General features: G+C 35.4%; 3 protein-coding genes across 9 annotated transcripts in view; 1 reads left to right on the plus strand and 2 right to left on the minus strand.

The window, feature by feature from the left end:
- Nucleotides 1-19,152, minus strand: part of YIPF7 (Yip1 domain family member 7) — a 24,569-nt gene extending 5,417 nt beyond the window's left edge. Inside the window, exons 1-3 of the mRNA XM_039221039.1 lie at nt 19,036-19,152; nt 9,500-9,664; nt 1,937-2,102 (exon numbers count right to left, since the gene is read on the minus strand). Coding sequence (XP_039076970.1) covers nt 1,937-2,102; nt 9,500-9,664; nt 19,036-19,151 — 447 coding nt within the window. The 5' untranslated portion in view covers nt 19,152. The remainder of the gene's footprint in view (nt 1-1,936; nt 2,103-9,499; nt 9,665-19,035) is intronic.
- An 18,500-nt stretch (nt 19,153-37,652) lies between these two features.
- Nucleotides 37,653-59,869, plus strand: GUF1 (GTP binding elongation factor GUF1). Of its 6 annotated transcripts, none has more exons than XM_039221040.1 (17): nt 37,653-37,969; nt 39,402-39,513; nt 40,103-40,251; nt 40,524-40,604; nt 41,446-41,523; nt 42,560-42,643; nt 45,015-45,079; nt 45,865-46,068; nt 47,601-47,740; nt 49,548-49,671; nt 50,036-50,168; nt 51,027-51,170; nt 52,077-52,210; nt 55,056-55,157; nt 56,848-56,967; nt 58,635-58,671; nt 59,520-59,869. In XM_039221040.1, the coding sequence occupies exons 1-17, from the start codon at nt 37,805-37,807 to the stop codon at nt 59,655-59,657; spliced, it is 2,010 nt and encodes a 669-aa protein (XP_039076971.1). In that variant the 5' UTR covers nt 37,653-37,804; the 3' UTR covers nt 59,658-59,869. The 6 variants fall into 6 exon arrangements, 5 of the variants coding, with proteins under 5 accessions (XP_039076971.1, XP_039076976.1, XP_039076974.1 ...); XM_039221045.1 differs by having other exon boundaries at nt 37,711-37,729; XM_039221043.1 differs by having other exon boundaries at nt 37,876-38,189.
- Nucleotides 59,870-62,949: 3,080 nt separating this feature from the next.
- GNPDA2 (glucosamine-6-phosphate deaminase 2) lies at nt 62,950-92,199 on the minus strand. 2 transcript variants are annotated; one of them, XM_039221037.1, is made up of 8 exons: nt 92,063-92,199; nt 91,727-91,764; nt 88,890-89,054; nt 82,674-82,775; nt 80,958-81,140; nt 74,713-74,897; nt 68,950-69,124; nt 62,950-63,814 (listed from the first exon to the last, which is right to left on the minus strand). In XM_039221037.1, the coding sequence occupies exons 3-8, from the start codon at nt 89,011-89,013 to the stop codon at nt 63,753-63,755; spliced, it is 831 nt and encodes a 276-aa protein (XP_039076968.1). In that variant the 5' UTR covers nt 89,014-89,054; nt 91,727-91,764; nt 92,063-92,199; the 3' UTR covers nt 62,950-63,752. The 2 variants fall into 2 exon arrangements, with proteins under 2 accessions (XP_039076968.1, XP_039076969.1); XM_039221038.1 differs by lacking the exon at nt 91,727-91,764.
- Between the last annotated feature and the right edge of the window lie 51,980 nt (nt 92,200-144,179).

Consider the following 144,179-nt stretch of genomic DNA (forward strand, 5'->3'; position numbering starts at 1 on the left):
TCTGACTTCATTAATATAAACTTGGATGATCTATACTGTTTTTGGTTCTTATGGCTCTATGTATCAGAACCAGCTCTGAAGTAACCGCATCTAATAGTAAAATTAAACTGATAACTTCTGCCTAAAAAGTTTCAGAAAATATGCATTTTCACATATTCCCCACAAATTTTAGAACTGAATGGAATCTTAAGAAATCTCTTAAAAACCTTTTTTTTTTTTTGTCTTCAAAATGAAGAAAGGAAGGCCTAGAAAAAGGGAACAGAAGTTTCAAGATCATACCTAGAGGCTATGTTAAGGGTAGATACAATTTTCTCACTTCCAGTTGAGTTCTTTTGGCTATATTGCTTTGTACTTAAAACAAAACAAAACAAAAAAAAGAAAGGATATTTAAATAATTATAACTAACATTATGTACCCCCAAAAAGATCTTAATAGGAATAACGCTTTCCTTTGAGGGATGGTAATGGTAATATTTTCTACAGGAAAGCAAACAGCCTTTATACTTATAAATCACTTGAAAAAGAAAATATGAGTTAATATATTAAATGGATTGTTTCTGACTATTTGATTAATTGATGCGGTCTTCCCTAGCGTAGCTAAGATTATCAAATTACTGTGACAAAGACAGAAGGGAAGTTGGAGACTAAATTAAAACTCTAGCTGATACAATGTTTGATTTCTAGAGTACTTGAGTACTTGCAGTTGCTATAGTTCAAAGGAAGAAATAAGATGCTATCAGTAATACTATTCTATTGGATAAATATGATGTGACTATTAACCACATCATTATGCAGAAACTAGATTTCTATCAGTATTTTGATTGGCATAAAGTCAATTAGTAAATACAAAGTGAAAATTTACTTAGTTGCAAATACATTTTACATCTAATTTTGAGAATTGTAGCTACATTGAGGAAACCAATTACAGAAAGTGTATAGCTTTAAGAGGGAAAAGTGGACTAAATAGTTATTTTAAAGGCTTTTCCTAGAATCTTTAATTTCCTGTATTCTTTCTCCTGCCAAGTTTATTTCTTTGTTCCTTAATGAAACTATACTTTTCAGACTGGCCTGATCATCTTTTACATCCTGTTTTTAATGTATGGTCATTATCTCCTTTGTTTAAAATCAGAGGCCTTTTCTCATTTTCTCTTTTTTTCCTTTTTTTAAAAAATGAAACATTTTTCTAAATTATGAGCTAGAATGGCTTCTAAACTTATCTTAGGTGGAAATATATTTTTCTTTACTTCTCTCATGAATCAATATCATCTCTCCTAGATTTAAAGAATGAAAGAGGCCTATATAACAGACAAATGGTAAATTCAGGGGAAAAATGTCTTCATAAAAAGCAGAAAACAAATAATTAAGAAATATACAGATTGAATAAGCAAATTATTGGTTATGATTGCAAATTAATACATTCATAACAACCTAACCAGAAACAAGGAGACTCATCTCATACCTTACAGAGTATTTGAAATATTCTAGAGATACACCTCAGCAAAGAAAATGATGAGCAAAAAGAAGGGATCTTTGTGGTGTCACGATAGAAATGTCACAGAAAACAAGAAATAAAATTTGGGACTATATTTCCCAAATCCATGTGTTCTTTCGACTTTTTCAGATTGACAATCTTGATAACAAGAAAGACATAAAGGATCTCCTGCTTTGTTGAAAACTTGCTTAGTGATTTGAGTTTTGATATTCTGCTTAGATGTGTATTTTATCTGTAGTCATACTTGAGGGTAGTTTTACTCTGTCTCCATGATTCAATTAACTACATCTCCCTCACCAAAAAACAAAAACAAACAAATGTAGTGATGAATTAAGATTTACACTTTAAAAAGTAACACACTTTCTTCTGTATTAACAAAGAGTCCTTAAAAAATGACATTTGGAAGGGCACACATTAAAAACTGGTGCTTGCTGCTGTCTATTACCAGAAGTAAGGTGGCTCCCAGAGTGACACAAAACAGGATGGGCCCAGTGAGGTCCGTTTCATTCATAATGCTGCCATCTGCTGGCTTCAGGGGGTTTAACACAGTCAAGGATTTTTGCCATATGTGGTTAAAATTAATTCCAAGTTCTGCAAAAATAAAAAAGGTACTGTAAATATTTTATAAATGTGAATAATATTGTTTTTACTTAGCACTTTAAGCTGATCTTTGTGTCTTCAAAGTCTAAAGTTCTATGTGATATAGAGTAATTCAAAAACAAAAATTAAAAAAACAGATTTTTTCTGTTCCCAATGAGCTAAAAGAAATATTTTAGATAAATAATTACATGAAAGAAAAATTTCCCTGCCTTCCACACTAAATATAAGCTTAAAGTCTGAAAATTGGGAAACAGATGTTCTACAGTAAAAAAAATAATATGGTAGATAACAGACTGAAGGTCCTATTCTATTGCCAATTTACATATTTCCTCTTTCCCTATTTTCCCTTGATAATACTTCTGAAATCATATCATGCTTATATCAAACATGATATAATTTTTCCATTAGCAGTATTACCTAAACTGAAGATATTTAGCCCAGATCTGTGATTTTACTTCCACCCTGCCTGATGGGAAGAGTAGTTCTGTACTCACTGCCTAAAACCCCACAGAGGAGAAAGCAAGAATGGCTCCTTTTAGCACCCATATTTTAATAAGGTCAGTGCTATTGTGGTTGAGTCTATGTACTCAAAGATTAAATTCTTGAGACAAGTTATCCTTTCCCTTTTATGAGTGGTGGTGATAGAATAAAATATCCAAAATCTGTGGGACTCCGTGTCCATGAGTCCAAACTAATTTAGAAATAAGTATTTTTCCTGAATACCTTGTTTTTAAATAATTCTGACTGCCACCTCACAGACCTGTCTGCTAGATTCTGCTCCTCTTATATCATTTTTATTTGAAAAACAAAACAAATCCACCCAGGCATCTGACATCCACTGAATACAGAAATAAATATTGACGTCCCATTAGTTTATTTTCTCACCACATCTATATACTTTAAGATGTAACTTGAGTAGAAAAAAACATTCAAAAAGGAGAAGAACATGACTTTACTATTTAAGAACCAACGATCAAGCTGGCTACCCTCCTTCTATCATTTTAAATTTGAATAAGAGTAAGGTAGAGATCCAGAAAAACTAGAGACAAACTACTGTAAAGAACATGCATTTCAACTAAAAAGACTTAAATGTTTTCTATTGAATGCTTGCACTGAATTTTGCTGTGAGCTGTACAAGATTTGTATGCTTTGGTCTTCCAGACATGTAATGAAGCTAGTACTATTACTTTATTCCTGTTTTGTGCATCAGGTAGCTGAGGTTTTGAAATAGTAATTTTTCCAAAGTCACAGAACTAGTAACAGAAGTCTATGTTTCAGCACTGAAGAATCTGACTCAAGAACCCATGCTTTCTTCCTTAAAAAAGCAATCCAAATAAAAACTAGGCAGAGGACCTGAATAGACATTTTTCCTAAGAGGACATGCATGCAAATGGCCAACAGGTACATGAATATCAGCTCAATATCACTAATCATCAGTGAAATTTGAATTAAGGCCACAATAAGATATCACCTAACACCTGTCAGAATGCTATTATCAAAAAAGATTAGAAATAATAAGTGTTTGTGAGGATGTGGAAAAAAGGGAACCCTTGTGCATTGTTGGTGGGAATGTAAATTCACGCAGCCACTATAGAAAACAGTATGGAGGTTCCTCAAAAAAAAAAAAAAAAAAATAGGGCTCTGGTATTTCCACTGCTCCCACTGTGGCTGCTCACCAGACCAGGCTGGCCACAGATCTCCCTACAGCTGGAGGGCACGGGCTCCTGGCGGGGGTGGCTACAGCAAGGAGCCCAGTGGATCTGTCCCCAGGGCAGCAATGTATGGCAGCCAGAGGCTGACCTGAGCACTGAACCTGGCCAGTTTAAAAAAAGAAAAAAAAAATAGAACTGCTATTTGACCCAGCAATCCCATTTTTGGATACATATCCCAAGGCAATGGAAACAGGATATCAAAGAGATATCTAAGTTCTTATGATCAGTGCAGTATTTTTCATGATACCCAAGATATAGACACAATCTAAGTTTCAGTCAATGAATGAATGGATAGATCTATCATACATATGATCATACATGGTACATACATATAATGGAGTATTCACTCACGAGAAAGGAAGCCCTGCTATTTGCAACAACATGGACGAATCTTGAGGGCATGATGACAGACATATACTGCACAGAATCACTTAAATGTGGATTTTTAAATGAATGACAAAAAAGGCAAACACATAGAAACTGGGTAGAAAAGTGGTTGCTAGGGGCTGAGGGTGGGAAAAATAGGAAGAGACTGGTATAAAGGCAAGTGCACGTGCCTGCCCACCCACCACACCACACACAAAACGAATAAAACCAAAAACCAAAAACAAAAAACAAAAAAACAAAAAAAACCCTTACTTTTAATAATATAGCTATGGGTCTCAATGTGCATCATTTCATAATGGCTGTATTTTTTTTTAAATTGAGCCCAATTCTCCCATGTGAAGGATTTTCCCCCAAATCATCTGTACATGGCATTCAACTTACCTTCCTAGGATTTAGTAACTGTCTTCAGTCAGATATAGGGCATAGTTCAACTTCTTTTACAGTAGCACATAACACCTAACATCTTGCATATCTGACATTCTATACATAGAATACCAGATGGACTATTAATGACTGCCAAGACATAAGAGGGGTCTTGCTCTAACAGGGACTTAGACATTTTCAAAAGATTGGCCAGACATTGGTCTACACTGGGATAGAAAGATATTTTTTCACTCATTTTACATTCAGGCTGACAGTTTCCATCCCTAGTTTGAAAAAGAATTTGACTGGTTAATGGTGAGTAAATCATGTACATTTCAACTTCCATTCTTATTATCATACTGTTATTTATATATTTCTTAATGAACACACACTTTGGAGAAGATGAGCTTAGAGGTTATAAAATGTCTAATGTGACATTCTAATGAGATTAGAATATCTAATGTGATTTTTTAAGTTAGCAGATTTTAAAATTTAAGAAATATTATGGTTGAAATTAATTCCACCTAAGCTTTATGTTGTTTTCAAACTTTATTTTCAATTTCAATTTGACATTTATGCTAGCAGTATGTTTTCAGTATTTACCACAACAAAGTGGCCTTTAATTCAAAATACCTTTTTTCCTCAAAAAGCATAGCAATTAATACTGATGAAACTCAGATGAAAAATGTTTTATGAGACATTACTACTGATTTTAGACATTTATTTGATGGCATAATTAACTTCTGCACATGTTTCAACATCAAGTCATTAACCAGTGAATGAACATAAGACCTGCTACATACTGTCATTCCAAAAAAGAGTTTATGAGTTTTCTACTAAAATATATCTCCATAATATTTTGTTTCCAAATTTATTGCAAGGTATGCAAATGAGATTGTAAGTATTTATTAATTGTAGATATCCTAATAAAATACTTTGTTGTAAAGATAAAAGATAAAACTATTGTGAAATTTGAATGTAAAATTTATTGTTTTGCTGTCATCTAGTGGTAGCAAAGTATATGATACATATGCTGTAAAAATGAATTAATATCCTTGTTTTTACGTGCAAATTGTGGCACTGGCCTTTCAAGTATAAACATCAGGCTGCGCTACATACATAAGTACTGAATATCACAGTAATTCTTCTGGTTTGACAGACTTGAATTGACTATTATTCTTCAAGACGCATTTGTTAACATATTGATTGTACATTATCAAATTGCAAAAGTTATCATTCTTACATAAAACCACCAAATGAGTCTTTTAGATAACAAAGTATTTAAGGAATAAACAAGCACATTTTCAGATAACATTTTTGTGCAAGGATGTTAATTATTATAGCTTCATAATGTTATAGGCTGTTTGGTGTATGCTCCATAAAAACCAGCAAATACCATTTATTACCTTATCCTAGAAACCCTGCCTATGGCTTTTTCATATCTTTGAGACAGATGAGGCTAAAGGATCTCAGTCACCCAGCCTGAGGAACATATTGAATCAGAGTCTAGAAATCTCATAGATTCAAAATTCAGAATTATATTAGGTGCAATCTCTTAAAATACACTAGCAATTTGGTGGGGATAATCACAAAAAGAAAAAAAAAAAACTGAAGAATTTTCTCTAAGCTGCGTAAGGCAGGAGGGGAAATCTAGTGCATTTCCTATTTTAATTTGAGAAGACATTAAGGAAGGATGCATTAGAGTTTAGAATACCGCAACAGATACATTTAGACAAGTAGAAAAGAGAAGATTATTTTCAATAAATGTTACAGGAAAAATTGGTTAATCATTAAAGATAAAAATAAGGTCGAATCCTACTTTACATACTAACATAAATAATTTTTATTGAATAAAAACTTTAAGTGGAAAACAAAAAGATGATTAAAAACTTTAACAATATACAAGAGGATATAAATAGTACCTAGAGCTGGAGAAATACATTCTAAACAAAAATACAATCAGAAAGAAAATTTACCAAGAAAAATACTGTGGACTTGAAAACATAAATATTAAAATTCTAATATACTTTAATTTCCTATTAGCAAATTAGATGGCCAACACCATCTAGAAAAAAGAATGTTTGCAACACATATTCCAGGCAATCATTAAATATCCTTAACATACAAACATCCCTAGGGGTGTCTGGGTCTCTCAGTCAGTTAAGTGTCTGACTTTAGCTCAGGTCATGATCTTGGAGCCCATGAGTTTGAGCCCTGCATCAGGCTCTGTGCTGACAGCTCAGCTTTGGATTTTGTGTCCCTGCATCTCTCTGCCCCTCCCCCACTCATGCTCTGTCTCTGTCTCTCAAAAATAAATATTTAGGGGCGCCTGGGTGGCTTAGTAGGTTAGGCGTCTGACTTTCGCTTAGGTCATGATCTCGCAGTTCGTGGGTTCGAGCCCCACGTCGGGCTCTGTGCTGACTGCCAGCTCAGAGCCTGGAGCCTGTTTCAGAGTCTGTGGCTCCCTCTCTCTCTGACCCTCCCCTGCTCACGCTGTCTCTCTCTCTGTCTCCTAGAAATAAATAAAACATTAAAAAAAATATATTTAAAAGATTAACAATAATAAAAAATAAAAATAATTTTAAAAACATACAAATATCCCTATAAATAAACAAGGAAAGGAAAATATTAAGATTCCAATAAAAAATCTGACAAAGAATAAGAAAAACAGGAAGAACAGTCAATAGACATGAAAAAAATGTCTAACTATTTTAGTAATCAACAATTAACTACAGAGTACTGTTTTGCCCATTAAATTAACTAAGACATCTCATGACTATGATGATGGTGTAGTAGGTCATCCTTTTTCTAGATCAGTTTGACAATGTAAATATCTTTTGACTCAGTAATTCCACTGTTATGGATCTATCCCAAGGACAACTCTGTAGAGGCCAAAGTTGTTAACTATGGTGTTCACCAAAGCCTTACTTACTATAAGAAGCAAACTTTAAGTGAGTTTAAATTATAGTACTCTTATATGACAAAATATCATGAAGCCAATCTATATCATATTTTCAAGTAATATTCAATGACTTTAAAGAAGGTATGCATAGAAATGCTTTTGACAAAAGGTAACTTTAAAAAGTACAAAACTTTATTGGGTGCCTGGGTGGCTCAGTCAGCTAAGCGTCCAACTTTGGCTCAAGTCATGATCTTGTGGTTCGTGAGTTCACGCCCTGTGTTGGGCTCTGTGCTGACAGTTTAGAATCTGGAGCCTGCTTCAGATTCCATGTCTCCCTCTTTGTCTGCCTCTCCTTGGTTCACACTCTGTCTCTCTCACTCTCTCTCAAAAATAAATAAACATTAAGAAAAAAAATACAAAACTTTGTAGCCATTGTATGATCTTTCATTTTTGAGTATTCATAAATACATATTCAAAATATAGCATTTCATTTTTGAGCATATATACTTAAATTTATATATGCATATATAAAATATTTATATATATGCATTTATAAACACACACTCAGAAAAATTGAATAAAGGCTGGAAGAAAATGCGTCAAATCATTAATGGTAGTCATGTCATACAGACAAAATTTTAGGTGGCTCTCATAATTTTATTCATACATTTCTGTATTTTTAAAATTTCTATATTAAATATAGATAACTTTTCTAATAATACAAATGATCATTTTTTAAGGTAGTAATGTTTATTGAATCAATTAAAATGTTTAATGAGGATAGCTTATAACTTGCAGGTGTTGATTATTATTACAGAGGCAAACTAGAATGAATTGCGTAAACATTACTGATTCCCAAATCTAACTGGCTTCTAAAGAGCCAACAAGTCTACTACATAATTTTCTGTGCTTTTCTTTTAAACTTATTTTAATGTTTATTTTTGAGAGAAAGACAGAGACATAGTGTGAGCACGGAAGGGGCAGAGAGAGAGGGAGACACAGTATCCAAAGCAGGCTCCAGGCTCTGAGCTGTCAGCACAGGACTGGACGCAGAGCCCAAACCCACAAACTGTGAGACCATGACCTCAGCCAAAGTCGGATGCCCAATTGACTGAGCCACCCAGGCACCCCTGTGCCTTTCTAAGTGGTTTAAATCTTTCACCTTTTTAAATTTTGAAGGCAAAGAAAGAATGCTTTACTACCAAGTGATTGGCTGTGTTTATATGAGACAGACACTTACCTTTTGTTGTAAAATATTGGGAATTTTAATCTATCCCTTTTCACTTGACTACATATAAAGGGGTTAGGGCATAATAGTTAACCTGTTAATATTTCTCCTTGGCTCTTAAATTTAAATCTACTTGAGTTTTAATTTTCTAGTGTCTATGCTTCTAGCATCATGTTGATTTTTCCAAGAGCAAAAGCAGCAGATGTAGTGTGGCTGAATTAAAAAATAATAATAATCAATGGCTGGAACCTTCCTTGAAATTCCTGAGATCTTCAACTGCAAGGGTCCACTGGTTTTCTGCCACCAACAGTGGTATTTACCGGAATCATATTCCTCTCCACTTAGCCATACTTAGCTGAGCTGAGGGGGCTCATATGAGCCAGGGAAGAAGAAAAACTGGCTTGTATCCCTGACAATAAAAGAACATTCAGAAATCATCCCCTTGGCTCCTAGGCATCATAGGAGATGATACAAGTCAACTGGGGTGGAAAGGTCATTACTTTGCTATAACCACTCTGCTAAAAGACATGTTCACTATTGTCTACACACAGTACGGGAGTCTGCACTCTAACACTCTGAAGAAACATTTAAAAACAGCAGTAATAGCATGGCAATAGTACAGATCTACTTCCTCCCCCCCCCCCCCCCAACGGACAAGCTTTCAGCGGTTTAAGCACCTTGGTTTGGCAGACTCTTGTTTAAACATGGAATAATCAAACATAAAACACTGTATGCAGCATGCTGACAGTGCACATTACGTGCTGATTATTGCTATTATTCTTCTAGCCGTACACATATTAACAACATTCCCTTAACTTATCTTCTAGCAAAGGAGGCTCTTCATCAAAACTGTCAATGTAAGAAGATTGTGAATAATAATCTGGGTTGGATGCTGGCTGGAAAAATTGTCCCTCGTAACCTGATGACATGGGCATCTCTTGTGGGACAAAGGCAGGCTGGGGCTGCTCACTGGCTTGCTGTCTAGAGAAAGAAAAATACTGATTTATAAATATCTCAGAGAAGGATGTCATGAAAAATCACGGAAGGAAACTACAATTTTCTTTCTATGAGTTCTCCTAATTTTTACGAATACTTACCAATGAAGGAAATAACTTGCTTAAAATTTAACTATAATAAAAAGAAATGAAGTAACTGGTCATGAGAAGGTTCTAGAAGAAGGATCCATACCAACTAACAGTTGTTGATTATGTACAATGTGCTGGACACTTTCTGCTCACATATTCTCACATACTTAATACTCTTTAAGGTAATAATTGTAGCTATAATCCCATTTTATATATAAGGAAATAGAGGTTCATGGAGACTGAAGGACTTATCCAGTGTCACACAGTAGCACTGCAGGCATTGGACTCCTAACTGAAATTGTCCCAGCATCTCTCCCCATTGATATAATGTTACTTTTTCACTTTGTTCAGGGGCAATAACCAAACATGACATTCCCTACAAATCTGTGGAAGCAAAAGAAAAAATAACAATTTTAATAGTATAGTCAATTTATAAGAAAAAACAAATACATAAACTGACTTTCTAGTGCTGGTCATTCTTGGACAATTACTGCCAACTGAATTATCTTTGAGTAACTAACTAAAAGGATTCTATGGCTGGGTTAATGTCCTTCTTTCAAAATTTGCAATTTAGTTTTGTTGAAACATGATGTTTCAATACTTCCTTGACCGTGGTTTTATTTATTACTTCATGATTTGTATGAGAAAGTTGGAAAACAACACTCTTTTTTTAATGTTTATTTATTTTTGAGACAGAGAGAGAGCACGAGCTGGGGAGGGTCAGAGAGAGAGGGAGACACAGAATCTGAAACAGGTTCCTGGCTCTGAGCTGTAAGCACAGAGCCTGATGCAGGGCTTGAACCCACAGACCATGAGATCATGACCTGAGCTGAAGTCAGACGCTCAACCGACTGAGCCACCAGGCACCCTGGAAAACAACGCTCTTTTTTTTAAATTTTTTTTTAAATTTTTTAATTTTTTTTACAAATAGTTTATTGTCAAATTAGTTTCCACATAACACCCAGTGCTCATCCCCACAAGTGCCCTCCTCCATGCCCATCCCCCTCCCCCCCACATCCATCAGTCCTCAGTTTTTGTCAGCATTCAAGAGTCTCTCATGGTTTGCCTCTCTCCCTTTCCCCCACCATTTCCCCCCTTCTTCTCCCCCTTGTTCCTCTGTCAAGTTCCTCCTAATCCTCCTATATGTGCAAACATAGGATATTTGTCCTTCTCTGCCTGACTTATTTCGCTCAGCATAACACCCTCAAGGTCCATCCATGTTGCTACACATGGCCAACAACACTCTTAATACATAACTTCTTACTAGAGCTAGAAAAAAGAAGGAAGGAAAAAAGGAGAGTATATGAGGTTATTTGATCTTTAAAACTGTTTTTACCTGAAGTAAAGGGGAAACACATAACGAGTTTTCCTTATTAACATGCTTAAGTTTCTTTCATCAAAGCCCCTTAAGTTAAGCTAAAAATACAGTGCAGGATTCTGAACTTTGGAGCTCCTTGATCTCTTCATGTTAAAATATTTACAGAATGGCTTTTAGTACTTTCCTTCCAACATTAATCTTAATATGAAATCTAAGAATAACATATTCAACTTTCCTTATACAAGTAAGCCTGACAGAGAAAATAACCTTCCCTTGAAAAAAAAAAAAAAAAAGCTATCAAAATAGAGATATGTGTATTTAATCATTTGCTAACTCAGCTGTAAGCTCCTTATGGCCAGGACCTGGTGCAATACTTCTTGAATCCCCAACAGCATATATTGATTACTGTTATTGTTCACTTGCCCATGAGGCATCTTCTGAATCTTTTTTTTTCTTTTCTCAGCAAAATAGCCCCACTATCAAAATGACTGGCAAAGGGGTGCCTAACTGGCTCAGTGGGTTAAGCATCAACTCTGATTTTGGTGTAGGTCATGATCTCACAGTTTGTGAGATCGGAGCTGTGTCCACATGGTGCCTGCTTGGGATTCTCTCTTCCTCTCTCTCTGCCCCTCCCCTGCTCATGTATGTGCTCTCTCAAAATTAATAAACTTACTTTTTTTAAAAAAAGTACTGGTAGCAATGAATTATAATAATCTGAAGGGCATGCTTGTTGATAAAAGCCCCCCATGATCCATATGTTTTTTAATGTAGAATAAAAGGGTAAAATAAAGTGACCTAATGGACCAGCATCTAACCAAGGCTATTTCACTGCAAACTGAAACCCATACCCAGGTGTGATTAACCAGGCTTGAGAAAAGATAACTTTTACAATTACTCCCTGGAAAGCAATCTCTGTGAATGGGGGAATTTAGCATAGGTGACTGGCTACCTTGACCCAATCCCTGCGAAGAGAAAAACATTTTGCCACCCCCCCCAAAAAAAAAAAAAAAAAAAGAAGAGGAAGAAGAAGAAGAAGAAGAAGCCCATTACCAGCTAAATCCCATCCTCTTTTTCTTTCCTCCCTCTCTGCTCCTTCATCCAGAAAATTTCTTCATCAGGAACTTGGTCTCTTTTGTCCTTGGCATAATAGTAAAATTTTCCCGCCACTTATTTAAGAAAGTATAATTTCAAAATTTGTCCTACAAAGGAAACCTCAAAATATTTTATCTAACAAAAATTACCGTGGTCACCTCCTATCACTATGTGAATTAAAATTCTCTCTTTTTTGAACTTTGTGCATGTTGACTCTGACATTTAACACTACATCTCAATAAAATCTAAGCAATATTAATATGGGTGCATTATTAGTCCACAGTTCTACCCAACAAACTCTGTAAATAACCCAATTCTCATGTTTTAGGACTTTTTTTTCCTGTAAATTGGAGTGGACCATAATTTTATTTAACCACACATTCTGTTTTATTTTACTAACTTATTTATTTTAATTCCATAGTTAACACAGTGTTATATTAATTTCATATAACCATATAGTATATCCTATAGTGACTCGACAACTCTATACATTACTCAGTGCTCATCATGATAAGTGTACTCTTAACCATATATCTTGAATGTTTACTTAATCCCACATTTTCTAGCATTATCCTTTTATACTAGATGGTGCTAACTCTGATGGCTATGCTAACATAGTTCTCTTATATTTTCAGTGACACCTTTTAAGCCTACACTATTCTTTCATGAAAGTCATTCAGGGAGAATGGACTGGACATTTTCCTAATTGCTTTATTAAGCCCATAGCCCTGAATTATTAACCTATTAAAGGCAATTTCATGAGTTAAATTAGTGTACCCAACACATAAGATGGTAAGGTTCTATCCTATCTATATTCCATATAGCAATGGGAGTTGTGCAGAGTGTATCAACAAAATATTCCTCTTCTCCTTGATTACACAGCATCTTAATTAGCTCTATGAGAAGATGCATATTGAAATTTGATGATTTCTAACTCAGCACATTATTCCAGATGAAACAAATGTCAACTAAATTAGACCAAAAAAAAAAAAAACCACTGGACTCCAGCTGGTAGAGTTTAAACATTAAATTTGTTAGCAGATATCTCCTCTTCCTGTAAAAATACATACTTCAATAAAAGCTTAACTGTCAGATGACTGCAAAAGATTCCTTTAGAAAAACTGGCAACATTCTCAGTCATAGGACTCTTCTTTTGCTTCCTGACTGTGTGGGATTGCATTTCTCTTGAGGAAATAGTCCAATGATAGAATTTATCCCAAACCAAGGGGTTAGAAAACATGCCTCTGGAGTTAAATCATGTGTTCAAATCCCAGTTTCTTTATCTTAAGCAAATTACATCACATTTGTGCCTCAGTTTTCTCATCTGTAAAATGAGGATAATAATAGAACTCATGGTACAAAGTAGTGGTTACCCAAGGGGAGGAGGTGGGGGATAGGGAAAATAGGTGATGAGGATTAAAACCTATAAACTTCCAGTTATAAAATTAATAAGTCACAGAGATGACAAGTAATGCATGTGGAATATAGTCAATAAGCTTGTAGTAACACATGGTAACAGGTGGTAACTACATTTATCCTAATGAGCATAGTTTAATATATAGAATTATCTAATCACTACCTTATATACCTCAAACTAATATAACATTGCATATCATCAAAAAGTATGAACCAATAAGAACCAATTAAAAAAATACAATTAGTATCAAAGTTTAACAAGGATCAAGGTTGTTCTACCAATATACCCAAGTCATAAAATATGTGCTCTATAATAAAATAATAATCGAACTCATAAGGTTATTGTGAATTAAATTAGCTGAAATAAGTAAAGCACTTAGAATGGTGTTGGGCACACAAAAAATGATCAATAAGCATTAGCTAAGTATTTGTATGCAGTTTTCTTCCTGAGGCTTACACTACAGCATTCTATATGCCTTCCACACATCCTGGAATAGCCTCTTCTCTATTTGTAAATAGTTGCCTCTTCCTCAAAGAAAACAACATTAATTGGAGGCCAGGAGGCTTTTTGTGCTGATCATTTTTAGCTTGTTACCATTTTGGTTTTCTTGAAACACCCAAACTGACTTTGACAACACCCTACCAGTCTTGTGTTTTCCTACCAGGAGAGTCTCCACTACATGCATGTCAGGCCTTCTGTCTCTAAGCAATAAAGCAGTGGCCACACCCCTGGTTTATTTTAAAACCCTCTGTATCTTCACCACTTCTTTTGTATTTCCTTTTTTCACCATCTACATCTGGGTTTATGAAGTTCCAATTAGTCTCCAGACGGATAATATTGTGTTAAGGCACAGTCTGCAGCTAGGGAAAATATTTTACCTCTGAGGCAACAGGACTTAACATTCACCTTCCAAGACAAAAACAGAAGATCAGCGGTAAGACTCAGTAAGGGGCACTTGGTTGCTCAGTCAGTTGAATGTCCAATTTCTGCTCAGGACATGGTCTCATGGTTCGTAAGATCAAAATCTGCATCAGGTTCTGTGCTGACAGCTCAGAGTCTGGAGCTACTTCAGATTCCATGTCTCCCTTTCTCTCTGCTCCTCCCCTGCTCGCACTCTGTTTCTCTCTTTCTCAAATATAAATAAGCATTAAAAAAAGACTCAGTAATAAATTTTTGTGATTGCAGTAATATGTTTTCTGTGTCCTATTACATAGTCACTAGCTACAAATTTTACTAAAAGTTTCATTGTTCCAAAACTGTAGGTATGGACTACCATCACGACAGTCTCCTGAGCAGCTTTCCTCTGTCAGTCTTATCCAGAAGGCATGTAGATGATGAGCTGACTCCTACTGCCATATGGAGGGTTAGATTGTAAATTAGGTGGAAAAAAATGTATCACCAGATATGTACAATTCATTGAAAGTCTAACTGCACATTTAACTAATGTTCAAGTATAGGTATATTTCCTAGACCCAAATGACACAGCATGCCTCCAAAAAACTGTGACTATGAAGGTTTCAGGATTTGCAATACTATCACATGAAACAGCCTGAGACAATAGTAGGAAAGATCTATAATGAAAATACCCTGCTGGTTAAAAACATTTGATCTGTACTCCCAGAATCAATTTATCTATGTAAGTCTCCCGTTGAGCCAGTAAAGTGAAGCATTCTAAATATTCTAGGTAAGAACAGGGGTACCTGGGTGGCTCAGTAGGTTGAGTATCCAACTCTTGATTTCAGTTCAGGTTATGATCTCATGGCTTTGTGGGCTTGAGCCCCACACTGGGCTCTGCACTGGCAGTCCGGAGCCTGCTTGGGATTCTCTCTCTCTGGCCCTCCCCCACTTGCACTGTCTCTGTCTCTTGCAAAATAAATAAATAAACAAACCTTAATAAACAAACAAACAAATAAATAAATAATCTCGGTCAGTACAAAATATACAGGATCAGTTGGATGGCAGTATGGTTTGGGGGATGGTGGCAGAGGGGCAAACTTATACAACATTCCCAGGTTCTGGCTGAGCCAGTGGGTGCCAGTGACTTTGTGCCATTGGCAGTGCCACTAACTATGCTAGACACTCTAGAGGAAGATGAGGTCTGGGGATTCAGAAAAGCTGGGGTTCAGTCTGTTAAAGCCCTACGAAAACATTCATAGGGAGTTTTCTAGTTGTTGTCACCTTTTCTGCATAAGTATCTATTTCTTGCTCTAAATAATTTGAATAGATTTTCTATTTTAAAAAATAGAAATATAATATAGTGGGAAAATATAGCTGGAAAATATAGCCTAGATAGATGGATATAGATGACTGGAAATAATGCCTACCTGAATGACTAAATAGTTTTAAAAAATGTTTAGTGTTTATTTATTTTTGAGGGGGAGAGAGAGAGAGAGAGAGAGAGAGAGAGGAAACAAGTGTGAAAGGGACAGAGAGAAAGGGGGACACAGAATCCAAACCAGGCTCCAGGCTCTGAGCTGACAGCTCAGAGCCAGACGCAGGGCTCAAACTCACAAACCGTGAGTTAACCTAAGTTGGACGCTTAACTGAATGAGCCACGTGGGCACCCCTGTGTAAATAGTTTTTTTTTTTTTTAATGAGAAAACTCCTTCTTGTTTATTATAAAATAAGAAAATTTGTTTTAAATATAAATATCTTTATTGTCTTAATAAGCATAGTCAACCAGCTTTCAGATGAGTATTCCAGTGAGCAAGCTCCCATTAATGGGGGCAGGGGTGAACAGAGACAGAGAGGAGACTAACTGATTATAACTATCCCCTGGATCCTGTGTCTTTTGCCAGAATGGTCAGCATCTTTACTGTGATTTGGGGTGTATTTTAATTGAACTATTCACTGTATGAATAAAAGATCAAATCTCTGGAGTTTGATGTACACTAGTAAGTCACTGACTTGACTCCATGTTTTATGTACCTCATAAAACTACCATAGCTAATATGCCCTTTTCTAATTCCTGAGACTTGCAGTGCGGATTGGAATTTAAATGTTACTGTAGCAAAATCAGGACTTGGATTTAAATGCTAAGCAACTGAAGCTGGCCAGGCCATCAACCTAATATAATATAATCTTGAGGTTTCTCATTTGGTTATGTTAATTTCCATCTCTTTGTCATCTTGATTTCTGGGCAATGTTGATATGTGTAATCAAATGAGAAAGAAAATTGGGTGGTGTTGGCAGGAAGAAAGCTGTGGTCCAGGAGTCCCTGCATAAGGAGAAAGTTTTATATCACTCTTATTGGGCTTTTCAGTTTAGTCTGAAAATGTAGACTATAGATACTACCCTGGTGTTTTATTCCAACTGGAGAAGAGAAGGGAGAAAATAAACAGAAGGTGACTAGTTTCTTTTCCTAAAATAGGAGAACAGAGCAGAAAAATCCTGTTAGATAGCTCTCATTTTGGATTATGTATTTTGAGTTATCATCCTGTAACACCTTAATTAATGTTCAAGTGACTCCCTCTACCTAATTAACACTTTCTGACACCAAATACTTTTTCTTGGCCTTCCAAAGTGTAAATCGTAAATGAAAGAAAATCAAGTTCTTTTTCTGTAGATTCTGCAATGATAGAGCCAATTCTCTACAACTCTATTCTTTTGTCCTATTTTTCTAATAAATATTTTAAAAAATATCTTAATTTGCCTGATAATGTTCAGAGAGAGGGACGGAGGGAGTGGTATAGATTGCTTTTCATATTAAGGAATGCTTATGGTAACCTGACTGAAGCTGGATAACATAGAATAGGGATGTGAATGAGATAAAACTCCAGATATTAAACTTTTACAGTTTCAAAAACATTTTATACTAATACCTTTCCCTATTGCCTTGGAGTAGTGGTTCGGCAGGAAGTAGCTAGAAAACAGCACCTATCTGTCTATGTCATCAGGAGTGACCAGCCAGGGGAAACAATTTCCAAGCTGTCCTGGGCATAGTTGGAATAGAAGAGTTACCATTGCCTGTTGTATTTATTCTGTATTTTCCTCCTTCATCTGGATCTTTCAAGGTACTTATCTGCTTTTAGAAAAATACACTCAAGAATTAATAAACTAAAAATATTTCTTATGTGATTATATTTGGCCTAAACTTGTTGGAATGAAATAGTGACCACATATCCCAGTTTACCTAAGATAGTCCAGTTTGAATCCTATTGTATCATCATTATTATTTATGGCATGGATTTTACCCTTAAAATGTCTTGATTTTATAATAAATTATATGCTCACCTTAGTTATGGGTCTAATCAATAACCTTGGACTAAAATCCAAACTCTATTTCTTACTAGCTGTGTAACTTGGAAAAGTTCCTGAATTTCTCTGGGTCCCTGTTTTCTCATAAGTAAAACCGGGGAAAAATAAGTAAAGTGGGGAAATATACCAGCACTCATCTCAGGACTGTCTGAGGATCCAATGAGCTAACTTATGTACAACTCACAATAGTACCTAGCACGCAGTAAGAGTTCACTAACCGTTAGTTATCTTGAAAGCTGAAAGGCCTGACCCTTCTTATAATTCACTAATCTAGACTTACAAAAGAACATCCTAAGAAGCAACTCTATAAACATATACCGTTAAGTTTAAATGACTTTAGACAATAAAGTGTCCGTTGATGTGACTAGCTATAGTTACAGAAAAAAAAAACCCTAATATTTATTTTATGGTTTTATAATACAACACAATTTCCTATAGATTATCACAACTGTTCTTCATGGTAATTCCATGAAGTAGGTATTATTAATGCCCTTATTTAGTTAATGACACTCAGGGAAGTTCAAGTGTTTCCCAATACCACAAAGAACAAAGGCTAGAGCCAGAACTTGAACCAAATTATTCTTCCCCTAAATGCCTTTGTCCTATTTAAGTTAGTGAAGGGTAAATACTAAATTCTTAGTCTTTTTTTATTTTCAACTCAAGTTAAATTATCAACTCAAATAATTAACAATCTAAAATATGTTTATTTTAATTCCAGTTAAGAGCTTTCACACTGTATTATAATTGTATATATAATTACCCTCTCTACAACATAAATTCCTAAATTTTATGAGGGAAAAGATTATGGACTTCTTTTTTTATCTTTGTGTTCATAGTATCCTTCTTAATTCCTAAGATACAAAAAGGCACTCGATAAATGTTTATTAATTAAATAAAATCTATTTCTTGATCAGTGTCCCAGAAAATATCATGTAAAATGAGAATGTTTTCTGTTCTGTCCAGGGCCTGTCTTCAGGCTCCCTGTCAAGTGATATTTTGAAAACAGGAGACAAGCCACCCACCTATAAATGGACCTGTGGTGAAGTGAATTAATTTCCTTGACCTTTCCTGACATTTCTTCTTGGGTATTTTACCAAGATATGCTGGAAAGAGCTTTGGCTTTCCCTAAGGAAGCCCTCCATTGTTAAAATATTATGTCTTCTTAAAATGAAAGCATACTTACCCTCTAGATGCATAAATATTTCCATAGGCATTAGAATCTTCAGAACTCTGGTCCTGATTATCAATAGTATAATTAGATTGGTAAAAATCGGAGTCAAATTGTCCCAAGTTTGACATCCTGAAAAATAGGAATGTTTTTTTACTGGGAATTCTGAGTCAATGAAATTTCTTTTGAGATAGTTACAAGGATTAACTGATGATGTTATTATGGCTGGATTCCTATTAGAGAGTAATGTATTCTTTGGATGGGCTAAATTAAGTATTGGAAAAGGGTGTGGAAATGTATTTAGAAAGTCTTTTACAAAATGTGAATCTTCAATGAACTTTTCCGAGGTTTTCGCTCACTAGGACTGTGATTTTGACCAAATTGATTTTGATGTCAAAGAACTAGCATTTGACATCAAATTATTTATTTTAGCAGTTTAAAAGAGAAAAGTTTTAAAATGGTATACATCTATTAACAGAGGACTATAGGGGAGTGGAAGGGGGAATAAAAGTTAAGGAGAGGGAGGGAGGCAAACCATAAGAGACTCTTCAATATTGAGAACAAACTGAGGGTTGATGGGGAGTGGGGAAGAGGGGAAAATGAGTGATGGGCATGAAGGAGGGCATTTGTTGGGATAAACACTGGGTATTTATATGGAAATCAACTTGACAATAAACTATACTAAAAAAATAATAAATCTGACCGTTGAATGCTAAAAAAAATGGTATACATCTAGAAGGTTTTCCCTTAAACAATGTTAGTCCCTCACTCTAAATGCATGGATACATGTTGCAAAGCCAGAAAGCAAATGGCTGATAATTCTGAATTTCATTTTCCCTAGAGTTTTGAAGTGTGTTAACAGCTTTCCTAACAGCCCCCCCACCCCCACCCTGGCACCAAACAAACAAACACACAAGCAAACAAAACCCAAATCCTACAAACCAGTTTCTACTTTCCAATTCCTTAAATGTATCTGGAACATTTTTCTTTTTCTCTTGCCTTTCCTGCAGCTACAAGGCTGACTGAGTGAGAGGGAGAAAGGCTCAGTTCTGCTACGGGAGGAATCAGTCTTTCTATACACACTCTCTACATGATTTCTACTCACTTAGGGAGCGAAGAAGAGTGTGTGATCTTAATTTAGGCCTAATGGCTAGAAATACCAGAGGGAGATAGAAAGACTTGAAAGGAGAAAAAGGTGGGGAAGAAAGTAATAGCAAGGTAATAGTGGCTCTTTGGATGAAAATTACAGAATGAAGATTTTTTTCAAGTAGACAGATATGGTTATTCAACTCAACATTTTAATCTTTATTTTTCTCTGAAAAAACATTTTATTTCAAAGAAGTGAATTTAAATATCATGAGAGCAATTCACACAATATAGTAATTTATAGACTACTGTTATTAATAAGTTTTGAATGAAATTGTAAAAACAGCCTTAGCTCTAAGAGCTTCATTAATCACAAATATTGAAGTGATTGTCAAATATATCAAATTCTTTCAGTTTGATAGATATACAGAAAGCTTTTCTAAAATTAGATGTAGCAGTTCATACATCTGACTTAATATATCAAAAATTTTCATTAGTAATGTGTATAAAAGTAGCTATGAATTATGTAAACCAAAATCAAGACTCAAGAATATTAAATCTTTTAACAACTTATATCTAAAGCCTTTAAAATTTAATAGCATAACTTTCTCAGTCCATGAACACACGTTATTATAAAGCATAGAGAGTAATTTCACAGGAGGATACACTAAGATTTCATAATATGCAATACTTTATGTAACATGGTTATTGGTATTAGAGTCCTTACGTAACTCAGCTTCATGTTCTGCTTAAATGCCAAGTTTCTCAGAAGGATTAGACACATACCTTTGTATTTTATATGTCGAGAGGTCTTCCAAGCAATGTGGTTTTACTCGAGAAATTTGTAACAAATCAGTTCCTGAAATAATGACTTCCTGGCTCTCTATATATAAGTTTCTAAATTTGTACTCTGACACTCTGAGCAGATGCTACAGCCAAAAAAAAAAAAAAAAAAAAAAAAGCCTGCCAAAGGCCAAACAAAGTATCCAGTATCTTATAGAACTTGTTAAAGTTTACAAACACAGTCAATGGTATAGGGCTATACAATTTGATAAAGTGAAAACGTAGATTCAGCTTTCCTGTGTGCATGTCCCATTAAACTCTGACTTAAGATAATTAATTTGAGACAAACAAGAGGCTTTAATACTCCTTCTGCTTCATAGCCTATAATATATTTAACCTAGTCATGATTTCCTAATAATATGCAGTAAAAATCAATATATGGTACATACCTTAACTAGCAATCTTAGCAACAATCTGAAAATGGGGTGTTGTCAATTTTACCCACATCTGAACCAATTTATATAAACAACATTTAGGAAGCTACCTATAATCTGACTTTTTCCCTCTTTCTTACTTCTCCAGCAGATCCCACATATACAAATGTGATCCAGTAGTGCTTATTTATAGGGCATGCTCTGTCCCATTTTTGTGCCAATCCTGACCACCCAAAAGCATCAGACTCATTTCCATTCTGAGAAGCTACTTGAGTTGTTTCACTCTATATCTGTGGGTCATATCCAGGAGCCTTCTCCCTAGTTCTGACCCAGGTAACCTGGCTAATACTCCCAAGTCTCATCTGGACCTGGTGATTTTGTTTCTAATATCAACTTCATGGTTGGAGGTAAAGTTCATTATCTATCTATTATCATCTTCATGCTGATTTCCTTTTTTAGGACTGACACATGTATTCAGATCTCAGTAATTGAAATCTGCTGTTCAAGGGTGACTATATTTGGCAGTTAGAAATTTTCAACTAGAGCCAAAGGCAAGAATGGTAAATTAAATAATTTTTCCTACACTATTTTATTTTTTTTAATTTTTTAACATTTATTTATTTTTGAAAGACAGAGAGACAGAGAAAAGCAGGGGAGAGGCAGAGAGAGGGAGGCGCAGAATCTGAAGCAGGCTCCAGGCTCTGAGCTGTCAGCACAGAGCCTGACGCGGGGCTCCAACTCATGAACCACAAAATCATGACGTGAGCTGATGTTGGCTGCTTAACCTACTGAGCCAGCCAGGCACCCCTTTCCCACACTATTTTAAAACATTTGGAGTTTGAATTTCTCTGGTCAGAGCTGCCCTTTACTAGGTCTCTACTTGGGTAACAGTAGCTCACACATTTATTGAGGATCTACTATTTAGCACCAGACTGTGTTCCAGATGTCAGTTACAGAAGTGGACGAACTAAACCGATTCTGTATTTCAAAGAGATAAAGTTTAGTATAGATTGTACTATATCTACAATAAATAAAATGATGAGAAAGGCATTGTTCTATGAACTTCAGGTTTAAATCATTTAGGTTTTGCAACAAGGTTATGAAGTATTATTATCCCGTTTTAGAGAAAAAGAAATAGAGATTAAATACCTTTCCCGGGTGGAAGCCAAGAGGTGGAAGAGCCAAAGTTTGAAACCTGGTAGTCTAAGCCCAGAGCCCACATTATTATCCAGGATAATTTCAGGAATCAACTGAAGTCTATCAAGAAGTTAGCATATGCTATTAAAATGGAGAGTGCAAAGCAGAGAGGGATTGGGTATTCAGTGAAGGTTTCTTAAAAAGATCATTTGGATTGAGACTTGGTTGTTGAGAAAGAAGCCACTTGAAAGACTATGTGAAGAAGATTTAAAGCAAATTATCTGAGATGGCAAGGAATTTTGCAGTTTGGGGTTTGGAAAGAAGGCCACATGGTAGTGACCTTGAATCAGAGAAAAGTTGAAGGAGATGGAAGTCAGTGGCAGAGGCAGAGGGCAAATATAGTGGCACAGTAAGGGCTCTAGATTCTATTAAATGTGAAATGGGATGCCGCTGCAGGATTTTAGGCAATGGGGTGATATGATCAGTTTTTTCAGAAATTGTTTAGGAGGATGTTGTGGCAGTAACACAGGCATGAGGTACAGGTGGCGTGGACTAGAGTAGCAGTGGGCATGGGAGAACTGGTAGAAGCTTCTCAGCAGCTGAGGAAAGGATGATTTGGAGGGGTCAAGGCTGAAGCTGGCATAGAAGTTCATTCTGGGGAAATGATAAGTTGTTCTACATGGAGCTAAGACTGAACAGGTTAAAAAGATTTGTGGAAAGAAGATTTGTTAGAATTCAACTTCCACTGAAAAGGAGGGAAAAGAGAGGGATAACAGTTGAGGATGATTTCTGTCATCAGAATTCTGACAACCTTCTCATACTAATGTATTGATGTCATAGAAAAGGCCAAACTGTTATATAGTAGCCAAATTTAGATCATCAAACTTTCTATTCCATCTTTCAAAGTTCTTTGTGTGAGAACGCAAGTTCCTTCCTATAACCACAAGGACTCAGAATGTATTCTTTTTTCTGACATACAAAGTCACTGACAAGCTTACCAAAGATAACATTTTCAATTTTGGTCCATTTAGATTTTAAACTTATTTTGTGATTTTGTGCTTTTCAAGTCAGTTTTCCTTCATGAAAAACCGGCTTGATCATTTAAATGAACTGCAGAAATACATGGACCAAAAATGGCATATAAAAATGAAATTAATCTAAGCTTCAAGTGAACTATAAGCTATGAAACATTCATAAACCAAATGACTTCATTCTCCTGGTAACTGCATCCATGAATCATTAATACATACGTCAGAATACTCTGAAGCTACTCATACATGTAATGTTGTATGTGCATAAAATATGCATTTATTTTTTTCCATTAATGAATCATCTAATATATAGAGTGTTTGTATATAGTCTCTCTCTCTCTCTCTATATATATATATATGCATATACACACATATAGATGTCTCCAATATATAGAAAGAAAGCTTATTTTATTTATTTATTTTTTAATGTTTATTTATTTTTGAGAGAGAGGGAGAGAGTGAGAGGGAGACAGAGAATCTTAAATGGGCTCTGTGTTCACAGCAGAGAGCCCAAGATGGGGCTCAAACTCAAAAACTGTGAGATCATGACCTGAGCCAAAGTCAGATGCTTAACTGACTGAGCCACCCAGGTACTCAGAAAGAATGTTTAAATCAATATTACAAATAGCCACAGTTTCATCAATTATTTTAATTCAACTATTTAAATAATTATGTCTGGGTTCTGAGTGATAGAAAAACTGGGATAATATGAATAAGAGTTTTCACGTGATGCAAACATCACTATGTTCTGCTTGCAATTATTTTCCTTTCCTTTCTTCTTTTCCCATTCTCTCTCCCTCCATCCTTCCCTCCCTTTCCTCTCGTCTCTCTCCACATTCTCTCTTAAGGTGATTTTACCCATTTCCCTGGCCCTATACACCATCTCTGAATAGACAGTTCCTGAAACCATACACAGCCTTCACCTTTATTCACAGCCCTAAACTATTTGTTATCTCATAGCCGTAACTAATTTTACCCAAATTGGCTTTTTAAAAAATCTCTACACTCCCCAACTGAATATTTTCTTCTCCAAGAAATAACTGCAAACCACTTACTCACTTAAATCCAAAATCATCTAATTCTTCAACGAATACTACAGATTCTACCTCTAAAATATATCTTCCACTAACCAATTGTCTCCATGTCCACTGCTATCACTGTAGTTTAAGACACCATGTTCTCCCACTTAGACTTCTGTTTATAATTACTTGAAAATGTGATGGGGCACCTGGATGGCTCAGTTGGTTGAATGTCTGACTTTGGCTCAGGTCATGATGTCACTGTCTGTGCTGACAGCTCAAAGCCTGGAGCCTGCTTCGGATTCTGTGACTACCTTTCTTTCTACCCCTTCCCTGCTCGTGCTCTCTCTATCTCTGTCTTTGTCTCTGTCTCTGTCTCTGTCTCTCAAAAATAAATAAACATTAAAAAAATTAAAAAAGAAAAAGTGAGATGTCTCTTTTAAAGTAGCAGATTAATAAATGGTAATAAATTTACATAATTAAGACTATAGAAATTGTACCTTTAATGGCACAGTGGCTTGCCAAAACTGGGGTGGGGGGACCTCTTCTGTTGTTTCTGACTGCAATTAACAGTGGGAATAAGGAGAATATACATGCCTAATTTCTTATTCTGTTTCTGGTGATCTGTTAGGTGTTAAAATAGATTGTGAGCTGACCAACAGTTTTACCTGAAACAATTCATCCTGTGTCTAACAATTAGGCAAACATATATGTGTTAAATTAGAAGATAAATACTTGGATGGATGAACAATCACTACTTTTAAATTTCCATACTTAGAGTCCAGTATTTCTAATGGTGTGTATCAGTCTAAGAATCACGTAAGATTATGACATTCTTACTCTGATCCTTTGATATAAAAACAGAGGCGCAGAAAGCTAAGTGATTTGTGCAAAGTCACACACCAAATATGTGACAGAACCTAGCTTGGACCATAAATTTTCACATCCAGCCCTGTTTTCCTTCATTCCTCAAACTGTTTCTCCCAAAGGACTGTCTGTGGCTGTCTAAAATACCATTGTTAGGAATGTACCTTTTTGGAAACACTAAATGACATTTATTTACAACTTCTAAAAAATTTTTTTCAGCCAAACACAGCTGCCAATGGAAGATGAGAAAAATATGTTATCATTTTCTATCTTTGAGGACAAAGAAATGGATTGTTACCAGTGTTTCTCAATTACTTAATTTTGGCAGTCTGTGTTGCAATTTAATGTACAATGATTCCATTGTAACTATAAATTACTACTATTAGGCAAAAACAATACAATACAATCTGTGTTCCATTACTTTCTTTTAAGTTTATTTACTTATTTTGAGAGAGAGAGAGCGAGGGCATGGGGAAGGGAGGGGCAAAGGGAGAGAAAGAGATAGAAGGAATCCCAAGCTGGCTCACAAACCATGAGATCATGACCTGAACCAAAAACCAAGAGTTGGGCCCTTAAAAAAGCTACCAAGCAGACCTCCATTTAAAAAAAGTTTATTTCCATTATTCTCTTAGAAAATAGATTTTTGGTCAGTATTCTCTACATGCTCCTTTTGTTAATACTACGTAAGATCTGTTTCTGATCATCTTCCCGTTAAAGACTATGCTGCTTCTATTTTATGAGTCTGAAACTGAAGCCCTGAATATTACATAGTCAAACGAAAATGGACATAAAGTTCTGTTCCAATGCATGAATTTTAAAGAGCTCAATGTGGTCTATGCCAAGATAATAGAACTACAAGGTTTTCCCTCATTAATGTTGTCATAATTTATTGTTGTGCTCCAATTTGGCTATTTTTTGCTAGCTTCGACTTTTGTCTGAGAAAAAATGGAATCTAGCAGAATTATTACTGAACTCACGAAGTTTTTAGTTTGGTAATAACTAAACATTAGAAAAAACATAATTTGCATCTGAAATTATGAAAGTTGATATGAATAGTAGTTGAGTTATACATTCATAGAAACCATACTATTATAAAATCATTTTAAAATGCAATAACAAAATCCAATTTGTATATATTTAGCAGTCCAATAAAATTAATTTTTATAGGAAATCTTTCCACATAAATTCCTCCACAAGGTATCTAACCACATGGATCTTTAGTTTTCTCGTGTGTAAAATAAAAATAAAATTTAGGGACATCGGCGTGGCTCAGTTGGTTGAGTGTTGGACTTCAGTTCAGGTCATGATCTCACAGTTTGTGAGGTCCAGCGCTGCACTGGGCTCACTGCTGTCAGCAAGAAGCCCGAGTCAAATCCTCTGTCCCCCTTTCTCTCTGCCTCTACCCCGCTCATGCATGTGCTCTGTCTCTCTCTCAAAAATAAATAAAACATTAAAAAAAAAGAATAGAATTTATACCTACCTGTTAGGGACTATTTATTTTAGCTCTATACCACCAAATTCATTTTATTTTTCCATGTTTTATAATATATCTAAATTATCAAAATGAACACATATATACAACACACATTAGTATATATGTGTGAGTATAAATAAATCTGTGTATAAAACATGAATATTATATAGGTTTTTGTAACAGGAACAATTAACACAGTGTGGAGCAAATAGTAAATATTCTCTGTTATGATTATGCTTGTAAGTGGAAATAAAGTTGGAGAATAGCAGGTATCTATATTCACTTTCTATTCAATATTTACAGTCACTCACCATATAAATATTTCTTAGTGAATTCCTCTTTGCTATTACATAAACCTACATGAAAAAGATCCATTTCACTAAAAAGAGGTGACGGGTATCTGTTATGTAGACCAATAATGATTAGACAAGAAAGATTACTTCAACATTTATCTCTTACTTTTTATAAAGAAATAAAATTTTTAATGACAGAAAGACTAAGAATGGACTTTCTTGCCAATATGCCACTTATTAGTTTGATTAAACTCTCTCAGATATCAATCAGTAATGATGCAAGCATATTTTATCCATATTTCTTTCCACAATGAAAGGTAAAATCCTTCCCATGTTCTGCCATAATTATACCTTTGCAATTGTACCATTAGATTTTTTTCAAGGTTTCCAACATACTGAGTGGGTAAAAGGAGTTGCAGCAGTTTGAAAAAAATGACGAAAGATTATATGTATTTAAATGTAATTCTTAACATAAAAATTCTATTTCATAAAACAGTAGCTCCACCTTTTGGCACTAGGACCTCACTAATTACCTACAGCTTAAAATTTTAACTTAGTAGACATTTAGTCAAGCATTGTCTTGGTATAAAGGTGTCCTTTCACAAACAACTCTGTGCTTTGAAGTATTTATATTTTCATTCACAAACTTGAGCTAGTGAAATTAGTGTACTTATTGACAAAGCAATATTTTGAATGCAATTTCATTTCTTTTCAAAAAATGTTTTGGGTCTCTAGTTTAAAATGGCACTAGGCTAGAAAGTTGCCTCGTGATTTCTATAAAGACACTCTTGTAGGTTTAGAAAAAGATAAATACTCCACAATCCCAAAAAGTGATGTTTGGAATCAGCCTACTGCCAGAATCTGGGCAGAATTTCTATGATAAACTTGATGAGTCTGCAGTGAGAAACGTGACTTCTATCACATTCTTCCTGTCATGCAGGAGAACAGTCATTTGTATGAAAAGAAGTAGGTGGATTCCTGAGATCCTTGGAGCCTTAGGTTTTATACATAATAGAAGAAAAAATAGCCATGCCAATACTGTAAGGATTCTGCTTTTTTCCTCCCAATGTTTATTTATTTATTTTTGAGGATTTGAGACAGAGAGAGAGAGAAAGAGAATATTTACATGAGTGGGGGAGAGGCAGAGAAAGAGGGAGAGAGAATCCCAAGCAGGCTCCATGTTATCAGTGCAGAGCCTGATATGGGGCCAGATCTCATTAAGTGTGAGCCAAAAATCAATAGTCTTAGCTACCAGGCATACCAGGATTCTGCTTTTTTAAGTGCCAGGGGAAAACTCCGGCCACCTGCTCACCTAATGATACATAGTTAGAGAAGGCTATGTCTAGTGAGAAGGAGGCTCAGTGCTGGGGAATACCATGAAGAGGAGTTGCTGCACCAGCACTGAGGTGGAAGTTCTTACTAATATGGTTGATGCATCCTAGGAACTACTGTCTCCCCTCTATGTGGCTGTTGGTAGTACCAAAGACAAGAGGTATTTAGTGACAATGTATATTGGGGGAATAGAGCTCTTCATGTCCCACAGTACTTTCACTGAGTAATCTGATGATCCAGGGGAGTATAAAAACCCAAAAGAAGAACTACTGTTTGTATTTTTCTTATTGGATATTAAGCTTTACCAGTATTTCACATACAAACCTTCCCTGTGTTCCAGGACTTATGTGCAGTGTTGGTAAGGTCTTGGGCAAAGAGTGGGAGCCCACAACTTAGAGAGGTTGACAGTAGTGCCCATTTTCATCCATTCCCTTCTGTAGAACTGCAACATATTGTGGTTTATAAACACCCACTAAATAGAGTAATGGAATAGATTTTTTAGAACTTAAATTTTCCTCACAAGATCACACATGTCTTCAAAGTCAAAGTCAGAGAACAGATTAAATGAGAAGACAACAGATTAGAACAAAATATAAGAGCAGGAAGCTGATACCAAAAAGGAGTTATGTTATTTAGGAAGCATGTAAAGAAACCATTTAGTAAAATAGTTTAAATCCTCAGTGGAAATTATAAAGTATAAATGATAGTTAAGAAAATTTAATCAGGGCTATAGATAACACACTTAAGATATTCTAATTCAGAAGAAAAAGACAAATAAATTAGAATTAAAGAGAAAAGAATAGCAAAGAAATGAGCAATTAATAATAGGCAAAACTGTTAAAAATATTTAAAGTATTTATAATTTTAAACTAAAATTAGAAATAACTTTGACCTATCAAATTAACATAGACAAAATCAAGTGAAAACATCTAGTTTTAGTAAAGATGCAGGCAACCAGAATTCTCACATAGAGTTTATTTTGGTGTATATTATACTGAAAAATTCGGAGCAGGTAATTAGGCGTTGAAATACATTATAAAACTTGTATATTCCCTGACTTATCAAATCCAATCAAAGTAATTTATCCTAAGGATGTAATCAGGGACACACATAAAGTAAAATCTCCTACTGGCCAGAATGTCTAAGGGACTATTTAAAGAAATCATGATACATCTCTGCAACTGAATACTTTGCAGTTTGAGGCCCATTAAAGATAGCTACAAATTCTTTGACACTCCTTTCACTAAGAATTGGGATCTATTTCTCTCCACCTTGGATATGGGCTGACCTTAGTGACTTGCCTAACCAATAAGACATGGTAGAAGTGGTGTTCTCAGATTCTCAGGGCTGGGTAATAATGAAGAAGCCATTCAGCTCTTGCCTGGGTCTCTTGCAACACTTGTTCTTGGACCATGTGCCATATAATAAGACCAGCCATCCTGAGGTTGTCATGCCGGAGAGGCTGTGAGAAGAGACCACGTGGAGAGGCCCTGTGACCAAAAGAAAAAAAAGATGTTGGGCATTTTAAGTCTCCAGCTTTTCCAGTCATCCCAGTTGAGGCTACAGATACCAGGAAACAGAAAGAACTCATCCCAAGTCCTGCCCAAACTGCAGATTGATGGTTCTGCAAAAGTAATGGTTCTTGTTTTAAGCCACTACATTTTGGAGTGGTTTGTAATACAGCAATAAATAGAACACAGTTTGGTTAGTGGAACTGGTATAGGGGCAGAAAATTCTTCCCTTCACCCTTCCAGATTCTTCAGTTGGTCTAATAATTAAATTGACATAAAACAAAAAAATAAATTTGTGAAGAATTGATGATACAAAGAAGTTTGGGCTTAAGGTAGTAAATTAGTGAGGAAGGTGGCACCTGGGTGGCTCTCTTGGTTAAGCAGCCAACTCTTGATTTTAGCTCAGGTCAAGATCCCAAGGTCATGGGATTGAGACCTGAATCAGGCCTTGTGCTGAGTGTGGAGTCTAAGATTCTCTCCCTCTCCCTCCCCTGCCCTCTCTCTCTCTCTCTTTTACACTCTTTCTCTCAATAAATAAACAGACAAACATTAAAAAATGAAATACACTCTCAAATATATTTGGTAGAATTGATTTTCAGGACTGAGCATTTATATATATTCCTCAAATCATGTAATGGCCTTTATAACTTACATGAGTTTGTTTTAGTTAAATACATATATTACAGTGTTATATACACTTTACATATATGTGCATATAAACATGAAGTTAGAAACAGGTCACAGTAATTAGTGTAACAGTGATAAATTAATTGGTTAGCAAATATTAATGGCAAAAATTTCTATTAAGAACAGGCATATCGGGGCGCCTGGGTGGCTTAGTCGGTTAAGCGTCCGACTTTCGCTTAGGTCATGATCTCGCGGTTCGTGGGTTCGGGCCCCGCGTCGGGCTCTGTGCTGACTGCCAGCTCAGAGCCTGGAGCCTGCTTCAGTCTGTGACTCCCTCTCTCTCTGACCCTCCGCTGCTCACGCTGTTTCTCTCTCTCCTAGAAATAAATAAAAATATTAAAAAAAAAAAAAAAAAGAACAGGCATATCATATTCCTTGGCATTTACCCAAAGGAATTGAAAATGTATGTCTATAAAAAAGCTACACATTGTTGTTTATAGCAACTTTACAACTGCCAAAACTTGGAAGCAACCAACAGGTTCTTCAGTAGGCAAATGGATAAACTGTGGTATATCCATAAAATGAAATAGTATGCAGCACTAAAAAGAAAGGTGTTATCAAACCATGAAAAGATATGCAGTAAACTTAAATACATATTACTAAGTGAAAGAAGCTAATCTGGGAAGGTTATATACTATATAATTCCAACTACATGATATTTAGAAAAAGCAAAACTACGGAGACATTAAAGACCAGTGATCTCCAAGGGCTGCGGGGAGTGAGGATGAATGGACAGATCACAGAGGATATGGGAAACTTCTGTACCTTCCTTTCAATTTTGCTGTGACCCTAAAACCCACTCCTAAAAAATAAAGTCTTAAAAATAAATATAATTCAAATCTCATTAATAAGTATGTTTGATTACCTTTTTGGTTGGAGAAGTAAGAAGTTGTAGGTTATAAAGAATTGTAGTATTTTTTTATTGCCAAAGTAAGTATATCATGTGTTTTAAATAGAGCTCCCCTCCCCCACTCTCTATCTCAAATAAACACATAAAGAAAAAAAAATTCCACAACTGCCAAAGAGAAATAAGCACAAAACTGAATGACACTCCCTACAGTAATTCACTTTCAAATAAATGAATATTTACAAGGTGTTTAATGAATCTAAAACTAATGATAAAAATCAGAGAAATTAGAAGAGGAAACAATAATGAGAACTGTACAAATTATAACTTAAAAAAATCAGAGAAGCACAAAATAAAGTAAGAAGCAGATGCTAAAGTGATTTTTCTAAAAAACAAATGAAGTCACAAAAAAAAATTAACTCCCTTAAGGAATAAAAATCTATTTTCCTTGGCATTCTTGCTCTTAGAAGTGCACTCTCTGGGATTGTTTACCAATCCTTTAATGCCTATATAGACATTTATTACCACCAATGTCCACCATTGCTTCATTTCCTGTTAGCACCTAGTTTTCCTTTTGGAGAACAACACCCTGCTGAGGTTTGAGATCCGTGTGGTTCTGAGCAGAATGACAGCACATCTTCTGAGAAACACTGCAATAACAAAGATATCTTATTGGTGCCCTTTACTTAGTTATTGTTGTACATTTTGGGGTCTGATACTTTCTTAAGCATTTCTAATCTTGGGGCACAGAGCACATGAGTCAATCTCAGGGTCGTGAGTTCAAGCCACACGTTGGGCATGGAGCCTATACTTCCAACCTTATGCCTCCCCATATTTTAAGAGGATAAAAATTACACATTAACATCCATAATAAGTTACTTACTTAGGAATTTAATGTCTTATAAAAATGATTCAAATCTTAATCGAGTACTTTCTTTAAGTGAAATACAAATGCTCACTGATACAGCCTTCAGAGAAAGACATAGCTTTCATAGTTTTACAAGTGAAGATTTATGCTTCCAAACATACGATATTCCAAAGAGTACAGCCATTGTTGGGCACTCCCTGTGGTTTTGAAAGTAACATGCCTGAAGGACATAGCAGCCAGGCTATTCATGTGTGACATAATTTGGTGCCTGCAGGTAGCACATCATTTCAGCAGGTCAAAGACTTCAGGCTAGGTCATCAAACAGGTTTTTGTATACTCAGACAATAAATATAGGAATGCCAAAGGCAAGTCATTTCAGTTATTTCTAAATCCCTGAATCAATTAACTCAATTAACTTTCATGGAGGAATTTGTGAACCAGAAGTTTGCTTTTAAGCTTTTTTTTTTTCTTTTAGATTTATTTATTTTGAGAGAGAGAGTGAGCAAGCAGTGTGGGGGGGCAGAGAGAGTGCGAAAAAAAGTGAAGCCCAAGCAGGCTCTGCACTGTCAACATGGAACTGTATGTGGGGCTCAAACCCGTATACTGTGAGATTATGACTTGAGCCAAAACCAAGAGTTGGGCGCTTAACTGACTGAGGCACCCAGGCACCCTACTCTCATCTTTTTATTTTTAATCATAAAGACTAATATCCCATGAAGTTAGAAAGTAGTTGAATTGGTCTTCAGATGTAAAGGCAGTCACAAGCATCTCACTGAGGCAAAACAAAACAAAATGCTGCCTCTTCCCTTGTATTCTTACTTGATCCTATAAACCAATAGATGATATCTGTGATGAATGAAAACCACAGACCAGTTGATACATTTCATGTGTGAAATAGGAAAATCTTTCTTTTTTTTTTTTACTTTGGTTTTGTAAAAGTTGCCTTTGTCAGATTCGATTCTCTTTTCAAGGCAGGCTAATTTTATCTTTTAGTCAAATTTATTTCTTCTGTATCCACCCTACCACTGCCCTAAAAGGCCATCATCATTATCTCTCAAACCTAACTTCAAACTTAACTGCTAATCTGTCTTCAAGCAGCTGTTAGAATGACCTACATGAAACACTAACTAGCCATGTTACTCCCCTTGCCTGAAACCTTTCCAACCCAGCAGTTGCTGTAACTACCTGCAACATGAAGGTCAAGGTCCTCCTTCCATGGTCTGGTTTCTGATTTCTTTTCAAGCTTCATCTGTTTCTCAATTCTAAATCCCTGCAACTTAGCAGTGCTAGAAGTTTCCTACATGTATCATGCCTTTGCTCGCATAGGACATAGAATGCTCACTTCCTTCTCAGCCTGGCTAAGAATTAGAACACCAACTTAGGTGGTATAATTTTGTGGCCAATGGAATGATTTTGAAATCTATCAGAGTAGTGTTTATGTCCCTCTGCTGCATATTATGTTTGTGAATTCTAACAAACTGTTACCCTGCCAAAGCCTGAATTTCCCCATCTCTAATAAAGAAGGTATAATACTGATTATAGAGTTGTTTTGAAGATTGAGAGAATATTTGTAAAATGCTTACACAAATATGTGGCACATAAAAAGTCCTTTTAAATGTGTATAAATCACTTGCCACATGAAGAATTTTCTGAGATCTCTCTATCCCCTGACTGTGGAAGGTGACTCTCTCTTCTAATATAACAACCTGTCCACATTTCTATCATAGCAATTACAATGTTGTAATACAATTATCTTTTATATAATGGCTTTATTCCCTTGATTGTGAATCCTTTCAGTACCATAACCACATCTATTTCATTTTTGCACCCCTGAATTAATACTGTGCTCTTGGATACTTACTTGAACTTCTACAAAACGTAAATACGCACCTCACATACTATTCTGTGACTGTGAACTGTTTCTCTCATTTCACAAGAGTATCCTACTTAGTGTGTTGAGTGCTTTCCTCAGCTATTTTATTTCCTACCCTCTGACTTCAAAAACTCCACAGTTTTTGTGATCACCTTTTTATATATGGTTTGCAAAATTCTAGCCCTGAACTTTTTTCCCAAGCTTCTGTTAGGTACTGAATATCTAAATGTCACATTCTAGTAAACATGAATTCCATTCTCCAATATACCAAAGCTAGAAAATGTGAAGTCATCTTGGACTCCTACCTCTTTCTACATCAAATTAATCCTGTTAATTCTATCTCGAAAATATCCGCCAATTCCTCTTTCATCCCTATTCTCTGCCAGTGACTCATTCAGGCCCTTAGTGTGTCTCACTTAGATTACAAAAATCCGAGCCTCTTCTCTCTCTCTCTCTCCATTTCTGTTTCATCACTTCATTTGCTTTCCTCTTCAGCCTACTTACCACTGTTAGAGAAGGCCTCTGAAAACAAAAACCTGATGTGTTATTTCCTTGCATATAGTACAGTAACTTCTGTGCAAGATAATGGTGAAATACTAACTAGCAAGACCTTTTGTGAAGTTCTTCACCAGCTTGACTGAAATTGTTTTTTCCATACATATCTCCTGCCTCTTTTCTCCCTCTTTCCTCAAATACCTTCAGTGTTGTAATACAAAAATATTTATAAAGCCCTAATTTGAAAATACATGACTATCATCACAGATTTTAAAAACTGACTTAAAAAATAAATTCGAAAGCTGTATTTTTCACTGGAGACACATGGTGGCACCATTTTAGTGCCTAACAGCAGTATTGAGATCCTTTGTTAACATCCTCTAGATATGCTTCTAAATTTGTGCAAGTGCTTGTGAGGACTGCTGTAGTGTCATTTTAAACATTATTAACAGTATGCCAGTGTTAAAATGCTTCACAGTGACTTTGAGGCAAATTTAGAGGTGCTAAAATTATTTATGTATTATGATTTTATTTACTATTCCCTTTGTTATGGGCTAGTGTTCCCCCAACCTCCAAATTCATATGTTGATGTCCCAACCACAGTGCACCTCTGAATGGGGCTGTATTTGAAAATAAGGTCTTTAAAGAGGTAATTGAGAATGAGGTTTTTAGGGTTGGCCCAAATCTAAAATGACTGGTGTGCTTATAAGAGGAGATTAGGACAGAGGGAAGATCATGTAGACACAGGGAGAAGACAATCACCTATTAGCCAAGGAGAGAGGAGGCCTCAGGAGAAACCAGCCCTGCTGACACCTTGATCTCAGACTTCTATAGACTCCAGAACTGTGAGAAAACACATTTCTATTGTTTAAGCCAACCAGTCTGTGGTACTTTGTTATTGCAGCCCTAGCACACTAATAAGCCCTTCAAATATGTTTTAAAATACATGTATGCAATATACATAAATACAATAGCTGTGAATTGATGTAATATGTAAGGAGGTAATCTCCCTATTATGTCGTTATTCATGAGGGAGAGGATTCTTCATTTATGCCAGATTTTAATTATGTGAGCTCTTCAGAAGTCCCCGCCTCAAGTAAAATGCTTCTGTCCCAAATCTTGCCCAATTCCCTCTACTGACCATGAACTCAACAGTTCATGTGTTTTTACTCATCAGACTTTAATGGAATGGTTAAGGGTGCAGACTTTGGAGCTACACTGTTTGGGCTCATAGCCCACTTCATCACTAACTGGCTAACTGTGGGCAGTTTCTTAAAAAGTCTCATTTTCTCAGATGTCTGTAAGAAATAGTCACAAGAATACCTGCATTAAGGGACCCTGTAAGGCTTAAACAAGCTGATAAAAACAAAGTGGGTAGAGTAGCACTGGGAACATAGTGGGTGCAATTATGCTATCTGTAATCCTCTGTATGGTTAAACTCTAGTGAAACTTTTGATCTTTCCAGGCTCAGAGGAAAATATACCTCCCCTTGGAAACTTTACTGACTCAATGTCCACTTTCTTCCCAGACTGAAAACTAAATAAACTTGTGCTGTCAAAAATATCACAGAGGGATGAGCTTTGGTTTCAAATACAGATTTTTCCATTTACCTATTATGTGATTTCAGACAATTTGCTTAATTTCTTTGAGTTCCCATATCAAGTACAGTACCTGACACAACAAATGCTCAGTGAGTATTTTTCTAAGTGAGTATAGATCTGTGGGTTTGGGATTGTAGCCTCAACCCCATAAGATATTGCAGTGTTCCCAGAGTGTGGGACTGATGGAGCAAGCAAAATGATTTTAGGTGAGACAGACATGGCATCAAGAACACTAAATCATACAGAGAAAATTCTTTCAATTTTATTTCCATAATGCTAATTAGGTCAAGGAGAAAAATCTTTGTTTAGTGCTATGTTTCTAAATTCTTCTGTAATGCCTGCTAATCTATGTTTGCAATCAAGTGAGATTCAGAATCTTTCACAGGTAATATCTTAGCACTGAATCACATTAAAAAAAATTAATTACTTAGTGCTTTTTCAATTTATGGTAATGATACAAATTTTTCTTTTAAAATAAATTATCAAAGGTAATTTGATTTAAATAAAAATATTAAGTATGTAATAGAATTATAAAGATATATGAGAACAATGAAAATAATATTCAAATTACTGCAGTTTGGGCAAAACTGATTTCTATAAAGTACTTTTCGTGTTCATTGTACTTCAAAGTGGCTGTTAACGACAGTAGTAATTAGTGTTGTAACAAGTACTGTTTTGATTAATAGTAGTCTAAGAACAAAATAGAACAAATTCAACAGTGAACTCAACGCATACTGCTGTTATCATTGTTCTACATCAAACACTAGATATTCCAAAAAAGCTCAAGGGTGATAGCGGGGGACAGACACTGATCTCTTATCATTATCACCCACCTTACTTAGCCAGAGTCCTGCCCTCTGCAAGATCAGTATTTGCTGAAATCCTAACTTGAAGATGATGGAGACTTCTGGGAGTTCAGGGTGTTAACTTTTTTTCCCCTTCCCTTCTGACCCAAACTTCCCCAGGATACATTATTGCAATTAATTTTACCACGCGTTTCCTTACCATGCACTAAAATATTAGCAATATCACTAACAACAAGGGGACACTATTTCGATTTTCAGGCTTCCAAAAACGGTTGCAATATTATTTGCCATCTGATGGGAAGCTAAATAAAGGTCAATACTGTTTTGAGTTCAAGACCGACACTGCTCGGGAGAGCGCTTTCCTTCACGTGACTTCCTCACAGCCCTGCGCGCTGGCTTTCCGGCGTCAGGACGTCGTGCGACGTGCGGGCGCCGAACAGCGGCGCTGCGTCTCCAGCGTCGCGCCGGAGCCACCAGTTGGGCGGAGCTGGCTCCCGCACTTTTACTTCTCCGCGGGAGTAAGAACGTTCGCGGCTTTTCGCCACATCTTAGCCGCGGGCGTCTGGTAGGAAGTCGCGCTACTGGCGATGGCGCAGACCCGTCTCGAGATCCAGACCTGAAGCCCCCGTCGCGCAGAGGGATGGGGACTCTTGTGGGTCGGGGCTGGTGGCACGGCCGGGCGCTGACAGTGTGGGCCACCGAGGCCGCACAGCGGGGGCGCCTGGAGTCTCGCCCCGTGCCGGCCCGCGGGACTCCCGCCGAATTCAGGGCTCGGGACAGGCTCTGCAGCTCTGCCGAGTTGAAGGTGACCGCCGTTAGGCTCTAGTTGACTCTGTTTTAAAATTCGGGAGGGCGCTCCTTGCGGGTTTGGAAGCGTGAAGGGCTTCCTAGACTTCCCGTGGACGCCCGTGGCGATCCTGTAAAGGCGGCAGAGCTGAGAGCGCGAGCTGCGCTCTGAATCCTCCACCGCTCACCAATGTGACCTTGGACAAGTCACTTCCCGAGTTTCCTAGTTTGTAATGTTGGTAACTGACTTCCTGTTTATTTTGTTTTATGTGACCCCAAACAAAGTTGTTTTCTGATCCTTTGTGCTTGTGATGGAGAAGGCGCACTGTTTGAGAACTGTGAAGAATATGGTACGGTATAGGCAGAAAAGTAAAGTAATTGGATGCAAGTTAGGAATAACCGGAAACAAATAAGACTTGCATATGATTAATTGCCCTCTTCTAAAATGCCTGTGGAATGTAAAATGGATTTATGTTGCAAATTTCAAGTTCTTAAAAGTGGTGTGGTCCTGTAGATCTTTTTAATTGAATGGCAATTAAAAGGTGGGCGTGGGAGAAGGGGAATCCCTTGAACAAAGCACAGTTTTTCCTTAGAATTTCTTTCACACATAAATTGTACCTTCATTGTCTGCTTTATTAGAGCATTTATAAAGGTCACGGGTATTGTGGATTTCATTGTAATTTTTATTTTGCTGGTTATGAAATACAGATTTGATTGGAAAAATAAAATAGAGTACAAAAAAACCTGACATACTCTACTTGAATACCCATTTTTAGCAGTTTGCAATGAGTCTTCCAAGAATTAGAAAAGATGTATGCAACTAAAACTCTGGAGTGACCTCAAATTTAAAAATTTTAAATGACAAGAGGTTTTATTTGTTTTTTGAGAGTTCTTTCTGTGGTTATTAACCTTTTTTTCCTCTCCAAAGAAGTTACCAAACAAACAAAAAAAATTGTACTTAAATAAAACTTTGAAGATCATATTGGGAGCACAGATTTTTAACTAGCTGATTAAATGTGTGATGGGGGCAAAGAATTTCTTTTTTTTTTTCTTCCCTTAAAACTTTTCTGTAGGTTTTTTTTTTTTTTTTGCCTCAAGAGGTTTTGTTAGACAAGGACTTGCTCTAAGCCTGTCCAGGAGTTCTAGGTGCCTTGTGTTCTTCTTTCATGAAAATCATTTTCTCATTGGCTCTCTCAGTGGTGGAAATATTTATAAGGGACTTTTAGTTAGCTAAGTTGTCACCTTAACAGTGAAACTGATGTATTTGAGGAGTGTTATTTTAATCAATTGCTTGTAGTAAGAGTTTCACTGTATATCTCTTTATTGTCAGAAGAATAATATAAATGTTATAAATGAAATTGTTCAAGGAAGATGAAAGGAACGTTTTTTGAATTAGTGTATTTTGTATCATGCAAAATGTAGACTCATAAATGTTTCACTTTTCTCTCTAGGAAAAAATTGACATGTCTAGATTTTCTGTTGAAAACATTAGAAATTTCAGTATCATTGCACATGTGGATCATGGCAAAAGTACTTTAGCTGACAGGCTCCTGGAACTAACAGGTATTTTCATTTTATACTATATACTCAATTGATGACCATGAGTAATTAATCATTATTTTTACCATGTTTTTGAAATTCTGTTTTAATTTAATTTTTATTTAAAACTTTTTTTTTTTTAATGTTTACTTGTTTTGAAAGAGAGAGAGCTTGAGCAGGGGAAGGGCAGAGAGAGGCAGAGCGAGAATCCCAAGCAGGGGTTCACAAACCATGAGATCATGACCTGAGCCGAAATCAAGAGTTGGATATTTAACTGACTAAGCCACCCAACTGCCCCAGTTATTTTAATTTTGTATGCAGTACTGTGTCATTTTTAAAAGCTCATACAGGGGCGCCTGGGTGGCTTAGTCGGTTAAGCGTCCGACTTTTGCTTAGGTCATGATCTCGCGGTTAGTGGGTTCGAGCCCCACGTTGGGCTCTGTGCTGACTGCCAGCTCAGAGCCTGGAGCCTGTTTCAGTCTGTGACTCCCTCTCTCTCTGACCCTCCCCTGCTCACGCTTTCTTTCTCTCTCTCTCCTAGAAATAAAAATAAAAATCTTTAAAAAAAAAAAAAAAAGGCTCATAGAAATATAAGTACTATTTCTATTTATAGGCACAATTGATAAAACAAAAAATAATAAGCAGGTCCTTGATAAATTGCAAGTGGAACGAGAAAGAGGAATCACTGTTAAAGCACAGACAGCATCTCTTTTCTATAATTGTGAAGGAAAGCAGTACCTTTTAAATCTCATTGATACACCGGTAAGTTTAGTGTTAATTTTGTCTTTATTATTAAAGTTAGCCTTGTATTAAGAGAGCAAATAAATCCTTGTTCAGTTTTTGAACTGAACATTAAATAAGCATTTAACTTTCCTTTTTGCTTTCTCAGTGTTCTTTTGTTTGAGTAAATTGCTTCACAAGCATAAGCTTAAAAGAGAAACCTATTAACTTTTTATCAAGTGGAGTCAGTCGGTTTGCCATAAAAAAATAATTTATCCCTACCTTCAGAAGTATCAATAATTTTTGTTTCTCAGGGCCATGTGGATTTTAGTTATGAAGTATCCAGGTCCCTCTCTGCATGCCAGGGTGTTTTACTTGTGGTTGATGCAAATGAGGTAGGTACTTTTAATTTTATGTGGTGTGACATGCTATCTGGTTGTTTCAGAATATATTTTGGAAGTAGAATTTTAATGTTTGAAAGTAAGATTTATTGTATTAGTTAACCAGAATCATATGCTTTGGTCCTGTTAATTTGAAGTTTTATTGCACTAAAGCAGTCTGAAATTGAGAGTACATATTTTAAACATTTTATGCTAATCAGAAGAATTTTTTAAGGGATTTTTGAAGTATATCATACTATACATTTATCCTACCAAAAACTCAATTTATAGAAGTTCTTAATTTGGGCCTTTGATATTAATTTTTAGTTTGGTAATTTTAAGGTAATAATTTGAGAAATGTTAAGTTTAAAGAAACATGTCAGTAACATTACTGAGTTCTTTTGTGGTATAAAGATAAACATAAAAACATATTCAGTGATGATGTAAGAGCTGTGATATACTATTTAAAGTAAGTATTTGATGTATTTCAGCTTCTCATAAACTTTTCATTCAAAACCCAAAGATAATTTGTTTTGTTAAACTTTGCTTGATCTTGTCAGAGAAACTTAAGGTCTACCTTATATACAGAGGTAGACGGCACTGCATGACTGTGTCCTTTGCTAAGCTTTTGGGGTTCACGTTTCATGTTTTTGTCCCCAGTCCTAACAGTGTCCCCCAGTAAACATTTCCTGAAATAAAAGGAATTTTCACAAGGAATCATCCACGGGCATGGAAGTATAGATTCAATAGTTTATACCCTGCTTTTGGTGAAGATGTGTGGAATGGTGTTATATTACAAGTTTTATGATAGATGGTAGAATGGTCATCTCAGTGTCTTGTGTCTTGATATTTCTAGGGTATTCAAGCCCAAACCGTAGCAAACTTCTTTCTTGCCTTTGAAGCACAGCTATCGGTAATTCCAGTTATAAACAAGGTAATTCCAATGAGACAACAATGATGTTTACTATTTTACTTTCTAAAAGTAAATTTAGTGTTTGATTATTAAGTATATTTTTTTATATGAGCAATCTTTAATTATGTATTAAATATATCAGTAGGATTTACTTCTTTGAATTGCTCATGACTGAATTGCAACTCAAATTCCTATATCCTTACATGTAGTTTAGAAGACAGTCTCCCTGAAATACATGGAGTGATTGGGGGCTATTTCTGCAGGAAAGGAATGCAGGCAGGGCAGCCAGAATACATCTGTTACACTGAAGCATAGATAGGAGGGGCACCTGGGTGGCTCAGTCAGTTAAGTGTCCAACTTCAGCTCAGGTCACGATCTCATGGTTAATGAGTTCGAGCCCTGTGTTGTGCTCTGTGCTGATAGCTTAGAACCTGGAGCCTGCTTTGGCTTCTGTGTCTCCCTCTTTCTTTGACTCTCCCCAAGTCATGCTTGCTGTCTTCTCTCAAAAATAAATATTAAAAAAAATTTTTTTTAAATAAGGCATAGATAGGAAAAGAAAAGGCACTTATAATCTTGGAGCAACATTGTAACACATGAACCATAACAAGTGCTAAACTGAACACTGTTGATAAACCTTAACTTTCATACTTTAAAACAAATAGAGAACCTTAATTTAAAAATCTGCATTGCATTCAGTTGAAATTTTTGATATTGGAGTTAAATTTAAAAGAGGCAGAGTCACCTTATAGGTAAGACAGTTTGTTGTCATAAGTTATATGTAACTTATAAAGTCAGTTTATAGTTTGGTTGACAAATTGTTACTGAGCCCTCTGCCTTGAGTTGCCAGCTGCCTGAATTTTTTGCACGCCCTGCTATCTGCCCTTTGTTTTTCAGTGGCTATACTTGTTAACATTGTATTGCCTATATCGAGGTTATTTTAACACTGTTGAAAAGAAAAATAGATCATTTAGCTTATAGGTATGCTTTTAGCTATTTACAAATACTATTAATATGTATATTTTTACTGCATTAAGACATAATGATTTTTTTTTTTAAGATCGATCTGAAGAATGCTGATCCTGAAAGGGTTGAAAAACAAATTGAAAAAGTGTTTGATATCCCAAGTGATGAATGTATTAAGGTAAGATACCCTTTTTTTTGAAGACATAGTTATACTTTAAAAAATCTCAAGTACTGGGCTAAGTGAAATTTCGTAGTATATGATAGTCCATCATTATATAAAGTTTTCATAGTTTTACAGAGTTCTTTATATTTCATTTGATCCTCCCAGAAATTCTTGTTAGATGGTTATGACAGATAGGAATTAATCTTGTGATACAGTTGTAAGGATTTTTCTTAATGCTTATTATTTTTTTAAATTTTTTAATGTTTTATGTATTTCTAGGAGAGAGAGAAAGAAAGAGACAGCATGAGCAGGGGAGGGTCAGAGAGAGAGGGAGTCACAGACTCTGAAACAGGCTCCAGGCTCTGAGCTGGCAGTCAGCACAGAGCCTATGCGGGGCTCGAACCCGCAAACCACGAGATCATGACCTAAGCGAAAGTCGGACGCTTAACCGACTAAGCCACCCAGGCGCCCCATCTTAATGCTTATTTTTGAGGGGGGAAACAAGGAGGGGAGGGACAGAGAGAGAGGGAGACAGAATCTGAAGCAGGCTCCAGGCTCTGAGCTGTCAGCAGAGTGCCCAGTGCGGGGCTCAGAATCACAAGCTGTGAGATTGACTTGAGCCAAAGTCAGACGCTGAACCATCTGAGCCCCCCAGGTGCCCCACTTGTGATACAGTTGAAAGAACTAAGGCTCACCAACTTGACAATAAACTATTTGTAAAAAAAAAAAAAAAAAAAAAAAAAGAAAGAACTAAGGCTCAAAGATTTTATCCCATTTGTGAGACTACAGATCTAGAGAGCTAATGTGCCAGGACTAAAATGTAGTAGCAGTACTATTTCTTGGTAGCCATCTTGCCTCTATGGAAATACTTTCTTTGAAGAGCAGCTTCAAACAAATTTTAAGATATTTGTATGTGTTACATGTGGGGGAGAGGCAGGGAGAGAGAGAGCATCTCAAGCAGGCTTCATGCTCTGTGGAGCCCAACCTGGGGCTCTTTCTCCCTGACAGTGAGACCAGGACCTGAACCGAAATCAGGAGTTGTATGCTTAACCGACTGAGCCACCCAGGTGCCCCAGGTTGATACTAGTTTAATTTGAATTTTCATTTTCAAGTGATGATTTAAGTGTTGAATAGCCACAGCCAAACTGCTATGCTAGTGCTTGCATAGCATGTCAGTGCAAGTGTAATGTTTAACTTCTGCTTTCAGTCCTGTTTGATTTTTGAAAAAGTATGTTTCAGGTGATGAAGTGTTTTTGGTCTGTTTACCCTTAACACAGTGGATAATTACATACAACATGGTAATAACTGAAAAGCAATATTTTTTTTTCTTGGAGCCAGATTCACATATACAGAATTTAACATTTTTTATTATAAAAAGGATCGCATTATAAAGTGGTCCTGGAATTATGGTTCCATGACTTGGGTTATGTTATAAAAAGTATAATTAACTATTCTGATTTTAATACATCTTTACAAAGTTTATTCAGGTACTTATTTGGTATGTGTCAGCTAGGAGCACAGCAATGACAAGACTCCTGTCTCAGTTCATCAGAGAGGCCTCCCTAAGTTACTCTGCATCATATTGTCTGAGAAAAATGTCTCATTGTACTTACATTCTCCTTGGCAAGGCAGTCATTTAATAAGTAAAGAAAGAAGTAAGCATAATAGTAATTGAATAAGACAGGTGATGGGGCCCCTGAGTGGCTCAGTCGGTTAAGTGTCCGACTTTGGCTCATGTCATGATCTCACGGCTCATGAATTCGAGCCCCGCTTTGGGCTCTATGCTAACAGCTCAGAGGCTGGAGCCTGTTTTGGATACTGTGTCTCCCTCTCTCTGTCTGCCCCTCCCTGGCTCTCACTTTCTCTCTCTCTCTCAAAAATAAATAAACATTTAATAAATACATACATGAATAAGACAGGTGTTGCCAAGGATATTCATTCAACAAATTGTGTTGTTTTAGGTGGAATATCATACTTAACATCCACATATATTGTTTATTCTCTTCACACAACAATCTTGAATTTTAGGAAAAATATAAATAAACACTTATTAGATGAGGAACTTGTAGCTCAGAGAAATATGTGTTGGTCAAAGTCATGCATTCCATACAGAGTCATAATTGTTACTCAGATTTTTTTAAAACTCTTAGACCTCTGATCTTTCAACACCATAATCAGAATGCTTTTGTAATTTAATCCAAGGACTGTGGAGTCCCCTAACTCCACAGTAATGGAAGGACCCTTGACAGTATAGGATAAGTTTTGTGCTTCCTTTTACTACTTTCTTTAAAGTGATAACTGTTAGAACTCTTTCTTTTTTTCTGATTATAAAACCCGGTCAACAGGAGGGAAAAATAGTCTTTAAATGCTTATTTTTTTAATTTAGATTTCTGCTAAACTTGGAACCAATGTTGAAAGAGTTCTCCAGGCAGTCATTGAAAGAATACCCCCGTAAGTATTTCGCTATGTTTCTACTGTTTGTTTATCTTTAATAGTATAAAGGCTGTCAGTCTAATCTGTTGTTTTAGATTAGCCCATTCTTGTGGGTAAGAATAAAGTATTTATTTATCTATTATTATTTTTTAATGTTTATTTTTGAGAGACAGAGACAGAGCAAAAGTAGGGTAGTGGCAGAGAGAGAAGGAGACAAAGAATCTGAAGCAGACTGCAGGCTCTGAGCTGTCAGCACAGAGCCTGACCTGGGGCTTGAACTCCTAGGCAGTGAGATCTTGATCTGAGCTGCAGTTGGATGCTTAACTAACTAAGCCACCTAGGTGCCCCTATTTTTTAATAAAAAAAATTATTTATTTTGAGAGAGAGGACACATGCCAGTTGGGGAAGGGCAGAAAAAGAAGGAGAGAGAATCCCAAACAGGCTCTGCTCTGAGCCCAACTCGGGGCTCAATCCCATGAGCCCCACTAACTGATATCATGACCCAAGGTGAAGTCAAGAGTCAGGCGCTTATCCAGCTGAGCCCACCAGGTGCCCCCTCATAAATCATTTTAAAACAGTCATTTATTTAAAACTCAAGGTTGAATTAAAACTAATATAAAAATAGGCATTGTACTTTATAAGAAGATCTTTTTATCTTGGTTGTCAGTTATCAGCCTTTCTGAGGTACTAGAGTAAATTAAGCATAATATTTGAGTTTAAAAACATTTTATTAAGATTTTAATTTATTATGTGTATGTATGTTTTTCTTTTCTTTCTTTTTTTTTTTCAATTATTTTTAATAGTCCCAAAGTGGATCGCAAAAATCCCCTGAGAGCTTTGGTATTTGACTCCACCTTTGACCAGTATAGGGGTGTGATAGCCAATGTAGCCTTATTTGATGGAGTGGTTGCCAAAGGAGATAAAATTGTATCTGCACATACTAAAAAAATATATGAAGTTAATGAAGTAGGAGTTCTGAATCCTAATGAGCAGCCAACACGTAAACTGTAAGTAATCTGCAATAGTAATTAAAATACTTTTATATGTGTTTCTATCTGTGCCTTTCTCTGATCGGTATCCTTAGAATGGTTCCAATTTGGTTACTCGGGAAAAAAAAAAAACTGATTATTTAATGCAGTTAAATATTAAATGCTTTTGCAAAAGGAATTTCATGTGTGAAGGACAGTATAAATTTGATGTATTTTTATTCCTTTCAACTAATTGTGACAAATTGTATGATCGTGGTGCACATTGGGTGCTATATTGATATATTTGATGAGACAGTGAAAGAGATGGTTCTCTTATCCATATCATACTGGGTATCTGTTTTGATACTTCATTTCTTTATAATTAGATTTTTTAACATAAAAGTAGTAAGGCAAATTTGGTAATTCTTTTCTTTAGTATGAAATTCAAGATAATACTTTGATTAACTGGGATCCGTGGCATATGGGTTTAGTGTAAAACTGAGTTCTGAGTTCACTTACAAATATTTGGATGCCTACTCCATCAGTACTCCAGGTACTGATGAGATAAATCACCTGGCACATACTTGGAGCATTCTAAGGTCTTTGTTTCCTCATCTGTAAAAATTAAGGTAGTAAATCAAGTGACTACATAGGTCACACTTGATCGTTTAATGTTGTATGTCTAAAACTAGCTCATTACTTTTTTTAATTGAGTCATAAAATCTATTTTTGTTTTTTTAAGTGTTTTTAATGTTTATTGAGAGAGAGAGACAAGAGAGAGCATGAACGGGGGAGGGGCAGAGAGAGAGGGAGACACAGAATTGGAAGTGGGCTTCAGGCTGAGTTGTCAGCACAGAGCCCAATGCAAGATTCGAACCAAAGAGCCATGTTGGATACTCAACTGAGCCACCCAGGCCCCCCTAGTCATAAAATCTATTTTAATTTTACTCAAATTGAAGTCTGAGTTCCATTATATAGATCATACATTGACCATTACTGTATCTCTACTAAAGATTTTGGTACCTTATCGTAAATGTAAATTAATTATCATGTAGGAAATTTGCTTAAAAAAAGGAGTATAAGGTAAAAACGCTGAAATTTTGAGATTTGCTCTTCCTGTAACAGGAACATCAAATTGGTGTCAGATTTGTTTAAAAGATCACGTTTTTCTGCTTGGTTAAAAATTTATCTTTTTATTTTTTAGTATGTTTAGACACAATTCACTAATAAAATAGTGTTTTACACTATAAAGAAGTGTTTGGTGTTTCTGCACTCAGTTTTACTGTGTTTACATTATATTTTAGAAGCTGTTGTTTAATTTGCAAAGGTGGGCAGAGTCCTCAAGAAGACCATAGACTTGTTGTGTTGCAGAGGTCCTTGATAATGGATTGTAAAGCATGGTATGTTCTTTTGCTGACAATCCTTAGTGTTGAGAATTGATACGTAATACTTTGAATTAGATGAGGTTTCGTTTATAAAGTGTAATAGTTTCCTGGAAAGGTAGAACTAATTATGAGTATGCATTTGAAACACTAAAGCAGTCAATATTTCCATATAATAATTTTATTTAGATATGCAGGACAGGTGGGCTATCTGATTGCTGGGATGAAAGATGTCACTGAAGCACAAATAGGAGATACACTGTATTTACATAAACAGCCAGTGGAGCCCTTGCCTGGGTTTAAGTCAGCGAAACCAATGGTATTTGCAGGTGAGGAGCTAACAAATTCTAAGGATGAGAGCCAATTTATTATGTAAACTGAAATAAAAATTACTGGAAATACTCATTTTAAATAACAGCTAATCTAGAATTCTGTTTCTTTTAGATTTTTTTTTGTGTGTTATTTATGTGTATTAGTTAATTTCATATGTATAGTGAAATTTTATGTAGGAGATCATTTCCTAAACTTCTTTAGAACTTAAAAAATATAAGCTCTTAAGAAATAAGCATCTGTTATATTAATGAACATAATAATATGAATTTCCTTGTTTTCCTAGAGAGTAAGTCATTGCATTTGGAGTATTTTTCCTTTTTTTTTTGATGTATATTTATTTTTTACTTGGGGGAGGCAAGGAGAGAGAGAGAGAACATGAGGAGTGCAAGGAAGGTCAGAAAGTTAGGCAGAGTGAGGCTCTGTCTGCCAGTGCTGAGTCTGACATGGGGCTCCATCTCAAAAACCGGGAGATCGTGACCTGACCTGAAATCAACAGTGGGATGCTTAACTGACTGAGCCATCCATGCGCTCCTGGAATATTTTTCTAATTAGGATGTTTTTATCACTAATTATCAGTGGATGTTTACTGAGTGCCTTCCTGTTAGTTGGACTTTCTTTAATATTGTACAGTGCTAAGGGTGCTTGGTAGTTCAGTTGGTTCAGTGTCTGACTCTTGATGTCCGCTTAGGTCCTAATCTCATGGTTTATGAGATCAAGCCCGTTGTCAGGCTTCATGCTGAGCATGGAGCCTGCTTGGGAGTCTCTCTCTCTCTCTCTCTCTCTCTCTCTCTCTCTTTCTCTCTCTCTCTCTTTCTCTCTCTCTCTTTCTCTCTCTCTCTCTCTCTGTGTCTCTGTCTCTTTCTGCCCCTCCCTCACCTCAAAATAAATAAATAAACTTAAAAAATATATTGTTCAGTTCTAGTGTAGATAGGATGGGGGATAGTGTTACCTCTCCTATGTATAACTTCACAACCTTTTACTACTGTGTGGTATTATAGATATTTGAAAAAAACACCTGATTGAAAGTCATTAAGTTACTCTATGCTGGGAATCCAGCATTTGTTTTTCTCCATTTAGGATCCTACACTGGGAAGTGTCAAGTTTGTTTATACCCACGTTTAGACAAAGTCAGTCATATCTTTGGTTTTAATGATTATCTGCCCTAAGGAATTAAGAATTTGGTGTAGTTTTTATTTCTACTTCTGTTTTTTATCTACTAATGGAGTTTCATTTGTGGCTTTGGAATGTCTTCAACTTTTGTTTCTTGAAATATATTTTTCTTATAATAGGTTTAATTTTCATGGTTCTTTATTTTAATCATATATATATATATAAATGCTTTATTTATTTCTAAGAGACAGCGTGAGCAGGGGAGGGTCAGAGAGAGAGGGAGACACAGAATCCAAAGATGGGCTCCAGGCTCTGAGCTGGCTGTCAGCACAGAGCCTGACACGGGGCTCAAACCCATGAACCCCGAGATCATGACCTGAGCTGAAGTCGGATGCTTAACCAACTGAGCCACCCAGGTGCCCCTATTTTAATTATATTTTTGCAAACGTATAAAAACAACACATGGAGTGTGAATCCAGTTGTAAATTCATTAAGGCTTTGAAACTTACAAGATATTTTAAAGCCTGTGTAACTTAATATTCAGTTTTTTTTAGCCAACCAGTTATTGTGGTCAATGAAATATAGGGAAGTATATTTAAAAGGTAAATGATTAATTTTGATCTTAGAAGCATTGTGTATTTACTTTTCAGGCAGATTTTCACATGTGATAATTAGAAATCATTGTGTCCTCAGGAATGTACCCTGTAGACCAATCTGAGTATAATAACCTGAAAAGTGCCGTAGAAAAACTGACTGTAAATGATTCCAGTGTGACAGTTCATCGGGATAGTAGCCTTGCCTTAGGTGCTGGCTGGAGGTAAGATTCTACTACACTGTAGTGTCGGAATTTTATTGAAAAATAAAGTTTAAGTGGTTTATTGCTCCTGTACATTTGATTTCTAAGGATAAGTTCTTGTTAGTGTAAACTGGACTAAAAGAACCATCTGCCTGTTTTACACTGTATTCATGTCCTATGGGTAAGTTTTATAGCAATTTTAAATAGAATCCCAATAGAAATTTTGGATCCTATTTAATAAAGTTTTGCTAGCATTTAATTATGATGTGAATTGGTTGAATGACTTTTGATTCTACCCCTCCTCCACAAATTAAGACTATATTCATCAAAGACCCTAAAGCCCATGAGACATAAACATTTTGGAGTTTGGCTTTTTCTCCTCCAGGTTGGGATTTCTTGGACTTTTGCACATGGAAGTTTTCAACCAGCGACTAGAGCAAGAATATAATGCTTCTGTAATTTTGACAACCCCTACTGTTCCATATAAAGCTGTTCTTTCGTCGGCAAAATTGATAAAGGTACTGTTGTGAACCAGCGTACCTGGGAAAACTAAATACGTGTGTGTATATGCAGAACCCGAGAGAAACTTTTTAGTACACCATTAGCTGAGTAGCTATTATGTGAGCTATTTCTTCATTAGTAGACATTAGAAATTGAAGTACTTTATGACTAATGATAAAGAAGCCACTTAACTAATCTACACAGTATTTTCCTTAACCTGATAAAAATCTGTATATTGTCAATACAATAATCTATTACTGAGAATAAAAAGTAGAATTAGTTATAGAATTAGTAGATTATCAGTACTCTGTTACTGAGAATAAAAAGTAGAATTAGTCATTTAAATACTATTCAAAATCCAGCACAAAAATGAAGAATATAATTTTGGTCATAAGTGATTTATCTTGTGAAAGGTGAAGCTTTTATTGCTTCCTGACTGTAGGAAATTTTAGATTTCAGGTTAATGATAGAGACAATGTTGTATTCCATCTAAGTGGCAATATATTCTAAATAAATTTTAACGTTGGCATCTATAAATATTTTCCAACAAAATTAACTTAGGAAGCTAATGCCTTATAATGGGTAGATTAAAATGTACCTTTACATCATACTATTTCTAAGTGGTACATGAGATGTGTTTAGTAAATGTTAATAAACAATATATTATGAAAAAGTGTTATTAAGTGGTTATAATTGGATAGTTTTAAAATATAAAGCATATTAAAATAATAGTCAACCTTGAGGAATTATTTTGTTTTTATTCAACAAATGCAATAACAAAATAAATTCTAACATACACTGTAAAAATTGCAAATTTTAAAACATGTTAATTATTAAGATCTTTTTTAGTTATTGGCAATTTTTCTTATTTTTAGGAATACAGAGAAAAGGAAATTACAATCATCAATCCTGCACAATTCCCTGATAAGTCAAAAGTAACAGAATATTTGGAGCCAGTTGTTTTGGGTACCATTATCACACCAGATGAATATACTGGGAAAGTAATGATGCTTTGCCAGGTATAAATTTAATATAATTTAATATTAAAGTAAATTTTAGTCCTCCCTAACTGGTTCCTGCTCGGGATTTGAAAGATTTCCTTCTGCAGAGCACACTGAATTTATAAGATATTTTCACAAAGGTCTTATCTACATGTGTATATATAAAGAGAGAGGTGTATAGATATCTATACTTTTAAAATCTGTTTGGTTTTAAGAGAAAATAGAGTTGCAATTTTTATCATCTGTAAATTTACTGAGTTGATAGTTTAGCAAAGGAAAGAAGCTTGTTGCTTACTTATACTGACTGTTGAAAAGAATAATTTTTTTAGCTTTTTTAGTACTTGAAATTGAGGATAGTTTCAAAGATACTATAATACTTGAGGAGACTTTTGACTGAAAAGTATTCCGTTTTGCCTTAGTTTTTGCCACACTGTAATAAATGACTTAATCCACAAATCAGAGTCTTCAAAAAAACCTATTTGAAATACTCTGACATATATTGGAAAGAACTCTCAAATGATTACTATTGGATTTGCACTTCAATTTTGTAATCACAAACTAGAAAACTTTGGTTAGTCACTTAATTTCTTTGGACCTAAGTTTCTTTATTTGTAAAACAAGAAATTAGAACTTTGACTTTATCTGTAGTTACATTTGGTTATTTTTATATACTATATAATTTTTAAAAGATCAAATTGTTAGATAAAGACAAAGGATTAAAGCTTTGGTAATAAATATGTTATATACAAATAGTCCTCTGTATTATAAGTATTTTTTTGCAAGTTTTTGGTAGACCATTTAAAGAAATACTCTTTCATTTTGCCCACTCTTTATTAGGATTTGTAAGGAAATTTTTAACCTCTTTCCATATTCATTTTAAATTATTTAAATAGGTTATTATTAAACACATTTTTTGTTTTTTAGGCTCGAAGAGCAGTTCAGAAGAATATGATATTTATTGATCAAAATAGAGTTATGCTTAAATATCTCTTCCCTTTGAATGAAATTGTGGTGGATTTTTATGACTCTTTGAAATCCCTGTCTTCTGGATATGCTAGGTAAAAATTTAATGGAAAATTCAGATGCCTAGACAATTCTTTTGAAATACTGACCAGCATGAGTATTCTAATACTCTAGTTATTTAGTAATCTCTGCTGTCTTGAAGATAGTTGAGAAACCACTCTAAGGACAGAAAGGCTTGGAGCAACTGTGTCAATGTTAGAGAGTCTCATAATTTGGTTATGAATGAATGAGTTCCTTTGCTTCATCAAGCTATTAGCCTTATTTTAGGAAAAATAAAATTTGTAGTATCCCCTTCATAAAAATAGTGTACTCCCCCATTCCCTTAGAACTATATGTAATTTCAAGAAGCTGCTGTGATGGGGGGACCTGGGTGTCTCCATCAGTTAAGCGTCCAACTTCAGCACAGGTCATGAAGTTTGTGAGTTCGAGCCCTGTATTGGGCTCTTTGCTGACAGCTCTGAGCCTGGAGCCTGCTTCAGATTCTGTGTTTCCTTCTCCCTCTGCCCCTGTCCTGCTTGTACTCAGTCTCTCTCTCTCAAAAATAAGTAAAATATTAAGGAAAAAAAAAAAGGTACTGTGACCTCAGTGGCCCATTTAATACGTATTTGTAGTTATGTAATCCTAGGAGCACCTGTATACAGTTGGAAAACAGAAGTATATATTTAGTCTGTAAAAAATGGTAGGTGTGCCTTTGTATCTGTGAACAGTTTAAAAACTTGTTCTTCCCTGGAGTAAGTGATCCACATTATGAAAACTGTGGTCTCATCCACAGAAGCACATGAGGAACAGCCCAATAGAAGTGCAGGAAGACTTAATACTAAGTAACAACTCAATGCATAGCATTTTGGGAATAGTTTATGTTGGGGTAAATAACTCTAGATGCTCTTAATATCCTGAAATCTTAAATTACTGGATAGCATATATTGGAATATAAAGAAAGAATAAAATATGCTGGGGAAGTAGAAGGGAAAATGAATATTCACATCTGTAAAGTACACATTCAAAGAAAAATTACAGTATTCAAAGAACATACTAGAGTGACCTGGAAATTTAGCTTTATGAAATGAGCTTTTTAATGAAAAAGTCATTATAACTCTTGATACAAAGGAATATTCTTTGAGTATGTTTGTTTTCAGAAATTATGTTTTCTACTTTGTCACCCAATATTTTTCTTCTTTGTCTTCTTTCAGACATGAACAAATAAGTGGCAATGGGATTTAAATAAAATGAATTGAGGCAGCATGTTGTTAAACAATTACTGTAGTTAAAAGATTACTTAGTGGTTATAAATAACATTTTTAACGAAAGCCTGTCCATTGTAGTTTGCATTTGGATACCACTGTGTGACTTAAGTTGTCTTAAAATCTTTTAGTTTAGAAATCTTAAATCTATTTCAGATTAAATGAGAGAACACGTTTAATTTTGAACTATTTAAAATAAAATAATATCAGCTTCCAGAATTAAGGTAATTCTTATGTTCAGGATGGATCTTTTTATATGCAGTCAGTTCCTAACTTAAAAAAATTTGTTGGGATTTGTGACCTAGCTTAGGCTATTGGCATCTTGTGGATTGAGATTGAACAATTTCTCTTACATCAAGTGGTAAGACTCTTCTGCAGCTGAGTCAGAAGAGGGAGTTCCTTTATATAAAGACTGGATTGAAGCTGCTTCTGATATTTAATTTGATAGACCTGTTTACCCTTAAGCCCTAAGTAGCCTTTTGGAGTTCAAAATGTGTTTCCTTCATTCCAGTGGTACACTTGAATGAATATTTTGAATAGAGGTTATGTTTCCATTGGGCTGGCTTGGATATACAGACATTTGTATAAGGGTTTCTTTTGAAAAAATGACTGAAGAAATTCTAAGTTTTTGGAGCACAGAACATTTTAAAGTTGTAAACAGGTAAAGTCTAGGGACTATGTCTAAGTCTTATCTCTTTGTGTTCTGCATAGTATTTATAATGGTATAGAGTAAATGCTTAATAATATTTGTTGAAGAAGGGATTTTAATAAACTTTACATAATACTCTAGTTTTAGAGAGTATGAGTATCAACTTGTGACCTTTCTTCTAAAATCTTTAGAAACCAAACATTTGCAACTCTAGGCATCAGTTTGTTTTCAAATTAAGACTGTCATGTTCTTATCCATAACTGAAATGACATGTAAGCATAATTAAAGTATTCTTTCTCATTAGACCTCCGTTTTGTAAGTTAACCCTGTTTTAATTTAGCCTGATAAGCTTTGACCGTATTGTTTAATAGTAAAAGCTGACACTAACCAAGTGCTTCTATGTGCTAAGCTAGGCTCTGTTCTTGTTCTTTTTCTTTTTCTTTTTTTTTTGTATTAAGTACTGTTCAAATACTTTACATGAATTAATTCATTTCATCCTTAAAAAAGCAGATTCAAACTCAATAGCAATATATAAAGTCAGAAAGTCTTATTTATGATGACTGTTTATCAATGCCATAACGTTTATTTAACTGGTAATAGAAAACTAAACAGAAACTCAAACTTAATGAAACTCTGAAATTAATATACACTGTTGTCTGCAGCCAGCAGCGGTTGGGAGGAAACTGGGAAGAATGTGACATTTGCCTTCATCGTCCCATTTTCCTAGACTGGCTTACCAATTTATTTTCCTTTCCCCTGTAAAGCAGATTCCCTTTACTTCTGCCTCTCATTTCATAAATGTAAAAAAAACGAGAGTTTATTCCCCACTCTGGTTATTTAGATCTGTTTATAGGAAATGTATGTGTAATATTTTGATAGAATGTTGGGTGGAGGATATGGGGAGAGGTAGAAAAAAGATGTTCTGCAAAGAGAAAAAATCTTTTGGGAAGTGTAACATTTATCTGTCACTTGGATATTTTTTCTTTATAGTTTTGATTATGAAGATGCAGGCTACCAGACTGCAGAACTTGTAAAAATGGATATTCTGCTGAACGGAAATATTGTAGAGGAGCTAGTAACTATTGTTCACAAGTAAGTTGAATAGAAATTAGCATTCTCAGAATATGAAAGTAATCACTTTTGACATATTTTTAAATTATTGATCATTTTTACTTGACACCAACATTTTGAAAACTTAAAAGTAATTAATTAAATTTCCTTGTACTAGTTTCTCCTTCCATTCTTTTTCCATGCTTTTTCCAAACTGTTAAATATGAAAGAAGAGGGGGCGCCTGGGTGGCTTAGTCGGTTAAGCGTCTGACTTTCGCTTAGGTCATGATCTTGCGGTTCGTGGGTTCGAGCCCCGCGTCGGGCTCTGTGCTAACTGCCAGCTCAGAGCCTGGAGCCTGTTTCAGAGTCTGTGACTCCCTCTCTCTCTGACCCTCCCCTGCTCACGCTGTCTCTCTCTCTCTCCTAGAAATAAAAAAAAAAAAAAAAAAAACATAAAAATAAATAAATAAAAGGATATTTCCTCAATTTAAAAAAAAAATATGAAAGAAGAGAATTATGATAGTCAAAAAGGGTAGTGTCACAAAAAGAAATGTTTTCCTCTTCAGCGTAGGACAAAAGAAATGGTTTTTAAACTTTATGTTAGATTTAAAATTGAGAACAAGTTTTTCTCTTCATAAAAAATTGTAGTAATGAAAAATGAAATACCCTACACATAGAACAAATAGATTGATAAAAAAATGGAGCACTTGTTTAATAATCATGTTATGTTAAGTCATTTTAAAACAGTATTCTGGAGTACTGTTAAGTGACAAAAATGCCTATTAAATAAAAAGGCAAACATATATACATTCTGATCCAAACTGTAAAATAACAAATATGTATGCAGAAGAATAACTGGATGGATATATGTTTAACATAGACGTTCTAAAATGTTTAACATTGGTTTTCTATGGGTGAGGGGAAGCGCATCAAGAATGGTTTTTATGTATTTTTTTATAGATTTTTTGTAATAGCATATGTTATTTTTGCAATCAGAAAAGTCATATCATTCAGAGAGTAATAAGCAGTATTTATGACAGGTGAGTTCCATTTGACTTCCTTAAGAAATTACCTTTATTGGGCGCCTGGGTGGCTCAGTGTCTTTTTTTTTAAAAAATTAATTAATTAATTTTGAGAGAGACACAGAGCACAAGCAAGGGAGGGTCAGAGAGAGAGAGAAAGAGACACAGAATCTAAAGCAGGCTCCACTGTCAGCACAGAGTCTGATGCAGGGCTTGAACCCATGGACTGTGAGATCATGAGCTGAGCCAAAGTTGGAAGTTGAGTCCACTGAGCCACCCAGGCACCCCAAGTTCAGTCTCTTATCTCTTGATTTCCTCAGCTCAGGTTGTGAGTTCAAGCCCTGAACTGGGCTTCACACTGGATGTGGAGCCTGCTTTAAAAAGCAAATAGATTAATCCAAAAAGAAAGAAATCACCTTCAGGTTGATTATACATATAGACTAGAAAGCTACTTTATTATTATTTTTATTTCTGAGAGAGCAAGCATATGCAGGGGGAGGGGCAGAGAGAGAGGGAGATAAAGAATCTGAAGCAGGCTCCATGCTGTCAGTGCAAAGCCTGGTGTAGGGGTCAAGGGCTGAACCAACGAACCATGAAATTAGGACCTGAGCTGCCAGTGGACACTTTACCTATGGAGCCACCCAAGCGCCTCTGGAAAGCTATTTTAAATGTTTGTATTAGGATATAAATAGTTGAATTTTCTCTCTTAGAGACAAAGCACACTCTGTTGGCAAAGCAATATGTGAACGTCTGAAGGATTCTCTTCCTAGGCAACTGTTTGAGATAGCAATTCAAGCTGCTATTGGAAGTAAAATCATTGCAAGAGAGACGTGAGTTGAAATTCATTTTTGTTCCCTCTTTTAGAAATGATAAATGGTTAGAAATGATATGACTTGAAAATGAAATAATACTGAAAAATGTAACTTCTCATTGGCCTAAGCTTTATTCCTACTTGGGGAAATACTAATCTGATTTTTAATTCCATTTAATTAAGTGATGACTGTTGTAATGATTTACTTAATTTAACATTTTAAGCTATATTATTTATAATTATTAATATCATGGACATCGGTTTGAGGAATTGCTTTATTTCCATTCATTTTACTGAATGACTACTGAATTTCCTGTTAGGAATAGTTTATAAGCTTCTAGCAACTGAAACTTTTTAAGAAGCTTTGAAAAGAAAATAAGGAATTGTTGGAGATATTCTTCCAAAAGACAAAATTAAATTATAATTTTTACTCAAAGCACTTAATATTGCTTCCTCAGAGTTAGCAGAATTATAAATCAGAAAGATGAGAGAAGAATGCTAATATGTTAAGCTTGCATTGAAAATTATGTGATTCAGTAGACATGGAAAACAGGCTAATTTATGTAGGAAACTAGTCTTTTTTATGATATGTGATCTATAAATTGGGACACGGAACAAGCTGCTCTACAAGTAACAGTTGGAGCAAGAACTGTCTGGTAGCCTGTTTCCTTTCCTTGGCTTCTGGGAAATCAGAAGTGGTCCCCAACTGAAAATTGCTATTCAGTTGTAGTTTAAACCCAAAGTTGCATGTATATTTTATGCCTGTATTTGTAATGAATTTTTCTTTCCTAACACAATTTTGCTTTAGTTAATTGTTTGGGTTTCATGAATACCCAGAGAGTGGTCAGGAATTGATAACCAGAGAACATCCTGGAAAGTGCCATTTAAAATAGCAAATAATTCTAACATAAGTGTGTTGAAGTAGAATACCTTAAAGGAAAAAAAAATATTTTTATATCTTATGGAATATGTATAAATGGAGCTTTTTTCAAATTTCCTGTCCTCCAAACGCTATAGAAATTTCTTAGATCTTTTATCCTGTTAGAAGCACTATAGAAAGATTAGTTTATAACTGCTTGGGTGGATATATTAAAATTATTTAATTTGCCTGGAAAAGAGTTTTATAAAACAAATATATTCTTTGTATTCTTAGTCACTTGTAACCCATATCCGGTAGAGTTAATGATGCAATGGTAACCATTGTTTTTTGGAAGTAGTAGTGGTTAGAAGTAGTTTTAGGTTGAGCCAGAAATGACCTTGTATAATTCTTATAATTAAGATCATACTGGGTTTGGATTTGGCCTAATCAAGACTACACAGAAGTCTTGACCTTTTTTTATTCTTAATAAAATTTATGTTGATGTTCATACTGAAATCATTTTTTATTTTAAGTCAAATACATCAAAATTCCATTTTGATGTATTTAAATACAAAATACATTGAATACATTGAATACAAAAGCATTTGAGCTAATTTTACTTAAGTATGACATAATCATTTAAATCTTTAGTAAAGGAGAGATTATTTTTGAAATAAAGTACTTTTAAGGAGTAATGAAATTATGTAATTCTTAAGTATGACATAATCATTTAAATCTTTAGTAAAGGAGAGATTATTTTTGAAATAAAGTACTTTTAAGGAGTAATGAAATTATGTAATTTTTATATAAAATTTCTTCTTTTACAGTGTGAAAGCCTATAGGAAAAATGTTTTGGCAAAATGTGTACGTATCTACCTTTATTCTACTTTGAGTAATAGATCTCTTTTATGAGCTTAAAATCAAAGCTGTCAGCAGAGAGCCTGACGCAGGACTTGAACCACAGACTGTGAGATCATGACCTGAGCCGAAGTCAGATGCTTAACCAATTAAGCCACCCAGGCTCCCCTAGTTTTCTTATTAAATAGGTCAATCTCCGGTTGACTAACATATTCATTTTGATAGCTTTCTCATTTTTCCATTTTATAAAAATTTCCTTATATTAAGTATTGTGTAAGATAGTATTTTATAACAGTTATGATCAGAATAATATTATTGACCTAATTTTCAAGGAGAGATTTTGAAGGCAGTGACTGTATCTTATAGTAGGAAGAGTATGGCAGTTTGAAATCCACCTCTCTTACATTGCTCTGTTGAGGTGTCTTATCTGTTAAAAAATTTTAACTCATTTATGAGAACCAGTAAATGCTTTTAACCAGTAAATGCTTTTTCTAAATCCTTAGTATAGGGACTGGCACATTTGTCCCTATGTGAGTTTATTGGACTACAGCTATATGATCCAAAATTTTAAGACTTGAATAGGTAAGAGGATTAATAATTCTTCCTTGATATGCATAACATAGTTCTGGGTTTCATTGGTGAGTTTCATCACCATCCAAAAAATAAATAAAGCCTTTCTCATTCTTTGAGAAGATGTTAAATCTATGAAGGGGATTAGAAAGGTAACTTTGCAGATATGTATCTCATGGGTAATAACTGTAAGGTGATGGTAATTGTGTTGATGTCTGTATGTAATTGTATGATTTTCTATGGAATGATCCGTTGGACTTTGAATTTTTAAAAATATTTTTCAGTATGGTGGTGATATTACCCGAAAAATGAAACTTTTGAAGAGACAAGCAGAAGGAAAGAAAAAACTGAGGAAAGTTGGCAATATTGAAGTTCCAAAAGATGCTTTTATAAAAGTTCTGAAAACACAATCTGATAAGTAATTGGTGGGGAAAATATAATGAATTTTCATAAATTAAAATTTGTATCTTTTTTTCTTAGTAAATGTGTATGTTGACAACAGAAAGAAAATTATAAAATTTACTAGTTGCTTTCAGGGATTTTGGGTTTAAATAAACTATTAGCAGAGGTGCCTGAGTGGCACAGTCAGTTAAGGGCCTGACTCTTGATTTCGGCTCAGGTCAGGACTCCGTGGTTCATGAGTTCAAACCCCTCAATAGGCTCTGTGCTAGCAGCTCGAAACCTGCTTGGGATACTCTCTCTCCTTCTCCTTCTCCCCCTCCCTACTCATTCTCTGTTCCCCCATCCCCCAAAACAATAAACATTAAAAGATAATAACCTACTAGCTTTTCTTTGAAAAGGAAGTAGCGGGTGGATAAAGAGCTTGGATTTTGAAGCCATATTGTCTGATTTCAAACTTTGTTCCACCACTCACTGGCGATGTAGAGTATCACTTAATCTCTGCTTACTCTTAGTAAAGTCAGGATTATACTATTATTTACCTCCATAGGTTGTTGTGAAGATTATGTTAGATAGTATGTTTAGAATATTCAGAACAGTATATGACACAGCAGTAAGTACTTAGTGAATCTTAACTATTTTGTTTTCAAGCATATTTTTTTGTTTATTTTGAGAGAGCAAGCACAAGTGAGCAGGGGAGGGGCAGAGATAAAGGGAGGGAGAGGATTCTGAGCAGGATCCTTACTGTTAGGGCAGAGACTCACACAGGGCCCCATCTCATGAACAGAGTTCAGAACCTGAGCTGAAATCAAGTGTTGGACGCTTAACTAACTGAGCCACCCAGACACCCCATGCATATTTTTTCTTACACTAAAAGGCCCCATACTTAAGATTCCCTCTAGTTCAAGCCCAAGATATTTTCAAAATCGCCTTATCAGTTTACTGTTAGCTGGATAAATTTAGACTTACAGGAGTTATTAAAATCAAATAGCATACTAGCTGGACGTATGCTGTTTAATTTTTGTTAAAACTTTTATAAATGTTTGGAACTAGATTTACATACACATCTAAATTAAAAACTGAGGTAGGAGCTGTCTTAATTTTTTTTTAGTTTTTTCTTGACATTTATTTATTATCGAGAAACAGAGACAGAGCATGAGCAGGGGAGGGGCAGAGAGAAGGGGAGACACAGAATCCGAAGCAGGCTCCAGGCTCTGAGCTGTCAGTACAGAGCCCAACGTGGAGCTTGAACCCACAAACTGTGAGATGGTGACCTGAGTCGAAGTCAGACGCTTGCTTGCTTAACCGATTGAGCCACCCAGGCGCCCCAGCAGCTGTCTTAATTTTATAATTAAAATGCATGTAGTGCAAAGTGATGGGTGTTTTGTTATTAGCAGCTGTTATTAATGACAGTTTAATAATTATCTAGATTTTGTAATTGAGGACATCGCACTTTAGTTAAGTAATACAGTTGAAGTCAAGCAGTAAATGGCCGTCATGCTTCAAAGTATGCCCTCTTAACTCCCATGTTTACCAAGTTTTTGAACAAATGAGAGGGCAGATTGTGTTACAGTGAGAGAAATAATTTAGCCATTTAATTTTGTCCTCTACCTTGAACACATTGAATGAGATCAGTGTCTTTTGGGGATAGGACTATCGATACATGTTATATAAGGTTATTCATTATGAAGTAATTCTAACTATAAGATAGGATTTACTTAAAATTGTGTATAGACTCCCTCTCTCTGACACCTCCCCTGCTCCCTCCCTCTCTCTCTCAGAAATAAAACATTAAAAAAAATTGTGTATAGAAGTTAATTACCCATGATTTTGTCCTTATATTAGGTATCTTTACAATCTCTTTTAGCTGTACTAGAACAGATGAAATATGAGATTCCAGAACAGTATTTTGGAAAATGGCAGTATATTTGAAACTAGAAGAGCATTTACATATCATTTGTAAAACAAAGTGTTCTATCACTATTGTCAGGAGAAAGAAATTGGTACCTGACATGAAGTATACACTATGTGTGTACTATTTAATATTGTGCTTTATTAGTAAGCATATATTTGGACACATTTAATTCTCTTCCTTTAAGCTCTTTTTAGGACACAGTTTACTTGTAGTAATAAAAAGTATTTTTCAAAATTTTTAGTATAAACTTAAGTTCTTTCCCCTGGTCACTCTTCCAAACATGATTTTCATGATTTAGAGGAGTATGCCTTCTAAGTGTATCCCCACTAGGACCGTACTATGCTAAGATTTTTGTAAAATCTTAATGTGAGTATTAGACTAGCCACCATTTATGGCATTTAATATGTGACAGCCATTGAGCTGAGCTCCATAGACATTGCCTCCTTCAATCTACACACAGTCAAGGTACAGGTACTATTACTGCCCTATCTTACAGAGCAAGCAGCTCAGACTCCTGCATTGCCAGTGTCATTGACCAACAGAACTAGGATTTAAACAGTTGTTTCCTTATCCAAACCCCACTAGTTCTTAGCTACCATATTTTATTACCTTGTGGAAATATCTAATAGGATGCTTAGTTCTTTACATAATAGCAGCTTGGCCTCTGAGCTAGGGAGCTAGAGTCACCAGAAATCAGTTTGTGTGAGGAGCTTCAGTACATGAGCCTAAAACATTTAAAGCACAGAAGTAACTGGTGAGCCATGCACTAAAAGGTATCTTTAGCTTTTTCACTATACTAGATCTTTCTTAGTTAAGGTAGTTTATAGTAACCAGTACAATTTTATTACCAGGTGTATGACTAGGAGGTGACACTGACATACTAGTTATTTAAAGACCATTTATAACACTTAAGGCTATTATAACTGCATTATCTGGAATTAAAGGAGCATATTTTATTCTAAACATTTTATTTATTTTTATGGACTTTATTGTTAATACATTTCAATCACATTTCAGTTAAGGTATGCTTAAGTATATTAAGTTATGTTCTTTTAGATGCAAAATGTGCAGAAGGGAACATTTTTTATTTCCTAAGGAGTGACTAAGAAATTATAGGTAGAATCACTGTCTTTTCACTTAGATCTCCAAAATGCATGGTGGCAACAAACAAAAAATAAATGCAGGCTCCATACACCTATTAATGTTGGAATTTCTCAGATGCATGTATTCAGTTTCACTTCTGGAAATAAAATTTAGATAGCATTTGTTTATTATAAGCTTTATTTGAGTTAAAGATAGAAAACAGTATAGTTTTATTTGCAGTTTAATGATGCAAGTTGTTAATGGCAATCTAAAATAGTTTACAGTAATTCCTTTTATGTATACTTTATCATGTTACCTTTTTAGACACAGGAAGCTAATCATTTATGAAGTTTAACAATAATCAGAAAATTGTCTTCAAAAGAATTTCCTTGAGTGTGTTGCTAAGTATAAAGTTCATAATTGCCAAAATACTTATTAAAAGCATGAACCCAAGTCATTAAATAAAAATAAGAGCACATTTGTAAAAAAGTGCTGTAGAAGGTGGTGCACAAAAATCATGCACTTATACATACTTTCCAAAAGGACGTAAACTGTACTTTTAGGCACTGTCATTTCTTCAGATTTTCTGTTCCAACAATATATAGCAGGACTTTTGATATCCAGATGCTACCGCAGGAAGGGGACTAAGGCAACCACGTGCAGAAAAGCTTGTGTGTAATGCAGAGAAAATACAAAGATTACATTCCAAAAGTAAAGGTTTGCAGTGATTGATACCTGAAAGGTGGAGTGTCTTTATATGATTAAAAATAAAATTCTTGAGAATGCCACCAGATTCATATGAATGATACTTGATATATATTCTTCACATTTAAAATGACTTGAAATTTTTAAACAGACATTTCATTTCTGCACTGTTTTATAGAGTGGCTATGTGGCTTCTGTACTTTACAATAACAGCTATTTGTGAGTCAACTACTTCTCCTAAACCTTAGTATAAAATGGACACATTGAAATATGGAATGTTTAACATATAGATAATTGGACTTCAAAAATGACAGTCTTCAAAAAATCCCCATGTTTTTTCATATTGCATAGCTGAAAATTCATCTACTTATAAAAGTGTTCTGTTCATTCAAGCAGAATTTTGCTCCAATCTCCTTCAGTTTCCTTCTTTCATACTGTATAGTGGATCCACAAGTTTATTGTGCACATGCATTAAACCTTAAAGAAAAAAAGCACAATTCTAGTTTTATTTTTAATTTTGAATTCTATCTCATTTACTTTAGAAAATAGAAGAGTTTGTAAGACACAATAAGTATGTTGGTTCCCATCTGATATAAAGTTTTATTGAAAAATGAAAACAGAAATGTTTCATAATATTTAGTTGTAACTACCTAGCAAATAGCAATGTAGTTATTTATGGAGCTGTAAATCTACAATGTAAACAGATTCTTTGGGAGTAACCAGAAGTAGAAGCAGTTCTGTCTTCAGAGCTTCAGTATGACAAAAATAACAAATCTGAATACTGACTTGATGAATATACTTTAGTAATATCTATAAGTCTGTTGAATTTGATCCTCTGGCATTTCCTCTACCGACTCCAGCTAGGGACTGAACTATTACACTAGGATAGCTTCAGTTCTCCAAAGTGTTTTACCCTATTCATTCATCTGGCAAATTATTTTCCATTATTTGGGCATGTGTGTTTACAGTAGGGGTGATAACAAGCCACAATGAAGGAAGTTAGTGAAAAAATCCATGGTACCATTAAACAGTTGAACAATCCATATTTACACGTTAACAAAGCAGTTAAACTTAGAATACAAGAAAAAAATAGAGCAGTCAATGCTGAACCATCTCTGACTCATAAGTGCTGACAATTCGGAAGCTGCCCACCTGGCAGAAATCAAGTACAGCCTTAACTCGTTGGATATAACAGAGCTAGAGACAGTTCAAGGAATCTTTGAATCTCCCACATTAATATATAAATTGTACATTTTTTCTGAGGACAGTCTCTTCACCAGATTTTCAAAGTGGCCCATGACCCAAAAAGTGAAGAGCCATGACATAGGAACCCTGGTTTTCCTTTTTGCTCTTAATACCTCTTAACACCTACATTCCATTTCACTTCAAGATTTTTAAAGTATAATTTGCCTGGCTGCTTCAGTGGGAAGAGCAGGTGAGTGTTGATCTCGGGGTTGTAGTTCAAGCCATACATTGGGTATAGAGATTTTTTTTTAAAGTATAATCTAGCCGTATTTTATCAATACAGTTTAATGGTTCTCTATTAACAAGAACTCTTTGCTGCTGTGTCAGCTCTGCTTTACATCTGTGGTATTGCTTTTGCCATTTCCTCCAAATCTAAATGGTACAATCCATTTTCTAGGACTTTGAATCCTATCAACTTAGAAGGTTTTCTTCAACTATGGTATTTAACTCTTTCCCTTAATATCGTTTCAACTTCCTGGGGTGATTTACAGAATTCAGTGTTTAGATGGTTTCATAGTCCTGTGTTCTCCCATCCATCTACCTGTCTGACTATCCACAGTTTATCAAACGCTTCCCAATGTACCAAGCACACTTCCAGACAGTGAAATAATGCAGTAAGCAAAACTTGAGCCCCCACCTTTATAGAGCTTTTATTTTAATGAAATATTTTATTTTTTAAAAATCACTTAATGAGCCAACTTTTTATGAAACTGAGTCACCTACTTTCAGATAGGGATACTTGTTACATTTCTTTTTGCTAACACTATGTGAGACTATTTGAAGACACCTGAGCCCGTTTTCATGGCTGATGGCCCTAACTATCTGGTAAATATAATTTATGTTTACCAAAAATATACATTAAAGGGTAATGTGTACAGTGCAGAAAAAATATTAATGAAAACTATTTACGACATGATTATCTCCAAACAGAACCAATCCTATTTAAAACAGGATTTAACTGAAAAGTTTCATTCATTTCAACAACCAATATGTAAAGAGCAGTAAAATGGGGACTAGGAAAAGCCAGGAGGAGAGGACACAACAAAGACCATGGTAATTTTAGCCATTTCATTTAGAAGATGCATCCTCTTATGGAGAAGCAGCTATAATAGGTTCATTCTACTTGATACAATTTATCATTTACTTACAGCTTTGATATTTGAAATAATACATTAGAGATTTAAAACACAAAACAGAATAAACAAAAGTTCAACTCTGTAAGGTTTAACTATATGGTAGCTGTAACTTTTACACATAAAGCGGTTTCCAAACTAGAAATTTTGAATATTTTATTATTGGCATTTTGGAGGACACAAAAAATTTACTATGACAAGGCAAAACTGACAACTTTCAACACAAGAATTTGACAGAAACAAATCACTGCTATTTAAATCACTAACAGACAAAAATAAACTGAGTACTGAGTAAAACATAAAGACTTCCTGACCTGGTACTAGAAGTGAAATGTCATAGGTTCTAAATATCAGTTTTATGGTTTTGGCTTAATCTGAACTCATTCAACCTCTGTCAAGCTACTGGAGCAGGGCCTACAAAGGATGAAACCAGAGAAATGTTCACTATGATGATGATGTGTTGAAAATATATTCTCTCAAGAACATGAAATACATTTTATATAAAATTAACAAAATCAAAGAAATTAGAAAACATTAATTAAACTATATTTTCCTGTGATTTACTTCTTTTAAAAGGTATACCCTGTATACTGAAATAAACTTCCATTTACTAATAATTTTTATTGTTTTAGATATAGTTAACCTAGATTTTCTTTTAGAGAGCTAAATTGAACCCTTTTAGGCACGTTTTAGTGATGGGAAAAAAGAGTAGTGATGTGAATGGAATATGAAGAATTATAGTTAACTACAGGATTCATATTCTCCAGTACATCTTGAAGTGATAGAATAACTCTGAAGATATGGAATATATGTAAAACTACATTTATAATACGTATAAATCTGTGAATATTCAATTCTACCCTATATTAAAATACCTTACTATGAAATGAGGTTTGACTATAGCCCATACAAGATACCAGTCTTGTTGACTGAGGGTGAAGGGAGGCACCCTGACCGAGGCTGACACCCTGAACCTCTTCAGAAATACATGCGGCCCCAAGGTGGAAAATACAGTGTCCTCAAAAGAGCAGTGCAGTGATTTTCCCATAAATAGTCTACACTTCAAAATGTTTCAGAAGAGCTTAGAATCTGGATAGGTGAATTAAAAGAACAAAATAGATATAATCACCTACCCCCTTTCTGCTTTAAATTACCTTTAAAATATGTCTATTCCTTTTGGAAGCAATACCTATTCTATGAGGAAGTAAAACAGTGGACAAAAGCCCAGACTCCAGGTAAGTGTGGTTTCATTTAACCAGCTCTGCCCACATATAAGCTGTATGACTTTGGGTAACAACATCTCTATTAAGACTGTTAACTCATCTGTATAAGAGTACCCACTTCATAGGATTGTGAGAATTAAGTAAATCAAGTATAATCCATTTAGAATAGTGCCTGGTCATATAATTATTGGCTATTATTGAGTATTTTGTTAAATATTTACGTCACATAAAAAGTAAACTTTTTCTATAAAAACAAACATAAAGTCTGAGAAGAACAGCAGTTTGATGACTGCTGGCATATTAGAATACGCAAATGTTAAAAGAATCTCCTTAAAACTGGCATTAAAATATGGAGATAATGGAGATTCCTTTTATGAATTTTTTTCAAGGAGTCTAATATTTGTAATGAAATCTGAAAGACTACATACATGGGTAAAAACTCCTTCCAAGAGCTGTCATATTCACAACTCATTACAGATATTTATGCTTTTACCTGTCAACTTATTAGACTAAGAAATTTTGCAGTTTGATACATTTGTGGTTTGGCAAAAAAATTTTTTTTATGGAAATATAAATGACAAAATAAATAGTAAGGATATGTTAAAGTGAATTATGGTACATCTACTTGACTATTATATAGCCATTAAAAATACTTTTGAAGAATATTTAGTAAAACAGGAAAATGAATGTCACAACAGTAAGTACAAATACAAACTATATTAAACATCAAAATTCTATTTGTCACTGTTCACCCAACTTCCATCATTTGTGTTTCAACCTTTAAGACTTCAGCCACATTCACATATTTACATGAACTATGGAGTTAATTTAAAAATTTCCTTTAAATTCACTTATAATTTAAGTTACATACTATATTTCATGAATGAGACACTGAAGAGTATAAGACACATTGTTTTATGTACCATTAAGAAAAAAAAAAGCTACCAGGTAACTGATAGTGACACCAATTTTAAACACATCCCAATTTCAGACAAAACAGATACGAAAAAAGATGTGTCTTAGAGATGATAAAATATGGTAACTTTTTTAGCCCTGTCAAAGAATTATATTCATGAAATAAAAGTTTGGTTCAGCACTTTTTTTCTAATACATGTTAAATAAACACCTAGTTACTAGAGTAAAAAAATTAAAAAATACATATTCATGTAATATCAGTAGTACACATAATTACATACTTTGTGAATTACTGATGTGTGTGTATGTATACTTATATGATCAGTTATATAATATTTTCATATCAGCTACAGGTATTTTATAAAGAGCACCTATTTATACAGCTTGTTTATTATGTGTACCTATATGAGGAATTCACTCTTAAGCAGAGAACAGCTTCTAAACAGTATAGTCCTTGAAAAAATCCTAAATCACCCATTACATCAAGCACTTGTGGTTTCACATATACAGTCTGGTACTTAAGGTTTAAGAATTACTGACATAAACTGCAGGAAGAGTCAACAGGAAAATTTACATGCAGAAGTTTGGGCAAACCCTTGCTTAGTTGCAGAGTTTATTCCATACTGCTTTGACACTGAATCATTATAACTGATACATGGGAAGAATTTGAAATTATGAAGAATAGATGAGATAGTGGGTGACCCAACTATCTGCTGATTAGGTGCTAAACATAGCTTGGCGAGGGAGGTGGGACAGGGAAACAATTAAAAGAAAATCAGAACATATATACATTTCCTTTTGGGTTATTTAATTTTGCATATACAATGTGAAAGTAAATATTAAATTTGGATTTCAAGAAAGATATTTACTGAAAATACAGACTGAAGATTCTCTTCGTGAAAAAAAATAGTAAAATATTCTGAAAGCAACTATTATCTGCAGTGAGACTTTTCTGTTCCTTAAAAAGAACTGGCTAATGTGTTGGCAAAATGCCAACAGGCACAGTGCAGGATATAACTCCATAATCTTACTAAGTTTTAACTCTCATCTACAATGGAACGTTCTCACAGTCAGCTTCTGAAATTTCAATGCTCACCTTTAAAGTATTTCACAGTTTTAACTCTTAATTCCAAAGTAGCATCTTCATCACACACAAAGATAGTTCGGGGATGCTGCTGGAAAGCAGAAACCGTCCACATGTGATTTACGCCTTCTTCTATTGCTTTGTAGAGAGCAAATGCCTTGTGTGCACCTGTTATAAGGATCATTACCTGAAAAATCATGACCAGTGCATGTTAATTAATTCTTAAAACATGTTTCAAATTACTAAAAAGCTCCTTTTTTAAGAAACAAAGAGGTTAGCACCAATATTCTTCTGAAGGTAAAATAAAAATAAATAGCTACATATTACTTCACAGTTCAAGGGTTTTATTTCTGTTCAAGGTAAAAGGCAAGCATAAACTGTTCTCTCTCTTTTGACTTAAGGAAGTAAAAAAGTATAGCTGAATATACCATAATGCATATAATTACTAATGCATTAGATACTGATGTGCAGAAGAGACTTGGGAGAATGAAGAAGAAAGAAAAGGGCTGATTTGCAAAAGCAGAACTACAGGTCAGCAAATAATTTATATAACCAAGAATGATATTCCAATTGCTCTAGTCCAGACAATCAAGAGTAGATATTACTTTGAAAGTAAGAGAAAGACACCTAAAGACCATTTTACTGAACATGTGCTATCTAAAATTGTCTTGAAACAAAAACTAGATGTCAAAAAGGATTAGAGATCTACTTAAATGCAAGAACTGCTCTTTAAGCACACATGACTGAGAATAGCCTTATGAACTATAGAAAATCCAAGCTCTTGGTCCCCATTTCCTAAAACTTAACGATTCAAAGAACATGTGCAAATGTAAGTGTATATGCATCAGAATGAATCTTCACCATTTTCAGCACTAAATCAATCCTATTTAATCTAAATAATATATGTAATCTTTAAACATGATTTTTCTCATTATAACGGTTAACTAAAAAATGAATATTAAAGTGGTTATAATTCAAAAATATAGTAACAACATAAAAATTCTGTTTTCCGTATTTTAAAACCAGACTTCTAAACCAGTAAGAAATTAAATATTAATGAACCAGATACTAAACTTATTTTATCAAGATTTAATACCTTTCATTTTGAAGCTATACTCATTACTGTTAGAGCCCATGAACTGAGAGATATGTATGAATTTTTACAAAAATTCTTATTGAGACTTCTTGTTCTTAAGTATAAAGATATAGGTTAGTGGAGAATTTAATATAGCATCACATAAAAGCTTTTGTTTTTTAAAACAAAAATTGTTTGATATAATAAGGTAATAAGGTATAATTATAATAAGGTATAATAACATGGATTAATAGATTTGTTAGTTTCCCTTGCTGGATATTATTCACCAGTGTTTTGTTTATTGTTAAAAGTAATATATGTGCTATAGAGGAGTTAAAAAAAAACCATACAGAGTCTTTGTTTCATCCTGTCTTCTAATTTATAATCTTTGTTCATCCTGTCTTCTAATTTATAATCTTTGGAGTTAGGATCTAGGAATCAGGGTCTCCTAAGTGATTATTAAGCAGTCTGGCAGAAGTCCTTAGACTAACACTTGAGAAGTCTCTACAGAGCTTCTTTCATCCTTCCTTAAATCTAATGATTGCTGCATGAAGGACATTTTTTTAGGTTATTTTAAGAGAGTGTCAAAATATGTTTTGATGGTTACAAAGTTCGAACACCAAGCTTAGCACTTTCCTTGAATTATCTCATTTATCTCCACAAAACACCATGGGATACTGTTCTTATTCACATTTCACAGAAGATGAAATAGAAGCACAAATATTCTGTTACTTGCCCAATGTTTTGGTAAGACTAAGATATAAACAAGAAGTCTGATTGCAGGGTCTATATCCTTAACTACATTAGAATGTCTCTTGAGAAATGAGAAAACTGTTAAAAAGTCTACCAATTAGGCAATATGAGCTAACAGTCTTTCATTATTGAAGCAAATAATGTAAAATGGTAATGGGAGAAGTGACAACAAATTTCTATGTCAAATATACACTGAAAAAACTGAAAAGACAAACATTTACCAATGAGAAAGGGAAAACACACAGCCTTACGAAGGGAGTAAAATGAAAGGAAGCTTTTGAAAGTCTGGAGTGGGATGAAGAATTACTCATTAGGGTGTGTGTGCAAGCCTAAGACATACACAACCTTTAACTGAGAATTCATAAGAAATATCTAGAAGAAATGAAAAAAAAGTTGCTCCCGGAATGGAATTTGATGGTAATATATGATTAGTTGTACTGTACCCGCTCCACTATTCTGAAGGAAAGTATTTCTCTCATGAAAAAGCTTTAGAGTTGCTCTTACCTGAAACCAAGTCTTTAAGGATAAGCAGGAAAGCTCCATAGAGAGAGCATGTCAGACAGTGATGGGGTGGTCAGTTAAAAGCTAGAAATTTGATAAGGCTGGAGTATAGGAAAAATGAAAGAAATGCCTGAATACTGGTTGAGATTTGATAATGGAGACTTTTTTGCCAGAGAAGCTAGGCTTCATCTTTTGCTAGAATAATATGGCATCGGAGACTCTTAATTACATAGGTAAGTAATAAACTGAACTATGCTTTTGAAAAAAATAATTCAGACTGTAACACAGAGAATATGCTACATAAAGAACAGATATAGCCATCATTTAGAATGGGTTTACAATAATTCTTGAAAAAATTGATATAAACTTAATAGGCAGTAGTGACAGAAGGAGGGCAGGATCCTTATTTACCTCTAGGTAATTTGTTAAATAGTTGGGATTTGTAGACTCATTTGATGTAGAGAAGATGCTGAGAATGACCCGTGTTTCAAACTCACATAAACTTCAGGGTGAGTGTTGTTATTCACCAAAAGAATGAATATTCAGAAGAAAGGCAAATTTGGTAGAAAGATAAATTTAAATTTTGGACAGTGTAAGCATGTAAGGAATCTTTAAATATCTAGATGTCAGCTGGAAGTTGGAAATATGAAATTTGAAGCTTCAGAATGACAAGATAAAGATATGTAGTAGAGTTACTGCTGTTGATTTATTAAAAAAAAAAAAAAAAAAAAAAAAAGTCATGCTCCAAAGCATGCAGGGTAGATACGTAGTTCCAGGATGAAACTCTAGGGAACAACAATATTCAAAAGGCAGAAGGAGGAAGAACAGCCTGGAAGCAGACTGAGAAGGAATCCCCAGAAAGAATGAAGAACGCTAGAGTTTTATGATGGAAGGAATGGTCAACAGTTGTAGATGATGAAAAGAGGCCCCGCTGGACAAGACCTGCAGGTAAGATGCTGGTTTTAGGAATAAAGAAATCACTGGTGGCCTTGGTGATTTTTAGTAAGGCAATAAAATCAAAAGAAGATTTTTAAGTTTTATTAGTTTTTCCTATGTCATGTTAATACCCAAAGCATTATAATTATATATGATAATTATAAAGATGTTATAAAAGTGAAAGAAAATGTCTCTTCTTTTGAAATTACCTTTAAAATATATGACAATATCCTTAAATATACCTCAGTAAAAACAAATTTGAATCCTTTGAAGGCAGGATTAGCTTCTGACAAAGAGCAAAAAGTCAACAAAAATCAGATCTGGTAGTTCAAGTAAATAACCACCTGTGGATAGAGCTAACCTTGTCTAACATGAATCATGAAGATTCAAACTATTCCCAAAAGTTATTAAATTCCCATTATATTGCAGACAGTGTAAGGTGCTGGATATATATGACCTATAAACTCACAGAGATTGTAAGTTAGTAAGAAAAAAGATTAAACCAGTAAACATACAACAATCAGAAACTGTGAAAAGTGCCAAAAAGGAAAAGAACAATGGTCTGAGAGAAAATACAAGTAACTCTGATTATAAGGATTATCATCAAGAATGGGCGTTCTGAACATTGAAAACTGCAAGGTGCCATTTCAGCAAAGCAAGGTCCAGAAAAGTAGAGCATTTCACACAGACTATTAGTGTGAAGGCCTCAAGCCATGGAAAGAGTGAAAAAGTAGTGATGGGTGTGATTCCTTATCTAATTGACAATTCCCAAGTCTTGAAGAAACCTGTAATAACTTCCAGGGTGTCACTTCCAAGGTGTGTACAGAAGGTCTTCATTAGCAAGTTGCTAAAATGAAGCTTCTTACATATGAACTAACTACTTAGAAATTTAGTTTCCTATTCAAATGTACTTTCCATTTAACAGGTAGCATCTGCCCCATAAATTGATACGAAATTTTATTAAGTGCATTTTAAAAAATATTTTAATTTTAAGTAACCTCTACATCCAACATGGGGCTTGCACTCACAACCCTGAGATCAAGAGTTGTGTGCTCTACTGCCTGAATCAGCCCAGCACTCCTTAAATGTATTTGATCTTAATGAAACTAAAACTGAAGAGCAGCTTATGTCACAGTTAAAACCACTGGCAAATGAAAATCTGTACACATTAAGCTCTTTAAAATTAAAGATAAGAAAAGCATTAAGTACCATGACATAATACTTGTTTTAAAATGCTATAAAAAAAAGTACTAAGGCCCCTGTAAAAATATTAAAGTCCTAGAATAGTTCTGCCATAATGATGATATAATCAGGCTGGGAGTGAAAATTGTGAGGTGAATGAGTGGCATCATAAAATTTTGTTGGAAAAACTGACCAAAAGAAAAAAAAATCAATGTCTAAATAACCCTCTCTTCATTCTAAGAATGATCGTAAGTTACATTATAACTTTAATCTTGTTAAATGGAAGATATCTATTTGTATAACTTTGTTTCATTTTTTAGAAATACAATTGGTCTAAAATTCAACTTAATTACTATGAAATTTCAATCCTTGAAAGGTCTTTCCTCATATACTGATCACTTTTGCATGAACTACATTTTGAATGGCAGTTCTAGGTGTATGTTCAAGTCTAGACATATTTACATTAAGATCACTTACTCATTCATCACAACTTGTCTGTACACTTTACTCAGAACCTATCCCACTTTGTTGACAGAAAAGAAAGGAGTTTCCATATGATGTAACCACTTATAATCATGAGCTGACTATAATCTGTTCTTTTATTCTCAGGGAAGGACAGGAAAGCCCAATTAAAAATTAGGGAGTGCCTGGTGGCTCAGTTGGTTAAGTGTCTGACTCTTGATTTCGGCTCAGGTCATGATCTCGCAATTTGTGGTTCAAGCCCACTTTGGGCTCTGTGCAGACAGTACAGAGCCTGCTTGGGATTCTCCCTCTTGCAAAAATAAACAAACTTTAAAAAACATAATGGTTCTTTAAAGATACCTAAAAACTAAAAACTAAAAAACAGGCAGGGTGTGTTCAGAGCTCTTGCCTTTTTAAGTATACTAAATTTAGAACAGATCCAGCCTTAGATGGGTTCTTTTTCTGTCAGAAACTAACTGGCTACCCTCCTACAGTCAAGATGTACTTTACACTAAATTATCCTGAGCCTCCAAAAGTAGTTTAGTGTTAACTAACCTTAGAGTCCTTTCACAAGATTATTTCACTTAAAAACAGACCATTTGACCGGTATGATTTTAGAAACTCAGACTGGAGTTAGGAATAGGCAAATGAAGCAGTATTCCAAAAGGAATGGTGCCTAATTCTTAGTTTACGTAAGCTCCAAAACCTTAATTTAGTTGAATTCTAAACACTGCAATGAGACTTACAGAAGCTACTGAAAGCTAGATAACAATTTACATTGTGAATAGGATATAACCAAAATATCACTTATTTGATGCCATATTTCCTCCAAAATCTATAGACATCAAAGAATATTTAATTCTTACTTCTCTTGCATCCATCACTGTCCCCACACCAACTGTGAGAGCCATAGTTGGCACCTTCGATAAATCTCCATCAAAATATTTAGCATTTGCCAAAATGGTGTCCATTGCTAGAGTCTTTAATCTTGTCCTTGATACTAAACTGGATCCTGGCTCATTGAAAGCGATATGACCATCTGGACCAATTCCTTTTAAAAGAAGTATACACACACATATACACATAAAGTAAATAAGGTTTCCCAAAGTTCAAGTTGTTTTAAAGAGTAAAGTCATAAACACACTCCCCTTATTTTATTTGATAGCTGAATTTCTAATGCTGCATGAAAATATTTGTTCCTGTATTTGATTCAACAAGTATTTCAATGTTCTCCATGTGCTTAGGACTGAGCAAGCATGATTGTAATAGCAGTAAAATTAAGTATTCCATTATATTTGCATTAACACTTTACAGTTTATAAAGATTTTTCACATCTCAACAACACACATATTAAAAAAATCTTAAAGATAGTCTTATTAGGCCTATCTATTTGCTTCCTCTCCCCAGCCTGTTTTTCAGCTCAAAAGAAAAGAAAACTCTGGGGGCGTCTGGGTGGCTCAGTCATTTGAGGGTCTGACTTCAGCTCAGGTCATGATCTCACTGTTCAATAAGTCGGGCCCCACATCGGAGGCTCACTGCTATAAGCTGCTGTCAGCATAGAGCCCGATTTGGATGCTCTGTTCCGCAGTCTCTGCCCCTCTCCCGCTTGCACTCTCAAAAATAAACAAAAAAAGGAAACTCTGACATTTAAGAATAATACATGACTTATTCAAGGTAACAATTTAGTAAATACGGAGACAAAACTGAAATCTAAATCTTAGTTTACATGCCTAGCATAGTGGTCTTTAACACTTTTAACTTGCTTGGTTCTGGTCTAGATGGGGCAATTAACTACTGCACCTCCCTGCAGTAGTATCTTCACTTGCAAAAATGTCTAGATTGGATAATACAGGGCAGTAATTTTCTTCAGACTTTTTTGACTAGAGACAAGAAATATATTTGACAATCTACACATGTGCACACATAAACACAAACAAATGTAATTAAAAACAAGAACTGCACGAAATAATACTTACCCTTGCTAGGAGACATTCTATTTAATTCTGTTTCATTAGCAAAACACACAAAAGGGAAATGCTAAATGTGAATAACTATATTTCATGATCTAATAATGAGTGACAACCACAACTTGAAAACATTGCTTTAGATAGACATACTACCAGCTAATATTCTAGGATCACCTCTAAATAATAGATAGGAACATAACATTCCTTATTTGAATGAAATTGGAAGTAAATATTTTTGTAAAATGAAGAATCTCTATGGCATGAATAAATCAAGTTTCACACATGTGTACCCTCCAAGCTAGTCAGATTTCTGACAACATCAATGAAAAAATAAACTCACAAGTTCTGAGTCAAAATACCTGTTACATCTATATTCTGCATATTTACTTTAATGGTAGATAGGTGTATTTTACTGACTCTTAACCTACAATTCTAACCAGTTTCTCCCAGAGTACAACAAAGCAAAATATGACCACAAATAACCTGGTTTTGATGGAAGAAGAAATGAAAATCTTAGGGAGCAGATATAAGCTACCAAAGTACTACATTTTAGGAATTTTTAATGTGGTGACCTCAAGCCTAACCTACAAGTGGTTAATATCTATGGATTTTTTCCATTAGTGTATATATGCTTGTTAACACATGTTTTAAATTAAAGATATGGATTTCTCTCTATATTTGTAAAAACAGTTCTGTTTCTCCTGTTAAGTGTACATCTTTACATTTTCCTATTTATGTATAAAGAAGAAAGGATAGAACCATGAAAAAAAAAAGTTCCAGAAAAAATAGGAAATCCTCAAGGATCAACACCAGTGTTCTGAGTGGTGATGTGGGTCATACAAAAGTGTATACAGTATGACAGAAATTATCAGTAGTGTCAATACAGTCCCTTACTAACCATGAGTAACTATCAGAAATTGAGCTTCCTGATATAAAACATTTTAAAAGTATTCAGAATATTTCACAAAGCTTTACAAAACTTTCTTTAAAACAATAATGAAATCTAACAACCATGGCAAATTCTGAGTCTTTAAGTCAAACTAATATATTAGCACCTTAATGAAATCTCTCTAACTCTAACTCCTTAGAGTCTAGATTACATGCCTCTCCTGTGTCCCTACAACTTTGTGGGGTAGAATGTAAATTTCACTGGTGTAAGGATTTCTCTTAATTACTCTATCCCTACCTCTTAGACCAATACAGGATACATAGGAGGCCCTATGTATAGGCTGAATAAATGAACAGATGGCCGCTATTCTTCAGTATTCTCAGTACAGTTTCTCCCTTCTCCTCTACGCTGCCCTGCTTCCCTCACAATGGAGGGGACTTTAACCTACTTTATATATCTCTCTGAGGCAGGATGATTATGGTCTAATAGTAAATACGTGTCCTTAGCTGAAACAATCAGAATTTCTCTCAGAAATTCTGAAAATTGAGCAAGGATGCAAAAAATAAAGAAGGTATCTAGAGCTGAGGTATTGATGATAGCACTGCAGGAGAGGGTCCATGAGTTCCTACTCTGGAGCTCTCAGGCTCCTTTGTTCTTGTTCTTTCAAAGACTTGGCTATTTCGACCCTTCTACCAATTCTGTGAGTTAGCCCGGAGTCATTCCAATTAATTCACTTTTGGTCCCAAGATAGGTTATACTTACTTTCAAACCAAAGAATCTAACCATATAGCCAAAGAGGAGGGTTAAAGTTTTCCCCTACTGTCTTATTTTTACTTTTTTAAAAACAGTATCTTAAAATAATTTTAAAGTTAGTAATACCTTTATAGTTTATTTAGAAAATTTTGTATTTGTGTATTTTATTGCTGGGGATAGGTCAGGGATTGCATGATACACTTTACTCTTTCTTTTAACAAATCTATCATCACTGAAAGAATGAGAACTGTAGAGATTATACATTTTCCTCTTTTTTCTTTTCCATTGAGGAAAGGGAATTCCTATTCTATTTACCAGTAGTAAGAAATGATGGGTTCATAGTCTTGAGTTCTTCTCATCCTACTATTTCCAGTTAAGGTGGAAGGAATAGGAAACCCATTTTGGCCTCAAGCCCAACCTGAAATCTCTAATCCAACTTTACCTTTATTAAGGCTGTTATTTTGATCCCATTTGGCTCAGTTCTTAGTGTTTTTAATAACCAACAAACCCTGGAACAAAAGAAGGGTAAGTGATAAGACCCAGATACCAAGCCTCATCTTGAAAATCCAATAACAAACCAAGATCAACAAAAGCAAAGAATCAAATGAGATTCTTTCATGAGTATACATCCAATAATAGGGTACCCCAACAGGAAAAAGTTCAAAGTAAATGCAGTAAGCTAACCCTTCTCCCTGTATTCACAGAATAATTACATCCTTTGGATGGTAAATATAAAATGGCAGACCCTGGACCATGACATGACTACAGTGAAGATGTTAATATAAGAGGCAAGGAAGTCATCTTAATATATATATTTTGGTCAGGGGAGAATGACTGCAGGAAGCTTAAGACAAAAACTGGTTAGAAAACAGGGTCTTTCTAGAAGAGTCAGTCATAAACATAAATAATTATAATTTATACTCCATCTGTTTCAAATGGAAAACTAAGGCAACTTATAATGAGGTAATATACCAAAAGCTAAAGAAATGAGGAGTGACTTAAATGGGGAATGAACAATGTCCTACTAGAAATCTTATATACGGGCACCTGGGTGGCTCAGTCAGTTAAGCATCCACTCTTGGTTCCCGCTCAGGTCATGATCTCATGGGTCGTGGGATCAAGCCCCACATCAGGCTCTGAGCTGACAGTGCAAAGCCTGCTTGAGATTCTCTCTCCCTCTCTGTCCCTCCCCCACTCTCTTTCTCAAAATAAATAAAGAAACCTAGGAAAAAAACCTCTTTGACAAGGGATATTCAACCTTAAACATTACTTTAAGCTATAAATGCTTTCTGGGAAGCAGATAAAAAAGAAAATGGAGTTGAGTTATTATGATCTTCCCCCCCAGTAAATTCTATTTCCTAGTATTGAATCCCCAAAGGATTTGTCACATGGATCCTTATGCAAGGCAAATAAATTAACATGAAAAAAGATATTTAAATAAAAAAGTAAATAACATATTTTTCATTAAGCCATGTTTAATAATGAACCTCTAATAACTACCATGCCTTTTTGCATAATGGTAAATAAGTAAAAATATTTCTTGATATAACTAAAATATAGACACATTAAGTATAATTATAGTAATTTATAGTAATTCTACATGATTTTGGTATGGATTTTAGAAAATATGAAGAATGCATGGGTAATATATTCCTTTAACACTCACAAATATGAACTGCCTTAGTCTTGATATGGAAAGTACAAACAGTAATTATCTCAGAATTAAGCCATATGGACAAAACTGGAAAGCAAATGTTTTCCCCAGGGAGACTGAAATATTAGCAAATTTTATTAAAACATAGATAACTTTCAATTTTGAAAGCAAAACAGCCTAGCTTGGATTCCTGCTCAGAGAAAAACCATCCCATCTACAAAACAAAGTAAATGATCCTGGTTCTGCTATGTTGAGATAAAAATTTCCTCAAAGAAAAAAATTTCAGTCTCACTGGATACCCTTAGAAGTAACTCAGTTAATGCAGGAAATTCAATAACCTACAGAACAATTATTTTAGCATCTACAGTTCAGAAAAACAAGACTGAAGTAACACTGAATGAGCACCAGTTATATACCAACCACTACGCAAGTCATTTTACATGTTATGACATGGTTAGTTCTCATGGAATGGCTAATATTAATTCCTGTTTTACAAATAACTTTAATTATAATGATCTTCAATAAATTTCTCAAGGTCATTCAGATAATAAGTGGTCAAAACAGAATGAAAATTTATGCCTGACTATAATACCCAAATTTTCCCAAAGGGCAATCAACCACCTCAACCATACTTGGCCACCTCAACCATAAATTAACCTCAAAATACAGCTCTACTAAAGATCCAATTCATGTACATTTAAGCAATCTTCTAATAAATTAAATATAAGATATATCCAGAGAACTCAATGTTAACTTAGAGCTTGTTATGTTTAATTGAATACTAATAACTCTGGTAAAAATCATTTTAGTTTCAGTTTAGTTGATGTTATATTATTCTTATGGTAATTTATTAGATGTTTCACAGGCTTCATAATAATTACAGAAAATCATGTTATCATTACAAAGGAAGAAACTTCTGGAGCACCTTGGTGGGTTAGTTGGTTAAGTGTCCAACTCTTGATATTGGCTTGGCTTAGGTCATTATCTCAGAGTCTTGAGATGCAGCCCCACATCAGGCTCCACCGCTTGGAATTGCTTGGAATTCTCTCTCCCTCTTTGTGCCCCTCTCCCTCTCCTACTCGCATGCACACGAGTGGGCACACTTTCTCTCTCTCAAAATAAATAAACATTAAAAAATACACTTCCTCCTATTTTGCATGCACACACATGCATACTTGGGTGTGTGTATATATACATATATACACATGTGCACATGTGTATATTATATATGTATGCATGCACATGTGTATGTATATATACATATAATATACACACATACATATATATGTAATATATATACACACATACATATACATTTACTTTTTTTTCAAGTGGAGTTTAGCCAATAAAAATTTATTCATTTGGAGTTTATAAAGATAATTATACAGCTTAGTTCATATTAACTAAAGGGTGATGATAAAGTCTTGTATCATTCTTAACTGATTTTTTAAGTGACATGAAGCGATTTAAGTGATCAGTACAGAAATGCTAAAATCTACCTGTCCTATATGCAAACTTTTAGAGACTTAACCCTGTAATTTGGTAAGAAAGCTGGTTTGGAATTGTAAAGAAATTGTAAAAGGTAAGAATTATTTAGTTAAAGAAACATAATGCATTTTGTAAGATGTAGTTAACTGTGACTTCTAAAGAGGTAATAGAAAAGTTTAGCAGGTATTGGGACTTACTTCTCAAGACATAATTTATACAATTCTAACTTACAATCTTAAGATATTGTTGATGAAAATAAAGTAAAATAAAAATCAGTACTGAATAAGTGGATATTATAGACAATTACAGGTGTTCCCCATATCACATAACGGTAAGAGTGATGACAAAATGTTTACATACCTCCAACAAAAAGGTCAATTCCTCCAGCTTCTTTTATTTTCTTTTCAAAAGCATCACATTCTGCTTGTAAATCTGCAGCATTCCCATCAAGGATATGAGCATTATTAGGATCTATATCAATATGCTTAAAAAAGTTATTCCACATATAAGAATGGTAGCTTTCAGGATGATTTCTGGGAAGTCCTAAATTAAAAGTTAATAAATAAAGATGTAAGTATTTCCAGGAATAAATCCAATGTTTACTTTTCTGATCAAGACACAGATGCTATTTAAAATATATAAACTTTCTATAACCATATTCAACTTAAAGGCATTTTTATGTGGAATATCTACTCATAATATGCCAAACATTATATTAACCACCTTATACATATGTATTAATTCAAATAATTTGTACATCTATGAGAATACTTTTATCATTCCTATTTTATAGATGATCAAAAGCACATAAAAATTAAGTAAACTTTCCCAAGATCACTCAGCTCACAAAGAGGCTGAAATTGAAAACAGAAGTCTAGTTCACATGTATTAAACTACCGTACTCCACTTCGCAAACACAGAAAATTTTACCAATGGAAATGATTTATGTGCTAAACTCCACAGAAATTAATTCGCCATACATCTGAAATGTTGGTCCATGTTTCTCATCTATTCTTCCTGTATGCATGCAAAGTATACTGAATCACAACAGTTCTTTGACTATCACTTGGACTACCATTGAAAATGTATTCCATGGGGCGCCTGGGTGGCTCAGCTGGTTAAGTGTCCGACTTCGGCTCAGGTCATGATCTCCTGGTTCGTGGGTTCGAGTCCCACGACAGGCTCTGTGCTGACAGCCAGTTCAGAGCCTGGAGCCTGTTTCAAATTTTGTATCTCCCTCTCTCTCTGACCCTCCCCTACTCATGTTGTCTCTCTTTCTTTCTCTCTCTCTCAGAAATAAATAAATAAATAAATAAATAAATAAATAAGTAAGTAAGTAGGTAAGTAAAATGTATTCCTGTGTTCAAAGTTTAAAACTGAGTTTTGTTTGCATCACCGATCTTTCCTGTTAAGCAAGTTACCAATGAATCATAAAATCTTCACAGTCATAAATATAAATACATTTATATTTGAAAAATCTTTATTTTACTAATTATTTTTACATACATCGTACTCAATCTATCTTCACAACATTGGTTTTAACTCTGCCTTAAGAAAAAAAAAGGGTGAGGGCATGCTTGGATGGCTCAGTGGATTGAGCATTCGACTTCAGCTCAGGTCATATTCTCATGGTTCATGAGTTTTAGCCCTGGAATGAAATCTCTGCTGTCAGCATGGAGTCCACTTTGGATCCTCTGTCCCCCTCTGTCTTTACCTCCCCTGCTTGCACTTTCTCTGATAAATATACAATAAAATATGAAAAAGAAAAAAAAAAGAGTAAGAACAGTGAAGGGACTGGATGAAAGCTGCCATGACTGGTGAATGGCAGAACCCAAGATGAATACTGATCTTCTGGTTTCTAGTCCCATATTCCTTCCACTATATCATGCTGGCATCATAAAAATATGGACATTCTTAATATAAACTCCCAACCTCATCAAAAGGCAGTACATTATCTTCTAGAAATAGTCATATTACATCCAAAACATAAATTCAAATGTTATTAATTCTCAAAGTATATTCATTTTATTTAAAATATAACCTATTCAAATAATATATTCAAATAATATCGCTTACCTACATATTCATCCATGTTAAAGGTCTTCACATATTTAAAAGAAAGGTCTCCATTCTTGTGATATTCTATTAGTTTTTTATAGCATCCTAAAGGTGTACTCCCTGAAACAGATAAAGATTCCATTTTCTAACTTAAATGAAAAATCTATTTTTAAATGTTTATATTAACTTTATTCTCTTAATGATATTCTCTATTTCTAATGTACTAGGGAAACAATTACTAATTTAAATATATATTAACAAAATTTTTAAAATTATACACACATTTGCAAAGTACCTTAAATCTTAGTTAAGTAGAATTTGCTATGTAAAACTAGAACTCTGTCAAAAGAAATTACACTTTGGAAAATTATTCTAGAGTTGTTGAATAATTTGGAAATAATCGATATTCCAAGATTAGAAACTTCTAGAAAGCACATGTGAATAAAAAGAAAAATAAACACCTCACCTTTTGAGAAAAAGCTCTTTTTAGAGAAGGATTTATAGCATAAATGATATATAAATAGGTCAAGTGGACCATTTAATGAAATCAAAAGGGAAACCACAGCTAAATTTAAATATTGCCTCTACTTTCAAAACAGACTCAGAAATTGGCAAGGACTGAGGAAACTTAACCTTTATGATTTTAACTGGAGATTCTGTACCTTATGTTTCTTCAGCATGTTATCAGCTAAAATGTATAAAGTAAAATGATTCTTGGGAAATGGGATCTTGGCTTTGGATACTTCATCTGAGTTCTTGATTTTATTGTTTTATAAATGTGATTAGTTTACATGTTTCATAAAATTAAAATCAGTTTGATAGTGCTTCATGACATGGCACAATAAAGAAGCATAAATTAAGCCACTTGAAGACACCCTCTGTTTTTAAAATTGCTGTATTTTTTTAACTACAAATTGGAAGGTTAGATTGACTGTACCCTTAACAAGTGACCTGCCCTCCCAGTCCTGGCTGGAATAATGATTAATTCCTAATCTATCCACCATCATAAAACAAATTATACAAAAATACAGCATGCACACAAAATTTCTACTCAAGTGGCAGACAGAAGTATGAGAGAACTAATAAGTCCTTTAGAAAAACAAATACAAAGGGAATTTCACAGTAGTAAGAAGACTGCCTTTCATTTGAGATGAAAGAATAATACAAGTGGCTTTAAATAATACATATCACATAGGTTCAGAGAACAGAGACTAAAAGAATTTCTTAAAACTAAAGAAAACATACTATTTTAAACTGTAATTAATAATTTATGTGGTCAAATTTTATAATTCCATCCTAAACTATGGCACTCTAACATAAAACTTATCTAACAGATGGATAAATATGCTTTTTTCTTCCTTTCCTGAAGCATAAATAAATCTATGTGTGTTTTGGTGTCAAGAGTATAATTATAGGATTCCTTCCTTAAGAATATATGAATAAAAAAAGTAAGGAGTCACAACAGTGATGAAAACAAACCACATTCATTTTCTACTTTTTAATTAAAGTGGCTGAAGAAGGGGCGCCTGAGTGGCTTAGTCGGTTAAGCGTCCGACTTTCGCTTGGGTCATGATCTCGCGGTTCGTGGGTTCGAGCCCCGCGTCAGGCCCCGTGCTCACTGCCAGCTCAGAGCCTGGAGCCTGTTTCAGAGTCTGTGACTCCCTCTCTCTCTGACCCTCCCCTGCTCACGCTGTCTCTCTCTCTCCTAGAAATAAATAAAACATTAAAAAAATTTAAAAAAAATAAATAAAGTGGCTGAAGAAAATAATGAAAAATATGGTACATGGTGAAGTGGTTAAAGAAACTTCATTTTAATGTCTGCTTTGCAAAATCTAACATAATTATTACCAAGTGCTTACTAGAAATCAGATAAAACAAAGATTAAAACTTTCTATCCTAAAAATCTCACAAGATAGGAATAGGCAAATACAAACTAACCGTATCAAAAATGTTAAAAATAACCTATATGAAGTCTGCAGACATTTCATCTGAGTCTTGAGGAAGGAGTAGAATTACAATTGTCAAAGATAGGGTTAAGTTGTAACTGAGAACAGAAAAAAGATGGGGGACGAGGTTCAGAGGTAATATTTGTATGCTTACCATATGATAGCTATACTGTTTTGGTTGTTTTTGTTTGTTTTTGTTTTTTGTTTTTTTTAGTTTTCTTTTAGTGTTTATTCCTTTTTTGAGAGAGACACAGAGCATACAGGTTGGCTCCAGGCTCTGAGCTGTCAGCACAGAGCCCAGTGCAGGGCTCAAACTCACGAACTATGAGATCATAACCTGAGCCAAAGTCAGACGCTTATCCAACTGAGCCACACAAGCGCCCCTCAGTTATACTGGTATTTTTATATATTGACTCATATAAATCACACAACCTCGGGAAACTGGCATGATCTTTCCCATTTTGAGGACAGAAGAACTGGGTCAAAAAGATTAAGGAATTTGCCAAAAATCACATGGCAATGAAGCCAGAGATTCAAGAGATTCTGTCTGGTTCCAAGGCTCACACAGTTTTCATTATGTAACACACTAACAACATGAGTCAAAGCAAAGCCAGCAAGTTCAGGTCCATTCTTTGAACTACAAGCAGGCAAATTATCCTATAACGATTCAGAGTAAGAGAATCAGGGAATAAGTTTGGGAGGCAGGAAGCATGGAGGCCCTTACACGTGAAACTTGTTAAGATCATGTCAATAAACATCAAGTAGCTATTCCCCAGAAACTGTGTTTGTGGAGGGATAATAATAATATAGCATGCTGCTTGCAATTACAGAAATGTATATTCAGGGGCACCTGGGTGGCTCAGCTAGTCAAGCATCCAGCCTTGGCTCAGGACATGATCTCACAGTTTGTGAGTTTGAGCCCCTCATCAGTGTCTATGCTAACAGTGCAGGGCCTGCTTGGGCTTCTCTCTCTCCTATCTCTCTCTGCCTTTACCCCACTCACATTCTCTCTTTCAAAAAAAAAAGTATATTCAAACTTCAAAAGCAAAAAGGAGGAGAGAGCATGATTACCACTGTCAATGGTCAATGAAGGAGGAAAGTGGGAAACATTAATAAAGTTTATCCTAAATACACCCTGGCAAGTGTACTATTAGGCAGTTAAACTATCCAAAAATAAAGCAAAAGTTGTAAATCCAAACTCACAAAAGTATGTTTAGGACTGCTTGCACTTATGACTTTGAAGACTTCCTGCCACCAAAGTTAAAATTACTGAGTAGTTATACATCATACTTAAAACAGAATGATCAAAGCAGCTAGCCTGAGTGTAGCCCTGATTTACAGTAAGCAAACTGATACAGAGGCCATGCTCAACAACTGGAGCTCATGAATCAAAAATGTGGGTGCTGAGGGGGCCAGTCTGGGGTATAAAATTTTTACAAATCCCCCTTTGCCTGGATCAAAGACAAAAAGCAAAATAACAAATGAATGAGCTAAACAATACCCTTCATGGAAATTATACAAGTGGAAAAATTATGATTATAGCTTTTATGTAGTTAGCACATATGGAGGAAGATGCAGAAAGAAAAAAAATACTGTTTAAATAAGACACGCTTATGGGAACCTTAAATTTACATAGTATTTACAGTACACAAAGGACTGGAGCAAGCACCATCTTATTTGAGTCTCAAACAGCATGATCAGCTATTACTATCCTCATCTTTCTTAAAGGTAAGAAAAACAAAGATGAGGGATGAGGAATATATGCCTTGCAGTCACCAAGAAAGTAGCAGCTCTGCTTCCCGGTCCAGTGCTCTCTCCTGGGGAAGTCAACAATATCAAATTAAATGAGATCATGAGATCAAGGACACTACTTAGTTAATTTTTAAGAAAAACCTTAATAGTGAACTGAATGCAATAAAACATGCAATTAATACTTAATGTTTATTCTGTCATGAAGACATATCAGTCTTCAATTTTTCACTCATAAAATATTTCTATAATGAAAAGAAAATACACACAGAAATAGCAAAGGGCTAATAAGAGTATATGAGGCAGAGAAGGTGAAACGAAGAGACAACAGTACATACTTCTGGTACCTCAACATGATTACTGAAAAAACTTATCTACAAATTATATGAATAGGGAAAACAATATCCCTCAAAAACCATACAATAACTAGGAATAAACCTAACCAAAGAGGTAAAAGATCTGTACACTGAAAACTACAGAAAGCTTTTGAAAGAAACTGAAGAGGGCACAAACAAATGGAAAAACATTCCATGTTCATGGATCAGAAGAACAAATATTGTTAAAATGTCAAAACTACCCAAAGCAATCTACACATTCAATGCAATCCCAATCAAAATTGCCCTGGCATTCTTCTCAAAGCTAGAACAAACAATCCTAAAATTTGTATGGAATCACAAAAGACCCTGAATAGTCAAAGTAATGTTGAAAAAGAAAACCGAAGTAGGAGACATCAGAATCCCAGGCTTTAACCTGTATTACAAAGTTGTAATCATCAAGACAGTATGGTACTGGCACAAACACAGACACATAGATCAGTGGAACAGAATAGAGAACCCAGAAATGGATCCACAAATATATGACCAACTAATTTTTGATAAAGCAGAAAAGAGTATTCAATGGAAAAAAGACAGTCTCTTTAGCAAATGGTGCTGGGAGAACCAGACAGCAACATGCAGAAAAATGAAGCAGGAACACTTTTTTATACCATACACAAAAATAAATTCAAAATGCATGAAAGATCTAATTGTGAGATAGGAAACCATCAAAATTCTAGAGGGGACAACAGGCAATAACCTCATTCAACTTCGGCCACAGCAACTTCTTACCAGACATGTCTCCAGAGGCAAGGGGAATAAAAGCAAAAATGAACTATTGGAACCTCATCAAGATAAAAAAACTTCTGCACAGCAAAGGAAATAATCAGCAAAACTAAAAGGCAACTGACAGAATGGGAGAAGATACTTGCAAATGACATATCGGATAAAGGGTTAGTATCCAAAATCTATAAAGAACTTACCAAACTCATAAAAGCAAATAATCCAGTCAAGAAATGGGCAGAATACATAAATAGACACTTTGCTAAAGAAGACATCCAGATGGCTAACAGACACAGGAAAAGATGCTCAACATCACTCATCATCAGGGAAATACAAATCAAAATCAATATGAGGTACCACCTCAAACCTGTCACAATGGCTAAAATTAACAACTCAGGAAACAACAGATGTTGGTGAGAATATGCAGAAAGGGGAACCCTCTTGCACTGTTGGTGGGAATGCAGACTGGTGCAGCCACAGTGGAAAACAGTGTGGAGCTTCCTCAAAAAAATTAAAAATAGAACTACCCTATGACCCAGCAATTGCACTACCAGGAATTTATCCAAAGGATACAAAAATGCTGATTGGGGACAATATTTATAGACGCTATCAACGACAGCCAAATTATGGAAAGAGCCCAAGTATCCATCAAGTGATGAATGGATTAAGAAGAGGTGGTATATATACACAATGGAATACTGCTTGGTGATGAAAATGAATGAAATCTTGCCATTTGCAACAATGTGGATGGAACAGGAGGGTACTATGCTAAGTGAAGTAAGTCAGTCAGAGAAAGACTGATTTCATATATTTTCACTCAGATGTGGAATTTGAGAAACTTTACAGATGAACAGAGGGGAAGGGAAGGAAAAATAAGAGAAAAACAGAGAGGCAAACCATGAGGCTCTAAAATACAGAAAATAAACTGAGGGTTGATGGGTGATGGGTGTTAAGGAGGACATTCTTTGGGATGAGCACTGGGTGTCATATGTAAGAGATGAATACCTGAAGCCAAGACTACACTGTATGTTAGCTAACGTAAGAATTAAAAAAAAAAAAAAAAAAAAAGAAAGAAAGAAAGAAAAAGAAAAGTATCTCTAAAAACAAAATACTAGACAAAGGTACAAAAAATACTATGACCATCACTTAAGTTAAGATATCTCCTTTTGCATTTTGGAGTGGCAAATGATGTATAATTTTAATATAAGAAATTTCCTTTTGCATTTTAGAGTGGTAAGTGATATATAATTTTAATACAAGAAACAGTAATTAAACATAGATACTAGATACATATATATATATATATACACACATTTCTGACTTTATATATTAATATGCTCAACCAGTGATATGGCAAGAAAAAAGGGGAAACATATTTTACTAAATGAAACCCTTCAATCTCATGACCTTGAGTATCTAAAATGGAAAAATTGGTGTATTACCTGTTGGTAAACCCAATGTAAAATATCTGTCCTGTCCAGGTTTGAACTGAATGATGCGATTACAGATGTATTTGGCTGCCCATTCACTAGCCAAATCATAGTTATCAAGAATTACGAGTCTCATTATGGTGATGCACAGTTTCCAGGACCAGAAGAAGTTCAAACCTGAGAAAATTCCATTGTAGAACACTTTAATTTACAGATACTCAAACAGAAGTGTAATATACTGATAACTTTAAGAACATTACTTACGAAACACATACATATATACAAATACAATCTGTACTTTAAAAACAATAATAATAGCTGCTCTCTTTTGAACAGACATTGGGTTGTGGGCAGTAGGCTAGGTCATTTAAGTGCATATAACAATCTTCTAAAGTAAATATTTACAATACCCAGTTTTAGATGAGAACGAGTTAACTCACAATTTAACTGAGATCACATAGGTACTAAATAACAAAGAATTCATATCAAAGCAAACTTAAAGTCATTGAAAGATACCATACTACACTGTCCTGACAGGGATATTATATAAAGCAACATAAAACAAACCTAAAGGCAAACAAAGCAGTACTCATTTTTTGAATGAAAGTTAATGCTAATAATGATTACTAAGCAACCTTTGGGTTACTTACTAAAATCCAGAACTTTCTTTATAAATACATAATAATCAAACCCCTCTTTTGTTAAATGTTTTTATAAAAATGATACTGCACTTCTTAAAAATTTCTTTCAATATAGAAAAGTACAAGAGGAAGAAAAAAAAATCAACTGAAATCCTAAATAAAAAATAAAAAACTATAATTATTAGGTATATAATATCTCTGATGTCTATTTAATGCACACACTTAATAGAATGTATAGAAATAATTTTTAATAAGAATATCATACTAGATATGCTGTTTTTAATAAAAAGCATAACACTTAATTCTTCCTGAATTTAAACAAAAGAAAAAGAGAACTAAAACTTCTGACCTCTAAAAAAAAAAAAAGAAATTGTTCATAAAAAGCAATTTTAGTTCCTTAAAAACAAAAAAGTAATTTTAGTTCCTTAAAGAGTACTCTAAGGTTAAGACAAAATATTGCACAAATATTAGGATATCAGAGTCACTTAAAAACTATGACTCCACTTTAGACAATGTGGACTGACCTACTACCACAAAAGAGAAGAGAATTGTACTCTTACATTTCCTCACAATCTTGATTTCTATAAAATGCAGTATTTTTATATTGACAAGATTTATAACATTTACACTGTGTTCTAGAACCATAATTCCCAGATTTTAATTCTTAGTTTCATACTTAAATGGATCTGTCACGCACACCAATCCTTCTACAAATGGCTTCAGCAATCCTAAATTCCCATACACTTTGCATACCATAAGTCAAATTCTTAAAATTAATGGGAATAGTAGGTTTTAGTACAGTGAATATGTGAAATCTAAATGATATTCTTAAGAAGAAAATGATTTAGAATTCTGGAATAACAAGAAATTATGATCACTTTGGTTTAGAATTCTGGCACAGTAACAAGAGACAAATAGCATTTACGGACAATAATTTACATAGTAAGTCATAAATTCACTCCAGCAAATGGACTTAGCCCCTATTTAAATTCATTAATGATCTAATGCTAGAAACAATTTCAAAGTTCTACAGAAATATTTCCTGGCCATAAAGAGGTATACTTACTTCTAATAAGTACGACCATCAAGAGATACACTTACTTCTAATAAGAATAGTTAGCATACTCATTATTGATAAAAAGAAAAAAACACTGTCAGGTAAGGAAGGAGGACATTAGAGCTTTCCAACTGTTTTCTGCGTTCTAGCCATAGGCTCTCTTTTCCTCATTTCAACATACTTGGGAGGGCCTTTAAATGCCAAGCACTAAGTTCTGTAGTGATTAGGATGTGGGCTCTATTATTTAAAGGGTTCAGAATCACTGCATGGTCTCTGGGATAGAAATTATCATCCTCATTTTTCAGATATAGAAAACTGCAACTCAAATTCATTGCTGAAGTTAAAAAGCTATCAATGGTAGAGGGTCTCTCCGACTCCGAGATGTGCCACATAAGAATCAATTAGTATGCTTGTTAAAGATCTAGATTTCCCAGGCCCCTCCCCCTGGACACAGTGTTTCAACAGATGTCAAAAGAGATCAAGGGAATCTGCACTTTTAGAAATATCACAGATGATTATTAAAATCAGGTCAAATTTCAAAAGGAACACCATCGGAAGCGACCTCACTGCAAGAAGTTCTTAAGTCTCTTCAGTCTCTCAGATCAGGCACAGGCAAGTTTTGTTTGCTTTCAACTCCTCAGGCAGCTCAGAGTTCATTAGAAAAGTCTCAAATGAATCATCCCAAGCAGAGGAAAGAAAAACGTTATTGCCACATTAATGCAGATTTAAAAAATGTGTTTTTGCCAGTTTTTGCCATTCCTCATAGATCCAAACTCCTGTGGCTCTGGGCGAATTCTCCGGCATCAAACCCACATAGCATGCAAAAAATGACAAGGCACCCCCCCACCCCCAATTCCCTCATTTCCCTCTGGTGCTGATTCACTCTGAACATGCATTAACTTGGAGACTGGGCAGCTGAATACAAATCTCAGAACTTGAGAGCTGGGTGGGAATTTCCACACGACTTAGTCTAGAATACACTAGCATCTAAACTTCCAGAATGCCTGCTCTGTGCAGATTTCCGACAACCTGACCTGAAATGGTCTCTGGAGTACGGAGGTGGGGGGGGGGGGGGAGCCGCATCCCTGATGGGGGAGAAGCCGCAGGGAAGGCTGTGGTCCCCGCCCGGAAAGTCAGGGCTGCAAACTCACCTCAGCTGCACGGCTGCTGGGCCCTAGCAGTCCGCAAACTATAAGGAATACAAATGAGGATGACTGTTACTGATTTTTTAACAAGTGTCAGGAGAAAAGCCTCCAGAGAAGAAAAGATAGGAAGATAGGAAGCCCCTCCCGGAGGCCCAATGTCAAAGAGCACCGGCAGCCACGGCCCACCCTCCGACCCGCCTCGACGCTCCCGGGACCCCAAACTACCGGGTAGCGCGTCCCCGTCTCGGCACATAACCCACTCGAGGGGGCAACGACCCACCCGGTCTCCCGCCCCCCGCCACCGCCTCGATCTCCCTTCTTGCCCACCCTACCCCGACTCACCTGTCCGCCAACCACCCGCACTGCCGACGCCGTAACAGAGGAAACAACCAACACCCAGAAACCCAGAGCGACCCCAGCCGGCTTGTGTAGCGCGAAGCCCAAAGACCCGGATGTAAACCCTAGGCGCTGAGGGAACAGCGGTGCAGCTTGCGGGCGCTGCGCATGCGCGTGCCTCCGGCTCTCTAGGGATGTGCTGTGCGGAGGTTCTTTGGAAATCCTTGAGGCAGGAAGCCCTTCCTCCATGGGACTCTCCGGTTCCTGGACCAGCACCTTGCCGCTTCTCTTTTTATCAACTCTCATAGTTTGAACTGAGGTAGATTCTTTGGGTTTATGAAACAGTATGCAGGGCTGCAGTGCTCGTACATAAGCATTACTTAAGTTGTGGCAATATGAATTCATCTGAATCTCTAAGCTATTGAATGTTTACTGTGCACGCATAGACAGCTAAGCCCCTTTGACCAATAAGCTCATCAAGGTTAATTTAAGTTTGTTACTTGTTGCAGAAAAGCGGAGCGTATACCGGAGGAAGCCTTGGAGTGTCTCAATAGGAAGTAGGACACTGTACGGCAGAATTCTTACTCTACCCTTCACAGTCTGTCAGCTGGTTTCAGAGTTCAATTTTCGTGACATAGATTAACAGGAGCAAAAAAAAAAAAAAAACAGTTTTATTACCCATGCATAGAGGACTTTAATATATTGAGACCCAAAGAAATGACCAAGTCAAGCAGTTTTTATATAATTTAGACAAATACAATAAATTTGTCAGGAACTTACAGGATAAGGAAAACAGGTGCTTGGGAGCTTACTATGGGGCTGAGGTAGCAGATTGGTCAAAAATGTAGCAAGGATTATTTTTGCATCTTTCTCTAAAGTCCCTACCTCTGGGGATAAGGGTGTCCTTTTATCTTAGTGCAGGAAGGAGTACAGCAGAGTGGTTTCCTGTTTTGGGGTTGATACAGGAGGGTCTCAGTATCTTTGCACTAGGTTTTTCCCCAAGTAGCTTCAATTCAAAGTAATTAATATGCCATTGTGGTACATTTCGGGGTGGCTTGTCCTGGGCTCCTACATGACTGTAGTAGGATATGGACTTGTGCTGAATGATTCTAAAAAGGTATAGAGGAAGCAGAATGAGCTATGAACTGGGGATCACAGATCTTTGTTCAGGTAAAGAGAGGGAAGGAAACACAGATAGGGAAGTTATTGTTAAGGCAACAGTTACTCAAAAGAAGGGTTGTGTAGCCTCACTAATGTCCCACTAGAAACACCGTTTGGGGTTGTGTTAGCAACAATACCATCTGACTACCAGCATGGGGTGACAGGCAGACTCAAGGTACTGTTCCTTAGACATGACAAAGTTAAGGTAAATAGAAAATGCTTTGTCCCTAAATGACTCATTTGAAGTTCTGCGCATGGGTTGTTAATCCAGCCTGTTTCTTGAAGTCAAATGATGCCCCCTTGCTTAAATTCTTTAGTCAAGGGTGGGTGTTCCATTCTTAATGATAAGACTTCACCCAACAAAGTTTCTCCTGAACTGATCAGAGGACAAAATTTCTTAGTACTATAGACTTGAGTTTGTTCCACAGAATTAAATTTTAACATCTTCCCAGTGCTAAACTTCTCATCTAACAAAAATCTGTTGTACATCTACTGTGGTCAAAAAGACCTGCAACTAATAAAAAAAAAGAACTTTTCAGGGACATTATTGGAACATAGAAGGATATTTGTGTAATGTATTCTTCTCATTGGCTTTACTTCTTTTTTAAAAAAAAATTTTAATGTTTATTTATTTTTGAGACAGAGGGATGGAGACAGAGGGTGAGCACAGGAGGGGCAGAGAGAAAGGAGACATAGAAACAGAAGCAGGCTCCAGGCTCTGATCTGTCAGCACAGACATTGTGGGCCTCAAACCCACAAACTATGAGATCATGACCTGAGCTGAAATTCGGTACTTAAATGACTGAACCACCCAGGCACCCCACAATGCTTTTACTTCTTTATGTGTTTCTGACATTAGAAAAATAAATTCTGTCTCTATTCTAAGTACTGACTATGGCTAATCTGCTTTATATGTCCTATATCATATCCTGTCTTCCTTTTCTCTCAAGTTGGTGTTTCTCACCTCTTGCAACCCATATGTCATTCTCTTTTTACCAAGATTAAAAGCAAGAAGTTACTGCCATTAAAAGAAAAGTACTCAATACTAAACAGAAGAATTGTTTATGACAAGGGCAAAGACATTTAAGTTATTCATTTGTCCATTCAATAAACACTTGCCAAGATCCTCTTATGTGCCACACACCAACAGGAGTAAAACAGACCACAGTCCTTGTAGTAAACTAAGTCTTGTGGGGATATAGAAATACCCAGTAAATCCTAAAAAGGCCAAGTATTCTCAGTCATGAGACTCTAATTAAGGTATTCCTTTATGTTTGGGGATGACCTGAGCATAGAAAGGATCTGTGTGTTGTTTGCCAAATAAAGCCCCCAGGGGATGGCAGGATTAACAGAAAGGTCCCCTGAACCAAGGCTTTGGATAAAGAGTTTAGAGGAAAAGTTTTAATAGGCTGTCACCTGCAGGGGTCCAGCCTCTGCAAGCCAGTGTTGACCCGGAGGGTGAGGGTTGGAGTCAGCGAAGAAGACACAGAACTAGCCTCTTCAGGTTTATTTTTCAGCTTAGGGTATACATAGGAAATCAAACAATCATGCTTAAACAATTTACATTTTTTGAAAACAGTCATGGGATTTAATATTTCTAAACGTTCTTATCAACAGTGACTTCACGGTACAAGATTTCTACTTAAGTTGATAAAATTTAACCAGGTAGTCATAACAAAGTTCTACATATCCTTTACTACATTTGGCAGGGTATCTAAGGATAAGTGACGCATATTGCCAGAATACATGAGAACACAGTGCCCTTTGATTGTTTAAATTCAGTGGGCATGCAAAAACACGATATACTTGTACCCACGGATATAGGTAATAGACTCTGAAAACCCCTTACTAAGAAAGAACAATGTCAACATTTATCATAGATGACATATGGAAATGTTTTACGTGGATCAACTAGAATTTGGTCTCTGCATTTACCGATCTCATTCTTTGGCTAGAACAATCCATAAGTTGCCTCACAGGCTTGAGGTCAGCAGGCAAATATTTCTCTAACACTTTTCCGAGAAAGTCCTCCAAAACTAGTAAGTCTTGTTTTTGTCTCTGGTTATGGCATAATATGAATTCTTACCGGCAATTAGACCCATACAAGGAAAATGAATTCTAGGTCTCTTACAGACACCGTGCGTACCAGACTGTTTCCAATTTTGCTAATTGCTACAATATTCATTAGACAACATCTGATTGAGGGGGCGGACATGATATTTAGGTACATTCCATTTTGGGGGAAGGGCGATTCTGGTTTCATATTAGCCTCAGAATAGACTAACAGCGGAACTGATAGTAAAAGACACAGACTAAACAGAGAGAAGGAATTCTTCAGGGGGCTCTTCTGACTGCCTTGCAGTCCTTTCCCACGGGTCCTTCCCTGGGCCTTGCCGTCAGGGATGACCTGCATAGTTTCGGTCTCTGGCAGTCACTCAAGGAAAGTGACAGATTTACAGTAACATAGGAGCATTAGAGTAGAAGTGGCTGTGTAGGTGACAGGAAAATGTGCCTGATGACAACAGTGGTCTACTAAAGAGCACTGAGAGAAGCATCAGACAACAGGCATACGCTGTAATCCTGAGTAGCTGACATATAGCTAAGGTCAGATGACATAGAGCCTGAAGTAGTGTTTTAGTTAACATGGATCATGCAAATGGAGACCAATGGACAAAAAGTGTTTCAGCAGATATCAATGGGAATATATACTAAGGGACTAAAAATACACAGGAAGAGATGACTATCATTTTAGTGGATGGCAGAGAGGAGAAAATGACACCAATACAGATGTCTGCATGGATATAAACACCAGTAGTCTACCTTAGATGCCATCTTGGATCAAAGGTAGGGAAGAGGGACACTCAGAAAGGACAGAATTTATATTTGAAATGACTAAGGAAACACTAAACTATTTAGTGAAAATAATTGACTTAAGTTTCCTGCTGTCATGAGAGTGGAGCTTGAGGGAAATCTTTAAGTAAAAGTTATATTAAAGATGTAGGTTACACATATATATTAAAAGTAAGAATGACATATTGGAATTTATAGCTTATGAGATTTCTGTATGCTACAAAATGTTTGAGTAGCGTATCACATGATCAAACTTGTATGTAAAATAAAAATTGTCCTACGTGCCTGTAAAGAACAGATTGAAGTTGGGTCAGGAGTAGATCAGGATAAGCTGGATTTTTTTCAGAAAGGGAATATAGAGGAGGACTTTTTAAACCCAGGAAATAGCTTGCACAACGTATACATACAGAAAAGGAAAAAGCATGCATAGGGAATTCTGAATAACTTCATAAACTAGCAGAAATTTAATCTGGAGAGAGAGACAGATGAAATTAGGTACTTTGTAGACTATGCATAGAACTTAGACTTTCTATTGTAGGCAGTGGGGAGTCATGTAAACTTTGTGAATGCAGTAAGAGACTAGCAGATTGGGTTTTAGGAAGAGGTAGAAAGGGTGAGGATTGTATTATAGAAGCAAAGATCCAGAAGTAGAAAGACTAGGCTCGTTTTGTATTTTACCTGCCCCAGCTCTAATATCAGACATTTCACTAATGGTTTTTATTATTTTATTTTTAAATCAAGAATGGACATTGGGTTTTATCAAATACTCCCTGCATCTATTGAAACAATGGTGTGGTTTTCCATTTTAGTCTGTTGGTGAATCACAGTGATTAATTTTTTGAGTGTTAAATATACCTTGCATTGCTGAGGCAAACCTGACTTGGGCATGGTTTTTCTTGGTGCTGGTCTTTTAACCAGAAGTGACTGAACACTTGTTTGTGAAGTTTTTGACAAATGCTCTTTTCTCCTGGGACTGGCTGTAGCCCTAGAGGAAAATTCTGAGTTTGGCAAGATACAGACAAGCCTTTCAGTGGCTCTTTCCAAGGGATGACCGGTATTTTCACAGTAAGCATCTTTTCCATAGGCATGCCACATGCATTTTCACTGCATAACTAATCATTGCAGTGAATTTGGCCATAAGGAAAATTTTCCATAAAAGATAAAAAATGGCTAGTTGACAGTTTGGTTTCATCAACTGGTTCAAGTTTGGTTTCATTTCTTCATTAGCACAGTACTCCCATTTTTGTATGATAGAAATCTTAGTCCTCATAATGGTTTGTATAGTAGTACAGAGTGCAGAACTCAGTTTCTTTTTTTTTAATGTTTGTTTGTTTGTTTATGAGAGAGACAGACAGACAGAGAGAGAGAGAGAGCTTGACGTGGGGCTCGAATTCACAAATTGTGAGATCATGACCTGTGCTGAAATCAAGAGTTGGATGCTTAACTGACCAAGCCACCCAGGCACCCTGTGAACTCACATTTTCCATAGACCTTTGGAACATCCATTAATGGACATATTACAACATGCCAAGAACAAACAACAGCATTAAAGGCTTTCATAGCACAATACAAAACTCAGTTACAAATATACATCCTACTATCTGGAAACTGATACCTCTCTTAATGAAGGAAGAAATTTGAGCTAAAAAAAATGTGATGCTGAAAAAGAAGACAAATTAACAAGCAAAAAAAATATATATAATACTATGAATGAAAGACTTTAAAGACAAGTGCTTAGTTACGATGCACTAAAATAAAATTGGTTATTTGCACAACATTGACATGAATCTACACACGTTTAAATATATTCAAATATTTCATATTTCACAAGAGACTTTTTAAATTTGTTAATTTTTGTGTTTCATTATATCTTGTTGGGAGCCATTCTGAGCCCACTAGTCGAGAAAACTCCTGGTGAGGTTAAAGCAAGTTTGCACGGTCTCTTGCCAATCAGATGACGACCGATATCCACCCCCACTCAATTATTTCTGCTTGAGCACTGACCCCTAGGATACCTTGTTGATCAATATCGGGAGTGACTTGTCCCCTTATTCCGGCCCTGGTATGATGATTGCACCTTGTGAAGGAACTTATTGTGGGAACTTCTTCTTTTGATTATGGGAACAGATATCGTGTCTCCAGAAGGTCCTGTTTCCCTCCATACTTTGCCTTGAGCTATGAACAGGCATATGACCCCTAGTCATAAAAGATTGACCTTTACATGTACAATTCTGTTTCTACTGTTGCATTAGTCCAAGATGTTCATACAGCTCAACATGCAAATCAACTAACCAAAAATGTCTCTCATGCCCTAGCTATTCAAGAAATCATAAAAGTAGACACAAAGGTAAATGCACTCAAAGAGGCTATTCTATATATTGGAAATAAGCTAAACTCTTTAAAGGTATGGTTGGCTCTCTGGTGCAATAAAGCATATAACTGGAAAACCAAGTCTTGCCCAGAGACAAAGAGCCTAACTTAGAGAGAAGGAATGGATAAGGGCAGAAGATAAGTTAGTACATACACCTTTGTTAACTGATGGTGTATAGCAGCCCCTTCCCTAAGGCCTACTTTCCACAAACACCTTCCCTTACCCTGGCAGCTGTGATGAGGATGGATAAGAGTATCTACAAACCTATGACTTAATCTTAGTGTTATTATAATGTGAACACCTTGTTATTTTCTTAGTTACTCAACTTCACTATAATTGGGGCTGTTCTGAAAGAAGACTTCTGTAAAACCTGTTTCTGTACATTTTCCAAAAACACCTTATCACAAAGAGCCATCCATTGTAAAAATTCCATTTCCTGATGCCATGTTAACTTTTGACCTATAAATAAAGACACCAAAACCGACAGGACAGAGATGCCTGCCTGGTGATCAGAAAGGATCTCGGGGCTCTCTCACTCTCTTTCGCCGACACTGTCCATCCTTCAGGGACCCCTGGACCTGTCGGAGCTGGCGCGGCCTCCGACAATATCTTTTTTAATGAATGTCTTTTTAATTTTTATGATTTTATCTTTTACAGCAAAATTGTCTTATGGCCAATTAGTGATGTGGTGAAAATGCTAACAGTGAAACTACCTAGAATGTGTTAATAGACCACTTTATCATTATGAAAGGATCTTTATCCACAGTAGTACTCTTTGCTCTTCTGTCTCTTTGACATTAGTATCACCATTCTAACTTTCTTTTGATTCATGTTCAAATGGTAGGTATTTTCCATTCTTTTACTTTTCACCTATCCATGTATTTCTGTTTTGTTTCTCTAAAAAAAAAAAAAAACTACATTGATTGAGGTATGAGTAATATACAAAAACTGCACATATTTAATGTATACAATTTGATAGGCCTGGGTATATACATATACCCATGGAACCATCATCACCATCAAGGAAATAAACGTTCCCATCACCTTTAAAAGTTTCTTCCCTGCTCCCTACTTTTTTATGTGGTTAGAATAGTTAACTTGAGACCTACTCTCATAATGAATTTTTTAAAATTACATTACACAGTTAACATTACACAATGTTAACATTAACATTACACAATAAATCTCTTGAACCTATTTATCTTGCATAACTGAAATCATAATATTAAACAAAAAATTGCCATTTTCTCCTGTCCCTAGCCTTTGGTAGGAAGCAGTTTATTCTCTGCTTCTATGAGTTTGGCTATCTTAGATACCTCATATAAAGTAGAGCCAGGCTGTATTTGCCTTTCTTTGACTGACTTAACTTTCCTGGAATTATGTGCCCCAAGCTCATTCTTGTCATTGCATAGGCAGAATTTCCTTCATTGGAAGGCTCAATGTTATTCCGTTGTATGTATATTTCACATTTTTTTTAAATCCATTCATCTGTTGATGGACCTTTAGGTTATTTCTTTATTTGAAGTATTCCGAATAATGCTGCAATAAACATGGAACTGCAGAGATCTTTGAGATTCTGATCTCCTTTCTTTTGCATATATATCAGATTGTTGGATCAGATGGTAGTTACAGTTCAAGTTTTTGATGAATCTCCATACTGTTTTCCATAGTGGCTGCACTATTCACATTCACACCAACAGTGTCCAAAGAGTCCAATTTCTCTACATTCTCACTAACATTTGTTATATTGTTTGTTTGTGGATAATATCCATCCTAACTGGTATAACCTGTTATCACATTATGGTTTTGATGTGCATTTCCCTCATGATTAGTGATATTGAATACATTTTCATGTTGCCCATTTCTTTGTCTTCTTTGGAGAAATGGCTACTCAAGTCCATTACCCAATATTTGAGTTATTTTTTATTTTATTATTGAGTTGTTGGAGTTCCTTATATATTTTGCATATTAGCCACTTACCAGATAATTTGGTTTGCAGATATTTTCTCACATTCTTTAAGTTGTCTTTTTATTCTATTGATTATTTACTTTGCTGTCTAGAAATTTTGGGTTTGATATAGATAGTCCTGCTTGATTTGGGTTTTTTTTTTTTGCCTGTGTTTTTGGTATATCCAAGAAATCATTGCCAAACCAATGTCAAGAAGCTTTTCCCATATGTTTTCTTCTAGGAGTTTCACAATTTCTGATTTTACATTTAAGTCTTGAATCTATTTGGAGTTGATTTTTGTGCCAAATTTCATTATTTTGCATGTGGATATCTAGCTTTCCCAGCATCAGTTGTTGAAGAGACTGTTCTTTCCCCATTGTTTATTTTTGGATCCCTTATCAAAGATCAGTTGACTCTGTGATATATGAATGGCTTTTTTCTTGGCTCTCTATTCTGTTTCATTCACCTATATATTTATCTTATGCCAGTTCCATACTGTCTTAATTACTATAATTTTGTATTACATTTTGAAATTGGGAGGTGTAATGACTCCAGGTTTCTTCTTTTTCTGATTGCTCTGGCTCTTTGGAGCCTTTGTGGTCTAATATGAATTTCAGGATTGTTTTTGTTTGTTTTGTTTTTATTTTTTTAATGTTTAGAGGGGGGAGGGGCAGAGAGAGAGGGAAACACAGAAACCCCAGGCAGGCTCCAGACTCTGAGCTGTCAGCACAAACCCAAAGTGGGGCTGGAACTCACAAACTGTGAGGTCATGACCTGAGCTGAGGTCTAACACTCAGCTGAATGAGCCACCCAGGTACCCCAGGATTGATTTTTTCTATTTCTATAAAAAAATGCCATTGGGATTTTGATAAGTATAGCATTGAATCTATAAATTACTGGGGGTACTATGGATTTTCTTTTTAAGTTTATTTTGAGAGAGAGAAAGAAAGCACAAATGGTGGTGAGGCAGAGAAAGGAAAGAGTGAGAATCCCAAGCAGGCTCTGCATGGTCATCCCCAAATCGGGCCTGGAACTCAGGAACCATGAGATCATGACTTGAGCCAAATTCAGCCACTTAACCGACTGAACCACCCAGGTATCCCAGATTGTCTGGAAATTTTAACAATATTAAGTCTTACAATCCATTAATATGAGATGTCTTTACATTTGTTTTGTCTTCTTTCATTTCATGCATCAATCTATTGTGGTTTAAAATGTATAACTTTAATCTTCTTGGTTAAGTATATTCCTAAGTATTTTATTCTTTTTGGATAATATTGTGAATGAGATTGTTAATTTCCCTTTTGGGATAGTTCTTTGTTAATGTAAAGACATGCAACTAATTTTTATATATTGGTATTGTATCCTACCACTTTACTGGATTCATTTATTAGTTTTGACCATTTGTGATATCTTTAGTTTTCTAAAGATATAAAATACGTATAAAATGAGGTCATCTTCAAACAGAGATAATTTTGTTTTTCCTTTAAAATTTGAATGCTTTTCTTGCCTAATTGCTCTTGCTAGGACTTCCAGTATTATGTTTAGAAGTAGTGAAAGTAGGCATTCTTGTCTTGTTTCTAATCTTAGGAAAAAAACTTTCAGTTTTTACCATTGAATATGGTAAATATTAGCTTTTGGTAATATTAGCTTTTAGTGTATCATATATGGCCTTTATTATGTTCAGGTAAATATCTAAACTTTCTATACCTAGTTTGTTGAGAGATTTTATCATAAAATAGTGTAAAATTTTGTCAAATGCTTTTTCCTGTATCTGTTGAGATGATCACATGGTTTTCATCCTCTATTTTGTTAATGTGATGTACTACATTAGTTGATTGGCTTATGTTGCATCATCCTTGAATATCAGTAATAAATATCACTTGATCATGGTGTATGATCCTTTTAACATGCTGTTTATTCATTTTGCTAGCATTTTGTTGAGGGTTTTCGCATCTATGTTCATCTGTAGTTTTCCTCTAGTTTTCTGTCATCTATTTTGCCCATTTATGCTCTACTCTTTATTATTTAATTCCTTCTGCTAACTTTGTGCTTGATTTATTCTTCATTTCCCAGTTCCTTGGGGTATAAAGTTAGGTTGTTTATGTCAGACGGTTTTTCGTTTTTAATGTAAGCATTTGTGACCTTATACATCCTTCTAAGGACTCGTTGTGTTGCATCCCATGTATGTTGGTATGTTGTGTTTCATTTTCATTTGTCTCAAGATATTTTCTGATTTCACTTTTTATTTCTTCTTTGGCCTCTTTATTTTTCAGGAAAGTGTTGTTTAATGTCCACATATTTGTGAATTTTCCTTCTGTCATGATTTCTAGTTTTATTCCATATGGTTGTTAAAGATACTTGATATGTTTTCAACTTAAGTCTTTTATGGCATGTATTGTGAACTAACAAAATACAGGGTATTTTCCAATATGAACATTTTAGTTTTTATCTCTAACATTTGGTTTGAGGGTTTTTATATTGAAGATTGTTTTTATATTGAAGATTTATATTTTAGATTGAAGAATCTTTAATTTCTTGAATATGTGGAATGTATGTTGAATAATTTTTTTAAATTCCTTGTCTAATTTTATCACTTTTATTATATCTGGTTCTCTTTCAATTGATTGATTTTTCTCCTTATTATGGTTCCTATGTTCCTGTTTATTTGCATTCTTAGTGATTTTTATTTGACTTTCACATCCTTCTTGTGTGCTGGTTATTACTATTTAGAAATAATTTGCTCCCTTTGGGCCTTGCTTTTAAGCTTTCTAAGGTATGAAGAGAGCAGGGTTGTTGGTTTTTTTTGTTTGTTTGGTTTTTTAGTTAATTTCCTCTACTTGTAAAGCAAGAAACTTATTAGTATTATAACCTTATCTCATGATTTATGATGTCTCTATTCTAGTTGTGGAAATAGGAACTATGTTTGTTCCTATATGTGCCTCAGACCTGGTTCCCTCTAGTCCCTCGGGTAGTTTCCTCACACGTTTGTGCTGATTGGTACTTACCTAAATACTCTAGGGAACACTCTGTGCATTTTGCTGTTCTTTGGGACTCTGCCTTGCCAACTGTGGCTACCATGGCTTTTTGGACTCCCAACTCTCTCTCCCGAACACAAAGAGACCATGGGTCTCTGCCCGAGTTCTGTTTCCCTGTGTTACATTTTAGGAATTTTCTCTAGGCATTAAGCTGGGACAATCGCAGGGTTCTCTTTTTGTTTCCCATTGCTCCGGGATTACTGCCCTTCATTGCCGAATGCACAGTGTCTTGAGAGCTGTTTCATATATTTTGTCCAGTTTTTGTGTAAGTCAGAAAGGTCAGTCAGATCTCTCTGAGTCCACCTCAGATAATTCTTAAGAATGGTTGGATCCTTGAAATACTATTTAATGAAATTTTATTATTCCGATTCTGTCTAATGCTGAGAAGTGAGTTGCTGTGGCTAGTGGAAAAGTAATACATTTTCTTCTGTCAGTATTACAACCTATTTGCTTCCTATAGAAGTGATTATTAAACTTTCAGAGACTTCTTCATTAAAAAGTCATTATCAGGGATTATTTACAGCTATGTCAAACATAAAAATCAATAAAAACATGTTATATTTATGGGATAAGGTTCAAATTTATCAATCAATAAAAAATAAAAAGATTTTATTTGAAGGTTTTATACAATTTAAAATTTAATATCTTTCTTAATGCTTTACATGTCATTTTTCTTTTCTGAATTGTGCAATATTAAGAAGTTAATATAATTTCCCAGTAGTTCAACATAAATGTCCTCAAAACTCCTCTAGTTTACTTCAGTGTGCTGTATGTATATGATCTTTTTTAATGTGTCCCATTACATGAAAACATTTGTAGGCCTTACATGGAAAGTGAGTCTAAATCTTGAATGATCTTGTGCTATAAGTAGCAACTATAGAGATAGGGATTATCATGATTGAGCTCATGAATGTTTGTGAGGGCACCCAGAAAGTGTGTGTGTGCATGCATGTGTGTTTTAATTTTAGAGTCTATAATTAAAGCAAAATTAGGGTCTGATTTGATTCATAAAGGACATAATTTTATGGTCATTATTACTGGATATCTTGTGGCATACTGATTGCAAAAGAAATGGCTTCAATTCTCTATCTTCCCTTATATTTGCACCCTTTCTAATATGATTGGGCTTGTTGGTGGCTTATTTCACATCATTGTTGTAGAAATTGCTAACAGATATATATCTGTTGTAATGCACTGGAGAAAGAATGTGATCATGTATGGATCCCTCCACACTTAAACATGATGACAAAGCTTGTACAGTTGTTGGAAATATCTGCTGAGGTGGGTTTCATGACTCCCAAGTAGAGATGTTGCCTTACCTTTTGCATTACACAAGAGTAAATGTTTGTCAGACTAAGTTCCTTGGTTCAAGACTTAGACCTCCAAAGACAGAGCAGGCATTTCAGGAGCATTAAAATTTGACAAGATTTCATTCATAATTTTAGCTATATATTTAAAATACATACAATAAGATGGGCAAAAGCATTCCTAAGAGAAAGTAGAAAATGCTCATATACATTTCTTAAAGAAACTATAATACAAGGTCTGAGAGGGCAGTGGGGGCATTTAGATTTTTTCATGTAAGTGGGATTTTTAGTAGTCATTTAGTTTTAAATAGAGACTGGGAACTTGATTTGAAGCTATGTTTACATAGCAGGCTAATTGTTTTAAATTAGAATTTAGGGGACACCTGGGTGGCTCAGTTGGTTAAGCATCCGACTTTGGCTTAGGTCATGATCTCATGGTTTGTGGGTTCAAGCCCCATGTCAGGCTCTGTGCTGACAGCTAGCTCAGAGCCTGGAGTCTGTTTCAGATTCTGTGTCTCCCTCTCTCTCTGACCCTCCCTAGCTCATGCTGTCTCTGTCTCTGTCTCTCTCTCTCTCAGAAATAAATAAAACATTAAAAAAATTCTTTAAATTAGAATTTGCGTTCATTTGGGGTCATTTGGGGTTTGATACACTAAGAGGAGTTAAAGTCACCACTCATAAGACTAGCCTTAACTAGATACTCCCCCTAAGCACTGCAGTAGAATTAGAGAACACTCTTACAGTAAGCATAAAAGGGATTGGGCAATTGATTGAATGAGAAATGCCCAGTGGGTCTTCACATTTAGGAATGACAGCACAATCTCTTGATTTAACAGTTAAGGGTGAAACAATAGTCTTTGTGTAATCAAAAGCTAGAATGGGTGGAATTGATTTAAATTTTTTGTTAAAGTCGAATTCTTCCAGATATACCTGCCATGGTCTGTATCTTATATTTGTATTCATTAAAGGAAGGTTCATTCTGGGCTACATAATACGTCATCGATATGCAGCCATCACAATTGATTGGGCAGTCCTTTAATAAAAACAAGGACTTTTGTTTTTGAAAGCCACAAAAACCAGGTAATAAAATTAGAGGAATTTATATCAGCACTGAGACTTTTCTGATTTCTTTAGAAAGAATCATAAAAATGCAGATGGTAAGAACAAATAATGAGATTTAGGAAATTTCAATTTTAATAACATAGACTAAAGTATTGTCTCTTGTTGGTCACTTAATAAGAAAGTATTCCTGGGATGAGAGACTTCTCAATGACAACTAACACTGGGATTAAATAAGAGCTTTAGAATTAAGCATCTCAGCATACTTTATTGAAGATTATATCTTTATAAATAATAGCTATAATAATAAGTCACTGTGTTATGAAATTTTTACCACTAGAAGTTAAGGAGAAAAGTTTAGGGGCAAACTGAATCAATAATTTAAGATTGTAGGCTTAAGAAATTATTGACAATATTTCTTTTGTAACTGGTACAGCTATTTGTACCATATAATGAAATGTTTAATCTTCCTACACGGATTTTCAAATAGAATTTACACTTCTGTGATAATTAAACTAAGTCCTAAGTAATCAACATAAAAATAGAGACCTTGTAGGTCTTATCCACAGATGTATCCTCAGCACCCAGCATAGAATCTGCAGCATAGTGGGTGTCAGTTTTCATCGTAAAATGGGAGCTGCTATGCTCCACTTATACACAAGAGGGCATGATTGAACCTGATATCCAAAAGGCTGTGCTGATAGTACTGCATTTTCTTGTAAAGTGTGGGTTTTGTTTTTCCCAGTTGTTCTTTATAGATAGCAGCTCATTCTGGCTGACCTTTTAAAGCACAATCATAACAGAAAATAGAGCCTATAAAAAAGTCTATTAAACTGAAATTTACTATAATGTAAAACTCAGTATCTACTTTCATGTATATTTTAAAGATTTACTGGAAAACAGAAAAAAGAAAAACATAAAATAGAGTGATATAAAATTTTAGGATCTTTTTTTGCAAATAACAACTCTTCCACATGAACTGGGATTCCGTCTTAGAGCACTGCCACAGGAATTGTGCTTTTATTTGGTTAGCATATTCTGTACATTTCATTTTTCTCCATTTTTGGGAGTAGTGAACTGAAGCAAATTAGTGTAAGGAAATTAACCATAATAAAGAAAATTCATTCTTCAGAATATGAAATAGTGATACAAATCAAAAGGTAAAACTGAGAAGTGGCTCTCGATATTTTATATGTGGGGAGAGGAGACAGCTCTACTGACCATCCCAGGTTCTTGGCAGGTAGCTGTGCTGGTTCTACACTAATCCAAGGCACAGACACTTCCTGGCAGTTGTATGTCACAATTGTATTGCATTGTTGGTCATTCTTACTCTGCTGTCGTCCAGCTCTTTCCTGTGGGCTCACATTGCCCTAGAAACAAATAATAGGATAAGAAAAAACTTAAAAAGAATATTTCTCTCTAACTCCCTCCCTGTGTGTTTTTCTTCCTTGGCAATGATTACTGTGACATATTCGTTGCTAAAATTGGTAGGCACTCTTCATATTACTTGATTTCTGGGAAGCACTTAGTACGATCGACCTCTCTTCCATCTTAAAGTCGACCTCCCTTCCATCTTAAAATATTGCTCTCTCCTGCTTTCTTTATTACTTCCATAGCCCAGTCTCTGAAATGGGCTTCTTTTCCCAGGATTCCCTCTTTGGCTGTCTTCTCTAATTGATTCACACACTGTCTCTGGACAAATACCTAGTCTGTGACTGCAGTTATATGGTCTCAAACTTATAACTCTAGTTTAACTCTCTAATCTTGAGTTCTAGATCCCTATGAAACTGAGCTTGGGGTTTTCCAGCTAGAAATTCAAATGTGTTTAAAGAGATCTCATCATTTCCTACCCCAAACCTGTTCCTCTTGCATTGCTTAGCTCAGGGAATGGCAATACCATCTGGACGATTGTCCTAGCCAGGTGTCTAAGCAGTTATTTTGGCTTCTTTCTCAGCCTCCATATTTAATCAGCTACTCTGGGAGTCTCTCCATAGTCAATCCCAACCTTCTTTTCACTGCTAATACAACCTTCCTACCATTATAGAGTCTGAAATGGTCAGATTTCATTTTCTCAACTTAACTTACATTTAAGGAATGGGCATTTAGTCCAATCTGGTTAATGCAACATCAGGGGAAACCTGCCTAAAGCCTTTTCTGGGAAAGACCTTTCTCTCCTTCCTGTTATGGGCATTGCTGTTTGAGGATGTGATGTTCCAGGCTGCTGCTTGGGCAAGGCATATAGAAGTCAACAGACTTCTGACAGACAACTGTGCCTATCTTCATTCTTCTTATAAAAGAAAGGAAAGGGATTCCTAATTTTTCTCTTACTTAGAGTTAAAATTATTCTAACTCGAAGTTGTAAAAATATGACCAATGTAAGTTGATTTTAGTTCCAAAATATCTCTTAAATCTGTCTCCTTCTCTCAGTTCCCTTTGTTAATACCTTTGTTTGAGCCTTTATCATTTATTTGAATTCCTGCAACAACAGTCTGACTGATTTATCTTCTTCTGCTCTTGTTTCTTTTTTTTCCAATTCACCTTTCTCTCTGGTATGAGAGGGATTTTAATTTCAAACTTCTAAGTCAGATCATGATTCTGCCCTTGTTACAAAATTTTCAATCATTTTTCTTACATAGTAGTTATGGTTAAGTGGTCAAACAGTCCCTAAGCAGCAACCACTACTTCAGCTAATGGACTGACTTGTTTCCCACATTTCCATTAATTTGGTCAGTAAGGAAACCCGGATCTTAAGTGGATCTAGACAGTGTATTACTCATGGGACATCAGGCAGCATGAGCGTCATAATTGCATTGGTCCCTCTGTTTTTTCTTCATCAATTGTGGGTGATGCAGACCAGGTCCTGGTAGACATTGTACAGACAATGGGGTTTGTGTCACAGCTGAGGAACACCGAGTTTAGGAAACCAGTCTTATAAGGGGTTTCCAACCTACAAGCCAATCTGTTCAATCTTTGCTTCCAAGGAAGACATTACTTTAATTATCTTGATCAGGAAATAAATCAGCCTTTCAACCTGAAGAGAGAAAATCCCTCTGGTTTCTAAGGATGTATGATGTGTAAACATCCTTGAAAAGGTAATATGAGACATGTAGGAATGCAATGGAAAATTGTTCTCAACAATTAGGAGCTGGGTTTAAGAATCAAATAGATTTGGAATTAAATTTAAATGTCAATGGCTTCCAAATCTGTTTGTCCAGCCCAGAGTCTTTCCACTAAACCTCCAATCTGATATATACAACTTCTTACTTGAAAAGTACACATAATACGAAATTTACCATATCCAAATCTAAGCTCCCGGTATTTCCCACCAAACTCTTCCTCCCAAATATTAATGGCAGTTTATCTTTCTGGTTGCTCAAGCTTCAAGTTTATCTTCTGGTTGCTGCTATTTTTGATTCTTCTCTTTTTCCTATACTTATATTCAGTCCATCTGCAAATCCTGTTTGCTCTTACTTTCAAATACTATATTGAGATAACTTGCCACTTCTCTGTTGTTAACACCAGGCTCTACATTCTGATGCCTAGACTATTGAAGACATGGTCTTAACTGCCTTCCTCCTCCCTCTCTTCAGATTGTGTTTGGCTTATCCAAAGTGATCCTGTTAACACATGTCTTCCCAGGATCAAAAGCCAATTTTTTGTAATCAGGAACAAATGCCAAAGACCTGGCAGTACAGACTGCCCCTCTCCAGCATTATCATCCAGATTTTATCTTCAGTTATTCTTCCTTTCTCTCACTTGGCTTTAGCTACACCAACCTCCCATCTCAGGACCTTTCTGTTTGCTGGTTATTCTTCCTTAAATTATTTTCCCTTCACTGTCGGCACGTCCAACTCCCTCACTACTTTTAAGCAATTATTCCAATGTCACCTTCTCTCATATATTCACTGCCTACTCAACAAATACACTTGGATGCCTAACAAGTATGTCAGATTTAACATGTTCAACATGAGGAGTTTGTTGACTATCTTAATTAAAATTTCAATCTCATTTTTTTTTATTTCACTTCCACATTTCATTTATTTTTATTGGCATTTATCATGATCTACTATATGTGTATATATATATATATGTATGTATATTTTATCTTTTTTATTTTGTTTCCCTCTCTGTAAGTTTCTCAAAGGTAGGTATTACCTTTTGTCTTCATTACTGTAACCTCAGGATCTAGAACATGCCTTACACACAGTGGGTGCTCAATGATAAATCCTTGAAAAAAGTGAATGACCTATGGCTATTCCTTCATTTTTCTTGGGCCTTGGAAAAATTAGGTAGCATATTTTTACATAAGCCTTATCTTTCTCATCAGTTAAAAGAGAAAGTAGCACTACCTCATTGGTTTATCGTGAAGATTAAACGATTTAACATGCATGAAACAGTATGCATAGTGCCTCCCACACAGTAAGAACTCTGATTTCCTAGGAATGGAAATACCTCACCATCTCCCTTCCAATTTGTGTTAGCCATGGATCCTCATAGCATTCTGTGTCTTATATTATGTATTAATTGTTTAGTTATTGTCTAATTCTTGTTTATAAGCCTGTCTTAATGTTTGATCTATAGTAGGAACTGAGGGGGAAAAGTGATTTGGCAGGTTACGAGTTACTTTAAATACATTATCTCATTTGATCCTCAGAGCTAAACCATGTAGGGGGTGTCCTGGTAAACTCACATAGAAAAACTGAGGTTTAGAGCGATTCATAGTACATTGCCAGATCTTATCTGGTGGTGATTTTTTCATTGTTTTATTAGATAAAAAGAACCTCATATCTTTTTAAAAAAGGTACTGAAATGAGAGCATTTTTGAAATGAAAGAAATCTGTATAACCATGAATATTACTTTGAGTTCTGCCAATTCTCAGTTGTGTTTGACTTTCATAGACACGTAAACACATTTTTACTGTCTTGGTGAAGTTGCTTTAGAAGTGAGATAACACCTTTATTCTCCTTCTTCTTTTATGCTTCACTTACATACCTATTATTGGAAGATCAAATACACAATGCATAATTTTCTTAAATAATCTGTTTTTAGAGAAGATATAAACTCACAGCACAAACAGCAGGTTGGTCGTCTCAAAAAAATCTAATAAAAATTGTTGTGTGCTATCTGAGGATTTAAAAATATATTTTGCTTCTAAATTTGTGTCTGAATGACATTAATTAAAATGGCTGTATAATTATGACTTAAATATTCATTAAGTCTTTGGTAATATCCTTCCTAGTAATTGTTTTGACAAAGCAATTTATAGAAAACATCACTATCTTATCAGATTATAATTATCACCTTCCAAATAAAAATAGTTTGGGAGCACTGACAGGTGATTGAAGTAGGAAAGGATATTTGATAAGGGAGAGTTTCTGGACATTTGGGGAAAATTGGAACAATTTTCACAGGAATACTAGTTTCCTATTGCTGCTGTTAAAATTACCACAAACTTGATAGCTTAAAAAAACACAGACTTATTATCTTAAAGGCCTGGGGGTCCAAAGTCTGAAGTGGGTCTCACCCAATTAAAATTAAAGTATTGGCAGGGCTGCATTTCTTCCTTGGAGGCTCCACAGAAGAATCCATTTTCTTGTCTTTCCCAGTTTCTTGAGGTTTCCGGGATTCCTTGGTTCATGGCCTCCTTCAGTCTTCACAGCTAGCTAAGTCTCTCTCACTGATGCCATGTCTTTGGTCCTGACTCCACTGCTTCCCTCTTCCCCATTTGAGGGACCCATATGATGACATTGACCCACCTGGATAATCCAGGATAATTTCCTTATTCTAATTTCGGCTGATTAGCAATCTTAAATCCATCTGCAACTGTGACCCCCTTGGCATGTAACATAACATATTCACAGGCCCTAAGGATCAGGTATGGACATCGTTGAGGGCATATTATTATGCCTACTGTGGTGGGTAAAGCAAAGATAGAGGACCTAAATGGTATAAAATTATACCATATAGTTATGGTTATTTGTTTAGGTAAAGAGTTCAGGGGTGAATGTGCACTACAATTTAATACTTGCTCACATCTCAGTTCACTACCTATTTTAAGAAGTTCTAATCACTTTAGTAAGTTCTGGTCATGCTTTTCTATAATTGTTTGATCCAAGTTGAACCCCCCCACTGGCAATCATCTTAAGTACTTGCTTTTCTGCTGACTTGCCACTTCTATTTTTTCGGCAAATGATTTTGCAATCAATAATATATGTCTTTTGATTTGATATAGGCTTTCTCATACTTGATATCCTTTTATTGTTACCTTCTCTGGCAGATAGAGGACAATTTTAATCATCTAACTAATTTTAGCTCATATATATTACCATCCACCACCAAGGGATAGGGATTGTGTTTGGAATGGGGAACATGCAAAAATAAGTAAAATTTTTGAACATTTTTTAAATTGACAGAACATTTCCTTCAAATGATATATTTTGTGGAAGCCTATAGACTGTTAAGTGAAACAGATAATAACAACTTTTTTATTGACTGAGGGAAAGTTCTAAGCTTACTCATCTGGTCCACTTCACTCTTGGTGACTATATTGAAAAAGAGTAAATTCATGTATACTCAGGAAGTATATAAGGAAGTTGAAGATAAAACAAATACAACCTTTTATTTTTTTTATTAAAATATGTTTTCCCAACTTTATTGAGATTATAATTGACATATACCATTGTATAACTTTAAGATACACAATGTAATGATGATATATTTATGTCATCTGCAAAGTGATTACCACAATAAAGTTAGTTTACACATCTGTCACCTCACATAGTTATAATTTTTTGTGTTTGGTCAGAACTTTTTAGCAGTCTTGTTTTAAAATTTTTTTTTAATGTTTTATTTATTTCTAGGAGAGAGAGAGAGAGACAGCATGAGCAGGGGAGGGTCAGAGAGAGAAGGAGTCACAGACTCTGAAACAGGCTCCAGACTCTGAGCGGGCAGTCAGCACAGAACCTGACGTGGGGCTCGAACCCACGAACCGTGAGATCATGACCTAAGCAAAAGTTGGACGCTTAACCGACTAAGCCACCCAGATGCCCCCAGAACTTTTAAAAACTACTCTCTTAGCAACTTTAAATATACAATATTGTTAGCTGTAGTCACCATGCTGTACCTAACATCCCCAGTACTTATTCATCTCATAACTCAAACTTTTGTACTCTTTGACCATCTTCACCTATTTCCTCTATTCTCTTATGCCACTCCCCACCCTCTGCAACAGATGAAAACTTCAGTAGAAGGCAGAGTGGAATAAGTGCCAAGAGTGAGGTACAAGGTGGAGCAGAAGTTTAAGAAAAAGAAGCATCATAGTAGGTTTCTGGAATTGGTTGATAACAGGAGTCATGACATGAAGGACAAGTAAGACTTTGGAAGAGTCAAGATTATAAGGAAGAAGAACAAGCAGAAGGTAAAGGTAAAGAAACAAAAGAGGATGGAGTGTGTCCATGGACAGCACGTAGATCAGTTGGGCACCAGCATGGGCTAAATTTAAGAGAGGGTTGAGAAGTATGGGTCAAGATATGAAATGGGGAATGCAAGGAAAAGCTTTAAAATATCAGGGAATAAAACTGAGTTTATTTTATTCATTCCTGGTAAATGTGCACTGAACGTAGGAATCAGGAATTAGAAGCAGATTGGATTACAAAAGTGAACCTCATTTATAAAACCAGTTGATAGTATGACGGCTCTTTTGAGCTAAGCAAAGAATGCATGCTTAGGGACCATGGCAGCTACTGGGACATCCTTTCTGTCATGCGGTCGTGTGTCCTAGTTCATGACAATGAATGCTCTCCGTCATTTTCCCTGACCCCAAAGACTTTCCCTTTCACAAACCACTCTGCTCTTTTCTATAATAGCACATGTGAAATTTTCCTATTCCTAGAAGGGCCTTTAACTTGATTTAAACAGCAGAACTCAGTGAATATAAAACCTATTTATATAGCATCCTTGACAATGGTTTCATTTTGGTGAATTCCCACAAGAAGGTTGATTTGGCAGATGTGAGTGGACTTTATATTGCCTCAGACCTCAAAGGAAATCATAGCTTGTTTTCACACATTCTGTCACTGTTTGCTATAAAAGTTCAGTAGATTACGCTGCTGCATCTTGCGATATATAGTTTTCAATAACAACTTTTAAAAAAATTGAGTCTTATGTTGAATATTCTACCATGATTCTTTCAGTTGCTATTGCTGTGTTGCTTGTGTGGATTTATCTTTGAACCACTGGAAACATGCATGGAAATTTCTTTACTTTCTGGGCAAAACCAGTAAGGAGTCCTACTGGATTCCTCTATGTAAATGGCACCATTTCATCTCAATTTCTTAGGCAGAAAACCAGGGAGTCATTACTGATGTTTTCTTTTCCTCTTTTCCATCAGTTCAGTTTCCACAAGTGATGACAACTATCTATTCTTTTCTGTCTCCAAATGCTTTTTGCTTTTTGAGATGACTTGCAGATCCTTCCATTCAAGAGATAGATGAACTTCAGGGAACCACTGGGTGGTTCAGTTTGTCTGTGTGTGTGTGTGTGTGTGTGTGTGTGTGTGTATCTGTTTTATTATATAATAGACTTAACAATATATATTTATGCTTTTCCTTGTTCCAAATATTTACACATTAAATGTATAGGTTTTTTTCCTAGTATAATAGCCATATTTGCAAATCTGTAGTTCCAAGGTCATCCCAGTTTCCTTTTATCTTTAGTCCGATAAATCTTCCTTTAACCTAACAACTTTATTGAGATACAATTCACATTATAAACTTCACTCGTTCAAAATGTACAATTAAATAACTTTTAGTATATTTACAGAGCCATGTGACTATCATTATAACCAATTTTTGAACATTTTCATCACCCCTGAAAGAAACCCTGTTAACTGTGAGTTAACAGTCACCCTTCATAGCACTCCAATCCCTGGACCTAAGGCAACCACTAATCTTTTGTCTTTACAGTTTTGTTGATTCTGGACATTTCATATAAATGTTACTCATGTAACATGTGGTCTTTTGTGTGTGGCTTCTTTAATTTTATTATTTCTATTGACAAACAATATTCCATTATATATATGCCACTTTTTATTTATCTGCTCATCAGTTGGTAGACATTGGAGTTTTTCCACTTTTTTGGCTATTATGAATAATGCTGCTCTGAATATTCATGTACAAATTTTTGCATGGACTTATGCATTTATGCCTTTAGTTTATGCTTAGAAGTAGAATTACTGGCTTGTATAGTAACTCTACATTTAATTTTTGAGGAGCTGTCAAACTGGATTCTAAAGTGGCTTACCATTTTAGATTCCCACTAGCAGTGTATGAGGGTTCCACTTTCTCAACATCTTCACCAACACATGTTACTGTCTGCCTTGTTTATTATGGTCATCCTAGTAGGTTTGAGGTGGATCTCATTATGGTTTTGATTTGAATCTCCCTTATGGTTAATGATACTGGCATCTTTTCATGTTCTTCTTGGCCATTATATATATTCTTTGGACAAGACATCTCTATGTATTGTGACTTATTTTGATTAATAGATATTGGAGCGATTTCCAAGCCTAGGCATCAAGAAACCTTGCATACTTCTTCTGTTCTCACCAAGACCTCTCTTCTACTGCCTGGAGAACAGGCCAGGGCTAGCCTGTTGATTGCAAAGACCATGTAGAGTAGAGCTGAATCAAGTGATTCATCACAGCTGAGGCCCCTAATATGCAAACCCAGCCAAGATCATCATAGCTGTCTTACAGCTCACCTACCAGTTGACTTAAGCACATAAGCAAGGCCCTTCTAAACTTTCTTGGCCCTAGCTAATCCATAAATTTAAGATTAAATAAATGCTTGTTATTTTAAGTCACTAAATTTTGGAGTGGTTAATTATGTGATAAAAGCTAATGGATACCACTTCCTTTATTTAATCAGTCTCTGAGTATCATAGTTCCACTTCTTTAATATAATTTCTCTGTATTTTGTTTTCTCCTTCTTTAATGCCTTCTATCTCAGTTTTAATCCTGTATCATTCTACTATTAGAGTAGTCATAATCTTCTACTTAAAATCCTTTAATGGCTCATCATTTTCAATGTAATGTAGTACATGCTGCTGAAGGGAGACTAATTGCTAAGAGCCCAATTTTTTATGTCAGAATCCTGGCTTTTCCACTTTCTGGCTATGTGATATTGGGCAAGTAACTAAACCACTCTGTCCTTCAGTTTTCTCATACTCAAAATGGAATAAGAACACTACCAAACTGATGTTTTTTGAATCTGGCACATCATAATTCCTCAAAATATATCCTATAGTTGTTACTCCCTAGTATGAACTGGCTCTTTTATTCTCTCTTTAAAGTCATATTTCACTATGACTTCTTTACAATGCAAGCCAAAGCCCTCAGTTCTACCAGTATGTCTCATGTGTTTAAAGTCCCCATATTTTTATTCATGTTGCTTCAGTTTTTCAATAATGGGTTGCTGCCTTTCTTATCTCCTGCCTTCAGTCCCCCTCTCTGCCCATATGACTACTTCTCTTCCAATACGTTCCCTAAGTAGTGCCATCCTAATAAACTCTTTCCTAGACTCTGCTGGTATAATCAGTCATGCCCTGATTTATGCCCCTGTGGTATCCTGCCCATACTTGTTGCACTGCATGTATTGGCTTATGCGTTCCAGCCTGTTGGTTCCTTTTGGGAAGAAACTGTGTCCTATTCTTTTTTTCTTTTTTTTTAATGTTTTATTTATTTCTAGGAGAGAGAGAGACAGCGTGAGCAGGGGAGGGCCAGAGAGAGGGGGAGCCACAGACTCTGAAACAGGCTCCAGGCTCTGAGCTGGCAGTCAGCACAGAGCCGACGCGGGGCTCGAACCCACGAACCGTGAGATCATGGCCTAAGCGAAAGTCGTAGGCTTAACCGACTAAGCCACCCAGGCGCCCCAGTGTGTCCTATTCTTATTTCTCCATCACTTAGGACAATTTCTGACACATATTGTGAAATTTATAAATGCTGATTATGAATTTAGGACATTTTAAAGAGACAAAAGAAGTAATTGAGAAGAAATTGATCAGGCGCTAATTTTCTGTTTCCCAAATGCCAAACCCATGGGTGCTTTTGGAATGACTGTGCATAACTGTAGGCAAAGAGGCCAGTGGGGGCGGGCTGACTGGGGGCAAGAGGACGGAGGGAGGGCTCTGTGAGGGACTTTATAGATCCATATGGAACTTGGAAAACTTGCTAAGTGATCACAATACTAAAACCCTAGGCTAAGAGCATGGCAACACGAAAGCCATGTAGAAACTGCCCAGTTTGGTCAGAATAGAAGGGTTCCTACCACTTTAGCTGCTATGAATGAATACAAACACAATTTAAAAATTGGAATCTTTTGACAGTAAAAGAACTTTACTATGTGCTGACTTTATGCTTGTTATATATTTTTGTTAGTATTTTCTCTTCTTATAAACTTAATGTTCCAAATGCTAGAAGGAGGGATGGGATGCAATAGATGCTGAAGAACAGTTTCAGGAATGTTGGGATGGGAAATATTAGATGAAGTTAATTTTTCATGGATTTATTGAACCAAGGTTGTGGTTTCCAATGATTAAAAACAGCATTCTGATAGATTCACTGTTCATGAAGCCAAATATCATATATCTCAATGGAGAAAGGTGGAACTCTGTATCTCAACCACACAATAACTCCCCATAACTCCTCCCACAACTGGAAACCATCATTGTACTTTCTGTCTCTGATTTTGACTACTATAAATGCCTCATATAAGTGGAAGCATATACTATCTGTCTCTATGTGCTTGGTTTATTTTCCTTACCTTAAATCTTCAAGCTTCATCCATGTCGTGGCATATGTCAGACTTTCCTTCCTTTCTAATAGAGGTTAGTCATGTTCCATTGTGTGTATATAAAACATTTTGCTTATCCATATATCCACCAATAGACACTTGGGTTGGATCGACATTTTAGCTATTAAAAATAATGCTGCTATAAACATGAGAATACAAATATCTCTTTGTGAATCTACTTTTGCTTCTTTTGATTAGATACCCAGAAATGGAATGAAATGCAATTGCTAGATCATATGATAACGATAATTTTAGCTTTTCACTGTACTGTTTACACAGCAGTTGTGCCATTTTATATTCCCGCCCAAAATGTTCAAGGGTTTTAAGTTCTCCACAGCCTCAACACTGGCTTTTGTTTGTTTGTTTGTTTGTTTGTTTTAATACTAGCTATCCTAACAGGTGTGAAGTCATGTCTCATTGTGGCATGTACAAGATAGAATTTCAATGTAATTTTGATTTGCATTTACCTAGTGCTTAGTGATTTTGAGTATATATTCATGTGCTTATTGCCATTTGTATGTATTTGGAGAAATAAATACCTACTGAGGTCTGTTGTCCTTTTTTGAATTGTTTATTTTTAATTGTTCAATTTCATGAGTTCTCTATTCTGGATATAAATCCCTTATCAGATATATGATTTACTAATACTATCTCCCATTCCCTTTGGTTGCCCTTTTACTTTGTTGATAGTGTCTTTTGATGCCCAAACTTAAACAATTTTCATGAAGTTCAATCTGTTTTTTCTCTTATTGTCTGTACCTTTGGCATTATATACAAGAAATCATTGCCAAATTCAATACCATGTATCTTTTGCCCTGTTTTATTTTTCTTTCCTGAAGATTTTGTAGTTTAAGATCTTATGTTTAGGTCTGTTTTGAGTTATTATTATTATTTTTTTTTTTGTAGATGCTATTAAGTAAAGGTCCATCTTCACTGTTTTGCATGTGGATATCCAGTTTCCTCAGCACTATTTGTTGAAAAGACTGACCCTTCCCCATTGAATGGCCTTGGTCCCCCTATTGAAAATCATTAGAGTATATATGCAAGGGTTTATTTCTGGGCTCGCTATCTCTTCCATTGTTCTGTAAGCCTGTCATTATGCCAGAACCACACTGTTCTAGTTATGGTAGCTTTGTAATATATTTTGAAATCAAGAAGTATAAGTCCTCCAGCTTTGTTCCAAGTGTCTTATGCATTTTTATGATTTCCTAATCCATGGGAGCTCTTAACAGCACTTAGTTCAGCACTTGCCTCAAAATATTTGTGGATTTAATGATGAAACTGCTACTATTATGTACTGTGCAACACACTAGGAGACTTGCTCCCATCTTGCTAAACCTAAAATAATTTCCACGAAACTAATTTTAACAAGAAAATATCAAAACATTTCTTCATAATATAAATTATGACATGTACTACTTACTGGAAGCTGATATTCTGGTAAAGAACGAATTGATTTATTCTTACAATGTTTTGTCCTCTTTTATATTCATTAAAATTCAAATGATTTACAGAAAAAATCTCAATTTAGACATGGATTCTAAGCATAAAGTTTTTCAAATGCTAGAAAATTGATCTGCCAGAATTTCTTATCCATAGAAAATAGCATGATCTCTTTATTACAGTTTTCACTTACCATATGGTATGGATTAAAAGTCTAAGGAAATATGATGTTAAGGTTATATGTAGCAATGCCGTGATATAAAGAAAGACTAAGTGATTAGAATCCAGGGAAATGGATATCAGGCAATGTACATTATAGATCATCTTAGTAAGAGAAGTCTAGGGCTGGGGACTCTAGTTTTATTAAACAATAATTTGTCTTTAAATTTATGAGCATAATAGCGATCACCACTTACTTTTTCTGATCACACTTCAGAATTTCGGAATTTAAGGTCTCTAAATGTTCCCTGTAATTAAGCTAAGGTTTGTCTGCTGTAACATAGAGAACTAATAATAGTTTAGTGCCTTAAAGAAAATAAAAAGATAATTTTTTTTCCTCAGTGCAAGATTTTTTTAGGCCTGACCTGAAAGCAGTGTAAGTTTTACTGAAGTTCCCTTGGTGAAACTCAGTCATTAAGCCACACCTATCTCTAAGGACCACTGGGAAATGGAGTCCTGGTTAGGCAGCCATGTCACCTATAGCTCTCCTGCTATGCAGAGAAGGAAAAATAAATTTCAGGTAACTAGCAGTGTCCTCCACAGTCACCCAGACCAAAGCCCCTCGTTTACCAATGAGAAAAGGGAAGCTGGAAAGATATTATCATTTCCCATCTTTGTCATCTTGGACATATAGCCTCTACTACTTACATCTGACCTTGAATACCTAACCTCTATCATTTAACATATGTGACTTTGGGCACATAATCTCTACCACAGATTCTCTGTGTGACTTATACTCATGACAGCTACCACATGAATACCTTTGTGACCTTCAACTTCTGCTCTTCACTACTTACCACCTATTTGATCTTGTTGTATAACCTTGCTAAGTATATTTTTCTCTCCTTTACCTCGTAGGATTGTATTGGCCAAGATAATTAATATAAAGACATTAGAACAATGGCTACCACATAGTGCTCAGTAAATGGAAACTACTGTTGCTGATATTATTAGTATTATTGTTATTGTACTTTTTCTTATCTAGTTAACAGAAAACTAATAGACAATATAATTAATGTTTCATTAATCATATAGAGTATGCTTTACGGCCTCAAAGTTACTTATATGAATATTAGTTATTGCTAACCACAGAAATGCTCCTGAATAAAAAGGTATAGTCGATATACTGACTTGACAGGCATTTAATATATCTAATTCAACAGTATGTAGTATTTATAGTCTCATATTAAATGGAAAAATAACAAATTTGTATATTCTGGTTCTATTTACCAGTTATAAAATCCAATGACTTGTTTATTGGGTATTGGTTCTGTAGGGGAAATTAGAATATCAAAACTGAGATAATTTATTCTGAATATATTCTTAGCGTTAAATCAACCACTAATGTATTTTATTCACCCTTTTATTATGCTAACATTTAGGGAAACTAAGTGACCCTAACGATAATTAGTTCAATGATTAAGCCATTTAGTTGGAAACAGAAGTCCCAAAACTAAAAAGCACAAGTAGCAGTTTGCCAGATTCTCCAAAACAAAAAATTCTATTCATTTGTAAATACATCCTCACTTGTGAATGACCTGTCCTTTCCCACACACACAGCAAAATAATTTGGATAGTTGAAGAGTCCTTATGAATTCAACAGAGTAAATAAATTACTGTCAAAGTCAAAATTAGTTTTTCTTTATTGTATATACATCACAGCATATATTTTAAACATTCAGTGTCAGTTGATGTTAGCTTGCTTTTCTCTGAATCACTTTATGTTTATATTACCAGCAGTTCCCTTTCAAAGGTATTGATACCTCTGTTACCCTACATGAGAGTTCATAGTTGTTTTTGGCAACATGTACAGTGTGAATTTCATGTTGAGTGTGAATGTGTATGTTTTGATGAATAGTTTAAAACCCAGCAATAGTTCAAAGTTTTACAGATTACAGGAGATCATAGATATTTGCAAATTATCCATCTGTATGCATGCATGTGCACCCCCCAACTACACAGATGCACCCGCACGCAAAGATTTAATGGATTTCTATTACATTGAAAATAGGCCTGAAAAGGAAATGAAGTTTTTTGCTGATGATGACAATAATGACCAAGTAAAGAAGTCTTACAAAATGACTTCTTTTTTTTTTTTGTTTGTTTTTTATGTCTTTATTTTATTTTGAGAGACAAGGACAGCGAGCGGGGGAGAGGCAGAGAGAGCAGGAGACACAGAATCTGAACCAGGCTCCAAGCTTTGAGCTGTCAGCACAGAGCCTGATGCGGGGCTCGAACCCACAGACTGTGAGATCATGACCTGAGCCGAAGTCAGATGCTCAACGGACTGAGCCACCCAGGCACCCCAAGAAGTCTTAGAAAATGACTTCTTAGAAAATAGAAGCTTGGGATAAATTAAGACAAAACAGTGAAATTCGGTGGTGGCTTGGCTGTTATGTCATGAGAAAGTCCCCCACATGGTTTATATAGAAATGTGAAAATGTGAATCATATTATTTCAGTAAGTGCTCCAGGGAGAACTAATTTTATAGCTTTGTAAGTGGAAAGATTTAGAGCTATTTCATACAATCCCAAAAGGTGTGAAAAGACACTAAATGTTTATAATTATTTATTTTACAGAATGAAGGAAAATATATGTGTTATATTTAAGAATTTAAGCTTCATAGCTCCAGCCTGCATGGGAATATTTATTTATCAAAGATACAAGCATTGGACTCACTACTGGCCTCTTGCTCACTGAACGCTTACAAATCAGTGTGCTAGGTATATGGGATTGTGTTCTGCCGGGTTTTAACCTTTATGTTTATAGTTCAAAATCTTATGTTAATAGTCAAAGCTTTAAGTAAATTTTCAATTTGATGAATTTTAGAATATAGTCAAAGTAAAAAAAAGTCACTATATTAGAATTAAATGACACCGTTTAATAGCAAAATAATTAGACAAGAATATTCCACTTCTCATTAGAATTATGTCATGAAAATTCAAGAGAAAATCATTTGGCCTCTTTCTTTTATATTTTAATAAAGGTATGTTTACTGGACACTATCATTTGACTATTATACAACATTCTTCTGAACAGCTTTGCATTTTATTTCAGTTCTTCAGTTTGTATGTACTAATGAGTTTTGCCACTGGGAGTCACTATTTATCTATATTTTGCAAATGGTTGCTTAAAGGTGAAGTGATGTAACTGGATATCTTCCAGTGCATGGTTTACATTTTAAAGAAACATCACTGAGGGAAAAGTCTAAATTTAGACAGAATTTCCTACAGACTAAAATAGCATCCTTGATAAACTAAGTGATTCCACCAAGCCAATGATTTTGCTAGAAATTTTATTCAGAGATAACTAAATAGTAATTATGTTCAAAATAGCTGTATATGTATTTTAGGTGAGTTAAAAAGGTTTTGCCAGTTTGAGGTAGTTTTGGACTGGATGCTTTCCAAGGCCCTCGAGAATAATGGAGTAGACATGGTACAAGGAAATGGATAAATGTGCCTGAGGACTTAGGAAGGAAGGCCAGGTTCCACTCTGGCTCTATCCCTCCCTCCCTAGGGACCTAGTCCAGTCAGTCTCTCTGTCTCTCTGTCTCTCTCAGCTTTTTCCTTTGTAATGTGAGGGTGGCAGTGTCCATGATTTCCATAGTCCCTCCTGGTCCTGTATTTTTGATGTTTATTTATTTTTAAGAGACAGAGAGAGAGAGAGAGAGAGAGAGCGTGCGCGCTCAAGTGGGGGCAGGGCAAAGAGAGGGACACAGAGGATCTGAAGCTTTGTGCTAACAGCAGAGAGCCTAATGCCCAGCCAAACTCACCAACTGTGAGATCATGACCTGAGTTGAAGCCAGATGCTGAAGTGACTGAGCCACCCAGACACCCCTGGTCCTGTCTATTTAAGAATACTTGTTGGGGTGCCTGGGTGGCTCAGTTGGTTAAGCGTCCTAAGCATCTGACTTCAACTCAGGTCATGATCTCATGATTCATGAGTTCAAGCCCCGCAATGGGCTTTGTGCTGATAGCTTGGAGCCTGGAGCCTGCTTTGGGTTCTGTGTCTCCCTCTCTCTCTGCCTTGCCCAACCCCCCCCCCCCCACCATGCTGTCTCTATCTCTCATAAATAAATAAACCTAAAAAAGTTTTAAAAAAGAATACTTGTCAGTATTTGTCTGATTTTAAAGTTTTTGGACAGAAGGGAATTAAACTATTTTTACTTTTTTATCTCCATGATAGACAAAGACAAGAGAGCAAAACAAAAAACAAACAAAAAAAGTGTGATTGTTGTTGTTGTTGTTGTATCAGTTTATGACAGCAAGATAAAGTAACTGTTTCTGGAAGTTTTTCTTTCATAGCACTGTAAAGTACAAAGGGGAACCTACACCCTGGAAGGTTTTATCACATTTTTGGGCAGGTTAACATGCTTTTGATCAGTTTTGCTTAATGAATGAATTTATGTTATTAATGCCTACTTTTCCAACTAATTGACCCAAAGGAATAAAGATTCCTGTCTCAGGAGCTGCTGGATTCTTTTTTCTTTTCCTGCCTTTGGCCGAAGGTTCACTCTCAAATTCACTGACCTTTTATCTGTCATGTTCAGGCTTGGTGTTGTTTCAGTCTCTAGCAGTAGTTCTAAGCTAGGTATCCCCTGATTTTGTGCCTCAGATCTGTCAGTGATACAAAATATAACGAGTGTTTGTGGTACATTCTATAAAGAATTTCACACATTTTATCTTCATAACAATGCTGTGAAATGAAGCAAGTAGTATTACCAACCCCTGTTTGAAGTTCAGGAAATCAGGACCCAGAAGTGATAAATGATTTATCCATATGCTTTGTCCAGTTTGTAAGCTAACTCTTACTTGAACCCAGATCTTTAGTTTCCAAATTCGTATTCTCTTTTCTTCCTTTTTTGAAACTCAGATTCTCTTTTATACTAAAGTTCATTTCACAGCCCTCTGCTCTGGCATGTTTCCTTGTTTTAGAGACTCTGGACTAGTAGACTGTCTTACTGTGCCATTCATTATGGGCTGAAGTGTGTCTCCACAAAATCCGTATGTTGAAGCCCTAATTCCTAGTACCTTAGAATGAGACTTTTTTTAGAGATGAGGCCCTTAAAGAGATAATTAAGTTAAAGTGAGTCTATTAGGATGAACCCTAACCCAATTTGGCAGGTTTCTTTATAAGAAGAGGAAATTTGGACATATGTCTAAATGTCCACGCACAGAGGAAAAACCAAGTAAGGACAAAAAGAGGAAATAACCACCTACAAGCCAAGGAAAAAAGGCTGAGAAGAAAATGAACCTGCTGACATCTTAATCTTGGATTTCTAGCCTCTAAAATAGTGAGAAAATTAAGTTCTATTGTTTCAGCCACCCAGACTGTGGTATTTTGTTATGGGGGCCCTAGCTGATTAGGATACCATCCATCCATCCATCCATCCATCCATCCATCCATCATCCACAATAACTTAGTATCCAGCACTGTGTTGATCTTCGGGATAGAGACATAAAAAAGTTTAGTCCATGTTTTCAAGGCCCTCATAATCTAGTGTTATGTGTGCTTACAGTGGTGACCTGGGAGAAGAGGGAGGTAAATACTGTAAGGTGATGTGCTGAGCTTTCATAGGGGATGCATAGAGAATCAGGGAGGAACTGAGGAGACTTTAAAAAAAATTGTTCAGTGTATTTAAACTAAAAAAACAAAAAACAAAAAACTTCACATTTCTCCCATCCTCTAGCCCTGTCTCTTGCAACCACCAATCTGTTTTTTATATCTAGAAGCTTGTTTTTGTTGTTGTTTTTAGATTTCACATATAAGAGATATCATGTATTTGTCTTTTTCTGTTTGATTTATTTCCCTTAGCATAATTCCCTTGAGGTCCATTCATGTTGTCTCAAATGATATAATTAAAATAACACGTGTATATATGAATATATGTGTATATGTATAAATATACATAAATACATACATATATATAATAGTGAAAGTTAGGCTCCCCTTCTCAACAAACTATTTTTATTGTATCTAGTCATAGTCCTGAACTACATCTGGATAAAATCTAGTTACCTACCAAGACATTCTTGAACCTTTGTTTTTTTTCTCCCTTACTCTGTTGACAAACCTAATAGATTTCTGATACCTACTATTTGCCGGAAGTACCTACACCCCTCTTTCTGTCAAAATCTTTTTGGAGGCCATGTCTCACCACATGGAACTAGTTCTTGCCATAACTTGTGAAAACTTGTAATTCTATGTTCTAGACATATAATGACTTCTTCTATTGAGTACAAGTTAACCAGCCCATTGTAGACTTTGTTCTAAGATCTAACAGTGTCTATATGGAATGATACAGAAATGACATACATAAGTATAGTGATTCAGGCTTCCCACAAAATACCCGTTATTTATAGACATCACCATGAGTTTTTGCAGCTCATCTTTATCTAATAGTCTTTAGAAAATTAGAGAGAAATATGTTATCATCGGTATGGCTACACTGTTGAATACTGAGGAAATATCGTCTACTTTGAAATAGCTTTACAATGTGCATAAGTAATGTAGGGCTTGAGAGAAAATGGCATCATGAAACTTGTGGTTCTGTACCTGGATCTGCTATCAGGGTACCAACTATCTGAGTATACTTCAACAAGTTATTAACCTTTTCTTCATTATTATAAGTAAGCGATTAGACTAGATTATCATTATGGATTATTGTGTTTTTTTTCACCATATTATTTTCTTTCCTATGGCTGTTTCCTCACAAGTTCAAAAGCAGTCACCTTTCTTTGTCAGCAATACTTGTTAATTATCTGCTGTTTTCCAGCAATTTTATTAGCTCCTCTATTTTTAAAATTTGCATTCAGGCTTTAAGATGTTCTAATGATGCCATCCTCGTAACAAACACATTTAAGTCTGTGATTCCATGAGGGCTTTTCTCACCATGGTTTCAGCCATGTACCTATTAATCACTAGGTAGTCCCAGTTTTAGTAATGGTAGGGTACCTAATATATAACTAACTTTCTCACAGGTATCAATTATAAACTCTAGATGAGCTATAAAATAAAACAACTATTTTAAGACTCGGGAGATTAACCCAAAGCAAATAAGTCTAGAAACTCTCTGACCTTTGAAATACGGGAAGCGTCCTATGTAAATTCAGGATGTTTATTTCCTGAAGGCACATCCTTGTCCACACGGTGCAAGGGGAGCTAAGACTCAGGCAGAAAGCCACAGTGCTAACAGCTTAAGTGGTTAGATCTAGAGATTAGGATTGCTAAATCAGTTGAAAATTGAGGAAGAAAGTACTGAAAAGGAAAGAGTCACAGAAATCTGTGTATAAACTTCCTCTCATATCTTTGGATAAACCTGAACTGTGCATGCACAAAGCTAATTCCTAGGAATGTAGGCAAAACAACAGCTTGTAGGCTGAGAATGGGAAGCGAAGATTTGAATTACAGCCTACCACATGCAGTGACATGAACTGACATTTAAATCTTTTCAAATGAGAAGAGCATTTCATTGAACCCCAGAAAGGCTGTGACTAAGGAATAATTAGTATTTTTTCAGGTTTAAGCATTCTTCCCAAGGTGAAGGCTAAGGCTAATCTGAAACAGACCCTTCCTAACCGAGTATAAAAGCAAACCTTCACAAAGTCAAGAAATGTAGTGAACAGTTGAGGTATCTGCTAATCAAAAATCAACACTCTTTTGAAGAAGATTCCAGAATCCAGAGTTTTACTATGATCTACAATGTACAGTACACAATTGAAGTTTATTGGACATGTGAAAAAAAAGGAAAATGTGGCTCATAATCAAAGGAAAAGTAAATAGTGGAGACATTCTTTAAGATGGTTCAGCAATTGGAATTGGAAAACAAGGACTTTATTTTTTTAAGTTTACTTATTATTTATTTATTTATTTATTTATTTAGAGAGACAGAAACTGCATGCAACCTGGGAGAGGCAGAGAAAGAGGGAGTGAGAGAAAATGTTGGCAGTGCAGAGCCCCTTGTGGGTCTCGAACTCACATGATCTTGAGATCATGACCCGATCCAAGCCAAGGGCCTGACACTTAACTGACTGAGCCACCCAGGTGCCCCAGAAGACAAGGAATTTAAATCAGCTATCACAGATATGTTCAAGGCTGTAATGAAATGATACTGAACAGATGAAGAATCTCAGCAATAATGTAGACGTCATAAAAAGGAAAAAATGAAAATTCTACTTAAAAGTATAATATTTGAAAAGCAGAATATGCTGATGGGTGTAACAGCACATAGAAGATGGCAAAAACGGGTTGGTCAGCAAACTTGACTGACTGATAGAAATGATATCATCTGAAGAATAGAGAGAAAAACAAGTGAAAAAAAGGAAACTTAGTGTAATATAAGACATATTAAACTATCTAATGCAACATAACTGATTTTACAAAATGTAAAGAGATAAAATGAAGGAGAAAAATATTTAAATGATAGCTAAATTTTTCCAGTTTTGGTGAAAAGCATCAATGTACAGAAACATAAAGCTGAATAGATATAAACAGCATAAAGAAAACACGTTAAACAGTAGGCACATCATAGTCAAATGATTGATAAATAAAAAAAAAGGTGAAGGTAAAGGTAAGGAAGGTAAATAAAGGTAAAGAAAAGAAATGTTGAAAGCAGTTGGTATAGGAGAGAATACATTTCTTAATTGAGAACAATGATAGAAATTACAACTGACTTCTCAGGAGAAACAGTAGAGCCAGAAGATAATGAAATGCTAACTTTGAAGTTCTCAAAGGGAAAAATAATCAATCTAGCATTTTATACCTGGCATTATATATCAAAAATAGAGATATATCAAAAATAAATTCAAAATAGGCATTTACAGATACATACAGTTGAAACAATCCAGTTTCAGAAGACCAGAAGGCCTCAAGTAGAAGAAATGCTAATGGAAGTTTTTTACAATAAAGAAAATATAAGCTTGTATTTACAGGCTTTAATAAGAGCTCTAAAAATGGTAAAATGAAAGTATATAGACTAAGGTTTTTTTCTAATTTTTAAAAAAGATTTTTGAATACTGCACTTTATACTCTTGGATTGTGAGGTTATAACATTTATAGATATAAAATATATAACAATTGTGAAAAGGTCATGAGGGAAAGGAATTATATTCTTGTAAAGTTCCTACATTTTACATAATGTGGTATAATACTAACTCTAAGTAAGTTGTTATAGAAATGAGTTTTGTAATCTCTAGAGTAACTAGCAAAGAACACCAAAAGTTAAAGCTAAAAGGCACTGGAGGAATTAATAACAAATTACTGGGGGGCCTGGGTGGCTCAGTTGCATAAGCATTCAACTCTTGATTTCAGCTCAGGTCATGATCTCACACTTCAGTAGTTCAAGCCCCACATCAGGCTCTGCATTGACAGCACTGAGCCTGCTTAAGATTCTCTGTCTCCCTCTCTCTCTGCCCCTCCCATATTCATGCTCTCTCTGTGTGTCTCTCTCTCTCAAAAATAAATATTTTTTTAAATTAAAATAATAAATTACTAAATATATTTGAATACTTTTAAAGAAGACTTGAAAATGAGAGAAGCCTGAACTAAAATAGATCAGACTAATAGTAAACAAATAGAAAAATGTTAGATCTAAGTACAACCATATTAATTATTCTATGAAAAAAATAGACTGGAAACTCATATCAAAGGGCAGAAATTGTTCTACTGGATAAAAAAGTAATTCCCAGCAAAATGCCATTTATAGAGATTTACTTAAAGTATAAAACCCAAATAAGTTGAAAGTAAAAGGACAGAAAAAGATAAACCATGCACTGGTAACCATAATAAAGGTGATGTGACTACACTAATTTCACACAAGATATATTTCAAAACAAATAATATTATCTGAGATAAAGAGAGTCATTTCAACATTTCATAATGATAAAAGGGCCAATTAATCAAGAAGACATAATGATTATAATAAGTATAGGTGCACCTAACAACAGAGCTTAAAAACACATTCTTTAAAAAAAACAAAATTAATCAGAGAAATTTACAAACGAACATAGTTAGATATTTTAACATTTGCTCTGTCAGTATTTGATAGAATTAATTATAAATCAGTAAAAATACACAGGATTTTAACCTTGACCTAATTGATATTTAGAGTACTTCATCCTACAATTGTGGAGTTTATATTGTTTGCAAGGGCACATGCAACATTACCCCAAATAAACCATATACAGAGCCACAAAATATGCCTCAATACATTTCATAAGATTGTATTTTACAGAGTATGTTCTATTACACAACAAATACATTAAGAGTTTACCGTCATTGTAATGGAAATAAGGGGAGAAAAGGGCTTTATTATAAATCCAGAAGCTATGCTTATTCCTAAAATTATGCTTGGTTAATTGTATCCACTATAAGTATCTGAGTCAGAAACCCACATTTACCATCTATTTCTGGAGAGACCTTTCAGTTAATAATTCATAGTTATCATCAATGGAGGCCTTGAAAAAATCTTTTAATACTGCCATGGTTGTGCTGAGATTGGTGGAGGTTAGGTGAGCTCCTAAGAATACCATTGACAACCTGATGTGCCTCTCCTGTTGCTTTCTGTTGTTTTATTTCTCCCATGCTGCTTAATTTGTCTTCCTCTGCATGGTCTTTCCTGCTCATCCAAATCAACTGTAAACTCAGTTTTGCTGGAAAATATTAGATCCAGTCTGGATTCAGTGTATCTAGTTCTTCAGTAAAATCTATGTTAGCACCACTAATTGCCCAAATTTAAGGACACGGTATGTTGTTTTCTCTGAATATCAGTAAAATAATTTATATTTTCCCTCCATCCCTCTTTTCTTCTTTCTTTCCTACTTTAAACAACAAATACCTGTTAAAAGCAAGTTATTTCCTAAGTAAAGAGAATATAGAAGTAAACAAATTAAAGTCCTTATTCTAATAGAAGGATATTTAAAAAAAAGAGTATATCACATGATATGTCCTGTCACTGGAGGAGATCAATGAGAGAATGTGACTGAAGGTTAACCAGTGACAGTGAGGCAGCCTTGAGAGAGTAAGGTGTTTTTGAGACCATCTGAACAGTGTATGTGACAGAATCCAGTTAAGGTTAAGTCCTCTACATACACTCTTATGATTACTGCAGGCAGGTCCAGAGATCTACTAGTCTTATTGTCACGCAAAACCATTCTTATTTGCCAGTTCCCTTGCTTATTAAACTTACTACTTACCAATCTAGTCTGTCTCTTTTGTGTCTCCTAGCCCTTCATGAACTGCCCCTGGCCAGTTTCAGATTTCACCTAGGGAATGCCCAAGGTTGCAAACCAACAATTGAAGAGTCATCCAGAAGACTAGAGAAATGTGTCCTGGGAAAGGGATATCCATGGGGGACAGCCTTGGTTGGCCATTGACCTCTATGTGGAGAAGGATAGCTCATATGTTAGATGCTTGCAGATGGCTGCATGAAATTTCAAGGAATGCCCTGAAAACTCCTGCTGTTTTAATGAATTTGTTTGAAGAATTGTGCAGAGTGTACTGAGGCAGAGAAGGGAAGTGAATGGTGGCTACAGTGGGCTAGCCTCTACCTATACACAGAAGCTCAGGTTAGAAAGTGGGAGGAAGAGCCAAGGTTAGAGAGAGATGTTGGGGTGCCCACTACTCTGCTAGCTTCTGGGCTAGAAGATAAGGTGGGAGAGCAGGATGATAAGTTAGAGACTGTAACTTGCTGTTTTGCAAAGCTAGGAGGGTGCAAACTACAGTGGATTAAGTTCTGAGTGCTTGTGACACAGCTTGATTGAGACCCTAAGAGGTAAAATCCCTGGGAAAGTGAGCAGTGTGAAGAAAAAGATGTCATCATGATTATGAAGTGGACAAAATGCCTCTGCTACCTGACCCCTAATATGATGGAAAGCAAGAGCACAGTAACAACCCCAGCCAGTGAGGCGGCCCCCAGTTGAGGAAATGTTCATGGTGAAAGAATATTCTCCCACTGAGCTTATTGATATGGCTGCCAAGTTCCAGCAAAAGGCCAGGGCAAGTAGCCAGGCATGATTAGCATGGCTATAGGATACAGGAGGGATGGCTTTTCTCTGACAGGGCAGGAGGCAGACAAAATGAGTATTATTACCATACACCCTGCCCTCTGGCAGTGCCAGCATGGTGCTCTGGGAGTTCACTTTACTCATTCCCTTATAGAGTGGATTATTTTATTCTGGGGGGAGGCTTGGTTCAATGAGGAGGGTCTCCCATTGCATGTGGGACCTTGGAACTCTATAGAGGAGGTACAATAAATTCTTAGGGAGTTGGGAATGAGACAGGCCATTTACTCCCCTGTCCTTGAAGGCCCTGATGAGGCCACACTCACTGCATGAGTGAAAGTCAGTATCTGCTAGTCTGCCCTCAGCACCTGGTATGAGACACTGATATCTATGCTAAGCCTAGTTGTAGGATAAGACATTTATGATATGTCTTGGGAAATGAATTGGGAAATCCATTGATTATCTGGGGGAAACTGACCAATCCTGGGACTGGGTACAGACTGTGTGAAAGACCCAAGGCAGGGAGGGAACTCAAGAAGCCAAAAGCTATCTTAATTGGCTTTAATGGGTCTGGTAAAAGTAATCCTCAGACAAATGCAGTTTCACCTCATTGCTGCTGAGACCCCACATGAAAAGAGAGACCTACAACCCAGCACTGTGTTGGTTGGCCTGTGGAAAGCCTTAAAATCTGAACAACAGTTTAGATCTGCCCTTACTATCACTAGGGCCACCTGCTCCAGCAGAGACCTTAGGAATATAGTCCTATTCAGGATGGATGCCTCCATGCCCTAAGTGTAAGATGCAGGCCAAGATAACCTCAGGGTAAGGCTCCATATTGAGCTCACTATTCACTAGACTTTCCTCTCCCCCGAAATAAATAAAATATGATAGCACTGGTTGATACTGAAGCCAAATGTACTTTTTTTTTTTTTTACTTTTTCAAGCAAATGTACTCTAATACATGGTAATGCTCAGAAGTTTTCTGGCCCCTCAGTGCCATCAGTAGTTGTAGAGGGCAAGTGGTTATGGCCAGGAAGGTCCCTTTCATACTGAAAATTGGATGTTCTCTCCCATGGGAATGTGAGGTTTTTATCTCTCCAATACCAGAGGGCATATTGGGCACTGACATCCTACAAGGTCAAACTCTACAAACTTCTCTCAGTAAATTCTACCTATGAGTTAGAGCACTCCAACCACTGCTGAGAGAAACACCAACCAGGAACCAGAAAGTCTATAACCCTACCAAAAAAATGGTAACTGTCAATATAAATTTCTGAGGTAAGAGGGAGGGAGCATGAGGAGATAGAAGAAACTGAGAACTGCATTGAGTGGGTATTGTATACCTTATTGCTTTCAAGAGCCTGATATGTCTGTTAAATAATAATAATTTTTAAGATGAATAGGCAATTGTAAAGATAAATGAAGATAAAGATGGGACTGGTGGAGTTGAGGTGGTAACTGGTATGATTTTGTAGAGGATGGTCAGGAAAGTGACATTTAATCAATACTTACAGGTAACTAAAGAATGAGCCATATGGATACCAGAAAGGAGAGGATTCTAAGCAGATGGTAGCAAGTTCAAATGTCCTGATATAGAAGTCTGCTTGGTGTATTAGAGGAACAGCACTGGAGTCCCATGAACATGGAGAAGGGTGAGTGAGCCAGTAGTGGTGGCTATATATCCTGGATTGTCATGGAGTATAGATAGTAGGTTTGGGATTTTACTCTAAGGAAAAATGAGAAGCCAACAAAAGATTTATGATGTACAGAGAAGTCTTTTATATAGTGGTTTGCCAAACAGTCTGAAATTCATAAAATTGGTTAGTTATTCTAGTTCCAATGTGCTGGACTTTATATGCAAGAGTAGAAAGAATTGGGGCACCAGGGTTGCTCAGTTGGTTAAGTGAATGGCTTCAGCTCAGGTCACCATCTCTAAGTTTGTGAGTTCCAGTCTTATGTCGGGCTGCTTTGGATTCTGTGTTTCCCTCTCTATTGCTCTCTGGCCCTCCCAGAGCTTGTTCTCTCTCTCTCTCTCTCTCTCTCTCTCGCTCGCTCGCTCGCTCTTGCTCTCGTTCTTACTCTCTTGCTCTCTCTCACTCTCTCTCTCTCCCTCCCTCTCTGACTAACTCCCTCTCTCTCTTTCTTTTTCTCTCTCTCAAAATAAATAAACTTAAATAAAAAAAGAATACTGTACATCAAACATAACTTTAAAAAAAAAGTAGAAAGAATTAAACTTTTATGTATTAAGCCATTATAAATATACAGTATTCTGGGGAGGAATCTAATTTCCCTGAAGTAAATAATAAGACATCTTAAATTGATAAATAATAGCAATAAAATTTTATTCCAATTGTTCTGGGTATTGGAGCACTTGGTGCACTGTCCATTACTACCTGGAGTTAAGAGTATAACTTGAAAATTACTCCTTTTTTAAAAATTTTATTTAATTATTTGAGAGAGACAGAGAGAGAGGGAGCATGCATTAGTGGGGTAGGGGCAGAGAGAGAAAGAGAATCCCAAGCAAGCTCTGCACTGTCAGTACAGAGCCTGATGTGGGGCTTGATCTCAAGAACCATGAGATCATGGCCTGAGCCAAAATTAAGAGTCAGACACTTAACCAAATGAGCCACTCAGGGGTCCCTAGAATTATTACGTAACGTATTATCAAACACTGTTAAAATAAATGTGATGTTTTCAATACTTTTGAACTTATAAGACCAGGCTGAGTCTGAATCTTTGCTTTGCTATGTACTTTGTGGCCTTGAGCAAATCCCCTCAGTGTCTTTGAGTCGCAGGTTCTCTATTCCTTTATGCATGGGCATAATAGTCCCTAATTCATAGATTATGTATGTTCAGTACTTACCCCACTTTTTACCACATGGTAAGCATTTAAAATAACTATAGGTATAATAACTATACTATTTTTATCTCTCCTTGTATTGTTACATATTGAAAAGACTAAAATAGGTTTGCAATCTGTTCACTTAAGCATACTTATTAATATACTCTCATTGTTTTTGATATTCTAAGGATCTAAAAGTAATATGTACAGGAGTAAAACAAAGAAACAACCTCCATAAATGAAAATAATTTAGACGGCAAAGTAATACATTCTTTTACACAAGTCAGTTAAGATGAAATTTTAATTTCAGACTCTCCAATATTATCAGGACTTAATTTTTGTTCAAATAGTTTTGTTCAATGAATTTTTGACAATTGCCTTATTTATCCATGACTCACCTTGGCATCTTGTAGATAATAAATGTTAAATAAGTGCATGTCAAAGAAAGTGTGCGTGTGTGTGTGTGTGTGTGTGTGTGTGTATGTGTGTGAAAGAAAGAGAAAGGAGAGGGAGAGAGAGTGTTTAAAAAGTACAACATCTTCTTGAAATTGAGTTTTGTGCATTGCTGAGAGAAATGTAGAATGGTGTGAGCCACTGTAAAAAACAACATAGTAATTCCTAAAAAGTTAAACATAGGATTACTACATGATCCAGAAATTTCACTTCTATATGTATACTCAAAATCAGTGAAAACAGGGACTCAAACAATATGTGAACACCAGTGTTTATAGCAATATTATTCATAGTCAGCCAAAAGGTGTTAGCAACTCAAATACCCATCATCAAATAAATGGATAAACAAAACACGGTGTATACATACAATGTAATATGACTCAGCCTTAGAAAGGAATGAATTCTGATTCATGAAACACCATTGACAAACCTGGAAAACATTATGCAATTTCAAATAAGCCAAGCTCTGAAAAGCAAATATTATATTATTTCACTTATATAAGGTGTCTAAAAGTGTCAACTTTATAGAGGCAGAAAGTATAACAGAGGTTACCAGAGATTGGGGAAGGGAAGAATGGGGAGTTACTGTTTATGACCACAGAGTTCTGGGTAGGGATAGTGGTGATGGTTACACAAGTTTGTATATGTACTTAAACTGTCAGAATTGTACACTGAAAATGATACATTTCATGTTATGTTTATTATACCTCAATGGAAAAAGAAACTATAATGTGTTCAGAATTTTAAAAATCAAAATGTTTCCAAAAGCAAATTGTTTAAATATTATTGCTCAGATAAATACAATTATTTATTAGTAATACATGTTGGATTATCCATTTATTTATTGAAAATTTATTACATATTATGTTTGTTTTTCCAGCTTATTTCACAGAGCATTTGTACCAGCCATGCAGTTTTGTAGGAGAAGAATTGGGTATTCATATTTCTACATTCTCTGGAATTGTTTTAGCCTATCATGGTAATTTGGTATCTTTTGACATAGAGATTGCTTCAGAGATGAGCTTTGCCCCGGTGTAAAATGATACATTAAGGATTACAATTTAATGTCTACAAAAGGAGCATGGCTGTAGAGTAACCACATCAACTAAAAAATGCAGAGTTGACTGTGTGGTGGACACTTTTATAACCTCACAAAACACAACCTACCTATAATAAAACTATGTTTCAAGTAAATGCACTGGCATGCAATGAAATATTAAAGGTTCACCTGTCCTCAGACTTGGTATCAGTACTTTGGTATTTTTTTTTAAATGTTTATTTTTGAGAGAGAGAGAGAGTATTCATGTGAACAAGGTAGGGAGGGGCAGAGAGAGAGACAGAGACAGAGACAGAGGATCCAAAGCAGGCTATAAAGCAGCAAAACCAATGTGGGGCTTAAACTAATGAACCATGAGATCCTGACCTGAGCCAAAGTCTGACTGAGCCAACCAGGTGCCCCTTGTATTTTTTTTAATTTAAACTTTAATTTGAGAGCACTACTAGAAAAACGACTGGCCAACAGAAGGAGAGGCATGCAAAACAAAAACAAAAAAGGAAAGAAAAAATTTTAAAAATGTGTTCTTTCTCTTTAATATGCTAAATGTAGAATCGAATCGTGCTAGTATATTCCTAGGTTATTTAACTTAAACTCCGTAATTCTGCGCAAAAACATTCAGAAAAGAGTGTCCATCCCATTCCCCAACCCTCCTTAGTTAAAGCGAGAGAATCTCCTAAAGCAAACAGAGACAAATTGTTCCTAGCGGAAAATAAATCACCTTTGGTGGAGGTGGGAAGGGCCTATGACTACAAAGAACACAATAGCTGAAGTTATTTTGGTTCTGTCTCTCTGTTCAGTAAGTGCAGGCTTGTGTCCTTTCTTCTCCATTCCTCTCCTTTTCCATTATCTGTTTGTCAAAAGAGAAACAGCAAAAATAAAGTAAGATAAAATAGTAAAATAAAAATGATCGAGACTATTGAGTCAGAAATAATCTTAGAGAAGTAGTGTTTAAATTCTGGATTTGAGGTTTTAATGGTGTGAGCATACCCAACATTCATTTTAGGATAGTTTTTATAAAGGGAGATGTTTTTTTATTTAAATTGCTTGCTATAAATACATGGAAAGGAGGTTATATTGGAAGGGCTATCAAACAGGAATCCTAATATTGCACATCTTAAGATTTCAAAGCATCCGACCACCATCACCCTAAATGTCTAATTGTGGAGAATAAATTGCTAAAAATTGTGATACATTTTTCTAAATAGTGCTTTGGTAAGTCAGAAAAATGGCATTCAAGGGGAGGTAAATGGTTGAAGGTATTAAAAGAATAAACAAATAGAAGAGGAGTGATGGAGCAAAATCCTTAGAAAAGTATTGAGGAGATGTGGGAACCACAATTTGATAGGGATTTTGGAGAAAAGTGGCTTCTCACTGCTCTTCACTTGAGCTTTGAGCAATTGTTTGTGGTTTTTTAGTTTAAATATATACATATGACTTCAAGTTTCCTGTAGATAAGGAAAGTCTAAGTTTCTGTTTTTAGAAACCTAATTGTAAGATTAGAGGAATTATTCCTCTAAAGGGCTAGAAAGAAAAGGGGGATGAATATAACAACCCAATGGTGGGCAACTAGTGAGGGTGTTTCTGATCCTTTAGAAGACGATTAAAAAATATCCATGCAGCCCTGCAGCAGGTGTGTGTGGTGGGAGGGGCCAGGGTAGGCAATCTGAAGCTGCACTTGAGGGACTCCCAGACTAAGGTTCCATGGTAGTTCCAGAACGGCTCTGAGCAAATGACTTACTCTGCCTGCTTTGTAACTCCTCTTCCACTGTATTTTCCTTTATATATATTTATTATGCAAGGAAAATTATAATGAGTAACAACTTTGAGAGAAATAGATTCGCTCAAAACTATCTCTTCAATGATTTTAAATAAGTTTTATTTGTTTATTCCCATGCTCTTTTAAGGTATTTATTGTTCATATGTACCCATTTTTAAATAATTGCAGTCCCTTCATAATACAGTTTTGAATTCACAGTTTTTTCATGCCAGCCTTTGTTGATGAGAATTTTTTCCATGTTCCTGTTAATTTTAAAATAATCTCATTGCTGGATATTACTGCCTATTTCTGTAGTATTTAACAATTAAGTTTTTTCATTCTTTCATGGTCATAAATAATATTGAGAATAGGTACTAAAATCCCTTTTAGAGTTAACTGCTTTAATAAAATATATTGCAAAAGCCTGAGGCACAAGGTGAGACATTAAGGCTTTGGCTAAGACCAAGAATTCTGAGAATGCACAGTCGTACACTAGAGAAGCATAGATGAGAAATTATTGAGGATCCTTGTGAGACAATGGAAAGAGAATGGCAAAAAGAGCCATTAATACTTAGATGTTCACTGCTGATTGCTTCTTAAATTTTTATTTTTTTCTTTGTATATCTTATTTTTTACTTTTCCTTATTTTTATTTTTTATAGAGATTTAAAGAAAAATCTATGCCTGATAACAATTGTTCTTCATAAAAATTACCAAATTATTTCTAAAAGAGTTTGTTATTGACTTTGTCATCAACATAAAAGAACAACAATAAATTCCCCTCAATGGTCACCTGGGTGGCTCAGTCAGTTAATCATTTGACTCTTTATTTCAGTGCAGGTCATGATCTCATGGTTGGTGAGATGGAGACCCACATCAGGCTCCTGGCTCTGTGCTGACAGGGTGGAGCCTGCTTGAGATTCTCTCTCTCTCTTCTCTCTGCCCCTCTGTCACTCGCATGCATGTGTGCTCTTGCTCTTGCAAAATAAATAAACTTAAAAAAATAAAAAAGAAAGTAAATAAATTCCTCTCAATATTATTAGCAGCCACAGTACTTAAATGAACCTAGAAGAATCTCATGGTAAGAAAAGGGACTGCTTGAGTTACTTTGGAGAGAAAGGAACAGGGTGAGTGTGTGCTGACTGTGATTATTTTGCCAGTTGTATTATGTCCTACAGTACCTATCTTTGTGCTGTTGGTTAAAAATTTCTTTGCTAAAAACACTTTCCTTATGCTTCACAAGGATTCAGTGCGAGTTCACACATTATTGCTACAAAACTCAGTCACTTATTGTAAGGACAAGTGGATTGGCCCAGATATGAAACCTTGAATCTTTTGGGTGGTTGACTCTATTCCTCGGAACTGCAGATGAAAATTAGAGTCAACTTATCCTTGGTTCCAAAATTATAATGTGAGATACCCATGGATTATTTTCTGGTTGTTCCATTACATGGACTGAGAAGCAGATGAAACTTGTCTGTGGGGAGATTGTGAGAGAGGAGGATCTAAAGAAAGACACAGATATAAGATGGAGAAGGAAGCTGATGGTATTCAAGCTCATTGTTCCAATTCTTTCAATGATATATAAATCTTGCATTCTCCCATCTTTCCTTATCTACTCTTGACGACTCCTCAAGATAGATGCACAGTACTCTTGTACATTTTTTTTTCTTGTATGGTGACCTACTATACAAATTTTTTAAATCTCATCCTTCTCAGAGATGAATTTTGCTCTTGGTTAAACTTCCATCAACTATCAGTTAAGAAACTTCTTGCTCCTAAAAAATAATTGACTGATAAACTAATTCATAATGAGTTGTAAATATAGGCTAATAGTTCATTGCACATTCCCAAATCTGCTAAATCAGAATTTTCCAGAAAGATATTAAAATTTTCTATTTCTTTGTTATCCCAGTTATTTCAGAGAACTTAAGAGAATCTCTCAGCAAAATGTGAGGTCTTGACATAGTATGGATTGGCCCCTTTCTTCTTTTCTTCCTTTTCCTCTTCCTCCTCCTCCTGCTCCTCCTTCTCCTCCTCCCCTCCTCCTCCTCCTCCTCCTCTTCCTCCTCCTTCTTCTTCTTCTTCTTCTTCTTCTTCTTCTTCTTCTTCTTCTTCTTCTTCTTCTTCTTCTTCTTTATTTTGAGAGAGAGAGAGCGAGCATATGCACAGGGAGAGGGGCTAGGAGGAGAGAGACGATCCTAGTAGGCTCCAGGCTTAGCATGGAGTCTGACATGGGGCTCAATCCCATGACCAGGGATCATGACCAGAGCCAAAATCAAGAATCAGATGCATAACCAACTGAGCCACCCCAGGAGCCCCTGGCCTCTATATTTTCAGACTTTTATCTGTTTGTCTTACTTTCTGGACTTGCTACTTCTCTTTTCTGAGACTTTTTATTTTTGCTTCTCTTCATCTGCCTGAATGTGGCCTATATGAGGTAAGGGGATGGAGTATCCATATACAAAGCTGACAAATAACTTTCATATTTGGTCAGAACTAAACAGTACAATTGTACTTGGACTCCATGATCATTCCATAAAAAGTAAAGTGCCATGCCTACCTGCTAATACCATTCTTCACTCTTCATCTATATATGGTTTGCTACATCCTGACATGGACACATGATATGTTTTACTTTTGATCCACTGATAATCAGCATAGTCTCTCTGTATCCCCTCTACCATTGGGTGAGAGAGACAAGTCTGATTAACAAAATTTATAATGTCACCTAGCCATGAGTAACATACAGACTGATGGATTGGCCACCTTGTCAAGTGCTCACTACTGATCCAATTCCAGTGTAAGAAGTGTGGATTTACGGAAAATGAACCATGGTCACTTAGGCATAACAGAGACTGGGAAGTAATGATAATAAATGATCTATGTCTTTACTGAAATCTTAATTGATCTTAACCATAAAATATGGTAAGACAAATAACTTTTAAAAATTCAGTTGATAAGCTAATGAATTCCTTTTCTGTCTCTTCTTTTTCCTCCCTCCCTTCCTCCTTCTATGCAAATACACACACACACACACACACACACACACACACACACACGTCTCTGGAGTTGCAGTTAATGATCCTAGTTTTTCAGAATTAACCGTGAAATAACCCACAATTGTGGTCTGTAGGTTCACTCTGCTCTTTGGAGGCATGTTGAGTCTTAATTTTCTTTTCCACTTGTCTTCCCCTTCTCCATCAGGAGATAATACAGGACAACACAATAGAAAAAGAGTTTGGAGACAAACAACTTAGATCCCCTAACTACCACCAACTATCTAAATGTCCTTGAGAAGTCATCTAAGTTTACCCGGCTCCCTCCCTTTCTCTCTTTCAGTATGTATGTATGTATGTATATGCATATATTTATATTTAATGCAGACAAAAGAAAAATTTGATGACTCTAATACTCAAAGTGTGTGTTTATAAAATTGTCAGTTTCTCAAATATGAGTTGCTATAGGTCCAAACTTTTGAGTACCAACACAAAAATGAATAATCATTTATGTAATTTATAATATCTAGAAAGTAAAGAATAATTTCTGGTTCCAAAAGAAAATAACATTTTTTTGACTGAAATAAAGGAAGTAATCCTTCCATGGGTCCTTATGGAGAAGGCATCATATAAATATAATAAAAAATATTCCTAACTATATCCTGAAAGTAACTACAGAAGTAGTAGTTCCTACAGTCATTAAGGGTATAGGATCTGAGTGACCTTGAGCAAATTACTCAATCTCTTTGTGCCCTGGCTTTCTTATTGTAAAACAGAGAAAACAATAGTGTCTAACTCAAGTGTTTTTTGTTAGGATTAAATGAAATCTTATGCAAATGACTCTTAGAATAGTTTCTGGTACATAGTGAACACATAAAATAAGTAATTATTAGTTCTGAAAAAAGTTTATTACTTTTAAAAATATGTCAGGGGTACCTGGGTGGCACAGTTGGTTAAGCATCCAACTCTTTAATTCAGTCCAGGCCATGATCTCACAGTACATGGGTTCGAGCCCCATGTCTGTGCTGACAGTACTAAGCCTGCTTGGGATTCTCTCTCCCCTCTCTCTCTCGCCCCTCTCCTGCTCATGCTCTCTTTCTCTTCTCAAAATAAATAAATAAACATAAAAAATTATATATATAATATATATATAAATACATACATCAAAGTAGAATAATGACTTTATATTATTTATAAATATATATACATCAAGGTAGAATAATGGCTTTATATTATATATAAAAATATATGTCAAAGTAGAATAATGGGTTAAGCACCAGATTGGGTTTCTCTCACAATAAGGTTTTGAGCAAGCCAAAAGTTTCAGAGTTCTGTGATGGTCAAACTCAATCCTGGGAGATACTTTAAAATAGACAAATGAATAGACTACCTGTTCTTCAATCATCCACAGATAGTTTCATTCAACCTAGTTTTTGGTAGCTATTGATCAACAGTGATTTTGTGGTCATACTCTTTGACAAGTACTTGGAAAACAGCTTTTCTGAGTTGTTGATTAAATGCAAACCTTGTCTTTTAAAGGGGCTAAAAGGGGATTTCAAGTTGAGGGGCTTAATAAAGACACATGTCTTAGTAGAAACTCTGTACCTCGGCATGGAGATGGACAGAAGCTAGCTGGAGCAATAGCAACATTCTAGTTAAAATATAATTTGGGATTTGATCCAGCATCTAGATGAATGTATAGTTGAGGCTCACACATTTTGGCCAGAGAGCAGAGGCATAATGATTTCACCTTGGAACATTCTGAAAGCAGGTGTAAAAAAAAATGCTCACTTCAGCCATAAATAAAAGCTCAATGAAATACTCATAGAATGTTTAACCTTGAGCAATATTCCTTTCTTACGTGTACTCCAAATATATGCCAAAATAACTAAAGGGATTTTACATACTGTACAGGTTTATTGATTAAGAGCCACTTAAAAGTTATAGAATATATACCCCAAATAATCATTTTGGCTATAGAATGTTTCATGATACAATTTATGCTTAAAATTATGTTGGTGGCTGTCTGTAGACAGATTATTAGAAGGCAATGGTAAAATCAGGAAGATAAATTAGGATGCTATAGCAGAAATATGGTTGAGACATTTATGGCTCAAGGTAAATCAGTTCAAGGATTTGTAAAAGTGTATCTTAGACAAATCCACAAGATTCGTCTCTCATCCTGATGTTCTTATCCCCAGTTCAGCTAAATCTCTCAAAGAATATGGGAAGTAAAAACTAAAATATCATCAAACCAATCTTTTTTTTTTTTATTTTAGCAATGGATGTGTGTCTTGACAGGGGCAATGTATATTTTGTATACTTTAAAATAAACCAGGCACAACTTGGCAGGGAAAGGAACTGAAATTGCAAGAGTTTGCAGTGGTATGAGCCAGGTGACAGTCCCTTTGCAGTTGACAAAGATAAGGATGGCCAAACTGCCCTTCTTTTGCCATTTCTTTTGTCTGAATGCTGGAGATTTAAAAGTCCACAAACCTATGAAAGGGAACACGTAATTCCTCTAAAGTTCAAGTTTCTTGCTAGAGAATAATATCAGAAAAAAATTGCATCAGCATTTTTATTTTTGCCTGTCCAACTAGTTGTATTTCAGAAAATAAACCATAGTACTTTAAGGTAATGATTCAGGGAATCTACTATACTAAAATTGGGAAACTTATGAATCAATATATTTATATTGTCAACCTGGCAATATTATGAGATATTACCAATAGAGACATTATCTAAAGGCAGATGAGGTCCTATGTGTCAAAATATTAGTTTTAAATTTTCAAGTTTATCAAGAACTGTGAAAGATTTGAAATTTTATCCTATTTGTGGGCTAACAAGTTAGCCTTTTAAAGTTTCATGGATACTGGCAGAAGACATGAGACTCCTAGTCAGAGACAAAGGATTTTATTACTCTTGGAATAGCAGACAGCATGAGTTTCAATTTGCTTCTGACACCCTAGCCCCGACCCCCCAACAACTCCACAGGAGCAATGTAGAGATAGGCCCAGATAGATGCCGTGTGCACCATATGTCGCTTTTTTTTTTTTTTTAGTGTTTTATTTATTTCTGAGAGACAGAGAGAGAGAGAGAGAGAGAGAGAGAGAGACAGTGTGAGCAGGGGAGGGTCAGAGAGAGAGGGAAACACAGAATATGAAGCAGGCTCCAGGCTCTGAGCTAGCCGTCAGCACAGAGCCCAACGGAGGGCTCGAACCCACGAACCATGAGATCATGACCTGACCCTAAGTCAGACACTTAACCGACTGAGCCACCCAGGCACCCCACCATGTGTTTGGATCATAACTGAGGAACTCCAAGTTTGGGGAACCCCAATCTCTTACAAGATAGCAACAAGCAAATCTGCCCAGTCTTTGCTCTGAAGAGAGACATTTATCTTTATTACACTTGACAGCAAACAAATCTGCCCTCTGCTTCAGGTATAATATATATCTTCCATGGCTGTTTGCTATCCATACATACTTCTAAAATAGTCCAGAAAAATTTGTCATCATTGTAAAAATGTACACTAATGCCTATGTGACACACATATATACCATTGAAGTACCTGGGTTGAGAAGTTTTTTTTTTTGTATGATGTAGTTAGCCTAAATTGGGTTCTCCCATCTTGATCAACCAAGAACAGATGAGTGTTCTTTTGGGGGCTTCAAAGCAGTGAAACAAGTCCAGTCAGCCTTCTTTGTGAGGATTCCATTCTATCTCTTCCAACGACTTCTATTTTCCTCTAGTTGTTTTTTTACTACATATA

Source organism: Hyaena hyaena, unplaced genomic scaffold, assembly GCF_003009895.1.
Source record: "Hyaena hyaena isolate Hyena2069 unplaced genomic scaffold, ASM300989v1 scaffold_933, whole genome shotgun sequence".
Classification (NCBI taxonomy): domain Eukaryota; kingdom Metazoa; phylum Chordata; class Mammalia; order Carnivora; family Hyaenidae; genus Hyaena; species Hyaena hyaena.

Excerpts from the sequence above, each read along its gene's own strand:
- GUF1 (XM_039221040.1), top strand. The coding sequence starts at position 37,805 with ATGGGGACTCTTGTGGGTCGGGGCTGGTGGCACGGCCGGGCGCTGACA. Across the intron at positions 37,970-39,401 it reads GCAGCTCTGCCGAGTTGAAG|GAAAAAATTGACATGTCTAG; the intron begins GTGACCGCCGTT and ends TTTTCTCTCTAG. Across the intron at positions 49,672-50,035 it reads GCCTTAGGTGCTGGCTGGAG|GTTGGGATTTCTTGGACTTT; the intron begins GTAAGATTCTAC and ends TTTCTCCTCCAG.
- GNPDA2 (XM_039221038.1), bottom strand. The coding sequence starts at position 89,013 with ATGAGACTCGTAATTCTTGATAACTATGATTTGGCTAGTGAATGGGCA. Across the intron at positions 81,141-82,673 it reads TAACATGGATGAATATGTAG|GACTTCCCAGAAATCATCCT; the intron begins GTAAGCGATATT and ends CTTTTAATTTAG. Across the intron at positions 63,815-68,949 it reads AACTGTGAAATACTTTAAAG|GTTTAATGCATGTGCACAAT; the intron begins GTGAGCATTGAA and ends TTTTTCTTTAAG.